Source organism: Rhineura floridana, chromosome 2 (genome assembly GCF_030035675.1).
Source record: "Rhineura floridana isolate rRhiFlo1 chromosome 2, rRhiFlo1.hap2, whole genome shotgun sequence".
Taxonomy (NCBI): Eukaryota; Metazoa; Chordata; class Lepidosauria; order Squamata; family Rhineuridae; genus Rhineura; species Rhineura floridana.
The window spans coordinates 165146570-165268465 of record NC_084481.1 but is presented as its reverse complement, the minus strand read 5'-3'; the positions used below and the strand labels follow the sequence as shown (position 1 = coordinate 165268465).

Sequence of the window (121896 nt, the reverse complement as noted above, 5' to 3'; positions counted from 1 at the left end):
GCACATGTAGCCTCCCACTCAAATTTAAACCAAAGCTGTCCCTGGCCACATCCACACCAGGCCTTTATTTCATTTTGGACAGCCATGGCTTCTCTCAAAGAATCCTGGGAAGTATAGTTAGTGAAGGGTGCTGAGAGTTACTAGGAGATGCCCTGTTCCCCTCACAGACCTTCAATCAGAGTGGCTGACTGTTAAACCACTCTGCCCACTGGAGCTCTGCCAGTGGAACATGAGTCTCCTCTCAGACCCCTTCACAAACCACACTTCCCAGGATTGTCTGAGGGAAGCCATGACTGTCTTATGTGAAATCAAAGTCTGGTATGGGTGTGGCCCTCTGATTAGCCAAGCCCAGCAGCTGTGAGGCTTTTAGAACTCTGACAGTTGGTTCTTACTGAGCATGTCCCACGTTATCATAGGGTGCCAGCCAAACTTTCTTAAATTAATTAAAAATCAGCCAAGCATTTTTTTTAACTTTTAAACTGCAGAAGATGAAGGTCAGAGTATGGGGCAAGGTTAGTATTAGGATTACAGGTACTGTGAACATGGCTGATTTTTAATGAATTTCAAGAGATTATGAGAACTCTGAGAGAAAAAAGTCCAAAATGGCTCTGGGTTTCTCTCTCTCTCTTTTTAGACTTCTATTCTCTCTGACTGTTTTGTGTATCGCTATGAAAATTGAGTGTATTAAGCAAGCGTTTCTGAGTTCAGGACTATATGTTTTGTAAGGTTTTGTTTTGAAATGAGCTTATGGGAAGCATCAGAATGGCATGGGGGTATTTTCAATTTAACATTGCAGAATGTGAAAACTCCACATTGGCTATAGCATATAGCCACTCTTGTGGCTGTATAATACTTGGTAACGTGTATTTCTGTAAGAAATTGATTGCTTAAAAACAAGAACTCAGATTTTGGATGCTCACTTTGCCCTTATTTTACTTGGGAATTTTGAGTACTGTGAGCACCTGTTTGCTCTGTGGCTTTATCATTCATGTTCCTTCCATCCAAAAAGTGATCCAGTTGCAGTGGTAGAGCTCATGCTGCAGCATAAAAAGGATAGGGGATGGCCTGGGATAACTAATATTGCCCATTATTCAAGACTCTCACTGGAAAGTGATGCCATTTTGATTTTCCTAGGTTCCATAAAAGGCATGTTTCCCTATACTAACATATAATTACTTCAAATGTAAATAAATGCTTCATTATGTGTGAATTTAAAACATGCCATATCACCCCATGAACAAATCCATCCCACCTGTTTCTCTTAGTTATGACTTCTGAAAATATAAATGCACTCTCACAAAGCTGCAACCAACAGTATAATCTGATGTCATAAAAGCTTGCACAAATCTCTGAATACAGTAGGGCCCCACTCATACGGCGGGTTACATTCCGGACCCCCGCTGTAAAGTGGAACCCATTGAATAGAATGGCGCACGATGCATGAAAACCGCCGTAAAAGCGGAACAAGCGCCGTATGAGTGGGCTTTAGTCTAATTGAGACAGCTGTATTAGTGAATCGCTGTAAAGCGGGGCCCTACTGTAGTTGGCTTCTCCTTGAGATCAATAGGCAAGGACTTCCATAAGATACTTTTGCAACTTCATACAATAGACAGTTACTAACTGCACACAAATCCAGATATTTTGAGGTTGCAGTTCTGTGATAGGAATGTTGCTGTAGCAGTCGGTGCATTACACTCTGCACCTAAGGGAAAAGGGGGGTTTCTCAAAGTGCACTAATTGTTATGTGAAATGAGGCTGCACATGCAATGGTTACCTTTTGATTACTGTTAAGTAATTAGTGAAGGAGAACACAACTCCCTCCCCAGCATTTAGGACCATATTACTGAAAGTGATTCCCTCAGCTCTGCTTCCCTGCTGTTCAAATCCAGTGCTAGAGTGCTCCTTTCAGCACTAATGTAAAAATAATAAAAAGAGCAAGACTACATGTTCTGCCATTTCAGGAACTCTTGTCATCATTTAATAAAGCAGTAATACAGAGCTAAATGCTTTTCTGCTGTGAAAAGCCAGACCAGGAATGACCACCTCTCCCTATTTTAAAGCTCAAAATACAGCATGGTTGTATCTGCATCTCCATTATGGTGGGGATGGAGTATCCGTGCTACTACCAGTTGATTGGGGTTTGTGTCTTTCCCGAGAAATGCATATTCCTTTTTTCAGGCCTATAAAATTCATGTTACTTGTATTATTGTTTTTTGTAGATTAAATATAATGTTTTGTTTGCTTTTTATACAGAAATCTTTGAGCGTACCTTACCTCTTCCATGGAAAACAAATTCTGAATAAAAGCTATCCTCATGTTCTTGTTCCCTGGCTATCTTTGCTAGAGTTAAGAAGAGCCAACTGGATCAGGCCAGTGGCCCATCTAGTCCAACATCCTGTTCTCACATTGGCCAACCAGATGCCCATGGGAAGCTTCTAAGCAGGACCTGAGCGCAAGAGCACTCTCCCCTCTTGTGGCTTCCGGCAACTGGTTTTCAGAAGCAACTGCCTCTGATTATGGTGAAAGAGTACTGCCATAATGGCTGGTAGCCATTGTTTGTCTTATCCTCTATGAATTTGTCTTATCTTCTTTTAAAGCCATCCAAGTTGGTGGCCATCCCTGCCTCTTGTGGGAGCCTTGTGTGGGAGTTAAACACTGAATCCACATGCACCTTCCTTTTACAGTTGGGGGAAAAACCTTGTGTCATAGTTGTTTCTGTAGGATCTAGCGATTCAGTGGCAGACAATAAGCACTGATCATATTGTTTCTGCCATCTAAATATTGCCCATGATTAATGCAGCTGTATGTTGTGTGAAGACAGTGCTTTTTTAGAGAGCCAATTGATACATGTTATCAACATTCGTAAGTTGGATGATCAGAACGAATGAGGACTACAAACACTGACACCAGGGATAAAACTCCCAATGCATTTTTCTTTCACTCTTCTACACTGGCTGATGATAGTAAGGTTCTTCTGTCTCAGCCTTGGATGTTTGAAAATAAGGAAACTGTATGATAAAAATGAGACTTGCAACAAAAACTTGGAGTGTGGAACACTCTTGTTCAGTGTTTTAGATTTCAATTGTATACCCATTTTCCTGGGAGCAAGAAATGAATGGGTTTTGCTCCTGAGTAGACATGTATAGGATTGTGCTGAGTAGACATGTATAGGATTGTGCTATCAGCTCTGCTCTCCTTCAGATTATTTCATTCTATTATTCCTTTCTCTTGCACGTGTGTATGTACACACACACCCCTAATCGTTCGGCATTCAGTGGCTGCTAAGTTTGCTCAATCCTCATTGGGCTACCTTGGTGGGTTTTCTATTAATTTTTTAAAAAAAGATTCTTGTTCTTGTGCTTACCACTTAGAGCATGCCAATATCTCCCTCTTGTGCAAGGATGGTAGTTTTTAGTTTACATAAGGACTTACCACTGCAGAGTTGTGATTGCTGTTAGTACATTAGAGTGTGATGATGATTCTTACAATTGGATCATTTTACAGATGCTGCTCATTCCAGTGTTTCTGAAATTAGTTGTCCAGGCATCTTGGAAAGAGAAGCTACTTGTGTAGTTAATCTAACCCTAACCCCAAACAAAGCTTCTGTACAGTGTCTGTTGCGGCACTAAATACTACTTGTACTAAAATGCTGTTGTATTAAAAACATCTCGGCAAAACTTGGTGATGCTTCAGTAGTTTTCCTGCAAGTTGCTCCATGGAGTAACATACTGCAGATATGGCAGTACGGGTTTACCTATAATCTGGGAAGAACCAGTTGACTGTTATGTGTGAGAAGTTCTGCGCATAAACCTTTTTATACTAAAAGAGCATGCTTCTGGTGCTTGGCTGAGTGAGATCTTTATGCAGTTGGTCATAAATTAATATAGTGATCCTAGAATTGTGACCTACTCTTTTCAAGAGCAAGTGATGGTGATGTTGCAGGAAGGATTGAAACAATTCCTTCATGAAAGCACTGGATGAAGGAAATCAGACATTGTATCATCCAAGATGCTGCTATTCAGGGTGAGTACTTATCTTCAGAATGCAATGGATAAAATGTGGAAGTTGTTAATTATGTGAGTGCCTCATAGAAGATGTTGGTAACCTATTATACTTCCCATGCAGAGCACTCCTTAGTGGAAAATTTTCATGTAGCCTGCCTGAAATAGCAGTTATATGACACATGCATAAACCTAGCAAGGCTGCCTTTTTCCTCTTTCTCTTCAGTTCAGTACAGCTTCATCAGTACTGTTCATCAGAATTGTAAGCTAAAAGTCATCCATTTGCAGTTCTCTGCCTTCTTGTGGCACCACTGGGCAACACTCAACTGCAGCTAAGTGGCTAAATGATTGGTATCAGACGAGTTTTAAAAACCTCTGGGTCTGATTGCTATACTAGGCAATGATTGCACCTAACTCCCTTCAAATCTACTCATTGCAGATGTACATGGCTCAGGTGGAACCTGATCTGCAGTTAGCCTGGTACAGCTTGCTGCTGGATGTCTCCAACTGAGATCCCAGGCCCGGCTAGCCCAGCCATGATACCAGACAAGGTGAGCATGTGGGATGGGTATGGGGAGCGTTCTTCATACTTAGAGCTTTTTACCAGATTGACTTCTATTATTTTATCCCTTTCCCTTATCCCTGGAGACATCTGGTGAGCTTATAATTATTACCAACCAGCTGTCCACTTGAATAACATCATGGTAGGCAGGCAAATTCATGATGCGTTATACAGACCTGCCAAATGATCTATAATTAAAAGAAGATGGACGGGCCATTGGAGGGCTGGTCATCCCCCACTAACTTGAAAACGAGACCAGGGTGACCCGGTGGTATAAAATAGCCTGCGATCACCAAGGATTTTTTTGGTGGACTGTTGCACTGTAGACCACTGTGCGTGCTTGCCGACTATTGAAATAACATTAAACTAATGTAAATAGACCTGATAGTAGTGGACTGCACCTTGTGGCAATAATCATCTATGGAAAAAGTGTACATTCAACTGGTGCTTCCTGAAAGGAATGTTATCTATGCATGTTTTTTCAACAATTAAAGTTCAACTAGGTAGGAATAATTTCTTCTGTGATTAAGAACTACATAACTTCTCATTCCTTCCACAAAGCATGTTTATAGTAGCAAGTTCTAGAGATCAGTAAAGTTGACTGCTTGTGGCATTTCTTGTAATCAGTGGTCAACCTTAGATGTTACATATAAAGCATAGGTGTTACCATCCAAGAGCAATTGAGAAAATAAAGTGGCAGGCCTTGGCCTAGATATTTTGAAGTGTCAACTTCCTACTAGCCATACATAGGAGATACCAGTATTGATATGCATGAGGAATCCCAGAACATCCTATTTTTTTCTTTGGGAATCTTCTAGTGCATCCCCATGCATATTTAACTTGAAGTCCTCCTATGTTCAGATGGGGTTACTGCCAGGAAGGTGGCCACAGAATTGCAGCTTTACTGTCTTTAGGATATCAGAAGTGCAAGGCCCTATCCAAGTTCCTATGCAGTTTTTCTTCTTCAGCAACCTCTGTCCTTTGCAGCTCTGACTAAGTCTAAACACTGTTTGCAAGCTGCCAAGACCTCTTTGTTATTGCTGTTTGTATCTGTTGTCAAACAAATCCACTTGATCTTCTGGCAACTCTTGAAAGCTGGAAAGCAGTAAGTGATTGTAGGACACTTGAGATAACCATATAGGAAAGATTTAAGGTTAGCCTGCCAACTTTCCACAAATGTGGGCAGCAATTTTTCTTCTGTAAAGGAAAGAGCTGAATGGCTTTCGTTAATTTTTGTGTTTTAGTTTACTTTAAAGGTGAATGCTGCTTGTTATCAGTGATCATTCTGAAGGTATCTTTCTTCCTAGCTTTTTTGATTCTTACCCATATTGCTTGTTAATCCATGTTAGAGAAATGATCTCTTGTTATTTCCTATTATGAGCAGGTCAGCCATCTGTTAGATAATTGGGTGTTTGTGTTGCAAAATATCAGATAGCTTAGGAAGGTAGCAATTTGGCTACCGCCAACTGTTCTATCCAGTTCCCAGCGAGTGTGCTTAAGTAAGCAAATTTGAGATTTCTCAATTATAAGCTTCCTTTTTCTGGGGAAGGATCACGTTAGGGGCAATGGGGTTCAGCCCTGGTGGCGAGAACAGCTGGCACAGCAGAAGCTAGAGTAATACTCATTATTACAGAGCTGGGCCTGTAAAATCAGGTCACAGTTGGCAAGGTGTGGTTGGTCAACACATTCCCTGCTTGGGTCCACAGGCAGACGGGAAGATACTGCAAGAGAAAGAAGACAGAGGTTAAAGGATTTGAACACACAGTTAGCAGACATGTTTCACATAAGCATCTAATACCGGGGTTCCCAACCATGATGCTCAGAAATGGTTTTATTGGTGCCCACAGGCAGGTGTCCCAGACTGAGCTTTTGTTTAAAAATACAACAGTAAGTCACTAGCCTTTCTAGAAAGTTAGTTATGAAGCAAAATGTGCAGGCACCTTTCTAAGCAATTTCTGTGAAATGAGGCAGCCTGGCTTCTCCCACCTGTCAGTGTTTTTAGGTAATGAGGACCAAGTCAGAGCTGTGAGTGATCAGTGAGCTGTTTGGACAGCAGGCAATAGGAATCCCTGGGGTCCTAAAGAGCTCCTATTTCCTTCTCTCTTTTAGTGTACTTTGCATGTTTCTGACTGTTTTTCGAGTAGTCCTTGGAATCTCTGTAGTTTGCCCTTCCCTTTTTTCTTAGCAATCAGATGCATCTCTTCTGTAGTGGGTTTGTCTGAGATTAGTTATTGTCTAGAAGTTGTTCTCTGCAAATACTACTAAAATGTGCAGGTGGATGTTAAAGAATCCACTCCCCAAATGGCAAATACAAAATGTGAAAACTTTGCAAAGAGGTTTAGGCATATATCCTGCTGGGTGGGACCTGACGTCCAGGTACTCAGTAAGAATTCATGTGTAGTCAACTTGCAGTACAATGTTATACATCTCTATTTCAGAAATAGGTTTTTGTGGTTAATGGGGCTTACGCCCAGGTAAGTGGGTATAGGATGGCAGCCTATGCTTTGGTTTAGGATTGGCATTGGGGAAAACACGGCTCTTGTGCCTTCAACAGCTGTATCTCCACAATAAAGATCAGCAGGACATAGGTGACCTCCCATGATGGTGGGGGAGGGGTGTGGAAAATCAGCACTAACTATGTGCTCCCTAATTTTATGTTAGACCAAGCCTCGCACAGCAGCTGTTCTGAATCTCACCCGCATGGTAGCCATTCTCTGACTGGTGTCCTTAGCACTCTCTCAAAATTCAAAATGTGCCCTCTGATCCAAAAGTGTTGGCAACCCCTGATCTAAAACTGAGATGAATTTACTTTCTGCAGTGTAGGCTGGAGTATATTTTGTATGCTGCACCTAGAACAAAGATGTCGTACGAAATCCATGTCTGGGGAGACATTCAAAGGCAGAAATTACAATTAATTTCTGTTTGCTGAAAGGCATTGATTGAGCATGAGAGATCAGTTGCCATTTTTATTGAGGAACTATCCCGTAGTTGGTATATAAGCGTTTCAATCAGAATCACAAAGCAGTTGCTACCTACAGTAAGGAATGTTTTAGCTTAGCATAGCCAGCATATGTTCATAGTGTTCAGGATGGAATCCTAAAACTGTGGAGCTGAGAAGCTTAGCTAGAAATACAGTAAAGCACACCTACCTTCTGGCCTCTTCCTGATCAGTTTCAGCTCTGTACTGGCACTGACGGAATTACTGCCACTGTAGGCATTGCAAGTGTAGGACCCCTCATCGCCTATCTGAACATTATTTATAAACAGGCTTCCATCTTGGGACATCTGCGTATGATGGCCATCAGCTCTCACTGGCACCCCATTCCTGAGCAGAAAGAAATTATTTTGTTTGGCACTTTGCATAAGAGAGAGAGAGACTTCTCACCCACTGTATCCCCCAGTGGAAGGAAATGAAGTATACAAACTATTTAATAAGCCCACAGTAACTGATCCTTTTAAGGAACACATTATCATAAACTGGGTTGGGCTTGAAGGGTAAAGTAAACCTGGGTTCACAGGTTTTTGCTTGCCAGCTGCCTAATATTTCACTAGAATCTAAGGAAAAGGAAGGAAAAGAAATTCTGCAGGTCATTTTTTCCTCTTTACCTTGACCATCTTATGTTCACATTGTCGCCTCTCACAACACATTGAAGCTGAGCATTCTCCCCCACTGACACAGAGAGGCTGGGCAACAGGCCAGTGATTCTCAGCTCTCCTGAGGAGGAAAAGGGTATTGTCAATCCCAGGAAGATTCTACACAGGGGGCCAAGCCAAATCCTTCAGAAATTATGCTCTGAATACCCAGCTCTGAATACCCAGCTCTGACTAACTACCCAAAGCCCTGCTGGCTTGCATGAACTTGGCCTCTCTAGCTGGACACTAGCCTACTGTAAAGTGTGGGAAAGAAATCTCAACACTATTTTCCACAATAGGGTCCTTTGTCCAGAAACCTTATGATGTAACCATCAACCTATAGTTAAATGCCTGTCTCTTCAAGGCCATTCTTTAGCAGCCAAATATGAACTCTAGGCTTAGCAATAAAAAAATTGCACTTCATTTGGTCACAGGAGTAGTTAACTGTTCCCAGAGTCCTGCAGAGTTGCAAACTTAAACCAGTTTGAAACTTGAAACTGATTTAGCTGCCATAGTTCCCTCCCCCCCCCACAAAACACCTGTATGAATTTTGTGTGTTGCTCAGTTGTCTTCTAATTTGAGAGACCCTAAACCATTAAACCGGGAGGAGGGTTGCTTTTGTACTGTGGTCATGGTTGTGGCCTCATATGTGGTAGGAACATTGACCAACAGTCTGACTCTGTAAAAGGCAGTTTCTATCTAGCTCACTCTTGTCTAGGCCAAGAGTCACTAACCTTTTAGAGTCCATGGGCACATTTGGAATTTTGACAGTATACTATGGGCACCAGCCCCTCTGGTTGCCTCTCTTCTCTCCACTTCTGGGTCAATCTCCCCTCCCTCCATAGACAAACCAAAAGCCCTCTATCGCTATCTGTTTTTTTGGGGGGTCTGGGAAAAGGTTTAAGTCAGTAGAATTAAAACTGTTTAAATATGTGCAATTTCACATGGGATCCCTCCCAAAAAGTCATCACATTGAAACTTACAGTAGTAACCTGTATAGTAAAAATTGCATATCTGGTGGTTGCCAGTACCCCAAAAACATTGATTCCAAGGCATGGATCCTCATGAGTTTTTATGATTCTTGCATAGCATGACAACACAGAGGTGGCCAATGTTTTGATTATGGTTTGGAGGGGATTCCCTTGTAAAAATCACAAGAATCCATAAGGATCTGTGCCTCTCCTCCATGTTTTTGTACTATGGCAGTGCTGGAAAGCACTGGATCTGTGTTTTTTATGGTTCTGTCAATTGAGATAGCTATGATCTGTATTTAAACCGGTGAGATGATAATGCAATTTCAAGAGGATCAGATTTACTGGATCCAACTTGAGTGTTTGTGCAGGTGTCTTCTCTCACAGCCTGGTACTTCATTCTCTCCTAGTTCCTGTGGCACCCCCTTTCTCCCCCTCCCTAGTTGCTTTGTATTCTTTCTTTCAGATGATTCTTCTTTCCCTTCTACTTTTTCAGTCAACCTGCCTTCAGTTCAGCTGCCCAGGTACTGAACTGAACCTTCAAAAGCACATAGTGCTGAAAGAGAAAGTGAGAATGTAGCTTTTCCAACTTCCTTTTTCAGCTTTATGTCCTATTTTGGGGGTTGGAGGAGAAAGGCGATCACCTTTGCCTCCTCGTGATGGAGGCAGTGTGCAAGGGGGGGATGCTCAGAGGCTTTGCAGGCACCAGGGGAATCATTGTCACATTTATAGAATCATAGAATAGTAGAGTTGGAAGGGGCCTATGAGGCCATCGAGTCCACACCCCTGCTCAATGCAGGAATCCAAATCAAAGCATTCCCAACAGATGGCTGTCCAGCTGCCTCTTGAATGCCTCCAGTATCAGAGAGCCCACTGCCTTGTTAGGTAATTGGTTCCATTGTTGTATGGCTCTAACAGTTAGGAAGTTTTTTCTGATGTCCAGTCGAAATCTGGCTTCCTGCAGTCAGCCCATTATTCCATGTCCTGCACTCTGGGATGATTGAGAAGAGATCCCGGCCCTCCTCTATGTGACAACCTTTCATTTACTTGAAGAGTGCTATCATATCTCCCTTCAGTCTTCTCTTTTCCAGGCCAAACATGCTCAGTTCTTTCAGTCTCTCCTCATAGGGCTTGGTTTCTAATCCCCTGATCATCCTTGTTGCCCTCCTCTTAGCTATGCCCCCTTATTTTGTATCATCTGCAAATTTGATAAGCATGCTCTGTACCTCCTCATCCAAGTCATTAATAAAAATGTTGAAGAGCACTGGGCCCAGGACCAAGCCCTGTGCTACCCCACTCTTTACTTCCACCCAGTTTGAGAAGGAACCATTGATAAGCACTCTTTGAGTATGATTCCGGAGCCAGCTGTGGATCCACCTGATAGTTGTTCCATCCAGCCCACATTTAGCTAGCTTGCTAATCAGAATATCATGGGGCACTTTGCCAAAAGCTTTGCTGAAGTAGAGATATATTATGTCCACAGCATTCCCACAGTCTGCAAGGGAGGTTACCAGATCAAAAAATGAGATAAGATTAGTTTGGCAGGATTTGTTCTTCATACATCTGTGTTGGCTCCTAGTAATCACTGCATTGTTTTCAAGGTGCTTACAGACTGACTGCTTTATAATTTGCTCCAGAGTTTTTCCAGGGATTGATGTTAGGCTGACTGGTCTATAGTTCCCCAGTTCCTTCTTGTTGCCCTTTTTGAAGATAGGAACAACATTAGCTCTCCTCCAGTCATCTGGCACTTCACCAGTCCTCCACGATTTCGCAAAGATAATAGACAGCAGTTCTGAGAGTTCTTCAGCCAGTTCCTTCAATACTCTAGGATGCAGTTTATTGGGCTCTGCCGATTTGAACTCATTCAAAGTGATTAGGTATTCCTTGACCATTTCTCTGTCAGGGTCAAGCTCCAATCCTGCCCCTTCTACTTCATGTTTCCTGGGAGGGTCATAGACCCTTTTTTGGGAGAAGACTGAGCCAAAGTAGGAATTGAGCACTTCTGCCTTTTCTTTGTCTTCTCTTACCATTCTGCCTTCCTCATTGAGTAGCTGTGCCACCATTTCTTTTCTCTGTCTTTTACTATGGACATACCTGAAGAAAGCTTTTTTGTTGCTTTTAGCATCTCTCGCTAACCTCAGCTCATTCTCAGCTTTAGCCTTCATGACACCATCCCTGCAATTCCATGATACCTGTCTGTACTCTGCCTTTGTGGCCTGGCCTTCTTTCCACTTCCTGTATGTGTCCTTTTTTTGTTTTCAGGTCATCTCTAAGCTTTTTGTGAAGCCACATTGGCTTCTTCTGCTGTTCCCCCCCTTTTTTCCTTGTTGGAATTGCTTGCCATTGTGTTTTTAGAATTTCCTTTTTTAGAAACTCCCACCCATCTTGGACTCCTTTTCTCATTAGGGTCTCTTGCCATGGAACCATATTTACAATTGTTCTGAGTTTATTGAAATCAGCTTTCCTGAAGTCCAGGGTGCACATATGGCTACTCTCAGCTTTTGCTTCTGTTAAAATCAAGAATTCAAGTATGATGTGGTCACTTTCCCCCAGAGTCCCCATAACTGCCATAACTAAATTGGTGATTTAAGGTCTACGCTAACTCCAGCTCAAGATGCATGCGCTATTTAATGATGATGCTGCGTTTGGCTGCTTATGTGTATGAGACAAAAGGTGCCTCCAGACTGTCAGTATTTTGCAGGCGTGATTCAATCACGGACCAGAACTTCAGGTATGCATATTAAAAGTGGATTAAAGAGCTCTGTTTCCCTAGCACAAAAAATCCACATAATTTTTTTTTTACTTATGTCAGTTTAGAAAGTGACAGGGAAATGCACTGAAAAGTGTAGGATGAATGAATGAATAACACAGAGACATGTAAATATTCCTCAAGCAAATCAGGATGGATGCTCATTGTTGAATCACTGTCCTGCAAACAAGTCAGAACAAATTCTCAATAAAGACTAGATACAATTTAACCTCCACTTAAGGTTTGTGTAAGCAAATCAGGATGAATGTTCAAATAAGTATCTGGAGCAGAACTTGGAAAAGTTACTTTTTTGAACTACAACTCCCATCAGCCCCAGCCAGCATGGCCACTAGATTGGCTGATGGGAGTTGTAGTTCAAAAAAGTAACTTTTCCAAGCTCTGATCTGGAGGGGCCCAAACTCAGCTTCATCATTATTAACACCAAGTACTAATAATCATGCAGGTGGCTGCTTGAAACAGAACCATGTGAGGACTACTCTGTGTAAGTGGCTCAGGTGTTGTGATTTAAAACACACATACACACACACACCACTGCAACCCTCTCTCATTTTCTATTTCGGATGACCTAAATACACAACTAGCTCCCACTTGAGATTGGTTGTAAGTGTAAATTAGCTCTTGGCAATGTTCATTGGCCTGATGCTTGATTTAACAGCAGCAACAAAAATGAAGCATCTCTATTTTCTTCTCACACAAGTTCACTAGCATTCCCTTGATAACAAAACAAAACCTACTACCCTCCTCTTTTTAGTACCTCTAGCTATGATCTGGATTCTTCTCTGATCCTGGTCCTGACCATTGGAAGCAATGCAGGTAAAGAAGCCAGCATCTTCAGGAGCAAGACGGCCGATAACCAAAGCACCATCTGACTGCTGCCTGTGCCTAGAAAGCAGGAGAACAATAATTACTATGAGTCTTCATGAGAAGAGATTATTAAAAGCATTTTATATGGTTCATGCCTTGTACTGATAACTTCTTTGAGAAGTTAAATGGTTCAAAATGTAGTCTGAATTCAGTTGTCCTTACTGTGCCTCCAGATCTCTCACAACTTTTTTATGGCCTCTGTGGTACAGCTGTCAGCCCTGTCCGACTGCTGCAAAGCCCATAGCAACAAAAGAGCACCAGTCTATTTTTAAGCTCATCCTTTTGAACAGCCTATACAATGCACGTGGGCTTCACCTCCTTTGCTGGCAATTATTAGGTAATGACTTAACCAAAATTGGTGGTTGTGACAACTGGAGATTTCATATTTTTAAGTGGTCACAACAGGTTATAAGTGAATCATTTTAGTGAATTTTGTAATGAATTTGTTTAACCAGAATAAGGACCACGCAAGCCACTAAAAGTGTGTGGGTTGGTGCATGTGTATCTGTGTGGGTAAGTGGAACAGGCCAGTACAACATAAGGGCAGCCTCCAGGAGGCTTCTCCTTCCCCAGCCAGCACCACAGGGTACGAAGGAGCATCTTGCCCTGAAGGGAGGGGGAGGAAGGAGACAGAAAAGCATGGAGAGCTGCCCACCACCTAGTTACCAGTGATCCAGCTGAGGTGGCCTCTCCTCCCCCCAACCACTACCACCAGGTTAAGGATCATCTTGTCCCGAGGCCAGGAGAGATCTACCTTTCAAAATGTTTGCTCCCCTGTAGCATGTCTTGGCTGTTTATAGTTTCAATAGAGACTTGTTTGCCTGAAAAGCAATGTATAAATAAGACTGCAGCTCTCCCCATCTGCTTTGCAGCCTTTTTTATACCTTTGTAGTAACATATAAAGAGCGCCGAAGCCCATCAAAAATAGAAGTGGCAGTAGTATGCCTGCATCACTACATCTCTGTTGCTCCACCTCTCTCTGGATTTGGAACCAGTAGCGTAGAGGCAAATTCAGAAGTGCAGGGTCCCTTCACAGCCATGCCCGCACAACTCACTGTCTTTTCTACAATTACAGAATTATAGAACCAGAATAAAACTGCTGTGTGCATCCTCCATTTTCTCTATCTGGAGGCTAAACATTGCCAGAACAGTTTTGATTTTAAGAATTATGAAATTAAACCAAGTGAAGGACTAGGATTTGGGAGACCAAGGTACTTTGCCATGAAGCTCACTTCTCACTTATGCAAGGAGCCAATCAGCATGAAAGGGGATGTGTGTTAGCTACTGAGAAGAGTCTTCTCAGTGACTAATGTACCTCCTTTCATTCTGATTGGCTCCAATCAGTATGAAGGGACAAGGAACCTCATTAGCCAAGTGTGAAGGCTCTTCTCAGTAGCTAACCTGCTCCCCTTTTATGCCAATTGACTCATACATAGGGACCCTGCTCCTGAAAAAGTAAGGAGTCTACAACCGCCCATGACCCCAGACAACTTCACCCATTTGGTACCATGCTGTACCACTTACTTTTATCAGAAACTCCTGCGTTGGTGTGAAGTGTATTGTTGATGCTGAATTGAGCAAGGATTGAGGTGGGCAGAAACAGCAAACAGACTGAAGAAAAGGAGGGCAGTGAGAGTTGGAAATACAGAGACCTAGGGATGGAGGATGAGAAGTGGGGATAATACAGGTGCAGATGTAGAGAGTCCTATGGTGGTGCAGAGAAAATAGCAGGTAGCTGTGAAACAAAGTTGTAGAGGCACCTTTGGAGTAACTGAGAGAAGGTTGTGCTAAAATAAGAACTGAGAAATTGAAATGCAGAGTGACCTGTGCGTTTGGCAACAGGCAAAGGGGGTCTGGCCTGAGTAACTTAGAGATAAACGTGATCTATAGCATCACAGAGAAAGCATGCTATATAGGGCACAAAGAGAAAAGGTAAGTTATCAGAGAATGTGGTTTAAAAAACAAAAATGGTAACAAATGTTTATCCACAATTAATGTAAAGGTGCAGACCTATTGCTCAGAGTGGTTTGAATAGAAAGTGAAAGATGGGAGAGTAGAAACATGTTAGCTGTAGCTTACCTTGGAGAGGAGATGGGCTGTCCATCTTTCTGCCACTCGATGGTTAGAGAAGGCAAAGCCTCTACACGGCAAGGCAATCTGACCCGCTCACCAATGTTGGCATTGACTATTGAGGGTTCATTCTTATACATTTTTAACCTGGAAAACAAATGTGCTGGGTATGAGAAAAGCATTTTGAATCTGTACTGTATAATGTAACTAAACCCTTTCCTTTGGCTTCTCCTGTGACTGGCACCTGTGAAAGCCTCCTTCCCCAGAGTATGCAGTGGCTCCTCATCTTGATCTGAGTATGAATGATCTGAGCTGCAGAGGCTACACATAAGACAGAAGCAGAAAACCAACTGGTACAAAGTGCAGGCTTGTATAAACACATCTTTCCTAAGTACTCCCTTGGCTGCAAGCCTAGAGAATGCCTTCAGCCACAAGAATCCCTTGTAACAGAATGTTCTTTTCAGTGGTGTCCATGTAGCTGCCTGGCTCTTTATGGTGATTTCTACAAAAGGCTGGAGGAATTTCAGCAGAATGTTACTGTTTTATCATACAATTACAGTGCCTTACAAAAGTAGTCAGACCCCTGACCAATGCTCTCATATTACTGAATTACTAATGGTATATTGTAATTTTGTTCTGCATGATACTTTATTTTGAAATGCTGAAACTCAAAATCAATTATTGTAAAGTGACCTTGGTTTTATGTTGGGAACTGTTTGTAAGAAACATAAAAAACTGAAACATGTTGCTTGCATAAGTATTCAGCCCCTGTGCTGTGGAAGCTCCCAGTTTACACATATGAAGGAAATTGCCCTATCGAGGACACAGTCACATTATGACTGGCCTCCACCTGTGAACCATTAAAGTTGCTGTCACAGTGTCAGGATAAAACCCCCACTGCTGAAGGATCATTGGTCAGGCTGTGGATCTGAAGGAAAATGAAGTCCAAAGAGCATTCTACAGAAGTGAGAGATAATGTAATACAAATGCATAGATTAGGAAAAGGGTACAAAATCATATCCAAGTGTCAATCACATTGAAGGAGCTACAGAGTTCAGTGGCTGGGAGTGGAGTAATGGTGCACCAGTCAACCACATCAAGAGTTCTGCATAACACTGGCCTGTATGGGAGGGTGGCAAGAAAGAAGTCGTTACTCAAAAGGTACCATCTGAAAGCATGTCTGGAGTTTGCCAGAAAGCATGAGAGTGCCCCAGCTGTGATGTGGGAAAAGGTTTTGTGGTCAGATTAGACCAAGAGAGAGCTTTTTGGCCAAAACTCAGAGCACTATGTGTGGCGCAAATCTAACACTGCCCATGCCTCAAGACACACCATCCCTACAGTGAAGCATGGTGGTGGCAGCATCATGCTGTGGCGATGCTTCTCATCAACAGGGAGTGGGCATCTTGTTAAAATCGAAGGAAGAATAGATGGAGCAAAATACAGGGAAATACTGCAAGAGAACCTGCTGCAGTCCACTAAAAAACTGACACTTGGGAGGAAATTCACTTTTCAGCAGGACAAGGATGCCAAGCACAAGGCCAAAGCAACACTGGACTGGCTCAAGAACAAAAAGGTGAATGTCCTACAGTGGCCTAGTCAAAGTCCTGATCTCAATCCCATTGAGAATCTGTGGTGCTCTTTGAAAATTGTGGTCCACAAGCAACGTCCAACCATCCTGGAGCATATCTCCCAAGAAGAATGGGATAAACTCCCTCCGACACTGTGTGCAAAGCTGGTGTATACCTACCCCAAAAGACTTAAAGCTATTATTGCAGCGAAAGGTGGCTCTACCAGATATTAATGGGTGGGGGTTGAATACTTAGGCACGCAACATGTTTCAGTTTTTTGTTTCTTACAAACATTTCCCAACATAAAATAAATGTCACGTTACAATAATTGATTTTGAGTTTCAGTGTTTCAAAATAAAATATCATACAGAACAAAATTACAATATACCATTTGTCATTCAGTAATACCAGAGCATTGGTCAGGGTTTGACTCCTTTTGCAAGGCACTGTATTTGAGGATCTCCACACAGAGTAGGTTTGGCGCTTCAGTCCCAGAAGCCAAGGATAAAGAACTTCAAGACTTACCAGACAGGTACTGAAAGGCCATCTTATTCCCATTCCCTTCCCAAGCTAGTCCAGAGTGAAGAGACATCCCCAACAGCTCAGGCTAGCAGCTAACTAGAGAGCGACCGATGAAGCCAGCTGAATTAAGGAGTGAGAGCAGTTCTAACTTTTTTTTTAATAAACTGCCTTGTAAAGGCAATGTCCCCTGAAAGGCAGGTTAGGAATTCATTAAATAAAAACTTGCCCAATACCACTCACTTAGTCCTGGGAAGAATGGAGACAGTAGTCAAGAGCAGTTGGCAAGCGCTGCAGCTTACCCATATGGCTCAGGCTGGAGTGGCAGCAGCTAGGACTATGATCACTAGAGAAACAGTGCACTAAGGTCCCTACCTATGGCCACAACTAGCAGGAAACTAGAACTGGCATGAGTTCAAAAAAGCCAGGAGTAGCTAAAGGAAGACAAATAGTCTTTTCCTCTATTCTGTCACCTGCTTCCAACCCTTAACTTTCTCAGTGCTCCCTAGCAGAGCAGAACCAGGTTAAAACCTTCCTATTCTCCCAGGCATTTTAATGTATTTTAAATACGTTTTAATGTTTTGGTCATTCTAATTTATTTATTGTTATATATTTGTATTTTATATTTTGTGACTGTTGATTTATTGTATTATTTTATGTTGTACACCGCCCAGGGAGCCTTCGGCTAAGGGCGGTTTATAAATTAAATTAAATAAATAAAAATAAAATAAAATAAACCTAGCAGAGACCCAGTGCCTGCAGGAAGAAGGAGAACATCGCCACCCAGGGAAGGAGAGCCTGCTGTTGCTGCTGCTGTTGGAACACCACCTCCACCACCCTTCCCAGTGGGACTGCTGCCTGGCAGACGTGCCTCCTGCAGGACCAGGTCCCAGGTACCCAGCCAGCTGTGACGAATTTCCATCACCTGTCCCTCGTTGGAGGGATCCATAAGCCGGCTGGCTGAGGTGGCCTGGGAGACCCAGTGCCTGCAGGAAGAAGGAGAACATCGCCACCCAGGGAAGGAGAGCCTGCTGTTGCTGCTGCTGCTGTTGGAACACCACCTCCACCACCCTTCCCAGTGGGACTGCTGCCTGGCAGACGTGCCTCCTGCAGGACCAGGTCCCAGGTACCCAGCCAGCTGTGACTAATTTCCATCACCTGTCCCTTGTTGGAGGGATCCATAAGCCGGCTGGCTGAGGTGGCCTGGGGTTTTGTCTTTTGTTTTGTTTTTTGTTTTGGGTTTCATTGGTTTTAGCTATGGGTGGGTTCGGTTTCGTTTTATATTGCAGTTCTTGGGTTTTTATGTACTTTGTATGTTGTATTTTACTTTATCTTGTACGCCGCCTAGAGTGGCCGCTTGTGCGGCCAGATAGGCGGCCTAGAAATAAAATTTATTATTATTATTATTAACTCTAGTAGAACATGACTCTCAGCTGTTATCCTGAGATGATACCCATTGACACAAAGTGAGAAATTCTAAGCTGTTTCAGTTATCCTCCAGTGATGGCCGTGTGTCTGGATTGGGTGGAGGTGTTCCTCTGCCCATTCCTGTCAGCCTCTGCCCACCAGGTGACCTGGGAGGGTGGCAGTGCCACCGGCAAGTTTCCTGCCAGTAGCAGCCAGTGGAAAATTCTAAAATAGGGCAACCTAGGATCCACTGAATCCTGAGCCGGCCCCACAGCTGCCATGTGATGATACCAGGCCTGATTTGGGTTTGATCACTGCATCAGTTCCAGGCTGGCACAGGAATCTGCTCACTTCCACCCTAGCTGGCATGCTTGGCAGGGCTGTGGACCCCACTGTTCAGCGACCAGGGTTAAAAATGCACCCTAAATTGAGCTGTAATTGGGTCACTGAATTTTAAAACAGAACTGTGCACAATAACCACTAAGATAACAAAGTATTTAAATCATTTGTCTGTGTCAAGGAGTCCTGACCTTACCAGGGCCTTTGACTCTTACAAGTGTGGCTTATTTTATAACTACTTTTTCTTCCTTTAAGACTACTGTCCTCATTACAGATGCCTGTTTCCTTCCAACTGTAAGATCTTTGAGAAATGAAGGAAAATGCAGGCAAGTGTTCAAAGCAGAGTATTAAAACAATTTTAATATCAGCTAGTTACAGCGTTTCCCAACTAGTGGGCCACCAGATGTTGTTGGACCACAATTCCCATCTTTCCTGACCATTGGCAATGCTGGCTGAGGCTGATGGGAGTTGTGGTCCAACAACATCTGGTGGCCCACTAGTTGGGAAAGGCTGAGCTAGTACTTATAAGAGTTGGAGTCCAGTGACATCTGGAGGACAAGTTAACCAGCCCTGCTCTAATTTAGTGAGGTAAACCAGAATCTTCTATGGCTTTCTGATCAGGTCTAGCTTGTGATGGGAGGGGCAGAATGTGTAAAACCCTATACTGGAACTGTTCCAGATGTTGGTACATTAAAACATGGGGTGGACTTCTAAACAGGACACCAATGAGCCATTTTTCCAGAAGGCTGCTGTGAACATTCCTGAGATTATATGCAATATAGCTGTGATATCATACCTATATCATCATATGGGCCAGTCTCTAAAGAGTCCTCTTGTCTAACAATATTACAGGGCCACAATATTACAGGGCCAGCCTAGTTTACAATATGGTAGAGACCATAGGGATACTAATGGTTGCTGTTAGCTTTACCAGTATGTAGTCTGAGGATGCACAGCAGAGTCGAATGACTGCCCACCGCTAAATCTTGTACCAAACGTTCTGTGCTGGTGATTTGGACCATGAGTCAACTGATGCCTTGTTCTCTGTGATGCATCTGATCCAGGGATTTCTAGAGACAGAGAGAGAATTCCAAATAAGATTGCCCCTTAGCTACTGATTTTTGTGCAGAGGTAACTTTATACGTACCATAACCAGCAACTATCTAGCTGCCTGTTCCCTTTAAAACAGGTGTAGGGAACCTGTGGTCCTCCAGATAATGTCTGGCCCAGCCATTATGACTAACGGTCAGGGGTGAAGGGAAGGGAAGTTCAGAATCATCTGGAAGGCCACAGGTTTCCCATCCCTCCTTAAAAATGTTCAGAAAATGTTCCGCTGATTTGCAGCTACAATGTGTCACTTGAAGGCCCATTGAAATCTAGGCAGTGCTGATGTGGTTAAGAAATGTTGCTTGTTTGCCTTGAAATTTAAGTTCTAAGAACACCAAAGTCCCACCCCTTTACTATTCACATGCTCATTGCCCAATCCCGGTGAACCCCTTGAACAACGAAGCCAATGGCAGCTAATGGCTGCAACACGGCAGCTTAACAAACTTTACTGCAAGAGTAGAGCAGCAAGAGAAGTAAAGGGTAGCATGCAAATTTAAATAAATCATATGCTGAGAAGGAGAGCAGGACATTGAGATTATACTAAATAACTGGCCTCTGACTTATGACAAAAATGAAGTTGGATGAAGGATTAAAACAGAAACAACCTTTGACCCTCAGTTCAATCTTTCTGTGTTCTACCCTCCCATTTGCAATGATGCACATGTAGGTTCCAGCATCCTCTGCTTTCAGCTGGCTGATCACCAAGGAACTGTCTGACTGGTAGGTATGCCTGAAAGGGGAAAATGAGAGAATTGTCAAATATTGTAGACTGGGTTTAAAGCAGCACCAAACATTGTTGGCATCCAATGCTTGTTAACAGAAACTTACTTATTTACAGGCTTGAAAGTGAGTGGGCAATGCCTGATGGAATCTTAAAAGAAGTGGTGGATGGCTCATCAGTTTTTCTAGTGGTTATGTAGGAGGTTGGGCCCAGCGAATAATGCAAAATACACGCGTGTGTAAAAAGTTAACTTGGTTTTCATAACATGCACAAGGGCCACAGGATTCCACTTTGCTCCGTGCAGAATTTTTATACTGGTCTGTCTGGTATTAGTCAATCTCTTAGCAATCTCAGTTCTCTGAATGCTGGTCCTTATGCAACCAAAATGCACCATTCACACACAAGAGGGAAGTAGCAGCAGACCGGAAGAAGCCCCAAAGTTTGAAGTAGAAAGATATCTTTAGAAAAAAAATCTAAGAGGGATATATATTCCCAAAACAGCCCAATGAAATCTGAGCGTGTTCAGTGGGCACAGAATACTAACTGACTGGTGGGGGGGGGATGTAAAATTGGGGGGCAGCCTGTGTGTGTAAGAATGGAATGTAGCGGCTGGAATCCTGAACAGCACTTTACACTGCAATATTTTGTTGCAGGTCCCACATTAATAATACATAAGAAGCTTCTCCCACAATTTATCAAAATTACTGTGTTTGTGAAAGTCTAAGAATTTTAAAATGTGAGAATTATGTCAAGGTCCTCCACTCTCCCCAAAACCTCTACAGTGTTATTAGGTTGCAACAGGGTAGGTTCCAAGGTGAGATGGTGCTAGGCTCACCTGTCAGAGGACACTGGCCGCCCATTCTTCTGCCATTCAACCCTGGAAAATCGGGAATTGCTTGCCTTGCAGAGAAGACGAATGCTTTGTCCCAAGCTTGCCTCCACTGCTGAAGATTCTGATCCATCTAAGAGGACCCTGAAAGACATACAACCATTAGCCCAAGGTTCTAAGGTTGCTTTAAAAGGCAGTATGAGCAATGTATAGCTGTTGATAGAGTGAAAAGTTCTAACACTTCTCCAAGGCCAATGGAGTCTCGAGTAACTAATATGGCATTTTACCTAATCCTGTGGATCCAAGTCAAGGAAGACAGTGTTGGAACCAGTCTGTATGTTGCTATAGCTAGGAAGCAGTAGGAGAAGAATCTTCTGCAACCCAGTCAATGCAAACTGACTGGAGATGATTAACCTGCTGCATCACATACATATCAGATCCAAAATTCATAAATAGGTATTTCTCTGCAAGAATTAAAACCAGATCTTGATCCAGAACGATCTTATCCAGATGAAGGACCAAACCAACTTGCCATATCCAAATGCTTATCTTTAGGATGTTCGAGAGCTGAGGCCTTCTAGCTAACCACCTTTTGTTGTTCAAAAAGCCCAAATAAGAGTTTGAAATTACCCACAACCACAGGTTTAAAAAGAACAGAACTGCTTGGCATCAGAATCAGGAATAAGTGTTCTTTCATCTACAGGACTCAGGAGAATTACAGCTGACTACAAATCTGTTCTCACACATGGCTCATCCATGTTCCTTTGTGAAGTTAGTAGGAATGTGTATAGAGTAACACCTCAGTTAACCTTCAGGAACCAAACTCCTTTTAAGGAAGGCTTTTATAAAGGCTTTTATGAAACTGACCAGTTTTGCTTTGCTAATAAATTGACAAGTCTATGCCTTGGTGAAACTGACTAGGCTGTGTCTTTGCTTTGCTATCAATAAACTGATAAGCCTGTGCCTTTGCTTGCTAGGGTAAAACTGACAAGCCTGTGTCTTTGCATTAAAGAGATCTCTTGCTTTCTCCCAGGGCTGGGGAAGGAAGGATCCAATATGATTCAGAGGAGGGGAAGGAGGGAAGGGGAAGGAGGGGGAGTGGGTGGGTGCCAGGTAGGCGTCAGGTAGGCACCCTCTAAAGCCCCTATTGAAGCTGCCCCCACCATCTATGAGTGGGTGTCGGAACTTAACCCAATTATTTCCATGTTGTTTCTACCTCTGGTACCAGAGTTTCTGTTAAGGAAGAAATGTCCAGGAATGCATCTGCTTTGTTAACAGAGGTATGACTGTATAGAAAGAAACACCTGCCCCCTTAAGAATGAATAAGAAAGTCCTGGCAGAAGGTAGCTGACATCTTGTGTGTGTGTGTGAAATATTTCTGTGGCAGACTTATTTTAGGATTCTTTTATTATAGGTTCTGTCCTCAATAAACAAATGTTCTCATGCTGCAGAAAACAACTCCCTTCAGGAAAGTATGATAGTACAAAAATGCTACCTGTTTAGAGAATGTTGGAAAGAAGAGCCTGCTGGGGCTTGATGTCCAAATCCATTCACTACTGATCCATCTGCAGATTCTCTTCTCCACTCTTCATGCTCATGGTGAACTGTCTGACCATTGACAGTCAGCCGCTTCTCAGAGTGGTCAGAGACCACAGTTTTCCCCAAACCATGGAGATGGTTTGCTGGATCCTTCCCCCTTTCCCCGTGAACTGTGTGATGGGAACCCTGCTGCTGGCTATCTAGTATGCCAGTCCTTTGCTGAGATTCAGGCACGGCATCTATACGCATGGTCCTTCCCCAGCTTCTCTCCCCATGATGTAGCGCTGAGTGAGTTTCTGAAGCAGCTTGAGCATGGAAAGACCCACGTCCTCCTCCTCCTCCATGGCTGTGAATGATGGTTCCTCTTGCAGATTGCTGTTGGGGTTGTTCCTGTGCACCTCCTTCTCGCAGATAAGAACTAGAGTGGGTATTAGGAATTGCAACATGGTGGTGATGCCCCACATCACTCCTTCCCACTGAATTATGGCACGTTTTCATGCACTCCTCTTCAGAAGGAAAGTTGTTGTTATTGCCATGGCAGCCCCCATACCAGAATCTATTGCATTTCCCAACATCACTTACAAAGTACCAGCGAGTAGTCCAATCTGTGCAGGGGCCATGGGCACTGGGTAGCAGACAATTGATAGGATAAGCTAACAGAAAATGTCAGAAGAAAAGTAGTTAGAGATTAAGCAAATACACACATCTGCTGACTACATCCACACCCAATCACAGTTAATTGGTTAGATGATCAATAAATCAAACACTTTGGACAAGATGGCATGACGGACTTGAAACCCTTTTTTATTCACTCCATTTGCTTGGGCACAGCAAGGCTATTTTTTACTTGATGATTTTGTCATCCTATTTTTCAAGAACTATGTGCATAGACTACTGTAATATGCTCTATGTGGGGCTGCCTTTGAAGACTGTTCGGAAACTTAAATTGGTACAAAGAGCTGCAGCCAGAGTGCTAACCGGGGCTGGTTACAGGGACCATACAACTCCCCTGTTACAACAGCTCCATTGGCTGCCAATTTGTTTCCGGTCACAATTCAAGGTGCTGGTTTTGACCTACAAAGCCCTATATGGCTCAGGTCCAGGCTATTTGGCAGGTCGTATCTCCCTACATGAATCTGCCCGGGATTTGAGATCTTCAGGTGAGGCCCTTCTTGTGCTCCCCACACCTTCGCAAGTACATATGACGGGGACATGAGATAGGGCCTTTTCGGTGGCCGCTCCTAGGCTATAGAACTCCCTTCCAAGTGAGGTGCAATTAGCTCCCTCCTTGCCGTCTTTCTGGCGACAGGTAAAGACTGTTTTATTTCAACCGGCATTTGGGATAGAGAACGGCCAGGATTGTCATAGGATGGGTGACTACATTATGATCTTATTATTTTAAATTATCTGCTGTTCTTAAACGTACGTTTTATAGTTTTTAATTTTTCTCATAGTTTAATTCTATTTTTAATTGTATACATTTCTATGTTTTAGTGGTGTGTTATCTTTTAGCTATAACTGCTCTGAGTCCTATTGGAAAAAGGGCGGGGTAGAAATAAAGTTTATTATTATTATTAAAGAAAGTCCCATTTTTATCCTGTCACCCCATCCAGACCTCAGAAGCCAGAAAATCCTGTCAGTGTTTCTGCCATCAAGGACACTACAGCTGTAGAAAGCCATCTCTGGAGGCTTAGTTAAATGCGATAGGGTTGCAAGGAATCTCTCCCTCATGCTATCCAGCCTTACCTGAAAAGGCCTGGAGCATACCTAGTATGGGGCCAGGTGTCATAAGTGAAGGTATAATGAAAAGGCAACAAATGGTTAGTTATTTAATAACTAGAGATCTCTAGAAGAATATTCTCAATACCATTTCCCAGAATTATTTGGAGAAAGCTGTAACAGTTTTTTAAATAAAAATTTTATATAAAAAGTTTACAATATAGATATACTCTTAGCTACAGAGTCAGGACTCAAGGCATCAGAGGCCTCATTTTGTCTCAGTATCAAATGACATTGCTCACAGATATTGTGCTCCAAGGGTATGCAAGTGACTAGTTCTACGTTAGGCCTATCTATGCCCATCATAGATTACAAAAACCAACCAGAAGTAATTGAGTGGGATACACAATGCAGCTTTAAAAAGGAAGGCAAGGTGTCAGGTGGCTTCAAGGATGTAATCACTTGGCCCCTGCCATGCTGTTTTCTTTTTTTGAGAAACAGTGCTTTGAAGTCATTCATTCTTCAGGGCAGCTTATCAAGAACAGACTGCATTAGTGAATCCTTCCCGTCAGGGGCACTGAATGTAGAAGCTCTATAAAACAACTGAAAGAATGTTCAGGATTCCGCTGATTTCATAGGCACTTACAGGAATTTCTTATAAAGCCAGCAGAATCAAGAGACTGGAATCTTGAAGGTGAATCTCAGCCCTACTTTGAATTTATTATTCTTTACATTCGAGTGTGGCTTTACAGTTTACAATGACATTGAAAAGGATGCAAACTGTTTCTGTCCATTTTGATAGAAAGCAGCGGATGAACCACTTTTCAAAACCAAAGTGTCACTTACTTTGGCTGGGTCTGTTGAGGCATCCTTCCCCTTGAGGTCCTGATGCAGAAGCAATGTTGTTATAGCAGCAGCCATATGTAGAAATTCGGCACTCCTCTGCTGGCTTCTGCTGGGACAGAACTTGGCTTGCCTTAGACAAAGCCAGATGTTACTGAAATGATCCCATTCAACAGTGATTGTAAAAGATCACATACAACAAAACCAGTCCAAGAAACAAATTCACGAAAGGAAATAGTCTGTTTCAGTGTCAGAGATCATCCCTTTAAACACCTGACATGAGGTACCTTTGGTGGACAATGAAGACATGCAGCGAGATGTTTCTCTCTGATGACCTGGAAGAATCCTGGGAATTATGAGCAACCATGGGAGGGGGGGATTATTTCAGAAGCTATCCCAGTGACATGCCAAGGAGGAAAGTGGCATGCCTTTTTGCTGCAGACTTCTAATGTTGACCCCTTGCCTAGCAGGAACTAAATGAAGATCACTGGCTCACACCATAAGGGTTGCTTGTTTGTTTCCAGCCCAATTCAAAGTGCTCACACTTGAGTTTAAAACCATAAATGGCTTAGGCCTCAAATATTTGAAAGACCACCTCCTTCCCTACAGACCCTCTCAGCTGCTGAGATTAGCAGAAGAGGCCCTTTGGTAATTCCAGCACCCTCAGAAGTTTGGGTGGTGGAGGCCCAGGAGAGGGCATTCTCTGTGCCAGCCCCTGAGTTGTAGAATTCCCTCCCCACAGAGGTGCATCTGACACCTTCACTGCATAGCTTTTGTCATATGCTGAAAATGTACTTCTTTACCATGGCTTTTGATATTTGAGAAATGTATTTTTAGGACCCTCTCTAGCTTAAATGTAAACTGTTTTTAAAAATGTATTTTATATTATTGTGACCCACCCTGGTCGAAGGGTGGGTAATAAATTCAGTAATAATAATACCAGCTAACAGTCAGCCCACCTATGGACAATTGGATATTTCTCCAGATGGTCTAAGTTGCTGGGCAATGCCCTACCCAACTCTGTTCTCAAAACACCCTCTATCACTATCCCCGGGCACTGAGCCCATGCACTTTGCCAAGTCTGAAAGAAATGCAGTAGATAATTAGGTGTTGCAAATACAATTCTCAGCCTCTGGAGAGGCTTCTACTACTACTTATGCTTAACAGAACAGCTGGGATGGGATTGTCCAGAGTGCCAAAAAGTCAAAGTGCTGCCCATGAGTCCTGAATGGAAAACGGAATGCTACAATTCAGTGACTGTTATCTGGAGTGTATTGTAGTTATACATTGTTGATTTTAACGTATACCATGGCAAGCAATCTGATTCATCCACTTTTTTGGTTTGATTCCTCTGAGCCACAAATCCCTGTAAAGGTCTACATGCTTCCCATTAACTCCAGAGAAACATTTACAAAACTATTTCAAAGCCAGACCTGACTTCAAGCATAGCGTTTCTTGGGGCATTATAAACTCTAATTATAGATTAGGGACTGGACAATATGGTCCCTATATAATGCTGAGCTGTGAACCAGGAAGTGTCTAGTTCAAATCTCTCACTAGATGGCCTTAAGTAAGCTGGTCTTTCTCTCTCTCACGCATGCCATCTACAATGTGGAGATGAAACTAGCTCCCTACAACTAATTGTTATAAGCATTATTAAATTAACATATGTAAAGTGCTTTGAACACTTTATAGTACTATATACATGTTAAGTATCATTATTCCTTACACTCTGTATGCAATAAAATCACCATGTCACTGTAATGCCTCAACATCACCACCCGAAGGAAGGTACATCTTTAGACCTCTGGAAGGAGAAAGATCACCATAGGTTTAACTGAAATCCTGAGGCGATACCCAAAATTTCTAATCTGGCACACTGCTGGTAAGTGTTTAGTATTACTGTTCAGCTACTTCACTTAGAGCTTCCAGCACAAATCCTTCCCACACTTAGGTGTATTCTGCAACATAATAGGGCACTAGTGGTAGATTCATACTGGACCGTCTACACATCATTCTGCTTTATTAGTTCTGCAGGGCTCCCATTGTTACCACATTCTTGTCATCTGGAGGGGTGTTCTTGTGCTGCAGTGCAACAAAAGTGCCCCCACCCCCAGAACATTTGTGGTATGAGATGTTCCCAAGCTTTCAGTGGGAAGCTCTGGGGCATGAAGTGACAGGAAGTGAAGTAGTAAGTCTGCCCCAAAACTTTTGCAGGCTCAAACTGTATTAAAGCAGGATTGTGTCTTAACTGCCTGGATAGCATCATGAGCATAAATTATCAGGAACACACAACAACAAGGATGTCTGAAGGAGCCCTTACTGTTGGAGAGGCAGCAGCAGGTTCATTTCTGTTCACGTAAACATCACTGTAGTACTGTGAGCACCCTTCTTTCTTTGGGCCCTGAGAAGGTGATATTCCATCAGGACAGCACCCATACCTATCCCAGAAAAAAAAATGAAACAAATCCTGGTGTCATCTGTTCAAACACATCAGCTTTGCTGGCAAATATGTAGATTTACCCAGCTTGTCTTACCTGCTCTGATGGCAAGTGTCAAATGGGCAGCCTTGCCCAAAGGGACCAGCTGCCACAGTGTGTCCATCTGAACAGCAACCATGAGGACTCTGGCTGCAGCCCTGAACTTCAGTTGTTGGGGCAACATTTTGATGGGAATTTAAATGGTGGGACACTGAGGATCCTGAGTATGACTCCCATCGAAGGGGCAAGAAATTGGAGCCTTGATCTTCATTGGGCTGGAGCCGGTGATGAGTAGCAGAGCCAGCTTGGATTATTCTTTCATTTCTAGAAACTGAAAAATGTAACATCTTGTGGCATGAAGTCATCTGCCTGCGGTTACTGGATCAAGTCCAGAGTTAAACCCAGATCTACAGTTAAATGAGAGGACCTCTCTTTCTATCCTAGCAGGATAAACACTTTGCCAGAGATTTCACACAACTACTTTTTGTCATGATTTCTGAAAACACTTTGTGGAAACATCTACACATAGTTTTCACCACTACTCCTTTCTGTCCAGAAAGCACATCCCCTGAGCTTTATGGCTTGCGCATGCACAACTATTTTGGCATTTACCCCAGTATAGCTGCCCTCTATTCCTACTTTTTGTTAGCGCCTCCCATCATACCAGTAGATTCTTGCCTACTTAAAGCAACTTGCCTACCTAAAGCTGTTACTTAGAGATAGGCTTGCAAAGGTAAACACAAGAGTTACCCTTGGTATAGCAGTCAAGGGATTAAATAAAACATATATAGAAGCCTTGTTAATAGCTTGTTTGTTATTATTATTTGATAAAGCTCTAAAAAATCTTTAAAAACAAAAACAATTCCAATACAGATGCAGCTTCCTATGTTCCAGAAGAACTGAAAGAATTTCCACACAAATTCAAGCCCAAAATGCATGACAACTTTTATATATAACTATAGTGAGTTATTCTTGTTATCTATACATTATTTTTTTTCAGGTCACAAGCTGCAAATATCCAAACAGAGCTCCCAACTGTCATTTTTCTAGAGCAGTTAACATTGCCAAGCTAAGTGTGACATCAGGCAGAAAATATTCAGAGCTGTTTAGGAAGGGAGTGGGGGAGAAGGAGAAAGGAACTTCTGACGATTCCCTGCTTACTGTTTAGGCCAGGGAAAACTCCAGAAAAATATATGTGAATTCCCTCAACACAAAAGTTAATCCCCACTCAGCAAATGCTAGTTACGATACTGCCTTTCCTGGTCATGCAGATTGCTGAGGAATCTGTTTGCAAGACACAAAATAATATAAGGGAAGTCCTGCTCATCTTCCAGAAAAACATCTTTGGGATTTATAGAAAAACAGCTCTTACCTGAGGTAAGTCAATAAAGTGATTTGCTTCAATCATCACCCTTACCTGGAAGCTTGTGCCATCATCAGGGCTGAGGGCGTAGCAGAACATCTCAAATTTGTCTCCATTCATACTAAAAATGGAGATACAAACTTTGGAAACCTTTTGCTCCCAAATCATTTTCCTCTAATACCAAACTTGGGTGATCCCGTGAAAACAGGCCACTCAAAAATAATATAGTACCTTCTACATACGCAGGGGAATCCTCAGATATGCACAGGTGTATTTGTTTGTAAATTAAAAGAATTTTTTAAAAACCAAAAAAAGTCAAAGCAAAGAAATATTCTTAATGACAAGGTCTAGAGCAGGAATGGGGAATCTCAGGCCTGGGGGCCAAATATGGCCATCCAGGCCTCCCTGTTTGGCTCTTGGAACTCTCTCCAAGCCACACCCCATATCCTCAGACCACACCCCTCACTGGCCCTGCTTCATACCCCGAGTGCTTTTGCCTAGCTGGAATGTGCCCTTGAACTCTGATAATGCCTCTTGCTTGTCTGGATGGAGGATAGAAAGGGTGTGGGAGTGTGTGCAGAAGCTAGCCTACTGTACAGAGGAAAATGTACATTCATTGCTCCACCCACTTTTGCCTCTAGCCCCACCCACCACTTACATGTGACCCTCGGGCTGGAAAAGGTTCCCCACCTCTGGCCTATGGACTGCTGACAGCTGAGCCACGGAATGTGGAGGGTAAAACCTCTCCCTCACACATGCTGTAGGGAGAGGTTTCAGGAAGGAGAAAAAAGGGGAAAGAGCATCAACCCCCCCCCATATAGTAATAAGGGCTGGAGCAGGCCCCAGATCTGATCCCTTTAGCATTTTTTCCTTTCCCCCACTCCTGAAACCACCCTCCCTGAGGAGCCCTGAACAGCACTACAAGGCTCCTGTTCCAGGCTGCCTGAAGTCCTGAACAGAAGCTCATCTATTAGGGACTGAGGATACATTTAAACATGCTCTTGAGGATCCCCACTTGCATTTTTTATTATCCTTTATGCCACACATGGAATGAACAGAGATCCTTTCCATAAGTGAATAGAAATTCCATAGCTAAAGAAGACTGAGCCAGATGGGACATGAATATGTGTGTGCGTGCCAAGTGTGTGTCTGTGTTTGTAGGTGTTAAGTGTCTTTGTGTGTAATTTTCTATGTGTTAAGGGTGTACGATTGTGTGCTGTCTGGCCCTGCTCAGTTTTGGATCTTGCTTCACTGCTATCAGTTTACAGACTCAGTCGGCTTCCCACCAGGATAATGAACCCCAAAAAGATTCCCTGCCCCTGGGCCCCTCTAAGGATTTGCCCTATAAACACTGGAAGAGGCCAATTTCAGAAACTGGTTTCAGGTTTGTTCCTAAAGCAGGAAGGGGTGTGAGGCAAATCAACTGGATCCACTATCAGGCATTAGAGACTAGCATGGTGTATGGTAATTGTGGTCACTTTGGGCTTCAATTTGTCTCCCTATCTTCACATTTGTAGCTGCGTTCCTTTCTGAACAAATCACTGAGGGAGGCAGGAAAATGAAGGGAAGACACTGGGTTCATCCAGGTCTCATCTCATCTCACCTCTTTCCCTCAGAGAGCTATACTCTACATATAGGCCTTAGAGATTCTAACTTTGTGTAACGTTATTCTAAGCAAGGCAAAACCACATAAATATTGGAGAAAGAAAACAAAGTAGAGTAGTTCCAAACCTATGGTGCCATGGTCAGGATTATAGCGGGTCAGTAAGGCCTGGCGGCTGATATCATAGCCTGCAGTGTCTTGCATACTGGGAACCTCTGCAATGAGATTAGAATCCCTACATTAGAAACATTGAACTAGGATCAATATTGACAGCTAGGAATATCAACAATTATATATGTGTACTACAAACGGGAACAGAAGGGGAACAGAGAGAATTGTGGCAAAGTTCCTGGAAATTAGTTAAAGGAAGAGAGTGTGTGTGTTTTTATATATGTGTGTGTGTGTGTGTTTATGGTGGGGTGGAGAGGGGGAAGTGGAACTTCAAAATATGTGAAAATAAAGCTGTACTATGACACAGCTGCAAAAAGTCACCTCTGCAGGCTTTCACACCCAGGGCTTGAGGTGCGAGATGTTGTTAACATCATTTCCCACGAATGAGGCAAAAACAAAAATCAACACAGAAATAGCAAAGAAAAGAGAAGGATAACTAAGTTCATTATACTTTAGAAATCGAGAAGCATGAAACTGATCATTGTTGAGTTTGTGTGACTTGATATTGGGAGCAAATGTTAGGGAAGTGCCAAACAAACCAATTGGATGCTGTTCTGGACTTCTTTGTGTGGCACCATAATATTAATTACTGTCAATAAGAAGCAGGCTTATAAGGCCAATAAGAGTATTGCTTGTTCAGAACACCCTGGTTAGCGGCATATATGGACTGAGTAGCACACCCATACAATAAGTCCATTGTTTTTAATTTTTATTGACTTCCAGAAGTTATATTAAGAATATGTAATATGTGGCCAAAAAAAGGCCATAGCTCAGAGGTAGAGCACATATATTGCATGCAGCAGTTCCCAAGTTCAATCCCTGGCATCTCTATTTTTAAAAAAGAAGCAGGTAAAGTGAAAGGCCCTTCTCTTCTCAAGACCATGGGCTAGATGTACAAAAGGTCTGACCTCGAATAAAGTAGTATCTTACATTCTCATGGCTAAATACAAGAATGCCAGAACATAAAAGCAGTAATGGTGCAAATTACCAGTCCAGGTTACAGATTTTGGGGAAGGTAGCTAGATTTTGAGGCCCAGTTTTGTAGTCTGAAATCCTCAGACTCCAAAGCAGGGATGAAAAATTCTGAGATTAAAAAGGTCTTTGGGCCTGTTGCCATCTGATGACATTGCAGTGATTCCAACACTGGGCACAGAAGGCCCAAGCTTGGAGGCTTCTGGGCTCTCTTGCACCTCAAGGATGTCATGTAATCCACTGTACATCCTCTTAATCAAACCAATTTTAACGTATCAGTTATGAAACAGACACAAAGCATTAGAGGTACCCATCAGTAGGAGTTTTTTTTTGCAAAGAGTAGGTATTTCAGAAAGGTGTGAATCACAATAAAACTGTTTCGGGATGGGGTGGACGACCTACAGCTCATGGGTTGGATCCAGCCTGTGGCCTAATTTCATCCAGTGCACATTGTCATTTGGGCTTCCCAGACACTGCAGATTGAGGAATGCATTGCACCAATGAACAAGATGGCTGGCTGGCTGAGCCCAGAGGGAGACAGGGACCACATTTGCCCCATTTCTCCTTCCTACCATCATCACTCCCCCTTCCCACTTCATATCCTCCACATGGCAAAGTAGAGTGAAAGGAGAGAGCCTGGAACAATTGAGGGGGGTGGAAACTGAAATGACCCTGTACCTTGCACTGATCCACAGGGGTGTGCATGACTGAAGGAAGGGGAGGCGGACAGGGGAGACAGAAAAACCCAAAACAGCCAGCACATCTGTTTCTGTGTTGCTACATCACTTACTCTCAGGTACTAAATGTATCGATCAAGAGTTCTTTTATACATATTATTACTGGCTCTTCCCACCTTTTGCTCAGGTCCCGAAATGATTTTTCCCATGGGTCAATAGACCTTTCACAGAAAAAGGTTCACCTCCCCTCAGTTTAGGAGCACAAAAGATGAAAATCCTAGTGCTTAGAACTGCATGCAAAGGTGGTGTCACCATGCATCCTAACTGTACAGATGGGCCAGAAATTGATACTGGAAACTCAGCATTAAAAGGAGGAAAGAAATCAAGGAGAATTCTGGACAGTTAGGAGTTTTCACTTACGCTGAGGCAGGTGACAGGGCTGGATGTTGCAGCTTCCAAGCATGGCTGGTATCTGTGGCTGGATGGCCTGGCACATTTCATGGTTGTAGAATTTGGAATCACCATCTGCACAGATGACCTGGCGGGTTCGGATGCCCGAGTCACAGCTTTTTGAACACTAGAATATAAGGCACAAGCCAAGTAACTAGGGAGCTGCAACCTCACAGAGTAACATTATCCTGAGAGAGTAACCCTATGAGTTTCTGGTAGTAAGCGTTACAAAGAGTACCAAATGGGTTGTAGGCTTTGTGGGTAAATGAGCAAGCAACAGTCTAACACAGGCTGCTTGGAGATTTTGTAGAATAAAGAGCTAAATGGAAACATTATTTCCAGGTAAGACTGATAAATAGGCTCCAGACAGACAAACCAACAAAATACATTGGCTCCAAATGTATCCTTTTTGTAGTTTCATTCCAGAGAACGTGACAATGTGAGCAGCTTTTATTCACTACCACTTTCTACAGGTATGTAAATTCCAGCAGGGCTACTGATTAAAATATCTGTGCCATCCCTTGATATTGCCTCATCCTCTTGACCATGCGTAGAATGATCTCCTCAATATTGCTTCCATTATTCTAGGGGACCAGCAAAGGCTATACAGGTGCAAATAAGTCTTGTAAAGAATCTGAGGGCCCACACTGGAATTTACTCGTGTGTGTGTGTGTGTGTGTTTTGCAGCATCCATACAACGTTCTCCTCATCCAAGTGGCAGCCCACACTTCTCCCACTCTAAATTAGTTTTTTTCCAGATCCATGGATAATCTGACAAGGGAAGAAAATCCAGTATAAAACTGCATGTTACGCAACTGAAGTACATTGGGTGGGTGGGTGTTTGTGGATTTTTTTTACATGTGTGGTGATGTTTCACCGGATGCCATCTATCGTTACACTTCCTACTTCCATTATATTTCCATCAGCCCAGAGGAAAGAAGCAACCAGTTGTTGCTGAAGGCCAATTAGTAAGGTTTTTGTTTTTAAACAGCTCTTTTGCGCAGAACTGCTCTTGCACACCTGCATTCAAAATAAACATAAAATTTGCTTTTGCAGCTACAGGAGGCAGGAAAGGAAAAGGGGAGGAAAGGAAGTGGCAGCCTTTCATGAAAGCACCTCTGAATCCTTGCCTGGCTTGGAGAGACACACTTATTACTATTATTTGTTATTATATTAAATTTTTATCCTGTCATTCCTCCCAAAGAAGCCTTTTGTGTGTGTGCAGGATTTTTTACTACACTTTTGTGTAAATCTGGTATATAGAACAGCTTGTATTTCAAATATATATATATATATATAAACACACACACATACACACACGTTTAAAAGTGCATACACACAGGTCAACAAATGTGCACATAATATATGTTGACTTCAGCAAAGCTTTTGGCAAAGTGCTCCATGATACTCTGATTAGCAAGCTAGCTAAATGTGGGCTGGATGGAACAACTATCAGGTGGATCCGCAGTTGGCTACAGAATCGTACTCTTATCAATGAGTGCTTATCAATGGTTCCTTCTCAGTCTGGAGGGATGTAATGAGCAGGGTACAACAGAGCTCAGTTCTGGGCCTAGTGTTCTTCAACATTTTTATTAATGCCTTGGATGAGGAGGTGTAGGAATGCTTATCAAATCTGCAGATGATACAAAATTGGGAAGGATAGCTAAAACACTGGAAGACAGAAACAAAATTCAAAGGGATCTTAATACACTGGAGCACTGGGTTGAAAACAACATAATGAAATTTAAGAGGGATAAGTGCAAAGTCCTACACCTAGGAAAAAGAAACCAAATGCACAGTTATCAGATGTGGGATACTTGGCTCAGCAATACTACATGTGAGAAGCATCTTGGGATTGTTGTTGATGACAAGCTAAATATAAGCGAACAGTATGATGTGGCTGCATAAAAGGCAAATGCTATTTTAGGCTGCATTAACAGAAGTATAGTTTCCAAATCGCATGAAGTAGTAGTTCCCCTCTGTTCGGCAATGGTTATGCCTCATCTTAAGTACTGCATCCAGTTCTGGACACCACACTTTAAGAAGGATGCAGACAAACTGGAACAGGTTCAGAGGAGGGCAATAAGGCTGATCAGGGGACTGGAAACAAAGCCCTATGTGGAGAGACTGAAAGAACTGGGCATGTTTAGCCTTGAGAAGAGAAGGCTGAGGGGAGATATGATAGCACTCTTCAAGTACTTAAAAGGTTGCCACACAGAGGAGGGCCAGGATCTCTTCTCGATCATCCCAGAGTGCAGGACTCGGAATAATGGCCTCAAATTACAGGAAGCCAGATTTCAGCTGAGAATCAGAAAAACTTCCTAACTGTTAGAGTGGTACAACAATGGAACCAATTACGTAGGGAGGTGGTGGGCTCTCCTACATTGGGGACATTCAAGAGGTAGCTGGACAGCCACTTGTGGGGTATGCTTTAACTTGGATTCCTGCATTGAGCAGGGGGTTGGACTCGATGGCCTTATAGGCTCCTTCCAACTCTATGCTATGAAATACCTGTCTGCATGCCACAAAGGACCTTAGGAATGTATGGTAGGCAAATAAGTATTAATTGTGGGGAGGTAACAACACTACACATCTCAACGACATCCCCTCAAACACCACCTGCTTGTGTGGATGGAAACATTGAGATAGATTTCAGAGGCATAAAACCGAAAGCGTTAATGTGTTGATGAAGGCACACAGACATAGACACAGCAATAGCAATCCACACACACATTATTGCCTAGTGTGGACACAGCCTGACAGAGCTAGCAGGGAGCAGAGTGGAGCAATAAACAAGACGTGGAAGATAAGCCAGGGCATAGTAAAGTAGTCAGAAATATTTGCAGTCCTCACCAGTCCCCAGTCTCCAATGTGCCAGCCAATCTCTTGGATACAATTCTCCCCAAGGCAGGGCTGGGTGTGTGGAGGTTTTGGTTCTCTCAAGCAGGCCACCTCTAGAGTCCGAGAGCCCAGCTGTGCCCTGCAGCTTACAGTCCGGGTCTGAACACCTTCCCCACAACTAGCTGAGCACTGTAAAAAAATATTTAGTCACTGCAAGAAATGCACCCCTTTAGCCAAACATTTATTGTTCTGCTCACTCCATAGTTTGAAGGCACCATTTCAGTTTTAAAGTTTTCAGGAAACCTGTTGCCCTAGCAAGAATACTTCAGCGTGTGAGGAGTTCTAGGGACAGCATCACGAGGTTACATTTCCTCTGGACAAGAAGAATAATTGAGATGTGGCACTTTTGGTAATATGCATTTATACGATACATGTCATATCCATTTATTTACTTTATTTTTTGGGTGTGTGCGCGCACACACACACGAGAGTCAGAACCAATTTTTAAAAACTCTTTCGTGCCAGCCATTTTCACAGCAGCAAAGCTGTGCACAATGCTGCATAGAATACAGAAGTGAAGGTATTCCTACTGAAACAGCTTTTAATCTATTCTAGATATAAAAGGCAGAGACGCAGCAGAGATTAGGAACACGGTTCCAGTAGAATTTTGTTTTGTTCACATTTTTAAGTGAAATGACCTAATTTTCAGCTCCTGGACTAACAGATGGCTCGGAACAAAAGTATCCTTTGGATTTGACACTCCTGCAAATTTTGCAATGCAGTCCTTAGCTTAAAAAAACAGCACCAAAATATGTATTTTACTAGACTATATGTTTAGGAATGCATACATTGAGATAAAACACCATATTTAAATAGGTACATTATCAATATATTCTGTAATGATATTATGACTTCATGTAATTCATGATGAATTTTTTTATCATTCAGAGATTACGCAGAAACAGATTGGGACAGACTTATAAAGGAACACGTGAGAAATTGATACAGATCAGAAAGAGACTGATAAATCCCTAGTTAGAAATGTACACTTGGGTAATAAAGGTGAGGTAGGGAAGAGTCAAATTGGACTTTGAGTGTGGTGGCACCTGCCCTTTGGAACTTCTTCCCATTTATATAACAGACAGGCACTGTCTTTATTGGCATTTTGTGAAAGAATTTAACTAATTAAGGATTTATATTGGTTTTACACCAATTCCACTGTCATGGCTTCCTCTCCAAATCCTGGTGAACATCCTGAGAATTATGTTACAAACCTGTAGACCACAAAAGTACCATTTCTAGGTTCTTGGTGAGAGAGGACTGTTTAATCAGTTTAAGCCTGAAGTGGTGAGAGAGAGCCTGCAGCCTGCAGGGAGAAAGAAAGGGGAATCCACCTGATGAACAGACAGGGAAACTGGTATAGATAAATAGAACAGCATGAATGGGTATTCAAGAGTGCCAAATGGGAGGAGTAAGTGAGCTGGTGCTTTCTCCCCCCCCCCAAGCCACTGAGATATCTGGGCATACCTGTCTATATATGTTCATTAAACCTATAGTTAAAACTCACCTCAGACCAAGGTCCTGTGGTCCATGCTGCACACTGCCGCATGTTGCAAGGCTGTGTGGTACGTGGCTTTTCTGTCAAGGATGCACACTCAGCATCATCCGCAGCATTTTCAGAACTATGTCCATGGTAGGAGACACAATAAACTGAACGGGTCTGTGTGCCTCCTCCACAGGTAGCCGAGCAAGCTCCCCAATCCCCAATTTTCCAGCTGTAAATACAAAAACAACATCTCTCAAGGAACAAAGAAGCCAACACTGGCAACTAGAAAATCCCCAGGACTAAAGTGAGGCTTGCCATCTCACAGTTAAGGCACTGTGAGCTAACTTTATCTTTCTGATATTTATTAACCCAGGTGCAGGGAATCTTTGGCCCTCCAGATGTTGTTGAACTGCAACTCCCATCATCCCTGGCCATCGACCATGCTTGCTGGGGATGATGGAAACTGTAGTTCAGCAATATCTGGAAGGGTAAAGGTTCCCCACACCTGTATGAACCAGAGCTCCTGGATCAGCCTTGCCCCAAAATCCAATCCAGTAGATAGGTACTATAGAAACAGATACCTGAAATTCAGGAACTAGGATGTTCTTACCAAATGTGAGAAAAGTAATTGAATTAAAAAACAATAAATTGGGTGACAATGAAAACCACCTAAAAGCATTTAAAATGGCATGTCTGCCAGTTAAAAGATGACAGTACTAGAAGGAATGGAATGAAATGGATTAAGAGGACAGTTTTAGACAGAACTATTAGAGGATGCCTCAGTGGTGAAAGCTTTTTACCAAGGAAAGAATGGAACATCATGATTTTGGTGCACATTCTGTTGAGAAAAAGCAAAGGTGTGTGTACTCTGTGCAAGCAGCTCCCAAGATAATCCCCAAATTCTAAATTAGGAGAACTTTTCTCCTGTAACTTATCTATATTATGCAAATATTTAAGCACATTTTAACACATATCAAAATACTTTCCAACCTGCAGGGGTCTCTATAGCTTTTCCTATGAGCAGGAAAACAACTGGAGGGGCAATTTTCTTTCTAAGAGAAATGGCCCAAGGGGAAGATGTTAAGCATTACACTGCTTCTCTGGTACAATTTGGCTTATGGCATGGGGGGTGGGGGCAGGGAGACGTGACCCTCAGGAGACTGATTACAGATCTTCCAGTGCCTGTCCAGTTTGACATTAAGACTCTAACAAAGTTTCTGCTCCCTGGATCTGAGGTTCCTAAAAGCTTTTCTCTCCACATGCATTGCCATTAAAGCACCCCTCTCCCTTCCAAAAAAGGTCTGGATAAAGGTCCACCAGATAAACCACCATAACATGGATTGACAGCAGCAAGATCTATATTCAGATGGAAAGACTGTACTCGTAATCAACGGCCATTTGTCTATACTAAGCGGTATCAGACAAGTCACTCATCCAAGCTGCAATAAAATTAACTCAACCATCTTGGCATGGAAGAAGACCAAATGTAGTGTTATATGAGAGGGCCCTTGAGACTGGAGGACAACTTCCCATAGGAAGTCTATTGCTAGAAATAAACTCAGTTGGCAGGAGATCAATCTAACCAGTTCTGTTGTCATGGTCAGACAAGAAAAAAAAGACCACAAACTAACAACACTGGCTACAAAATTATCTTAGCCCTAGACCCCAGGAGGAATTTTGCCTGGTGCGACCCATTGGCAAATGACTTTATGGTGCAATAGCCAATGATCAGCACAATGAAATAAAACTCCTTCCCCACTCTGTGAATGGCACAGGATAATTTTAAAGCAACTTTTTCTCACTCAATAACATATACTTCTTTCTAGCACCCACAGAAAAATACCCTCAGCAAAATGTGTAAGTTTCCTTCACAGTGAGAGCCCCTGAGGGCAGCAGCAGAAGTGCTTGTACTCAGGGACTGGCACTGCACCAACAGAGACTCACAGCCCAGCAGGAGGCCCAATATCAACACCCCCTGGCTGGGATGGTCCTCCTCACTGTTGCTACCTGTTTACTCACCCATTTTCTGATCCAGAGGGAATGAGGGAATGAGCAGCAACAGAAGCAAGAATAAGAAGCAACAGCTGCTGTTGCCTATGTAATATAAATGTTAAGTTGAATGTAAGTTGAGTGGTTAGTGTGCATAACAACTGGCCATTGTGCACACATTAACCACTCAACTTACATTCCTCTTAATATATACACAAAAATCCTGGAGTGCATTCCTTCAGGTTACCAGAACGGGCAACAGAGTTCACTCCACACTGTTAAAAAGAAAGCCCTGGAAAGCTGAATAAATGTTGTTGCACAAGACAAAATGGCACTGATCTGTTTGTGAGCGACCAGACATACGACAGTCTGTTTAGACCCTGGTTCTCTTCCTGAAAACTGAGCAGCCAGCAGCAAAGGCGTGATGATGAACTGAACACCCTGAGAGAGGGGGAACCATGCTGGTGGTGCCTTGCCTGGAGCCAGCACTGTCTGTACTAATCAAACCAGCCAAGTTCACTTCCAGTTCCTGAACCTAGCCAGAGAAATGCAGGAGGGGAAAGGGGTTGCAAGGAAAATGCAGCAAGTGAAGGGAGGTTTCTGAAACTTAACTTCACTTTCTGCTTTTTTCTTGCAACCCCTTTCCCCTCCTATGTTTCTCTGCCCAGGCTCAGAAACTGGAACTGAACCTGTCTGGTTTGAATAGTACAGACAGTGCTGGCTCCAGGTAAGGCACCACCAGAGTGGTCCCCCCTCTCTCAGGGTGTTCAGTTCATCATCACTCTCCTGCTTAAAAACAGACTTACCCAGCCCCACTTGGCAGCTATGCTGCCATTCCAACACAGGCTGTGAGCACACTACTCACCTAGCAAAGTGTTTCCATTGGCCACACCTGGAGGGGAAATGGGCTGATCTGCCAAGCAGTTACAAAATCTCTTTTAGGTGAATTTTAAAAAAATCCACTCAAGCTGCTCCCACCAGGTTTTACAGTAAAAGGAGCAGGTTTGGCTAGAGTTATGTGCCCCCATTTTCAGAAAAGAGAAGTGGAGAAGCACTGGAATGGGGTAGAACAGTGAGTGTGTCTCTACCTCTGCAGTGCATAGTGGAACATATTCACTCATCAAGAATAATCATATGCTAAAGAGAACATAAGAACCTTTCAAAACTCCCTCAAGAGTTTCAGCACATTTTTAAAACTTAAATAAAACTCACAATTTTTATTAACCATCCTTTTTTAAAAAAATCCTAGAATATCAAACACTGGGCAATTCTCTTTTCTTTTTCTTAATTTGTTAAGAATCTGCTGTACAACCTCCCCCCATCCCTCCCCCTGCTTTTGCAGGCAACGCTGCCAAGCGGAGGACATTAGTCATTGTCATCCCCCCACCTTTCACCCTAAGGTCCCAGGGCAGGTCACAAACACGTAATATACAACATTAAAACCAGTTTAAAACAAACAACAATCACAAGAATAGGGTGGGTCCTAAAAATATAGAATTCCTGCACAAATATTATTTCATTTCTGATCACTGCAAAGCATAACAGCACTGTAGCAACACTAAACCCTGCACTGGTCAACCGGCCAGCCACTCCAAACTCTATGCAACAGACAATTGCAGTCTCAGTCTCAGTGGCAGAGTCTTGGGAAGTTTCATAAAGTTTCACACAGAATAGAACCTATGTGGGGTCTAGACAAAAGATTATGGGAAGTTCTATGTGAAATACATATTGGAAAGACAGACTTCCTCTTGGTATTATCTTTTCTTTCTGCAACACATAAGAACCCCTCTGGGTCTGACCAAAGGATCCATCTAGCCCAGCATCCTGCTTCCCATGATGGCCAGCCAGATGCCATTAAGAAGCCCTCAAGCAAACTTTGAAGACTATAGCCATCTTCCACTATTGGGGCAGAGGTGCTCCTGGATCCATCTTTGCTGCTCAAGTCCAGGTGACCTCAGTGGTTAGGAGTGCCTTTTACAGCTGCGGCCACTTCTGGACTGGGATAGCCTTACCACTGTTGTCCAAGCACTGGTAACCTCCAGGCTGGATTACTGTAATGCATCTATGTGGGGCTGCCTTTGAGGTTAGCCTGGAAACTGCAGTTGGTGCAAAATGTGGTGGTGTAACTGCTCACTGGGGCAGGGTATTGCCAACATGGCACCACACTGCTGAAAGAATTGCACTGGCTGCCCAGTAGCTACCTGGCCAGGTTCAAGGTTTTGGTTCACAAAGCCCCATACAGCTTGGGACCAGGATACCTAAAAGATTGTCTTATGCCTTTTATACCCAGTCAATCACTAAGCTCTGCAGGTGAAGGCCTCCTGCAGATACAATCTTATCAGGAGGTCTGTTCCACACAACATAAGAAGCAAACTTTTAGTGTTGTGGCATCAACACTTTCGAATTCCCTCCCCTTAAATATTAGACAGGCATCATTTCTGTTATCTTTTGGGTGCCTGCTGAAGTCCTTCTTCTTTTAACAAGCCTTTTCAGTAGAGATCTTATCTCAGTCTGCGTCTGTGTTGGAATTGCTTTTTAAGATGTTTTTAAAGTCTTTTTTTAAAAAGATGTTTTGTTTTAATACATTTTAAAGTCTGTTTTTAGGATGTTTTGGAGTGTTTTTAGTGTTTTGTTTGCCGCCCTGAGTGCCTTCTGGGAGGAAGGGTGGGATATAAATTTAATAAACAAATAAATATTGCTCCCAGTCAACTAGTATTCAGTGACATTCTGTCTCTGAATCACTGGATGGACCTTTCATAATATATTTTTAAACATCGGTCACTATGCCACAGCAAGGTGGCAGGTAGTCTATTCTTTTGGGCTGAAAGTAAAAAATAACCAAGTATCTCCTTCTCCTGTGCCACTCCACCCAGCAGCCAAATAGGAAAGCAAAATCCTCAGTAGAAAGCCCTGATGTCTAAGCTGGCATGGCTAACTTGTGGCCCTCCAGATATTGTTGAACTCCAGTTCCCATCAGCCCCAGCCAGCATGGCCAATGGTCAGGGATGATGGGAGTTCTAGTTGAACAATAGGTGGACGACCACAGGTTAGACACTCCTGGACAAGCAAAACTCCATTTCCCCAGCATCTACCTCACTCCACCATGATTTAAGGAGAAAAGCCAAAGCTTGTAGCAGCAACTGAGACCATCACCAAGGAGGAAAGCTTCAAAGATTCTTTATACTATCAAGGACAGTGGCTTTCAAACAATATTCCTAAGAATCCTGGCACTCTTCAGAAGCTTATCCTAGGTTCTTTGCCAAGTACAGCCAAAATGGCAGACCACATCCCTCAAATACAGATTGTCCATTATTAGCAAGTTACTTCTGCAGTGTGCAGCCATTGGATGCATTCTGGGGGTACACAGTTTACAATGGGCAATAGTGAAGCTCCAGAGGCTGGCCAGGACACCACATCATCTACACCCTAGAACACACCCCAGAGTTTTTGGCAATATGCATGAATTTGTTGTACTTAATTTAAAAAGTTTGAAGACCACTGTTGTAGATGGGGAGAAGAAAAAGAAGAACTGAACAGGACCTCTGCAATCACTTTCTCCTCGTTACCTCTTTGTTTGTAAGCTCCATGCTGTGTTGCGGCTCCATGCTCCCGGCAGATAGAGGTAAGATATCCTTTATATATATAGAACAAAGATTTTAAAGCGAAAAATGAATACATAGACATCTGGGGTTGCCTGCTACAGTAAGACTGCAAACTGCCTTTTAGGGCCAAACTAGAGGAGATGCTGGAAATGTACCAATGCATCTCTGATGTCTTTTTTTAAAAAACAAAAAACAGTGATACAAAAGCTGCTATTGGGGGGTGTCCAATTTGGATCAGTGCCTTATGGGTAGGGATAGGGTTTGGTAGCTGGTTTCTATCCATTTGAATTCTGACAGTCCAGCTTTCAGTACCAATCCACCATTTTTTTTAATTCCCTATTGTTTGCACAATTGCTGATTTGCAGGTTTTTTTCCAGTGGAAAAAACGTAATTGCTAACAAAAATGCTTATGCCGTAGGCACTTGCTTCATTAAGTTAAGAATGCATCAGCTTAGAGGAAAGCTGATTACATAAAATTCAGAGTGGATTTTTTTAAAATGTGCCAATCATAGCCATGACCCACAGCAAGAAATCAATGTTGGTCCAAAAAACAATGCAGATTGTCGGATTATGTCACAATACGGTAATACATCTGATTTAGCTAATATTCTCCCTCATCCCTACTAATGGGGGAGTGGCAGCTGACTGTTTCTCCATACACCAATTCCCTGAATCAAACTCCATCCCCTCCCCAAGCTATTAGCCATAGAGCAGAAAACATTGAGGAACTTTGTTGCAAATGTAAGGTATTTTTTCTCCATAGCTATCAGAACCTCTGGGAGTGGGGAGAAACAGAGATAACCGTGTGTGTGTGTGTGTGTGTGTGTGTGTGTGTGTGTGTGTGTGTGTGTGTGTGTGTGTGTGTGTGTGTGTGTGTGTGTGTGTGTGTGTGTGTGTGTGTGTGTGTGTGTGTGTGTGTGTGTGTGTGTGTGTGTGTGTGTGTGTGTGTGTGTGTGTGAGAGAGAGAGAGAGAGAGAGAGAGAGAGAGAGAGAGAGAGAGAGAGAGAGAGAGAGAGAGAGAGAGAGAGAGAGAGAGAGAGAGAGAGAGAGAGAGAGAGAGAGAGAGAGAGAGAGAGAGAGAGAGAGAGAGAGAGAGAGAGGAGAGAGAGAGAGAGAGAGAGAGAGAGAGAGAGAGAGAGAGAGAGAGTGAGTGAGTTAAACTCACCTACCTCTACACCATGACCTCAAATTGTCCCTCCTGTACTTGCATTTAGAGACAACATGAAAAAAATACATCAGCGATACACTCACACATCTCCGATGTCAGGTCTAGTTTGCCTAATGTATCTGAAATGCATTGGACTCACAATGATGCAGATTTGCTTGTGCCAATCAAGTTAGAAAGACCCATAAAGTGGCACACTAGAAGTTAGCAGTGGGTCCTGAGAATGTTCATAAGAGGCAAAGATTCATGGCCCATCTCTCTCTGGCAAGGGAAGTGTTATGTCGAGATCTGAAGGGAGACTTTAAATTCTATACATAGAACATAGAGCATAAATCTTATTATTTTATTATCAGAAAAAATCCAGTGGCACAGGAAACCATTCCATATCTGTGCAAAGCATCATGTCCAAATAACCTCTGGATGAAATTAAAATTAGTTCTCTATGCAAGGACGTGTCACTTACCATTTGTAATTACCAGTAAGACCCCCTACCTAGCTTGGAAGAGTTATGCGATCCTTCAGACTGAGGTTTTTGGTCCTTTTAGGATTCTCAGAGATACTAAAACCACCCCACAATAGCTTGCCAGCACCAAGGGTTCTCTTGAATAACAATCTGTTTTACCGTATAAGAACATAAGAAGAGCCTGAGGGATTAGGCCAATGGCCCATCTAGTCCAGCATCCTGTTCTCACAGTGGCCAACCAGATGCCCATGAGAAGCCCACAAGCAGGACCTGAGCACAAAAGCACTCTTCTTTCCTCTGGTTTCCAGCAACTGGTATTTAGAAGCATGCTGCCTCCAACTAAGGAGGCAGAGCATAGCTATCATGACTAGTAACCATTGTTTGGCTTATCCTCCATGGATTTGTCTAATCCTCTTTTAAAGCCATCTAAGTTGGTGGCCATCACTGCCTCCTGTGGGAGCGAATTTCATAGTTTAACTATGCACTGTATGAAGAAGTATCTTCCAACATTCAGCTCCACTGGATATCCATGAGTTCTCGTGTTATGAGAGAGGGACAAAAACTTTTCTCTATCCACTTTCTCCATGCCATGCATAATTTTATACATTTCTAGCATGTTACGTCTTGCTCGTCTTTTTTCTAAACTAAAAAGCCTCAAATGCTGCAACTGCATAGGGAAGTCACTCAATCCGTTTGTTTGCTCTTCTGAACCTTTTCCAACTCTACAATATCCTTTTGGAGGTGAGGTGACCAGGACTGTACGCAGTATTCCAAATGCAGCCATACCATAATGGCATTATGATATCAGTATGGAATTTGCCTTTTTCACAGCTGCCACACATTGAGTCAATAGCTTCATTGAGCTATCCACGATGATTCCAAGGTCTTGCTCCTGGTCAGTCACCTCTAGTTCAGACCCCATGAGCGTATACTTGAAATAAGATGTTTTGCTGCAATGTGCAAAAAACAACCTCTCTGTTATTTTTGTGCACATTAAGAGCCACAACCTCTCCTCATGAATACTTCCTATAAGAACATTAAGGGCAGAAAAGAGAAATTGCCAAGGAATTTCAGGCTTGCCAGATTCTTAGATCTCAAGGTATTTCAAATCAGGTAGAGAAGCCAAATCAAGTCTCACCGTTTTGTCTGAGGACATGGTTGAATGCCACACGTTCGGTTATTTTCTGGCTGTGGTTTATCTCTGCACATATAATCTGGATATACTTCATTGTCAATGGTGCAAAAGACCAAGCGTGACTGATAACCTATAAAAGAAAATGACGCCAAGGACACTGGTTAATGCCATTCATCCACAGTAATGATTAAAACTGCAGTGAGATTAAAAACACCATATATCTAGAACAATATAGCATCCCATCATCTTCACCTTATCCATGGGAAAAAATATTATTGGAAGTCCAGGATCTTTGTGTGTGTATGTTTTCTAAAAGACATGTTCCTCTACAAGCAATGTGACTCAGAAACAATATAAGAAGTTTAATATTGCCTCTGAGAGGAAAACAAATATTTAATTAATGGGTAATGGAATGAAAAAATAATTGTTTTAATTCTTGCATTTCACACAATGTTCATTCATTGTGGGGGGGTTTAAATGTTGTAAGCCACTTTGGATGGGCTTGCCAATGAAGTGGCTTAAAGATATAATTTCATAAACAGTAATTAAATAAATACACCATATCCTATACAGTTTATCTAGCAAACTATACTTGCAGCTCACAGAGCAGCCATGGGAAGGATGAACAAAGTGACAGATTTTCGGTCATGAAGGAAGGAAACCATATCTGTATTCCTGTTACAGAATTGTACCTCTAGGCTTATGGTAGTTAAGTCATCCTCTTATCACAATATTTACTAGGATAAGATTTCTGCCCAGACTGAACAGCAAGGATTTAAAGAAGTGATTACGGTACCTATGTGCATACTCCTAAAATGGCTTTTATTAAGAATACTTGTTTGTTTGTTTATGCAAGACACAAGGTAGTGTTGATGTTGTACCCAACTCAACTGGTAAGGTTGGTGCATCTAAAACTGTGTACATCTCACTTGCTGTTTATAGACAACCCCTCCCCCCAAATGATATTGTTACAGTGCTCCTTGTTAGTTTCTGTTTCTGGACATACTGTAGATTGGTTTATTTTGGATTAATGTGTAGGGTTGTATATGATAATCTCTAGAACTCTCCTGAATCCATGATACAATGATAAACTTATTAGGATCCTTTAGGGAATAATACTTATACATTATGGGGAGCTGGTTTATTTATTTTATTTATTTATTAAAAATATTTATAAGCCGCTCTATTTTCACAGAAACTCAGAGCGACGAACAACATAATAAAACATGTAGATAAAAGCAAAAATACAGCAATAAAATTACAATCTCTATATTTAGAGGTCACAGTAAGCCCAATTCAATACTTAAAAACTCTAATTATTCATTTAAATTAAATGCAATCCGGAATAAAAATGTTTTAACCAGGCGGCAAAATGACAAAAGCGAAGAGGCAGAACGTATGTCTACAGGTAACGAGTTCCAGAGTCTAGGAGCGACAGCTGAGAATGCTCTATCTCTAGTCCCTGAAAGACGAACTAGTGAAACTGGCGGAATTGTAAGAAGAAAATCATTAGCGGATCTCAAGGGACGGGGGGGGTTCGTAAACAGACAATCAATTGGACAGATAGACAGGGCCCAAGCCGTGAAGGGCTTTAAAGGACATCACCAGCACCTTGAATTGGGTCCGGAAGCAAATCGGCAACCAATGAAGTTGCTGTAACAGGGGAGTCGTGTGAACACGAAAACTAGCCCCAGTCAGCAACCTAGCTGTAGCACGTTGAACCAATTTTAGCTTCCGAACAGTCTTCAAGGGCAGCCCAACTTAGAGTGCGTTGCAGTAGTCCATCCGGGATGTAACCAGGGCGTGTGCCACCTTAGTCAATTCAGGCGTCTCTAGAAACGGACGCAGCTGGCGGACCAGCCTTAGCTGGGCGAAGGCGCTTCTGGAGACCGCCGAGACCTGGGCTTCCAGATTCAAGGCAGAGTCCAGGAGCACCCCCAAGCTGCGAACCTGGGTCTTCAGGGGGAGTGTAACCCCATCCAACATAGGTAAATTCCCCGTTGCCAGATTAGTCCCACGATTGACATAGAGCATTTCTGTCTTATCTGGATTTAATTTCAACTTGTTTGCCTTCATCCAATCCATCACTGCAGACAGACATTGGTTCAGGGGAAGGACGGCTTCCTTGGCATCAGGCGGGAAGGAGAAATAAAGCTGAGTGTCATCAGCATATTGGTGATAACGAACTCCATATCCCCGGATGACATCACCCAGCGGCTTTACATAGATATTAAATAACAGTGGAGATAGGACAGAACCCTGTGGAACCCCACAGGTCAAAGGCCAAGGGGGTGAACAGGAATCTCCTAGTCTTACTCTCTGGGACCGGTCCTCCAGGAAGGAGCGAAGCCAGCGCAAAACAGTACCCTCCAGTCCTAACATGGACAGACGGTCCAGAAGGATACCATGGTCGATGGTATCAAAGGCTGCAGAAAGATCCAAGAGAACCAACAGGGACACACTCCCCCTGTCTAGTTCTCTCCGAAGGTCATCAGCCAAGGAGACCAAAGCCGTTTCAGTCCCGTGGCCAGGACTGAAACCAGATTGGAATGGGTCAAGGTAGTCCATTTTGATTAGAAACCGTTGGAGTTGAGTAGCCACCACATGCTCCACTATTTTACCCAGAAATGGCAGATTGGAGACTGGCCGATAATTGTTCAAACATAAAGGGTCTAGGGAGGGTTTTTTCAATAAAGGTCTTACACATGCCTCTTTAAGGCAACTTGGGAAGAAACCCTGTTGCAAGGAGGCATTAACTATTCCGCAGACCCAAGTAGCCAAAGTCCCTCTCGCTTGTTTTACAAGCCACGATGGACAAGGGTCAAGTGGGCAAGTGGTAGGTCTCATCTCTCCTAGTAATTTCTCTATATCTGCATATTGAACAAGTTGAAAGGAATCCATCTTAATAGGACAGACAGAAGCCCGAGGTACATCCTTAGAGACTGCATCAAAATTGGCCTCTAAGTCGGAACGGATCTGATCGACCTTGTTCACAAAGTAAGAAGCAAATTCTTGACAACGAGATGGAGATGCCTCCATATTCGTATCCAGATGATCAGGACTGAGCAGGCCCTTAACCACTCGGAAAAGTTCCGCTGGTTGATTAACGGCCGTAGAAATAGACGTGGAAAAGAAGGCCTTTTGTGTAGCTCGTCGTGCATCTGAGTAAATTTTGGTAAATGCTTTAACACAAAGTCGCTCTAGGCCCCTACGAGTACGCTTCATCGCCATCAGCTCATCAGAAAACCAAGGAACCGATTTTGCTCTGTTGCGCCTGCGCTCAGGAACGATTGTATCTAATGCCCTGTTCATCGAGCTGTTCCAAAGGTCGACCAGGGCATCGATAGGGTCGTTTACTTGAACGACAGGAAGCTCCCCAAGAGCGTTCAGGAAACCAATCGGATCCATTAATCTCCTGGGGCGGACCATTCTAATAGGCCCCTTCTCCCTGGGGCGATTACGAGTCGCAATTAATCTAAATTTGACCAGGTAATGGTCAGTCCAAGACAACAGCACTATTGAAGGATCCAACACTCCATGGTCATTATCATCCCTTTCCGCATAAAAGACAAGGTCAAGGGTATGACCGGCTGAATGGGTGGGACCCGATATTAATTGGATCATCCCCATGGTTGTCATAGCAGCCATAAAATCACGGGCACCTCCACGAAGTGCAGATTCTGCGTGGACGTTGAAGTCGCCGAGAACTAAAAGTCTGGGGGACTCCAACAGCAACTCAGCAATCAGCTTCGTAAGTTCGGATAAGGAGCCCCAGACAACAGGGAGGGCGATAGACCAGTAAAATCCCGATTCTCTCTCGACCCCCAAGTTTAAGGTAAAGACACTCAACCCCAGGCAATTGCGGTATAGGGCCTCTGGTCATGGGGTTAGAATCATGATAGACTATTGCGACTCCCCCACCCCGACCCCCTGGTCTGGCTTGATGTTGCACACAGAAACCTGGAGGGCAAAGACCAGTGAGAGTCACCCCACCTAATTCGTCCAACCAGGTTTCTGTAATACACGCCAGGTCGGCATGCTCATCCACGATAAGATCGTGGATGGTCGCAGTTTTACCGTTAACCGACCTGGCGTTAAGAAGCAAAACTGATAGACCAGGGGAATTGTCGTTCAAGTACACCCGTCTATTTGCCCGAGGTAGTCGTGTAGGGATCGATAAACAACGGTGGCGATAATTCCTGTTGAGGTGATAAGAGATTTTATTTGTGTCATATCTCCCTCTCCCGAGTAAAGTTGACATCACTTCCCCATCAGCAAGGACCCTTGGGGTCAATAGAGCATCCTCATTGGTAATCCATAACATCATTTCTGAGGGAGAAGGTGAGCTAATTGACTGAATCTTATGACATCAGTGAGATCCAGAATCCTCTTGATGGACTAGAACTACATTGTGTAAACTATGGTGAACATTATCCACTAAAGCATTCCTTGGTATATCTGGTATGTGGGTATTATATGGCAACTCCGATCCAAGGTCAGTGTAGGATCGAACCGACCTATACCTCTTATCCTGTAGATTAGAAAGCAATTTTTGCAAGTTATTAATAATATCTTGCTGGGCATTGTCAGAAAAGCTGGTAAAGTTAGACAATAATTCCTCTGTTCCATCATACGAGGATATAGATAATATGTCTCCAAGGTCTAAACGCATAGGTGTTTCTAATGGTGGTTGAACATGAGTGTTCAGTACTAACGGGCTAACAGGATCACTATAACTATCCAAGACAACCATGTCACTACTTGTGATATTAAACTGGGAGGCTATCGAAGGTGAGTAGTTGTTTGGAGAGAACTTTTCTGTAGTTGAAGGATGGAATTGGGTAGTTAAACCAGGTCGGTGTCGGTTTGCACATAAAGGACGAGGATCTGTTGAATTCATAAAATGTCTTTGAACCTGAATGCCAAACCTCAACAAAAGAGATCTGTTGGCCAAAAATGTTTCCACCATTTCATAAGAGTTAAAAGTTAATAAAATCATCAAGTCAAAAGGTGTTTCAGTAAGGATTTCTGCCTTAAGTAAATCTTGCAAAGTAATTGGGATCACATTCAAAGATTGTAAAACTTTAAGACTATAAATTTTCCAATTTAGATAACGACCCCTATCATGGGGACATGGGAAATGCGATAAAACTATCTTGTTCCGGCTAAGACGGTTTAGATCTATAGCACAAAATAGCCAAGAGAAACACTTGGAGAGGAATCTTCTAGTAACTCTTGCTGGAATAAAGGTTGCATAAAGAACTGAATGTTATGAAATCACATTAGACAATCATATGCTGGAAGTGGGATGCAAGGAATGTAATGTTGTGGAATTGGCAAAGATATTACTTAGGTCATGAACAAGCTCTAAGATTATGCCTGATGTCAGCTGCCCAGACCAACATGTGACAAGACAAAGCCACTGGAAAATATATAACAAGCAGCCCTGCAGCAACTCTCATGCCTAGCACTGGTGCAGCTGTGCAGACCTTCTGTGTCTTGGAGCTGTTTTGAAGCAGTTAATTTAAGTTAATAGAAGACAAGGGCAAGGCTATCTGCGCCTTGTTCCTTGCTGCCACTCCTCTCATGCATGGGTTCCTCATTGCTCATCTGCTGTGCCCACTGGCCTGTGTGTGTTGTTGTTTAACATCAGATCGGTACACAATAAGACCACTCTCATCCATGATTTGATTGTGGATGAAGGTGCCAATTTGGTGTGCATTACCGAGACCCAGGTGGGTGAGCTGGGAGGAGTTGATCTGACCCAGCTTTGCCCACCTGGATACTCGGTGCAACACCAGCACAGGCTGCGGGGGGGTGGGAGTTGCTGTGGTCTACAGAACTTCCATCTCTGTCACCAGGAAACCACTCTGTCTTGGAGCTGGCTGTGAGGGCCTGCACCTGGTGTTGGGCCAAGGAGACAGTAACCTAGAGTTGCTGCTGGTGTACCGTCCACTCTGCTGCCTGGCAGCTTCTCTGACTGAACTGGTAGAGGCCATCTCAGCTGTAGTGTTGGAGGAGCCCAGAACAATAGTGCTGGGTGATTTCAATGTCCATGCTGAGGCTGCCTCTAGTGTTCTGGCTCTGGACTTCATGGCCTCCATGAAGACCATGGGGTTGTCACTGGCCCGACGCATAGGACAGGGCACACCCTCGACTTGGTTTTTGCTCCAGATGGGAGAATGGGTGGTCTGGATATGGGTGGTGGTGGATGTCACCCCATTGTCATAGTCAGACCACTTCCTGGTGAAGTTTAGACTTATGGCTCCAATCGTTCCCTGCAGGGGTGGTGAACAGATTAAGATGGTCCACAGGATTCCTGAATGCCCTGGGGGAGTTCCCAGTAGATAGAACAGGTGACCCTGTTGAAGCCCTTGTCACGCTGTGGAACAGCGAGGCGTGTTGGGCTCTTGACAAGGTTGCCCCCGAGCGCCCTCTCTGGCATTGTGGAGCTCAGTTTGCACCTTGGTACACCAAAGAGCTAAGGGCAATGAAACAGGCTGGATGACGGCTAGAGCGTAAGTGGCGAAAGACGTGCTGTGAGGTTGATCGGGCACAAGTAAAACATCATAACCATGTCCACTGTGTGGGGGTGAGGGCAGCAAAGAAGGCCCACTTCTTTGCCTCCATCACATCCTCAAGTAGCTGTCCAGTGGAGCTTTTCTGCATTGTCAGGTGTCTGTTGACATCAACTCCAGGCAACGGAATTTTAGACCCTTCAGAGGCCCACTGTGAATTGTTTGCAAGGCACTTTGAGGGTAAAGTTGCTCGCCTCCGCAGCAGTCTTGATGCCCCCTCTACATCTACTGTAGTCCCCAATTAGGTGTCAAGTGCAACGTCTGCTGCAACTTCTTGGGAATGGTTTCAGTTGATGCGGCCTGATGACGTAGACAAGCTGCTTGTGATGATGCGGCCAGCAATGTTTCCTCTCGACCCTTGCCCTTCTTGGCTTATTAAAGCTTGCCGAGGAGGTTTGACTGAGTGGATCCAGGGTGTCGTCAATGCATCATTGCAGGAGGGAGTGGTTCAGATGCCTTGAAAGAGGCGGTGATCCGACCACTCCTGAAAAAGCCCACCCTGGACCCATTGGTTTGTGACAACTACCGACCAGTTGCAAATACCCCCTTTTTAGGGAAGGTGATTGAGAGGGTTGTGGCGCAGCAATTGCAAGTACTCTTGGATGAAACAGATTATCTTGACCCATCCCAGTCTGGGTTCAGGCCTGGTTATGGGACTGAATTGGCCTTGGTTGCCTTGATGGATGACCTTTATCAGGAGAAGGATAGGGGGAGTGCGACCCTATTATTCTTACTTGATCTCTCAGCGGCTTTTGATACCATTGACCATGGTATCCTTCTGGGCTGACTTGGTGAGATGGGTATTGGAGGCACTGTTTTACAGTAGTTCTGATCCTATCTCCAAGGTCGCTCTCAGAGAATAGCATTGGGTGACTGTCTTTCGGCCCCCTGGCAGTTGTGATGTGGGGTGCCGCAGGGTACCATCTTGTCCCCCATGCTGTTTAACATTTATATGAAGCCCTTGGGAGGGGTCATCAGGAGATTTGGGGCAAGGTGTTAGTAGTATGCCGACGATACCCAGCTCTATTTCTCCATAACATCTGATTCGGGAGAGGCCGTGCAAGCTCTGGACCGGTGCCTGGACTCCGTGGTGGGCTGGATGAGGGCCAATAAACTGAGTCTGAATCCTAGCAAGACGGAGGCACTGTGGGTTGGTGTTTCCTGAGTTCGGATGATTGGTCAGTTGCCTGCTTTGGATGGGGTTGTACTCCCTCTGAAAGAGCAGGTCCGTTGTCTGGGGGTGCTCCTGGATCCATCTTTGTCACTAGAGGCCCAAGTGACCTCCATGGCTACGAGTGCCTTTTACCAGCTTTGGCTGATAAGACAGCTGCAGCTGTTTCTGGACCGGGATAGCGTGACCACTATTGTCCATGCACTGGGAACCTCCACGCTGGATTACTGTAATGTGCTCTATGTGGGGCTGCCCTTGAGGTTGGTCCAGAAGTTGCAGCTGGTGCAAAATGTAGCAGCGAGACTGCTCACTGGAGCAGGATATCACCAACATGTCCCCCAGCTGCTGAAAGAATTGCATTGGCTGCCCATTTGCTACCGGGCCAACTTCAAGGTTCTAGTTCTGGTGTACAAAGCCCTATACAGCTTGGGACCAGGATACCTGAAAGACCATCTTACCCTTTATATACCCTGTTGTTCACTGCGTTCTGCAGGTGAGGGCCTCCTGCAGATACCATCTTATCAGGATGTCCGTTCTGCACAACATAGGAAATGGACCTTTAGTGTGGTGGCACCTATCCTGTGTAATTCCCTCCCCTTAAATATTAGGCAGGCGCCATCTCTGTTATCTTTTCGGTGCCTATTGAAGACCTTTCTCTTTCAACAAGCCTTTTAAGTTAAGACCTATCCCAGTCTGCATCTGTGTTGGAATTGCTTTTAATATGTTTTTTTTAAAAAAAACCTTTTTTTCCCACTAAACAATATGTTTTTTAATCCTTTTTATTTAAGATGTTTTTAAAGCTTTTTTAAAGAATGTTTTTAAAGTTGTTTTGTTTTAATGTATTTTAAGGTCTGTTTTTATGATGTTTTAAAGTGTTTTTACTGCTTTTGTTTGCCGCCCTGGGCTTCTGCTGGGAGGAAGGGCGAGATATAAATTAAATAATAAATAAAATAAAAAATAAACATTTCTGCTAGGGATACGTCTAAGCAGGGAAATCTATTCAAACGTGGATTTAAAATGCTTAAAACAAATTTTAAAAATGTGAGCTAGCATCCTGTGCTGGGTACTTACCTCCACCACACTCAGCACTGCATTCACCCCAGGAACCATAGCCCCAACTGTAGCCCAAGCTCTGCCTTTGCAATGGCAGGTAGTATTCATAATGTACCCCTTGGTTTGGCTCCTGACTGATGAGCTGAAAATGGAAGAAGCAAAGAAGGTGGAGTGAAAAATCACTGTTTTCATTCTTCTCGTGGCACTGCTGTCCGGCATTGGCCCAATTCACACAAACAGCAGATGGGGTGGTAAAACCATTCTTAGAACTGGACTTTGTCCTAGCTGAGGGGCATCAATCCATGTGATCACCCATCTGCTGTCTGAAATGGTACAGTCCATGAACTTTCCCCACTTCATCTGCTTCACGTGTGAATTACACCTAACACTCAGATCCTCACTAGAGCACACTCCTTTCCTTTATACTGCTTATGTCCAGTTTGGGACAGTTTGTTTCTGGGGTCTGCTTTTCCTATCTCACACATAATACTCTTCCTTCAATGAAGAGAAGGAACTGCTTTCTTACTGGGGAGCTCATCGTATACTGCTCCTCTCTTAGACATCAGGCAATCATCTAAATTGATCCCAATACACAGTTGGATAAAGCCAAGGTAACACAGATGCGAGTTCTCCCTTCCTTCCTGTCTATTGGTTGTTTGACCAAGAAACAACTGTTTCCCCTTCAGTCTACTTAGTATTACATTTCCATGTATGACCCTGGGGCTTTCCTCAGTTCTGGGACAAATCCTGAGCAACACCTCTGGACAAGTCGGGAATGTGTATCGAGGGGAGTATAAGGAACAGAAACGTGGGCACAGCAGCTTACCTCAATGAGCAAGGGCTCTGTAGTGGGACCCCTGGCATGAAGAAGCTCAGGAGCCAGATCCCCCTCAGAACCTCTGTCGTAATGCACAACTGTACTAGCAATATGCAAGGCCCGGCTAAACTCAATCATCCAGTGCCCATTCAGATAGTATGCTCCTTGTATGTTCTTGATGGCTGACAGGGAGAAAAAACCAGAGGGCACAATAAAAATGTAAAAACTGTCTGGCTTGGAAACTAAAAACCCATTATTTCAGGCCCATTACAGAAGTCTAATAACGCATCAAGAAGACATTTCTATTGTAACATGGTTGTTACTGTGTTCTACATATCTGATCATAATATTATATCAATAGCTTCAAGGTATATTGATATATTACAAAGTTTACTGAAAGCTGTGTATAACATTCAGCAAATGACATGAAATCAAATTGCCGTGGGAAGCCAGTATCCTGAGAGAGCTGACATTAGTTGGTCTCTTATCCAACTATTTTGCTTTTGCAGCAGACAGAGGCTACTGCCAGAATTTTTTTGCAAGACCAACTTTGCTACTGATCACGTTCCAACCCCATCCATTCACTGAGCAGTCTTCAACTTGCATTCCAAATGGTACAGTTCCAGGACAGTTGTACCATGTGATATATCTGAATATACAGGATTGTGTGTGTTATGTGCCTTCAAGTCGATTAAGACTTATGGCGACCCTATGAATCAGCACCCTCCAATCTGTTATAAACCATCCTGTTCAGATCTTGTAAGTTCAGGTCTGTGGCTTCCTTTATGGAATAAATCCATCTCTTGTTTGGTCTTCCTCTTTTTCTACTCCCTTCTGTTTTTCCCAGTATTAGTTCTGTTTTCCCAACAGGGTTAAGTTAACAATATAGAATTAAATTAAGTGCACAATTAAGTTAAAGATTAATTGGAAATTATGTGCTCTAAGCTCCTCCACCTTTTTGACAGAAATAGCAAAACGTTACCCAGAAAGTTCCTGGTAGGTGTTGCTTCCTTAATCCGGATGTTTGTGGCTCCCATAGGAATGATGAAGATTTGATTGTAGCCTAAAGGAAATGGAGCAAATCAGCCACAGTAAATTCTGCTTACTAAAACAGATTGTAATAGAGAAGGAAGACGGCCTAAAGTCACCCTTGCATGTGCAGAAGGTGCTTTTCTGAATGAATAGCAGGCAAACGGAAAAAGACATAAATCCAGCTGTAACTACTTCATCGCTTTTGCATTGGCTACATCCAGATTCATATTACCCATAAAACAGCCTAGCCATGTAATTGATAAAATATGGCCCAAAGCAGTGGTGTTAATGATGCATCAAGTCCCAGCAACTATAGAGTCAAGACCTTCCTGTGCTTTAGCTACTTTGGCCTTGAAGATATAAATGGATGAAGAAGCACAATCAAACCTCTCTCTGCCAGCCCTACTACAAGCATTTTTTGCTATTTCACTATTATGGAAAATCCACCATTTTGTACCTTTAGGGAGATTGGGCACATCGAAGAGGCCCTTCACTTCAAAACAGGCTCTTCCATCCCCGCCACATTGAAGGCACTTGTCTTCCTTCTTGGAAGAATCCAGAATATTATCACAGCCGACAGCCTGTAAAACCGCAGTGTGAACCAAATGCAAGTATGACTTAAAAGACCAGAAATGGAATGTCATAAGAAAAGAGAAAGAAAAGGCTTACATTTCAAGACCAAGGTGTGGAGGAATCTGGATGGACACAGACTAGAGTTTTTAAAAGAGTTTTGGGATGTCATCACTTCCCATGGGAAACACCCATATTTATTTTGGCCTACAGTGGTTTCTGGTCCAAAGAGATTTTTCAGGTTTTTGAAACAACACAAACATCTCTGTAAAACCTGTTATAACAGGAACAGTGGCATGAGCACAAACAAAGCAAGCATCAGCTCCTCTTTCAACCCACCATCAACTCTCTGGAAAAAAACCCCCACTGTCTTACTCCAGGCTTTGAAAATACCCGTGTATGGTAGCACGGTGAGGACAGCAATAGTCCAATGGTCAAGACTATTAACCATATACACTTCTGATAAATTGATCTGTTCGTGTGCCAGCACCTATCCTCTAGAACTCCATATTAGGCAGGTACCTTTGTTGTACAGTTTGACACTTGCTAAAATCTTTTTTGTTTAGGCAAGCATACCCAAACATGTAATTTTATTATGTATGTTTTTAAAATCTGCTGATGTTACACCTCTGACTTTTATCTATAAAACAAATAAAGTCTGGTTTTATTGCTATTTTAATGAATATTTCATAGCATTTTATATACACCATTTAGAGATTTTTGACTATGAAATATATAAATCTTGTTAAATAAAATAACAACTTTCCTCAGAGGATCCTTATTATACATGGCAAGATAAAAAATGAGTGTTTATCTATTTAAAATTTAAGCAATATTGTCCAAATGCCAGACACATTTCAACCACTAGTTATCCTTGGTAGTTCAGTTTCAAGTGTATGAGTGATATTCTACATAATTGCTCTGCTTGGGAAAAGACAGCTCTAAAATTGGGTGGCTGAGAGATCAGAGACCAAAGTACATCTAGAAATCAAAACACATCCAGCATTCATATTGACTAGGGATGGGATCCATTTGTTGGTGCTGGTTTGAAAGCATTTCATCGACCTAACAGGCCGGTATCGATTCAAGTTAATTCTTTGTCCACTAGCGCTGCTTTTACCAATCCTTTTTTTCCCCTCACAAAAATATTGATATTAATATTGATAGTTTTGAAGAAAACAGCAATAATTTTAAAGGAAATATCGATATCCTGAAAGGAATTATCTATAACATTATCATTCTTAATATCAGTATTTTAGAGGAGGATTTTAAAAAAATAGAAAATAGCCATGGAAAATCACTACATATAAATCTGATCTGCAATGATAAATACGCAAATTAATGGAAAATTCAGTACCAAATCCAAATTGGAGAAAATTGTAGCACATCCCTAGTATTGACTGAAGTTTTTAAAACAGAGAGCTGTTTTTCAGCTGATTATAGAAATGGCTATTTTAACAGAATTTAGATATTAGTTTCTGTAATTAAATGGGGTATTGCCAGAGCTGTGCCCCACTCTAACTGCCCCCCCATCTAAAGCTGCCTAAGACAGTAGGTCTTCCTTGAGCCAAAACCCTCCTCACCTGAGAAACCAACAGCTGCAGCCGGAAAAGAAAAGAGTGGGCTGGGTCAGCTAAAGAGTGTGTGTGTGGCAGGGGTGGAGTGAAAGGTAATTTGACTGGGCAGCAGAGACAGCCTTTAGCAACTGCTCAAGCAAGCAAGAAAGCCAAGAATCCCAGAAAGCCAAAGACAGGGAAGGGATGGAGGTGTGAGTCTCCTTCCCTTGGAATGAAAGCAAGAGCATAAGACGGGGGGGGGGGGCAGGAGCCTCTTCTTCACCCTGACCCAATTAAAGAAGGCTTGTTTGGGGTTTTTTGTCCTTGTGTGTCCTCTAGTGGTCACTGATGGTACTACAGGAACTCAAACCCATACCTCAAAAGGCTTCTTACGCTTTGGATTACATGGGCCTTCCCTACCCCTTCTCCCAGAGGAACTGGGAAACCCCTTTTGTCATCTTTAACAGCTGTGTTATATATACACTTACCTATGTACTCTTACATGTCTGCATATGTGCTACATTGTTATCATAAATATTGGCTCTGGGGAGGGGACTAGGGTGACATTTATTTTGCTGAATTATCTATGTTAAGTTTTTGTATAACAATAAAAGGTTATAAAAAAAATTAAAAGCTAGGCACCAGTGGTTTAAGGACCCAGCAAATGCTATCTCTATTGGGAGTTGGGAGCCCAGCAGATTTGGCTTACCTTATGAGAACTGACATGCTCCTAATTCCATGCTCTGGCCCTTCCTGTGATCTGAGGCCAGAGAAAGCATGCCACAGTATCTGAAGTATGCAGATATATACAAAAAAACAGTTTGCATAGTCTATATCTTTAGTACCCCAGAAATCAAAATGAGTTTACTGGGTCTTAAGAGGTAACAGAAATGTAAGAGCAGAAATAGAAAAGATAGTAAGGGCACCAGTAATATACAGTTGAAAATATCCTCACGAAAGACCTAGGTTCAAAACTGTGCTTATTCATGAAGCTCACAGGGGTAACTTTGAGTAAATCATTATATATATATATACACACACACATACATACACAATAAAATACACAATAAAACATTAAAATTACAGTAAATTAAAATGTATAAAATACTATTAAAATACATTAAATGCATTATGCATACACATACAAACATAAAACATGTATATATGTGCATACACATATAAGAAGGTAGGAATAAAAGAATTTAAAAGAAAAATAAAACATAAAAAACTTAAAACAGTGTCAGACTATCTCAGTTTAGCCTACCTAATAAAGTCAGTAGTAGGGCACCAGTACCCCCCTAACCTCCAGCTGATTGTGTCACTGCTGCTTACTGGGTGGTAGAAGGGGAGGCTATGGCAAAGTCAACACAGTGCAAATGCACCAGTGGAACCAATCCGGAATACCCACTGGTGCTTTTGCACTGCACTGATCACGCCACCACCATGTCCCTCTACCTCTGCCTCATGGTAAGCAGCCGGAATGCAACTGACCAGAGGGCAGATGAGCAATGACACCCAACCACACCATCCACTACTGACTTTGTTAGTCTGCCACTTTGCTACTGAGATTGTTTTGGCATAAAACGGGATAGCCCACCATGAGCTTCAAAGAGGAAGGAAGGATGAAATCTGATAAATAAGAACTAAGAGGACAGGCAAGTGGATGTTGTTTTTGAGAGAGAGGTAAAGGGATAGAAATGCATACTTGACAGACTCCCTCCACACAGATGTCATCCTTCCCTGGCTCACAGGGCGTCCCATCAGTTACAGCTTCTTTGTGCCGGTAGTAAAAGTTCTCTCCCTTTGGGATACAGTTTAGTTCACATTTCTTGGGTGCTGTGAGGAAAATGAAAAAGCAAAGCATTACTCAACATGCTCTGTGCTTCCCTGCAAAGGCACCTACAGCTTTGTATGCTTTCCTTTGAGTGCTCCTATCTAACCCAAGAAAAGAAGACTTTCATTAGAGTTCCCTTTATATAGCACACTTGCTTTTAAGAAGCAACCTTTTCCAGTACTAGCAGGGTAAAGAAGAATTATCTATCTGGAGCAAAAATTCAAAGGCAGGCCCTATATTATTACTGGTTTTGGATCAGCCCACCCTTATTGAACTGGTACATGTTGAATGAAGCCAGGTTTGCTCACATCATTTACTAGCCCAGCCTCATTCAGGCTTCTTGCATACACATGTGAAGGACTATAAAGCAGTTTAGAATATGTAAAAGTAATGTTTTAAAACTGTCTATGAGTTATGCTGAAGACATTTTTACATTCATATTTCAACATTTATGTTATTTTTACTCCAACTGTGAACAGACGTGCCCTCCTGGAGTGTATGACAGGTCCTCCAACCACCATTATTACCAAAGAACAATATATTTCCAGGGAAACTGTGAAAATGTCCACTCTGGAACAAAGAACTTTGCAGCAGGAGGACAGAGCTCAGTTGTGAACACAGGCAATGTTAATTGGCAGAAGTAGTGGCAACCAGGTGTAATTGAAGCTACACTTCAAATATACAGTAATACCTCAGTTAACAAATGCTTCAGGAAAGTTGCACCTTTTAACCAAGTCTTCTTTGGGTGTGGGGGGCATGGGGGATGTGGTTCTCTACTGGATTGTGGCTGCTGCACGCAGCTGTCTCACGCATGGCTGGAATGGTGTTCCTTGCCAGGTGGGGCAGGTGCCTCTGCAGTAAACAGTGCTTTGGATGCCCTGTAAGCACTGGACAGCTCGAGTGTGAGGGAGAGGGAGAGGACGCAAGCACAAGGTGCTGGTGGTGGCTGCCCCTTGCCTGCCTGCTCGAGTGTACAGAGAGAAGAACTGTGCTCAAAGCTTTAGATTGCTAAGCAAGATGCTACCTGATAAAAGAAAAAGGGCAAGGCAGGAATCCCTGGGTCCATTTTGGAAGAAGCCTTGAAGTGGTCTGTATGCGAGGCTTACCTGACCTGGTTGTTTCATTGCAGGCATGCATATTGTTAGTTTTGAATAAAAAATTTGCTGAAATATGTTGAACTGCTCTTCTTTTTTTGTGGTGTAGGAACCTCTCCCTATCCTTTCCATGTTATTCCTACTTCTGGTACCAAAGTTTCTTTAAAAGAAATCCAGGAATGCATGTACTTTGTTAACTGAGGTATTACTGTAGTTAAAATGATATTCAAGCTATCTTATAAACACATTCCAAGACATTTCAAAATTTGGAGGAAGACTTGCTACGGTTTGTGATCTTTTTGGTTTGTATATTACTAGACCTGCACAATCTGTCAGTTTTTCCAGAGTATGACACTGCAGTACAGTCCCAGGAGAGGTACGATTCTAGAAGAAACCACTTCACTTTCTCCCAAAGTCACTATGTCACCTAAGCTGAAGAATCATCCAGCAATCCTTGTATTACCTCCATAATAAGGGAGCCACTTGTATCTCTTGCCCTGAAATTCTGTCCCATCAAACTCAGCACATTGCTCTGCTCGAAAATCTCCGGAGCCTTCAGGACAGTTCTAGGACAGATAAGAGAATTCTGTTATCTGGAATAAATTCTTATATGGAAGAAGATAAGTAACTCGCTCGGAAGAACTATCCTGAGTGTGACTTCTTGTATTTTCTTTAAGTCAGACTAACTCATGGGAGGTGGCTCAGGATCTGCTTCATATATGTTTGTTCACTTTCAGAAGACCACCATCATTAAATTAGAGCCAGTGAACAAAGTGGAGGACCATGGATACCTGGATTCATTCAGCTGTGAAGCTCACCAAGTGACCTTAGGCCAATCCCTGCTACCAATAAACTCTTAACCTTGTATTCTTCCCATTCAGGGTTCTGATTTTTATACAATTTTTCTTATATTTCATTTTTCTTATATTCTTTGATTATAACATTATTTCAAATACAATGCTGAATATTAAAGGAAAGGCTACCAAAGCTCACGGTAATCAACAGAAAATAGTATATATTCAGTGAGTACTACAGGACGTGTTTCTGGGCTTGTTTACACAATCATGGGGAATGTATAACTACTACTTTCCTTACCTACCCATAGCTTCTATGCACAGCTTCTTCCAAAGTTTCTTGAGAATCTTTCACCTCAGTTCAACCTCTACTCCACTGCCTGAATGCATAAAAAACTAGAGGCTGAAGTATGTCAAGGAAATACTATCCAGGGATAACAGATTGTTTACATAATCTGTTTATAAAATAAATTATCCAATTCAAAAGCAGATGTAAAGACATGTGCTTTAAAGCTTTAAAATGGAATGATTATACAAAGGTTGTTCAATAAAGTGTAGCATCCCATCAGCCAGGAAACTAGAGAAAAAAATGAATTGTGTATATATAAATGATCATATCCTTGTACTCCATGCTCATTTGAGTTAATTAATCCTGAATAACTGTCATGCCTATACTCACTACAAGCATGCAATGAAAGGGTAGAAATGATGTCCTTTTACCATTCATATCTTAGCCCATTTGTTTATAATGACAGGAAGGTTCAAGGATGTTAATTTGTAATCTTCCTGAAGACATTGAGCAGGAATCAGATGTGGCTGGTGAAAAAGATTCAGCTCTTGAAAGAGAAGGAATAGGAACAGGAATAATATTAGGGAGAGGAGAAAGAACTCACTGATCAATTTACCTTAACATTGCATGAGCGATAGCTTCGGGTTGGTCCTATGCAACTGGACCCACCATCTGCCCTGGAAGACAGATCAACAATCTGGAACAGCTTGGGAAAGCTTATAAATGCCAAAATCATACATAGCAGTTCATTCTTACATTTGCTAACAAAGTGTTAGTTGTCGGTGAAACGTTTTGCACTCCCCTTTCCTCCAAGTGGTACAAAGTTTCAGGTCTGCCTTTTATGGGATCTGTTTCCCATCCCAGTTCAACTATGGTTTGCTGGAGCAGGAACAAGTGATAACCTCCTCCTCCCCTCACATGCTCACCTTCAGAAGATACTGCCTGGTGCATTAACCCAGTTTCCCATGCTGTCTGAAATTGGGAACTGTAGCTTAAGGACTCTGTACAAACCAGAATTGCAAACCAGGCTAGGGCACTGAATAGGGAGAGTAGGCAGACTCCTGGATATTGGTACTAGCCTTGAGGTAGCATCAGTTCTCCAAAAGCAACAGCAGCCTCCCACCCCAAACAGGCCAGCAACAACATGCAAGCTTCTTTCTCTTTATTGGTCAAATGCAACCTGCTCATAGACTCATACAATAGTAGAGTTGGAAGGAGCCTATAAGGCCATTGAGTCCAACCCCTTGCTCAGTGCAGAAATCCAACTTAAAGCATACCCAACAGGTGACTGTCCAGCTGCCTCTTGAATGCCTCCAGTGTTGGAGAGCCCACCATCTCCCTAGGTAACTGGTTCCACTGTGATAATGTTCTAAGAGTTAGGAAGTTTTTCCTGATGTTCAGTTGGACATCAGTAACTTGAGCCCATTATTCTGTGTCCTGCACTCTGAGGTGATTGAGAAGAGATCCTGGCCTTCCTCTGTGTGACAACCTTTCATGTACTTGAAGAGTGCTATCATATCTCCCCTCAGTCTTCCTTTCTCAAGGCTAAACATGACCAGTTCTTTCAGTCTCTCCTCATAGGGCTTTGTTTCCAGTCCCAATTATCCTTGTTGGTCCAGTTTGTCTGCATGCTCCTTAAAGTGAGGTGTTCAGAAATGGATGCAGTACTCAAGATGAGTGCTGAATAGAGGGTGATTTTTTCCTCTTCTGGTAATTCTCTCACTAGGCAGAGCACTAGTCTCAGCCACCACCTGGTTGGCAGAGAGATGTGACCTGAATTCCAAGATAACCTAAATGTTACCCTGCCTGCATAGGAACCACTTTCCTTTCAGCGGGTCAGATAATGTTAAGTGACCCGACCATATGGGCCAGGGGTAGATTGCATGGGTCCTGCTAATGTTTTTGCTCCACAGAAAGACCCACTCACTTGCCCTCCACCCACATGGCTTGGGTGATTTACACAATATCCCAGCTACGTGGGAGCTGCATATAGAAAAGCAGCTCCCAGGCAACATGAATCGTGTTTAAAAAGAGTCCCCTAAATTGCAATTCATCAGCACTGATTGTTTGTGAGCAAGGAACTAAATTGGACAGCATATTGGTCACAACAGAACCTTGCTACTAAAATAATGATAGTGCAAAATGAACAGTTTCTAAGTGCTATAATTTGCCATCATGTGAATTCACTATGCTTGGAAGTATTGTGCCTTAGGGAAGGGAGGGGCATCATCTTCTCTGATGTGGATCCAGGTTGGAAAGAGTTATAGTTCAGTCAGTACCAGGCAGGCAGATAAACTCTTAGGAGAGAAAGTAAAATTCACAGGGCAATCCTAAGCATGTTTACCTCACAGTTAAGTCCCTCTGTGTTCAGTGGAAATGACTTCCCACTAAGTGTGTTTAGGATTGCAGCCTCAGAAAGTTGTTTAGTGCTCCTCTCCTCTTGCTTATGGGCCTTTCTGGAATGTGGAATTATAGGTTTTAGAGTAATAAGGGCACTCTTGTGATTTCTTCGAGGGAACCCAGATGTCTTCCTTGCAGGCAGTGCTTCTGTTGTGGGAAAATGGAATTTTCCCAGAGCACAATCCACAATATTTTGTGGTTGGCAAATGCAATTTTGTTGGGATCTGTTGGGACTCTGGCAAGGTAGAGTATAACTCAAGAAATTTAGCCATATTTGGTCCATTCGTCCAAAGAGAAGATCAGAAAAACAGTATCACCATTAGACCTCAACAAAATATGAACATTTTTTGAGTTGTACAGAACCCTTCCTATGGGCAACAAAAAATGAAAAAGGGAAAGAGATTTTTGAGCAAATTATCAGGCACCTTTTCATTACTGTCTGCAACATGACTATGGGGAGTAGTGACACAACTTCACCCTCCTCTCAAAGCTCAGTTTTATGAACAGTGTTAGTTTTAAGTTTTATTTTTAATTTTTTTTAAAAACTTGCTTGGAGTCTCAGTAGTCTGTTTCTGCACCAACACGATGGAAAAGTGCACATTTAGCCCTTTAACAAAATAAAACAAAAACAAAAACTGGCAAACACCAGTATGGCAATATCCTGCCCTAGCAACATCCAGCCATTTCATAAACCTTTTGCTATTCATGGGTATGAGCCAAAGTTAAGTACTCTGAAGTCCCATTGATTTCAATCAGAGAAATTTAATCTGTAACTGGATTGTTCCTCTTTTATAACTTTCAGAAAGCAGTGCACTTCTTTACAGAACACTCCTTGCTTCCGAAATAAATAAATAGCAAAAGCCACTAACACATCTTTCCACGCCTATGTTAACTAACCTAAGGCTACATTGCATTTTCTATTATATAGGGTCTCAGCTTTGGACTGTGTCTTTGCCAGCTAAGGAAAAAAATCATATTTTAGTATTTTGTAGGGTTGGTAGTATCTCAAATCCACATTCAGAACACCACTTCTAGTAATTGCAAGATCCAGGGACAAACTGAAACATAGCTTTAGAGAGTGTGAAGGTTTTTGAAAACAACGTTAAGACAGAGACTGTGTGTTTAATAGTTTTCTATGTCTGGCCTTGTTTATACAAGACTAGCCAGTTTCATCCAGAATATGTATCTAATGGGTGCAGCTCTGCTTGCCCTAGCAGGCTCAGGCATTGTTACTACCGTATCAATGTAACATCTAGTATTTTTCTAGCCTTTGCAAAATGACACTATGCTAGCTATGTCCCTACTGAATCTATGAATGGAGCAGCACCTGAATGGAATGTTACTTTTGGAAAAACAATCACAGCCCAGTTCTCCTTAAAGATATGTAGGTTGCAATCTTAACCCCACTTGCTTGGGAGTAAGGCCCATTGAATTCAAAAGATATTATTCCTGAGTAGACATGGTTATACAATCATACAATAGTAGAGTTGGAAGGAGCAGCTAAGGTCATCAAGTCCAACCCACTCCTCGGTGTAGGAATCCAGTTAAGGTTTAGGTTAGGTTTGCACTGCTAGGCCTTAAAGAGGTCACTAATGATTCTACTTACATTTAGCTTATTGTAGTTCTCAGAGCCTGGACTTTTCCCCTTTGACTTCACTACTCACGGTTTCACCCTCTGCTCTACATGTGTATATACCTGCCAGCTTAGAACACTTTGTGCATTTTGTGGGCTCTAGTTCCCCAAAGCGTATGCAATAATAAATGTGTTTGTCTTCAAGGTGCAACTAGACTCTTTGGGGGCTTTCCCTACAGAGAAGCACACCTAAGAGCTGCTCTCCCCTGTCTTGGTAAAGACTTGGACATGGAGGAAGCTGGCATGGAAAGAAAAGGCTCTTACCTTTGTGAGTAACAGTGCCGCTGTCGAATGCTGACGCCCCCACCACAGCTCCGGCTGCATTCACCCCATTCTCCCCAGCTCCCCCAGAAGTCACTCTGCCTCTTTGCTTTGAGAGCCTGTAAGAACAATTCAGTTATATGTGCATGGTGAGAGGGCCCGCATTTCTAAGCCTAGAAGCTACATATCAATATTGTAATATTATTAAGATGAACAAGAGGGTGTGTATGTATGGGGCAAAGGAGGGGGAATAACATGTATTTGACAAAACTGAACATGCTAACTAAATCAAAATGCCCATCAATAGTCTACAGACAGATGATGATAATATTAATGTTGTGGTTATTATTTATTAAATGTATGCATTGCCTAACACACAATGCCTCTAGGTGACCTGCAATTAATGCAGGGCATCCAACAAGGTATGATTACATACCTTAATCAACAACAGCAACAGAATGCCAATTTAAACAGAAGACTAAATAACTGCAAAGGGTAATAATCTAATGTTAGTCATACTCAGAACAGACCCATTGAAATGAAAGGACCTAAGCACCTGAAATCTATTTATTTTTGTGGGACTACTCTGAGTTTGACTTAGTTGGATATCTAATCCCCATTCAGACTATTAAAATTACCAGCTAAGAAAGACTGGTGCTCTAAAACGCTGAAAGCTATTACTACTGCAGCTAAAAATATTAAAATGCTCAAAAGATGAGGTGGGGCAGAGAGGAAAAGAGTCTTTATCGGGCTCCGATAAACCTGATGATGGAACAATATGGTTCATATATATAAAAGAGTATTAAAGAGTACGAAAGGCACAAACCCACTTTAGCCTCAAAAGGTCATCTTGTTCACCGAGTTTTTGGTTGTTGCATCCCAAAGGGGTAGCATCCCTTTTCCTTTGGTAATATTGTTGACAGCTGCAAGACATATCCTCCTTCCCTTCCTAACTGGCTCCAAATTTCCCCCCTCAATGTTAGCCTTGCAGGGCAAGCACTGCTTTAGCAGCCTCCTTGAAAAAAGGCAAATCTGTTGTGACATTAGTACTTGCATACCCTAAGGATGGCTCCTTTTATTTACTTCTATCCACTCTGGAAACGACTCAGTGAAACTTACAAATTAAAAGTCATGGTTTGGGCACTCTGAGGGCGCTTCTGGACAGGGACTTAATATTGCAAGCAGGTTGTTCAGGATATCACAAATTGGCAACAGGTTTTTTTTAATTTGTGGGACTTTCCATGGAATCCAGACTAAATGGGAGGGGGAAAATATGGGCTAGCATTTTGATGTTGATGACATCATGTCAATGCTCTGGAAAAAACTGCATACATGGAAGAGCTCTGATCACACAATGAACACCTGTCTGGAAGCAGCCCACTCCTATACACTATTGCACAGACCAAGCAGTGTTTTTGAAATAACTCAGTTCCAACTGTGTCATGCTGGTGTCATAAGATGATCCATGACATTGTGCTGGTTTGCTGCTACCACAGCCACAGGGTTGTATTCAGCATAGCGCTAATGCTAAGGTCTCTCCTTCTCCTCCCGTTGTGTTCCCCCTAAATCTGTTCTGGGGGTTCCCCCACCCTCTGGAGCAGATTTGGGGACAGTGGGGAGGGAAGGGGGTATCCCCTTACACTAGTGCTAATACTTGCACTAGCACAAATAGTTGAGTATCACCCATAATCTTTAGATATGATTTAGCCCTACAGCACAAAACTGTTACAAATACTGAACGTGGTGGAGAGGCAGCACAGAGACACAGAGAATGGGAGGAACTTTGTCCTTAACCACACAGAATCCCAAAAGGACTTCAGCTACCAAAGACCCAGCTATTTCAACACAAGCCTATTCACCTTTCCTTCGGAGCTAACAATTTATAAGGCTGGAGGGAAGAGAAGTGTTGGTGAAACAGTAGAGATGAGGAATTAAGGTGAATGGGAAAGAAATAATTTTGGCAGCTCAATCCTATGTATGTTTACTCAGTAGTAATAAATCCAGTTTATTTCAGTGGGACTTATCCCCAATTTAGGTTTGCACAGCATTGTAGCCTCAGGCTGCAGTCCTATGCAAACTTACCTGGGAGTAAGCCACAAAAAATTTCATGGCACTTATTTTAAAGTAAGCATAGGATTGCATAGGATTGTGCAGCTAAAAACTTAATTTCCTCTCGCTGAAGACCTCCCCCCTTTAATTAATTTATTTGGCCTCCTTTATTCTTCAAGCATTCAGCAAAGGTGCCATAGTTTAGTAGTTGCCAGATTTGGTCACAAGATTTTCCTGTTCAAGGATCCCAGGTGGCAAGTCTTAGTCCCTAGCTGCACTATACATTTAAAGTTTCCTACCACTTTAAACGGTATAACACCCCCCAAAGAATCTTGGGAACAGTAGTTTGTTAAGGGTGCTGAGAGTTGTTAGGAAACCCTTACTCCCCTCACAGAGCTACAATTTCCAGAGTAGTTTAAGAATCAGTCCCTCTTCCCAGGGAAATGTAGGAATTGTAGCACTATGAGGGTAATAAGGGTCTCCTAAGAACCCTCAGCACCTTTAGCGAACTACCATTCCCAGGATTCTTTGGGGAAAGCCACGACTGTTTAAAGTGGTATGATGCTGCTTTAAATGTACAGTGCAGCTGGTGCCTGAGTCAGTGACAGCTTTGCTTGCTGCACCTTGGAGAGCCACCATCTGTCAGAGTCAACTGTCCATAATACAGATGTTCTGACTTTGTATAGGACAGCTCCTTAGCTACTACTGCCACATATATTTAAGGCCAATTGTGAATTATGTTTCCCTGTTTCTCTTCACAAAGCCTGAAACATATTGATGAAGAATGCCAATACAATAACTGTCAGTATGTCTTAAGGGCAGCATTGAAATACATCTAAGCCAATTGGAATTTACAGTTAAACAAGTGCGGACCTGCAACAAAATGTTGTAGTGTGGAATGCAACAGTTCCATGCCCTTTTCAAGGACACACCATTCCATTTCCCTAATTTTCCATTGCTTCCACCCCACCCAACCAGACACTCACTATCCTATGGCCTAATGTTCAGTCCCCAGGGCTTTTTTTTTGGTACTTCTTCAAACTTTTGAGTTACGCCTGCAAATACCTCCCATTTTGGCTACATACAGGATAACATGACCACCTGCCCCATTGCACATACAAAAGCTGATTAGAGTCACAGTTCAATCCAGGGCCTGTCTTTCCTTTAGGCAAAGTGAGGCAATTGACTCAAGTGGTAGAAACCTGAGTTTGTACCCTCCAGGTCCCTGTTTGCCCGCCTTGCTGGCCAGCCTATCCACTGCCACCCACCTGGCTCTTACAAGGCTCTCCAGTGTACCTGTCCCATCCCCCATGCCTTGCTCTGTGGAAAGAGGTTCTTCCTCAGACTGACGCTTTCTGGGTGAGGTGGCCCAGCAGTCTATCTGCTGCACTGCCACTTTTCTGAGGAAAAGCACTGGCAGCACTGACACTTTCCTGAACCTCCTCACTCAGAATACCTCAATCTGAGGAAGAACCCTCTTCCTCAACAAAGAGGAGGAAGTGGGCAGCAGTCTTCAAAAAAAGCAAGGCAGCGGGAAGAGGAGGGTCAGCAGTGGCACAGCAACCCACCTCAGGTGCTCTCATGTCTTATACCAGCCCTGATTGAATCTTTCACACTGATAATGCGACGGGATCTTGCACCCCACCTGAGAGCAGCAGGCTAATTTAGAGGGTGCACAGCAGGGTACGTGACACACAAACCGCTGTCCTCTAACAGAGGGGAACACTCATCTCCTCTCCTCGCCCAAGCATCTGCTGCCTGAGGCACTCACCTCATTCTCTTTATGGAGGCATGGGCTGCACTTGCTTTTGGAAAGATGTTGCCGAAAGCCATAACGGCTTTATAGTAAGATTAGCCCTATTACAGCTTGGTCTTAAATTCTACCTTCTTCTGCGTATGGAGAGATTAGGAATCTTGTTTACACTCTCGGACCTCGAAGATGGCAACAGGAAATCACCAAGAGCCTGCTGAATAAACAGTTAACAGTACCTCTAGATCCATCGACCCTTTACTGTCCAGCCCCTAATCTTTCAACAACAATATTGCCATCCTGGGCTCCTGCTGGGAGGAAGGGCGGGATATAAATCAAACCATAAATAAAATAAATAAATATGAAGTTGTTTGGAACAGTGAAGACTTAGCCACACTGTATGAAAAATGTGAAGGAAAAGATGTCAGTTTCAGTGCACAAAAACTTCTCTTCAGAAGGTATGTCTAACAGCCCTGGAAGTGAATGCCAAGTCACCAATTTACTCCTAATGACTTCCAGAGTTCTGGCTGGTGTTTTTGTTTGTTCTCCCCATCAGACAGTACTATAGACAGAAATGTATTAGAAGGTGATCTTGTGAGTTTTGTGGAGAGGGAGGTGTTTAATAAAATTCTAATTGGCAATTTCACATAATAGTCTTAAAAGACCCTTCTTGGAAAACCTAGTGATGCCACAGTTAGTATCTCTGTGGCTTAACAAACCAAGGAGTCCAATTAGTAGGCTTGATTTTGCTGCAGTACAAACTGTGCTGCTGGCAAATAATCCTAAGATTTTGAACAATAATTAAGATACTGTTAAACTCACCCCACATCTACAAGTGGTGACAAGTTCCAGAGCACAGTATTTGTCCAGATTTAGTTCCCTTTGGAGGGAGGTCATTGGGGGCTTATTTTAATAAATGTGTTTACTTACAAATATACAGATTGAGCATAGTTGGAGGCACAAACTTTAAGATGTTTTGTTGAAATAAATTTTTAAAGTTTGTTTTTATGATGTTTTAGAGTGTTTTCAGTGCTTTTGTTTACCGCCTTGGGCTCCTACTGGGAGGAAGGGTGTGATATAAATCAAATAAATAATAAACAATCCAACAGTCAGCCTAAATCTAGGCTCCCCAATCCCCCTTTGAGGTATTTCCCAGAGGTTCAGAAGGTCAGTTATTCAGAAAGCAATCAACTAATCTCCCTAACAAATGGAAGGTACTTGGCAACTTTGCCAGGGCTATTAAGGCAGTTTCCAAAAGTAACCCATGGATCCATTTGCCTCCAATCTTACAACAATATGTTGATTGGACCAATTAAGACTTAGCCACAAAGTCTGACAAATGTGAAGGAAAATATTTCCGTTTCAGTGCATGAAAATTAACTTTGGCTTGGTTCCCTTACACTCCAATCCTAAACATATTTACCTGAAGTACTGGTTTCAGCGCAACTCTTCAAGCAGGCCAAGCTAGACATGCTGTTAATTATGTGGATGCAATTAACACGTACATTATGCAAATAGCAGTTATGGGGAAATCAGAGCACTTTTTCTCTCCCTGCAACAGTTTGACAAAATTTACCTCACTGAAACTTCCATTTGCATTTAAAGGAAAGCCTTCACAGGCATCAAGCCAAAACCAAGTATGAGAAATCATACAGGCCACAGTATTCCACTTTTCTAAGTGCAGAATTTGGATCTTTATTTTTTAAGCATGAAATATACACAGTTCTGACTATGGTGCAGAACTGTAACCAAGAAAGAAGAAAAGCAACTGTACATCTCAATTTTTGAAAAAAGTACAGTGGACAAGGACTTTTGTCTTTGGCCAGAAACATATACAAGTTTCTATTTTAGTGAAAGTGCCTTGGCTTCTCTGAAGCAGAGATGTGTTGTTCTGAAACTCAGCACAGACTTTCATGATGTTTTTATATTCTATACACTGGCCTACCCTACACGCACTCCTCTCTGCTCTCAGTAGCAGCAATGATGCTCAGCTGTTGTAAGTGTCTCCTTTTGGCTTTCATTGGTCTGTGGAAAACACCGGGGGCCAAGAAATTTTACTAAATCCTCAGGTACATACATGTGAACTGTTAACATGGTCTATGTGGGGATGCCTTTTAAGAATTTTCAGAAATTACAACTGGTGCAAAATATGAGTACCAGGATGTGGAATGGAGCAAACCACATATATTATTTTGAAACATCTACACTGTTCCAGTTAATTTCTGGGTCCAATTCACAGTGCTGGTCTGGATTTTTAAAGTCACAAGCAGACAGCACCCGATGTACTTAAAAGAACCCCTTCCTTCCATAGAAACCTATTCATTCTTTACAATCTTTTCAGAGTCCCTTTTGTGGATTCCTTTACCATTTGAAGTACAGTGGGGTCAGTGGCGCCACCAGTACAGGGCTTTGGGGCAGAGATCCAGGGCCCTACTCAGCAGAATGGCCCAGTGTAGCAGGGCTGGCTTAACTGAAGTAATACACATTACAAAGTAGTGACATTACCATGTTAAGAACCCCCTCTAAGAATATTAACTAACTAAGAATATTAACTAACTTAAGAGTCTAACATTACGTGGGTTGGAGGAGTGTATCTGAGATGGAGTCTTTTCCTATAGATTTTGCAACATTTTCAGGTATGGTCAGGGAGTCACGAAATCCAGGTCACAAACACTAGTGTCACAAAACAAAAAAACTCCAAACAATAAAATTTGTCAACAGAGCCAAGAATGCTGACATCCTACCAGACAGCTACAGATAATAGGCTTCAGAAGTGCAATTAAGACCAGCAATTGTGCCTAGAAATTAGCTTTACATTGTCCTCCAAGCTCACAGTAGTTTTTAAAACTTCAAATGTTAAAAGCTTCTTATCAGTTAGAGCAGAACTAGATGTTACAAGGGAAACATGAGTTCCCAGGAGGTCACCCATCCAAGCATTGTCCAGATCCAGACCTGCTTAACCTTACACAATCACAACATCAAGTGCCTTCAGACCATGTTTGGGCCAAAGAGCCTTCCCAGAAAAATAAACAAACAAATGCTGAAAATCCTTGGAGGAGATTTTTGAGGCTGTGCAAAGAGGCACACCAGATGCTCAGTAACAACACATCCAACTTTTATATCAAGATATATGGAGATGGAATGCACACTCACCTACCACCACAAGCTTAAAATAGAGTCAACAACATGTTCTTTACAGGCAAGGCTCAAAGCACTCAGCCACAAAGAAATACATCATTTATTGTAATTATTTCTCTAACTACAGATTTATTGCCTCAATGAGACAGCTTGCTTATAAAAAGCTTTGAAAGTGAAATGGGATAAGTATCTTTAATATGCATAATAATTCCACAAGTTATCAAGGAAATGCACTTGTACAAAACAGGAACCTCCTGGGCAAGGGAAATAAATAAAATAGTGACAGCAGAAGATGAAACAGAAGATGACACAAGAATACAGAGCCGCATACTAAATCGCAGTGTATTCATTTTCAAATGTCAGGTGCAAGAACAGTCAATGCTTAGAAAGTAAAAGGCAATCCAAGCTCATAAACTCTGGAGCTGCAATGCACTCATTAACATAAATATACGATAAAACTGTAACTCTTCTGCCAACAGCTATGGTAGAAACAAGAGCCAATTCCCCATCAAGTTTCACTCTAGTCCCTATCCAGAAACCAGGGAGTCTTGATTATGTTAATTAGATGTCTTTGAAGTATGTTTAATATGCATAATGACTCCACAAATTATCAGGGAAATGCACTTGTACAAAACAGGGACCTCCTGGGCAAGGGAAGATAAATAAAATAAATAAACCAGTGACAGCCTATGTACCATATGTAGCTGCAGAAGTGCATGTTTATTCTGGGGCAAAGGACATGAGCAATTGGCATAGGGGGGAAGACATCTAATTTTTCTCTAGGGGATTTTTTTTAATGAAAGAGCATTCAGTCATATAAGCCCCAGCTGCAGTCTGAAATTGTCCAAGCCAAACACAGATTTTTCATCTCATTTGAGGCTAAAATAGGGCTGATCAGTGCCAACAGGGAGCCCTTTGGCTGCACTAGGGAGTTCCCAATGGACAGCCCCACTGGGATTGGCTGCACTAGGAAGTTCCCAGAGCAGCACTTACTTGAAGCTCCAGATTGTTTCTTTTTTATCTATGCTATATTTGACATCATATAGGGCATTTCGTATGGGGCAGGTGGGTATTGTTTGGGTTAAAAAGATCATATGAGCCAAACTGGGATCCACACATGGGCTTGAGCATGACCACCCCTGCTGTAGTCTGTATCCCAATGTTTCTGTTGTTTCCCACTCATAGCTAGCTTACCCTTTCCCTTTAGCTGCAGGAGGGAATAAAAATGAGTCTTTACCTCCCATCAGCTCCTAGCCTTCTTGGGCCACTTAAGTGTAGCTTCCCTAACAAAAGATTGCCTGGCTACTTTGCCAGGAACTATTAAGGGAGTCTCCAGCACTACCTGTGCCTCCATTAATCCTCTCCTGTTCAAACCCCCACTCTTACATCATTACTATAGGAATCCCGTTCAGAAGCCCAGAACAACAGTCTGAAGGCTCTAAATATAGTGGGTGGAGTCCATGCTAGTCCTACTCAGAGTAGACCCATTGACCCAGGCTATTAATGGTCATTAATTTTAAAGGGCCTATTCTGAGTGGGACATAGGACTTAGTTGAATACAGCCCTATTTTAATCAATCACATCCCAGTCAGAGGTATGCACTTCGGTATCTAACTTATTTAAATGAGAGAGTTAAGGCCATCATGCTAAACTCTGGCTGGATCATGTCCTTTGCTTCTTAAGAGCCTAAAAATATCAAGGGCTTGAAGAAGGCATCGTTATAGAAGCTATCAAAATAAATGTTGTACAAAACAGGAATCTCCATAAACCATTTTTGGAGCCAGAGCCTGTTCTTGAAAATACATCAAATTCTCCTTTCTTTGAAATTAGTAATGGACATCCTACCAACTTCCAATGGGCAGGTTTGGGCAAATTGTTGACTCTTATTTCCTGTTTACTGTTCTCCGATCTGAAATCACTACATTTTCTACAACAAGATTAAGAATGTGAAAACAGCCTTGCTGAATCAGACCAATGGTCTATATAATACAGCTTCCTGTTTCCCACAGTGACCAACCAGGTGCCTATGGAAAGCCCACAAACAGTACATGTGGACAATAGCTCTCTTCCATGGTTCCCAAGCAACCTGCGTTCAGAGAGGCGTACTCCTTCTGATACTGGAGATAGCATATAGCTATAATGCCTAAAGGTAAAGGTGTCCCCACACTTATAGTGCGAGTCGTTTCCAACTCTTAGGGTGACATCTTGCAATGTTTACTAGGCAGACCATATATATGGGGTGGGATTGCCAGTTCCTTCCCCGGCCTTTCTTTACCCCCCAGCATATGCCGGGTACTCATTTTACCGACCATGGATGGATGGAAGGCTGAGTGGACCTCGACCCCTTTTACCAGAGATTCGACTTCCTCCTTCCATTGGAATCAAACTCCGCCCGTGAGCAGAGCTTCGGCTGCGTTACTGCCGCTTACCACTCTGTGCCATGGAGGATCTGTAGCTATAATGACTAGTAGCCACTTATTCTCTATTAATCTGTAGATTCTTTACAATTTATCATCTCTCTAAATATCTATATATCTATATCTACGTATATATCTGGCATTTTTTGTCATGGCCTTGGGCTAGTACAGTAAATTTATTATTGATTGATATAAATGGCGTCCACATGCTGCACTTCCAAGCTAGATTTTACCACCACACATCTTCTGAAAGCAACCTGGCTGATACCTTTACTCCTCTAGCTGTAGAAACAGCAACTCTCAGTACTTACCGCTGATGTGGAAGAAGGTATCACTGATAATAGAAGCAGTAGGAATAGAAACGTCATCATATCCTGTTGGGAGTGAAAACAGATTTACTCATCACTGAAGAACAAATTCATGTTAGCCAAATTCACATTAGCTAAATTATTGTTTAAAACAATTCTTTTACCAGTTTTACCAGGTAGGCTTGATGTTATTGGGAGGTGAGGGGGTACCTTGGGCAACATACCCTTAGCAGGACATAAGGGGCACTACCTCTTCAGTTGCACTCTTCCTCAGAGTTAAACATGCATGGCTACCAAGGAGACACGCTGAGGTGGCTGCCAGGAATAGCTTGCCCAGTGGGGTGGAGCCACAGCTATAATCTACTGGCAGCAGAGTCAGTGCCACTTCCGGGGGGGCTGCAAGGTGGGACCTGTTCAGATGCACCTGTGGAGTCAATCCAGTGGTCCCACTCCTGCCTCTGCTCAGATGCTTGAAAAGGTCAGATAAGCAGGCAAAGAGGAGGACCAGCAGCTAGGCCAAAAGACTCCAGTGAAGCCCCTATTGGTGTGTAGGCCATGGCAAGTGCCCTGGTTTTGATTTCAATAAAATATTTTCAAAGCAGCTTTCAACTTCTGTTGTTTAAAGCAGAAAAAAGTCAGCAAAACAGCATTTCTCAGCACCTGGCAACACCTCAAGAAGCCACCTAAAAGCCAATGTAAAAAAATTAATAAAAAACATGGGAAAATACAATCACTTTATCAAGCACCCAAAGATTATCACGTCTGGCACAAGGCAATCTAATAAGAGAAGAGAGTTCCATAGCTGAAGCATCACCAAAAAGGCCCTCTCCTCATAGAAGACTATTGTAAGAAAAATAGCATATATAGTATCTGACTAAGTCAGAACAGACCTACTGAAATCCATAGATGTGACCAACTTACGTCCAATGATTGCAGTGGGTCTACTCTGAGTATGACTTAATCAGATACAACCCACAGAATAAAAATAGCAATGCAAAATTATTGCACCACAAACAATAACATGGCATCCGTCATTACAAGCCATGCTAGGCATGTAACATTCCAAATCCTTGGCCTCCCATTTTCCTAGAAGTTGCAGCAAAAGCTACATTATAAATAACATATCTATTGATTAAAACTGTCTCCTTTTAGGAAATATACATGTCCGAGAGTTGGAAAAGATTGCATGAGGATAAAAGATAGATCAGAACTGCCTGCTAGCTGCCTCTCTTAGCAGAACATAACATTTAATTGATGAAGGAGATATTAGAGAGAAACTGATCAGTGAGCATATAAAAAAATATGCTGCACTGGAACAAAAAGATAGTTATACGTCTTTTGCCACCCAGAGAAATCAAGGATAAGACAACTGTTAAAGTTTCACACACCTGAGGTTATATCAGACTCCCCCATCTCTCTATCTCTCTCCATCCCCCCAAATGCAGCTGTCCACAAATTCAAGCCAAGGAATTGATGGCTAGCTTAAACAAGCTTCTCTGTCATTCAGTTTGTTATCTCTGGCAACAGGTACTCAGCATAACAAATGCAAGCTGATGTACCATAAGATATTGCACCTCTAGATTAGCAGCACTTTAGGAGTAAACATCATGTTATATGCAAACGCATGCAATCAATATTACTTGGACAAGTGGAGTGGACAACTGGCAGGTGGGCAAGTCAAGAGGAAACACTTCCTTACCTCTCTGATACTTCTCCACTTTAAATACATCCATTTACAAACAATGCTTTGTTAGCCCCTCAGAAGGTTACATTTTATTTCATTTTGTTGTGTAACTTGTTTCACACTATTCCCTTGTTCCGTTAACGGTTATATCTTAAATAACTGTCTTCTGTCTATTTGAAGCGAGCATGAAGGGTTCTGCAGTGACAATGTGAGGATCTATCTATCTGTCTGTCTATCTATCTATCTGTCTATCTATCTGTCTATCTATCTGTCTATCTATCTGTCTATCTATCGTCTATCTATCGTCTATCTATCATCCATCTATCATCTATCATCTATCATCTATCATCTATCATCTATCATCTATCATCTATCATCTATCATCTATCATCTATCATCTATCATCTATCATCTATCATCTATCTATCTACAGAGACAGTAGGCCTTTTAAATTAATTCTTACACACTTCAAGGGCTGTAGGGTTTGGGAATGCACTGCTGGGGTTCCCCGGCAAGTAAAAGCTAGGCTGGTAAAAACTTGAGAGGAATTTTCTAGCTTCTCAGGGTCACTGTGTTTTGAAGGGCAGGGCAAGTGGGACAGAATGCACCCTGTGGCAATGTCATCTTTCCCCCCCTCAATGGGGTGTACTGCTTGTCATTGTTGACATGGTTCTTTTCATTTGCAAGCCTGAGGGTTTACCTCCTACACCACAAAAGGGCTTGGCTATTTGAACTCAGGCTGATAAAGTGGCATGTAACAAAACAGCAAACTTATACTCAGACTGATTGCATTTATTTGTCGATACTCAGCATTTCCTTTAAATTTGTTCTTGGCAATAAGAAAAACACCAGCATAAGGGAGGAGATAGGACATGCTCTTTCTTGTCTTCCATCCCAGCTTCGCAACTCTTAGTTAGCATTTCTCTCTTTCTCTGCACTATTCCCTGAATGTGGCTTCTTCACAATTTGTACACGAAGTACCATCTACACAAGTCACATCTTTGGTAATCTACAGTGCATAGGCCTCAGTTTCAATCTAGACATGATGACTACAGTAGTCTAGTTGCAGATTTTAAGAAACAAAAATGTTTAAGAGGTGTATCATACACTTAACACACACACATCCATTCAAACATCTTCCTCCATTATACTAAAGAAGAGTGGTCTACTTCTCCCTTACTTTTGTGAGACAGTATGCTGCAGTGATTAGTGTTAGACTAGGGTTCAGGTGCAGACTGGTAAGCGGCAGTAACACAGCTCTGCTCACGGCCGGAGTTCGATTCCAACGGAAGGAGGAAGTCAAATCTCTGGTAAAAGGGGTCGAGGTCCACTCAGCCTTCCATCCATCCGTGGTCGGTAAAATGAGTACCCGGCATATGCTGGGGGGTAAAGAAAGGCCGGGGAAGGAACTGGCAATCCCACCCCATATATACGGTCTGCCTAGTAAACATCGCAAGGTCACCCTAATAGTCGGAAACGACTCGCACTATAAGTGCGGGGACACCTTTACCTTTACCTTTAGGGTTCAGACCTGCACTCAGCTATGAAATTCACTGGGCAACCTTGAGTCAGTTTCTAACTTTCAGCCTAATTTGAAAGCTTGTGGTGGTGGTAAAATATGTGTGGGGAGAAAAACATGTACGATGAGCTCTTTGGAGGAAGGGAGGGTTAAGAAAGTAAAAAATAAAAAAAATACTTATCTTCATGTGAAGCTGCCTTATACTAAGTTGGTCCTTTTTTCAAATTTAACTCAGTGGAGCATCAACTCTTGCGGATGGTGTTAAGAGTCACTCCCAGTCAGGAGATTTCACAGCTGCTGCAAAATGTCCTTGGTTATTTGGTGCTAAGTCATCTCTCACATCTGGGCAGAGGTACATGTGAAGAGCAGGTAGTGGTAGTAGAGGAAATAATCTTATTTTTTTCTCATTGTACTGTCACACAGGAGATCATAAACTTGTATAGCATTTTATAATCTGCAGAACTATGTATTGTGGCAGTGGATCAGTGCATAAATATTGTTCTCTGTCATTGAATTTTCACATGTTTTAGAAGTGCTATAACCCATTGCTTTCTCCTGCTGAGCCCCCGAGATTGTAAAATCCTTGGGGGACTGGAACCTTTTTTGTGTTTATACAGTTCTGTAAGGCACTGCATACACTGATAGTGTGGAATAAATGATACGACAAATGGGTTGGACCTAAAGAGGCATGTGCAGATTTGTGGGCATGCACAGAATGGCTCCTTTCCATCCATGTTTCCACTGCAGCATTTTCCACACATGCATGAGCACACACACCCCTGAAATGCTCAGGGAGGTCAGGTGACCCTGCAAAGCAGGATACAATGCAGCAGGATTGTGCTTAGAAAAAAAAGAGAAACCCCTCTCCCCAGAAGTAGAAGCACCTTCCACTCACGTACACGGTGCTTGGATCCTGTTTCCTTAATTCCATATTAGCACCTGGCTACTCAATGCAGCTCTGGAGGGATAAATGTCTTGTCCATACAACAGATGGGTTGGCTCTGCTTCTCAACTATTTTAAATTTTCAGATGCAGTAAGGAGATCCCACTCAAAGCACATTTCCGATACATGTAGTAGATTTCATCCTAGTAGTCAGAGCAGAGGTGGGGAAGCTTTTTGGGTCTAGGGGCCAGATCTTTGTCTGGCCCCATCCTGCAAGGCCAGCTTTGACAGGTGGGTGGGACAACCCACCTATTAATCTCATGACATTATTATCAAAATTCCTTGTGCAGGGTTCCCAAGTGCACAACACCCAGTTGATATCGGGCGCTTGGGAACCCCAGCGCAAGGAGTATTGCCAGCCCTATGCGCCACGCTCTGGGAAGTGCAGAGCATAGGGTTGGCAAAGTGCTTATTTCTCCCCTCCCTCATCAGCTCATGGGGGAGAGAAAGATGGCTGTATTTTTGGAAGCATTGGCTGTGAGAGGGAGTGTCAGACCTGTGACCTGGGTTCACACCCTCACTCAGTTAAGCTCAGTGGGCCACTCATTGTCTCTCAGCAAATCCTACCTCACAGGGTTGTTGTGAAGATAAAATGGGGAGGGGAGAAAACTGTGTGCACTACTTTGAGCTCTGTAGAAGAAAGATAGGATGTAAGTGTAGGTAAGTAAGCAAACATTTCACAGAAGAACATAAGCCCATAATTATCATCTTAGTTTTGATTCTACAGGGAGGACAATAATCCTGAGGAAAATTAGCACTACAGTCTATACACTTACAAGCCCAGATACTATCCCTGAACCATTAATGCAAAGAGTTTTTGGAGAATGTGCATTTGTGTGATCTCTCTTGGCACTGCAACACATGAAACACATGAGGAACTGACTGTGTGATCAGAACAAAATAACTGTGTTGCTAGAAATAAAACGTGTTTGTCCTGCAAAGAGGAATCACCGTGTTTTCACAAAAGCATCCACAAAACTAAGGCTATAAACACAGTAGTTGCCAGATCAAAATGTTTCCATTACCCACACCTGCAGGAGGAGGGGGTTAATCTGCCAATCAGTTGTGAAATCTCTTTGAAGCTGGATTTAAAAAAGCACACATTCAAGGAGTTCCCACCAGGTTTTACAGCAAAAAGGGACAGGGTTTGACTAGTATTGTATGTCCCTGTTTTCAGGAGGATGCACTGGAACTGGCAGAACAGCGAGTGTGTTTCTATTCTAAGGTTCTTTTCTTGTAGGGATTAATGTAGAAATAAACAAGCAGTGGCAGAATTTTCCCACACAAGGTAATTTGTCTCTGCATGGAGAATGTTTTTTGTACAAGTTAGCAGACATAGAAATACAAAGGTGTGTTCACATAAAACAAAAACTGCTAAATGAAACCTTCAGTTTATATATATATACACACACACATATATACACGCTCTATGATGAAACCGAACTGGCATACTGGGGGTAAGAAAACTTTTTCTGCAGTGGACTATGCTTTTTTGATTCACCTTTGCAATGTTCATAGCTTTCCTTGTCTTTTGATGCTCTCAATCTTCCTTACAAAAGTTCTGGCTCTATTAGTCTGCATTATGGACTAAGTTTTCTGACTTCCCAAGCAGTTAAATTTTATTTGCTTTACAGGCTGTTTAAAAAACCTTGAGAAACCTGATCAAGTTTCTTTGACCAGGTGGATTGTTGATCTGAACTAGACTCCATCAGTCTGCGGAGGGGCTCTTTTACTTACCCACCCACAGGGGATCATATAAATTATCACCTGTGTATACTGCAAAGTTAAATCAGATTTAATTGTTATGACACCCCAACCCTCACAGAGAGCCCTGGGAACGAATGCTTTGTGATATATATAAATAATTATCACCAAGAATTTTCTTCACCCTCATAAAAGGTTTCCAGGGAGGATGGAATGACAGTGAATATTGGTGCAAATTCAATTTATATCCGTGATGTAGATGTCACCTTAGAAGAACAGAGTCTTCCATGAGGTCTCAGAAGATATCATTAACCCCACAGTGTGGTATACTACATATACTTTTAAGGGGCTTATAATGGAAGTCTAGTTTGCCCTCCAATACTTTGCCTGGGGTGGTTTACTACCACCCTATGTGGCTCTTGTTTGTTTCAGCATTGGCCCAGTTCACATATCATATAACCATCAATAAAATAAACTATGGTTTGATGTGAATGAGCAGCATGGGAGAAACAAGCCACAAGTCCAGGTTTAGAGATAATGACAAGCCAAACTATGACTTGTTTCCTCCCCAGAATGGCAAAGTGCCTGTGATTTCAGCAGCATGCATCAGCACACTGCTCATTCACAGGTTAATGTGGCATGCAAACCACATTTGGTTTGTTATAGCATGTGGTGGTCTATATAAGCTCCTCTGCCTTGCTACAAGAAAATTATGTCTGCATGTGTTGTCCCTAATAAAAGCAAAGCTGGCCATGTATGCAAGCCCTCAACACTTACGACATAATAGCCTTTTCCAAGCAGTAAGCAATGAATGCAAGTCAGGGGGCAACATTGTGGCAGCAGGCTTAGCCCCCCCCCCCACCAGCACTGTATGCATTTATTGGAAGGTCAGAAAAGACCTCTGCACATTCACCTTTATGCATAGAGAGCTTTCCATGCATTCAAGAACTTTGCTTTTGTAGGTTGGGGTGGGAATGAAGTTCAGTGGTAGGACACATGATTTGCATGCAGAAAGTTCCCAGTTGCATCCCTGGCATCTCCCAGTACAGCCGGGAAAGATCCCTGCCTGGAACTTTAAAAAAAAGCTTCTGTCAGTCAGAGTCAGACAATATTAGTCTGACTCGGTATAAAAGGCAGCATTCCTAAGCACTATCTCTAAGGGCCAAACTTCATGTGATATTGCGTCATGACTGATGTGTACAGTTTCCTATGGTTGGGGTTGGATCAAGAATGCATCCTGAAACAGAAAACCTGAATAGGTAAAGGGGCTTGTAAACCTTTTATCCTCTGGCGGTTTCAGCTCACAGAAATCAGGCACATTACACATGTTTGCATGCATGCATGGCATCCTATGTGTGGCAGCAGAGCACAAAGCGGAATCTTAGACTCTCAAACAAATTAAACACTCCTTATATGACATCCAAGATCCTTATTGCATATTATACTTCCAAGTACATTTTCTAATTGGAGTGTCATACTGAGTTCAATTTATGAAACTGCCTCATACCGAGTCAGAGTGTTGGCCCATCTAGGTCAGTGCTGTCTACTTTGACTGGGAGTGACTCTCCAGGATTACTAACAAGAGTCCTGACCAGAAGATGCTGAGGACTGAACCAGAGGTCTGCAAAGAAAGCCAATGCTCTGCCATAAGTGTTCTCCTTTCCTTATAATATTCCTTTAATGTTGAAATATTCAATGTAGAGTTATTCAAACACTTGTGGATGTCTGGGGCAGGACAAGTGGGTGATACCAGTTTGCCTCATCCCTGACATCCACATATAGGATGCCAGGTTTACCTGGGAGTCTGTGCGTGTAGATCCTAGCGCATGCAGGCTCCAACCTAATAATTTATACACTCCATTCTGTAGTGTACAGATCATACTGGCTGGGGCCTACATGCGTGTGCATATACGCACACATATATAAGCCCCTATGAAAACATGACATACAATACAGGAACATTAGGGGTATGCTCAATCAACGCTATCCTGACCTCATCTCTGTGTATTGGATCAAACATGCAGTTACCACTGTTTACTTGTAGAACTCATAGAAGTTGGGTTCTGGTTGGCAAAGGTCTGTCTGTAAGGGGGTGCATGTCTAGCAAACACTCTTTATGCACACACTGTGGCAAAAGCCTTTGTCATCAGATCAGGGCTTGCATGAGAATGAACTTCTGCTGATGTGGTGGGACAAATAAATGGAACTTGAATGCTGATGACATTAGCAGGGGGCATGGGAATGAGCATAAAGAGAGGGCCTAAAGACCATAGTCTATGAGGAAGTGGAACAAATAAGAGTATAGAAATGACTGAAGATGTTACGTAAGATCTAAAAATAATTGTAGTCACAGGACATGTTACTGAGCTCTTGTGAATTAATTGATTAGGATCCATACATTATTCATACGTTATTGCTTTGCTTGATACCTCTTCCACACCGACTGGTAGCAGCTCTCCAAGATCAATAGCCACATTTTCCGCAATTATTATTATTTTGCTGGAGATGCCAGGGATTGAGCATAGGATCTTCCTCACACCAAGTGCATGCTCTTAAAGCCATAGGATGAGCCCTCCCTGAAGATGCTGTTTCCCCTTATCTATGCTGGAGAAAAAGCTGCACCTGCTGAATTTCTGCCTCTCTTATGTAGCTGTTAAAGACACTGAACTATTTTCTAGTAGTCAGTTTTATGACATTCTAATTAGAGCCCTGGAATTTTTGATACACACTTAAAAAGAGACCGTCCTAGCAGGTCTGCTAACTTTTCAGCAATGGAGAAAACCGCTTAATAAAGGGAGTAAGAGGCCTGATCCTGCAATCCCTTTCCCACACAAAGGATTTTTTTAAATTTCCCATCAAATCCTGCTTAAAGGATCAAGCGAGTATTTGAGACAGCTCAGGAGAATCTGTGGAATTATTTACACCATCATTTTAGCATGTAGCAACATGATTGTTTAATCAATCCATGCCAACCACCACAGTTTGTGCCAATTGCCACCCACTGCTGTCCACCTTGTGCTAAGCTCAGCTTGTTTTACCATTGGCATTTAAGCGTAACTACACATTTTCATAGGATTGCAGTCTGAATCACAGAAAGCCACTGTTGCCTTTTCAATATGTCAAGCATATACACACAAGTGAGAGTTAAACAGTAGAGGCAGGTGTAGAAAGAAACCAACTGACTTAGTGATACAATAGGTCCAAAACTTGAAATTTAATTCGCACATATACACAAGAGCTGGCTTCTCACCTTTCCCACAAATACAAGATCTGCTGGATGTATATACTGCCTTCTCAGGTCAAAACAGGGAAGATTATCCAAAGACGGACAAGTCAAGTCCATACAAAATGAAAATTCTACCCACTTGCCTCGGTGGGCATGTTATCTAAGCTTCTTCAGTTACTGGACCAATGAATGGGTTAATGGTCACTTTGTATGTGAAGCTGTCTTTTTCTTGCCAGGAAAGATAATGTGTATAATTACAAGACTCCATTCAGCACAACCCTTTATTCCATCTCACTTAACTTTTGTCAAGCTGATTAATAAACAATAATGGGGGGGGGAAACAGTGTGTGGCACGGAGGAGCAAAGAGCCAAGCATTCAGTAATCCAAAACTAAGACTTACCAGCTGCTGCCTGTGTTTGTTCACAGATGATTGCAAGAGGCAGCAATGCTACCCTGGAGCACCACTCAGGTCTTCAGGTCCCCAGCCTTCTTGCTCAGCCAGTGGGCTCTTAAAACCACCTCTCTCTCCTCTAGCTTCTGTATGGTTTCTAATCGTTACTGCACAGGAAAATGAGAGTTGGGTTTCATTTAACCCCTTCCGCTGCAAGAGTTCCTCCAAGGCTTTCCTGTTTTGCTTTCAAAAGCTAGAGTTGTAACCATACGCACATGGAAGAACCAGGCTTTGAATGATTTCCAGCTCTTTAACCCGGGTGTCTTTTAAAAAAACAAAAACAACAACACCACCCCCATACTCACATAATCTGTTGGCTGCACAGGTCGTTGCGAGGGCGGGGCCTTTCTCAATTAAGTTTTATTTTCGCCACAGGCAGCACATCAAAAGAAAAGACAAAGAGACAAGTAGACGGAACAAACTATAATTGCAGCCGTTGTTTCTCATTTCCATTAAATAACCAGGCTTTGCAAGTCACATTTCCTTTGCAACCTGAAAACAGGCCTACACCAAAGTCCACATTTGAACTGTCTTCCCCTCCTGCCCTTTCAAGCTGGGAACATAAACAATCCCAAACCTTGTCCAGGGCTAGATCCATCTTTGCAATGCGATGATTCAAATCTTGGGACTGAACATCACAGAAGTCTGGAAAATATGCAGGGGCAAGTCTTAAGCAGCAAGATACAAATCTGTACTTGAGGAATTTGTTCCTATTTTAATCCACATCTCACAATAAGAATCTCTGTGAAGAGCCAACTGGAAAATAGCTATGGCATTGAGCTGTGTGCATAGAAAGGCTGATGGGAGGAATGCTTGCCAGTACAACTGAGCTTGTAATTCACTAGCATGAAAGAAGTGTATTTCTTTTTCCTCCATTTCTTTCGCCAAGGCCCCCACTGCATTAACAAAATACAAAAATAATATGATAAAATTTGGGGATAATTTTGCAGGCATTTCTTCTGGGGGTCTCCAAAACTCATAGGCCATCTAGCACAGTTAACATGATCAGCTGAGGACAGGGTCTTTGTGGAACCCAATACCAGTCTCTTTATCCATAGAATATTCAGTGCAATTCACATTATACTGGAATCAGGTCTGGTGTAGCACAGCCAGTGTGGTATAGTGGTTAAAGTGTAAGACATGAACTCGGTAGATGGATGTTCCAATCCTCACTCAGCCATAAAACTCACTATGTTGATGTAAGTATTTAAAAAAGGGGAAGAACCAACCTTGTAAGCTGCATTTAGCTCCTTGGGGGAAAGGTGTGATATATGCAGAGCTGATATATTGCCGTTATTTCTTTGTAGTCACTCTTGACAAAAGTTCAGCCATTTCTTGTAGTGCCAAACCTTGTGAAAGAGCCAAAGTTACACTTAAAGCATGTCAGAGCATAGATTTTACAACCATGACATTATTTTATTAGGAAGACATTCCTTTCTTATATTCCCAGATAAATATCAAGCAAATTCCTATGGGGCAAGTTGACTTCTTCCTTGCACGGCAAGGACATTGCTAGGTTCTTAAAAGATGTGGGGCAGGAGCAAATAGATATAAATTTGCATGACCTTGGCTTATGCTAATTTATATGTAGATATGCAAATTTACAATTTAAATGTCACAGAAGGCAAGCTAACTAATTCTCTATTCAAATCATCCCAGAGAATTTTTTCATTCAATTTGCACACATTCCACATCACTCCAGATCAGTTCCTCTTTAATTAATTTACCCTTAATTAATATCGCAATAGATTCTCCTTCAGATTAATTCAATTCCCATTCAACCACTCCGGTTCATTACCCTGAAATCATCTCTAGATAGTCATCTTGAATCAGTGTAGTCCCCCAAATTATTCTTACCCAGTGTCCCAGATCACCCCTGTCCAATTCAATTTTCCTTAGATTTATTGCCCACTTTTGTGCCTCATTTCAAAACACAAACTTTCCCCAAAGCAGCTCATAATAAATGAAAAACAAATTAAAAATAACATCAATATCTAACAAAAAACCTAAAAAAATTGAAAAAACTAAAAGAACAACATGAGGAACCTCAGAGCAGCATCCTAACAGAAAAATGAGTGTCAAAATGCTAATCTCTCAACATTTGTCCAATGTGAAATGCAACTCAAATGCTATTGTTGACATTCCTATGTGTTTAATAGCAATATACAAAGCTGAGGTTGTCAGCTGAGTAGAAAATTAAAGAGCCCCCATGCTCTTGTGCTTTTAGAAGCAGTTTGATCTGAAAAATGAGCAAGTAAAGCTTTTAATGAAATAGGGTTATGCATCATCACCTATTAATGTTTAAAGGCACAGCAGGGGGCAGTAAAGAAGCTGTCAGCCCTATTTGAGCTAGACTTTTTTCCTATATAATGGGGTATCTGATTTTTTTTTCTTTGGGAATGAAAGCTTGGGTGATATACCTGCTTAGAAATTTGGATGGCAAATGACATAGAACTTTGTTTAGGCTGAAAGGAACAAAATCCTAAACTGGCAAATTATTTGGAACATCTGGAGGCGTAAAAAACAACAACCTTTGTTGGAACTCAGTACTTAGTACAATACAAGAAATCACACCATACAACTATGGTTCCCACACCTTTTCCCTCCATGGGTCACTTGAAAATCGTTTATGGTCTTGGTAGACCACTAAATGATTTTTTCTGCCTGTTGTAGCAATTATAATGCGCTGTGCTAGAGGCTGTATGATTTTTAAATTGTATGTTTATTGCTTCTTTTATTTCTTATATTGTATTTTATAGCATAACTATTTGCATTCCATGGAATTCAAATTGTAATACAGTAAAATATGATATAGGAAATAAAAGAAACAATAAAAATAAAATTAAAAATCAATATGAACACTTAACGTGGACATGCTGTGGACCACCTGAAGGCAACTTGTGGACTGTTGGTGGTCCACAGCATTTTGCAGCCTCGGCCAAGTTGGGTTCTGACAGCCACAGGCCACTAGGGGTCAGATTCCATGACCCAGAGTGGCCCATTGGTGTCAGGGGGAGGAGGATCAGGCAGGAAGAAGAGGCAGCTGTGGCTTTCCTTCCTGCCTGATGAGCAGAGGCAGTGATCCTCCAGGGTGCGTGGGCTGTTTTGAAAGGGGATATCCTGCAGGAAAGGTCCTTGCAAAACAGCATCGCCCAGGATCTTTCCTTCTGCTCATGAGCATTCCTGGCAGATGTTGTTTTGGAAGGAGCTTTCCTACAGGAAAGCCCTTTGCAAAGCAGCATCTTGTGCAGGGTAAACTGACCCTGCTCTTGGTTGGGAGGCCTCCCCCCTCCTCCATCAGCGGCATCACTAGGCAGGTGCGGGGGGTGCGGAACACACCGGGTGACACCATGGGAAGGGGGTGACACCCAGAGCCGCCCTAGGCACCAGGAAGCGGGGCAGAAAGGATAAGCGATGCCTTGGGCGGAAGAGGCTCAGAGCCGACTTAGTGCTGACAGGCAGCTTTTCGGAGTAGCGCGCCCTACAGTGGCTTTCTTTGCTGGCTTGCCTTCCGCAGGGCACGGACAGCCAAAGCAGCGCCTCCACCAGAGGGGGTCCGGGAAAGAAAGTGACGGTGGCTGGGGATGGGAAGGCAATCCCAGCCCCACCTCACCCTGCCACCCCGGACACAGTGGGAAGAGCCAGCCGGCTGCAGCCAGGCTGCAGCCAGGCCGCCACAGCCAGCGGGCATCAGTGGGGTGGATTTGCCCACCCTGCCTTGCTTGTGAGGCGCGCAACGTGGGCAAGGAGGACCAGCCTGTGGCACTCCCGGGCAGGCGCTTGCCTGTTCCCTCCTCTCACCCTGTGAGACCACCAGCCAGCTTGGCAACACGCCGGAGGCATTCCGCTTCCCGAGAGCGGGCGGAGAGCTGGTCCCAGGTGCGGCACCACGGGGCAGCTCCTGCGGGCCTGAAAGCTGCCTCCACACCGGCCCTGTACGGCCCAGGCCTGTTCCTCAGAGAAGGGTCCAGGAGGCCCAGCAGAGAGGCGATCCCTCCGGCATCACCCCAGGGCCTCCCCGCCTGCTTGAGGTGGGTGGGTGCATGCTCTTCCGCAGCACTGATGCCCTCCCAGCCCCTTCGGGTCTCGCCTCACCATGTTTTTCTCTTTGTGACCCTTTGTGTGTGTGTGACTGCAAGGCCTAAGTCTCTCATTGCAGTAAAGATCCACTGCTACAATATGGGAAGGGGGCCTGCAAGTGGGACTACAGGGGAATTAAAGGATCTACAAACAAGTAAGCAAAAGGCAGTGGCAGCTGAGAGGAAAGGACTGTGGAACCAGTATAATGGCTGTATCGTCTTGCTTCCAAAGAGGAAAGAATATAACTGCTCAGCACATTCCAGGCACCCCCACCCAGCAACCAGCTGGCCCACCAGTAGTGTAGTTGCAAATTCAGAAGTGCAGGGTCTCTTCTTGATAGTTATGGTACAGCCCCTCACAGCCACACCCCCAGGATTCACATTCTCTGTAATTACAGAGTTATAGAACCAGAATAAAACTGCTGTGTGCATAGCCCCCCTCCAAATTCTCCTCTCTCTCTCTAGGGGCTAAATGCTGCCAGAAATCTTCTGATTTTAAGAATACTGACATGAAGTCAAGTGTGAGATTACAATTTGGGAGACCAAGGTACTTTGCCATGAAGTTCACTTCTCGCCCTAGGAGCAGAGCTTGGAAAAGTTACTTTTTTGAACTACAACTCCCATCAGCCCCAGCCAGCATGGCCACTGGATTGGGCTGATGGGAGTTGTAGTTCAAAAAAGTAACTTTTCCAAGCTCTGCCTAGGAGCCAATCAGCATGAAAAGAGACGCATGTGTTAGCTACTTGGAAGAATCTTCTCAGTGACTGACTCGTCTCCTTTCATTCTGGTTGGCTCCAATAAGCATGAAAGGACTAGGAAACATGTTGTTACCCAAGTGAGAAGACTCTTTTCTGTGGCTAACAAGCTCCCCTTTCATGCTGATTGGCTTGTACAAAGAGACCGTGCTGGGACCCTACTCCCAAAGATATAAGGGGTCTACAACTCTAGATGACTACACCCTTGCAGCCCACCAAAACAAAATCCAGAGGGCAAGTATGAAGAATAAACCCAAGTGTTGGGAGGAAATGAGTTCAGGGAAGGGCACCAGAAGAGGAAGACTCAAGAAGGCCACATTCACACTGTACATTTATTCCACCATTATTCCACTTTAAACATTCATGGTTTCCTCCAAAGAATCCTGGGAAATGTAGTTTGTGAAGAGTGCTGGGAGTTGTTAGGAAAGCCATATTCCCCTTACCTGCAGTTCCCAGAGTTCTCTGGGAAAAGGGACAGACTGCTAAACCACTCAGGGAAGTGCAGCTCTGTGAGAATAGGGGTCTCTATTGCAGAGCCTGGAAAAGTTACTTTTTTGAACTACAACTCCCATCAGCCCCAGCCAGCATGGCCACTGGATTGGGCTCATGGGAGTTGTAGTTCAAAAAAGTAACTTTTCCAAGCTCTGCTCTATTGTTTTCTTACCGAATTTTCACTTTAACCACATGAAACTATGTATATATGTAAATACATTTAGGCTGTGCATATGATATTGCAATTTAAAGGTGTAATTTTAATTTTGCTAGTTGTTTATGTCACTACTATTGCCATTACATTCAGTGATATACGGGAATTACGATTTACGAGTAACATTAGTACAAAAAACATTACTAAGGATTCTGTATGGTCTGGTACGGGAGGTCCATGGGGGTGACACCATGAGTTACCACACCGGGTGACACTAACCCTAGTGACGCCACTGTCCTCCCTATGTTTAATTAGGTTTTTTTTTACCCTGATAAACATAAGTCCCACCCCTGAGTTTATTCGGGAGTACCTCTGAGCCAGGGTGGGTCTGGCTGATGCCCCTCCAGATAGGAGTCATGAGGCGGATGGGGGGAGCATGCACAGCCCTAGTTTAAAGGCAGCATCTTGCTGAACTGAGTCATAGTTCCTTGGGATGTAAGCCTTGAATGAGAACTGCCAAGAAATGTCAACCCAAATTGAAAACTTTGAACTTCTTAAAAGATTTTAACAAAGGTTTTGTTGCTGTGTCTTATCCTGACCTGTATCCAGATGGGCAAGTATGATAGGAAAGGTTATTTTTGTAGAGTTTTGGTCCAGCCCAGATATCATTCAGTACCAGGAAACAGGTTCTTTATGCTTCAAAAGATCATAAAACTGCAGTGTTTGAAGGTCATAGGAGATTACAGAACAACAAAACAAGCACTACCTTCCTCTAAAAAGAATGAGATCCTCTTACAAAAATAAAATTCTCTTTCTTAGGCTACAATGCTATACACACTTACTTGGGAGTATGTACCATTGAACTTAATGGGACTTACTACTTCTTCTCAGCAGGAATGCATAGTATTGTTGTATCTACTTAGAAGCAGGGATGTAGTTGTTCAGGTTGCAGGGAGTCATAGACCACATTTCTTTGGGAGCAGGTTCCCTATGTACAAGCCAATCAGCAGGAAAGGGGAGCTTATTAGCTGCTGAAAATAACCTTCTAATTTGTCTCACAACATGCTTCCTTGTCCTTTCATGCTGATTGGAGCCTATCAGAGTGAAAGGAGGTGAGACAGTCACTGAGAAGACCCTTCTCAGTAGCTAACACACACTTCCCCTTCCATATTGATTGGCTTCTAGGATAAGTGAGAACTGAGATTCATAGCACAGTATCTTGGTCTCCTAAATCCTGGTCCCACACTTAGCTTCATTTCAGAATTCTTAAAATCAAAAAGTTTTGACACATTTATTCCCTGATATATGTATTTGGGGGTGGAGGTGGGAAGTCTATGCACATTATTCTGGTCCTATCATTCTGAAATTGCAGAAGCAACAGTGAATCCTGAAGGCATGGTGTAACACTTCTGAATTTGCCACTACGCTAATGCTTATTATTATTATAAATTTATTTATACCCCGCCTTTCGACCAAGGCCCTCAAGGTGGCTTACAAAGAAAAATAAACACAAGTATAAAAATACATCAAGGCTTGGAAGTAAGCCTCAATGAGTTCAACGGGTTCCTATGTATGTATGTATCATTCTAAACCATACTATTAGAACTGCACTAACATTTACCTTTTAGTATTGTGGTGTTCATTAACAATAGCAACAAGTAGCACATTTCATGTGTTCAAAGTGCTTTACAGGAATGCTTACTACACCCCTGAACAAGGTGGGCCAGTATTATCCCCCGGTTTACAGATGGGTGGCTGAGGCAGCGGTTGCTTTTGTTAAAACCACCATGGTAGAGGGGAGTTTGGGACCAGGGACATTACAGCTGACTGCGACAGCTTTCAGGTAAGTGTTCTATAGTTGGCAGTGCTGACAATATATGAAAAGGAAGGGTTGTGGCTCAGTGGCGGAGCACATGAGTGCTGCTGGGGCCCACATCTGACTATAGCCCCTCAAAGTTCCACTGTACCCTTAAAATGTATTTTTGTTTATTTGTTATGTGCCTTCAAGTTGACTACGACTTATGGCGACCCTATGAATCAGCGACCTTCAATAGCATCTGTTATGAATCACCCTGTTCAGATCTTGTAAGTTCAAATACAATAAATATTTGCTGAAACTATTTGTGTATAGGGTTAAAGACACATGAGGAAATCTTGTACCATTTCAGGGATATGAAGAAATCCTGTGTCACTTACCAGCATCATAGGTGATGCTGAAGCCAAAAATAAGGAAATGGGTAGAATACAGACAAAGAAATGCAAGGCTGAGGCCCAGATCACTAGGTGGCTGCAGCATTTGCATAATGGAGGAGAACGTCGTTGCCCCTTTCCTCCACCACAAACTTAAAGGAATGCATCTGATGCTAGTGCGATTGATCCCCATGCAAACACAGAGGAAGATAACATGGAAAGGATTATTGTGGAGCAACCTCATCATATACCTGCTTTTAGGTATAGTGAAGAGGTGAATGGCCACAGTGTTCCTCTACCATGCATAGCTTGGTAGTCAGGGCTGGCTCCAGGCATGCGGGGGCCCTTGGGCATCAGCTTGCCCTGGCCCCCTGGTCGGTGTGTGTGTGTGTGTGCGCGCGCGGGTGCCCCCCATGGCTCCCCTACCTGTCTAGTCTTTACCATTGCCCTTAATGAAGATGGTGGCCACGGTTTCCCTAAAGGGAATGAAGCCTCCGCCGCCATCTTTGTTGATGGCACACATGCATGCTACGCGTGCACATCTCTGCCATCAACTAAGTTGGCGGCAGCAGCTTCAGTACCTTAGGGAAGCTGCAGCCGCCATCTTCATTAAGGGCAATGCTAAAAAGCCGGCTGACAGGTAAGTGGGGGGTGGGGGGGGCGCGGATTGCAGAAGGGGAGCAGAGGGCCCCTCAGGGGCTCCTGTAGGTCCAGGGCCCTCGGGCCAGTGCCCAACCTGGCCGCCCTTTAGAACCGGCCAAGTTGGTAGTGAAGAGTAAATGTCTGAATCGGGCTTAAAATGTCTCACAAACCTTCCCATTTTCCCCTCCTGATGAATGCATGTCTCTGGGCCAAACTAGAATGAGACACATGAGCAGCCAGGGACTGTAGCATAAGGAAAGTTGAACTTTCTCCTTACCATGCTGTTTCCCCAAAATCATCCCCCTGAAGCTGCTATTTGCATTTAAAGGGAAGCCTCCATTGGTGTCAGCAGGAACTTCCAACTGAAATGCAAACAGCTGCTCCAGAGAGGCAACTTTTGTTAGAATCATGGCAGGGAAAGAGCCTCTACCTTCCCATCTCCCGTGGTCTGAAGGTTGCTCATGTTTCTCCACAACTGTCATTTATATAAGTAAAAATGTGCACATTAATTGCAACCATGCAATGAATGTCACACACTGCTAGTTCAGCCCTCAGATACATAGATAACTATTTACACATTAAATAGCATTACTCTGCAGCTATGTACTATGCACAGTATTTGTTCTGCACTCTGTCCCTTAAATATAACCTAGAATTAGGTCTGTAATTTCCTCATCCCTACCTTGCACACTTCACAGAGGCCATAAAATTAACAACATTCTGTACAATATCCGTTAAGCAGTCATTGGGCATGGAACGAAGAAATCTATTGGTGCAAAGGAGGTTCCTTTCCTTTCTCATGGTCAGTTCCTCACGTATGAGGCTCCTAGGCAGACAGGAGGCAACAGGGAAATTAGAAAGGACATTGTATCTATATTGAACATGATGCAGATATGGAGGCTCCCTCTTCAGGTTAGACATTTGTATTTGCAAAAGTGGGGTCTTGCCATTAAGCTCCACCCCTGTTTTGTATTTCAAAGTACCATAGGAATAGTAGTCTGTCTGGCAAGGATGCCAAGGCATCTCTGTTAAAGCAGGGCTACCAGATATAAGTACCCTGTGAAAAGCAGCCCAGTTGTGCTTGTTCTGAACTCTAAAGAATCTCTGACAGCTCTCTTCCTCCCTGAAAGGTTTTAGGTCATATTAGGAGGGAAAACAAAAGTATTTGGCCAGCTCTAACTCTGGGACTTCTTACACTTGTCTCAAGACACCATGAAGAGGGCACAATTTCCAGAGCAAGGGTATCCTGAGGTAGGTGGAGGTTCTCTTCCCAAACTAGCCAAATACTAAGTGGCTTTAATACCTGTGCTGGATTTGTTGATGTGATTGCACATGCACACATACTTTACCAGCTTGATGCAAGGATCCTGTATGCAGTAATTTCTGTGTACTCTCACTTATGGTTGGGGGTAGGTGGGGAGAGAAGCTTGAGTAATTTAGACAAGGGGTACATTTAAAACAACAGTGCATAGTTCCCTGGCTTTTTGTGTGTGGCAGGCAGCATACCAGTTTCATCTTTCTTTCCCACATGGCTGTGCCAGGAGCCCAGGCTATCTAGCCTTAATTATGCCATTGAATGATCCACAGCCATCCGAGATCAAAATGATTTCAGTTGAAGCAATTGCAAAACCCATTCAATCAGGCCAGAAGAAGGTTCATTATATGCTACAAATGCCATCTGCTCGGCTACCCAGCTGCTGATAGGGATGCACACTGATTGTGATGATCAGAGCACATCTTTCCTCTTTGAACCTCTGCTCTTTTCCTTTCCCCAGCCTCCTCCTGGTCTCCAAGAAGCAAGCAACAGCATCTTCCCTCTTGTCCTTTTACATTAAGAGAGTGGGATTTTTCTCTCTCCTGTCTTTCTCTTTTACTAGACACATCATATAATTAGCTCTCCACAGTTAGGTTCATTTTGAAACAACTGAGAACAATGGCTGCAATTAAATATTAAATATGAGAACCATTTGCCAAATATAGGTTTTGTTGTCCCTTCAAGGTCCTTTAAAGATTTTTGATGATGCGCTAATAACATTTGTTTTATAGATCTTCTGTAGTTCCCAATTAGTTTTAAAAGGGAATTATGTTCTTTGTTCCTGATGTAAACTGATAAAAGGCAACTTGCACAGTCAGGTTGAAACAGGCATGCCTGTGCCTTATATTGTATAGGAACACCTTTTAAAATATACATAAAACTTATACTCACTTTATTCACGACCTAACAAAACAGGCTGCTTATTGCAGAAGATGTTCTGCCATCCTGAAATTCAAGCTTTATGAACAGTGCTTGTTTTTGGAAACCAGAGCAACCAAAGTAAGTGTTTACTCAAGCAAACTTCGAATAGTCATGGAAGGCATACCTAATGGAACAATGTAACTAAGCTGAGGCATTCCTAGTAGGTGCTTTGCAGTGAGGGTATTTATTCAGAGATGGGGGGGGGAAGCTTAGGCAAATTTTGTGTGTGGGGGGTGGAACCTTTCCTTACCAATCTGCTGTTCAAGCTACCTGTTTGGTGTCTATGATGCAAGATGATGATAACCCAGGCTGAATTCTTCAATAAAGGGTAAGAATACCATAGATTTTCTTCCTCTGGGGGAGGGGCTGATCTGGTGCTGGTGCCCATGGCACTTGCTCAAAAATGTGCCCATAGGCAGAGCTTGGAAAAGTTACTTTTTTGAACTACAACTCCCATCAGCCCCAGGCTGATGGGAGTTATAGTTCAAAAAAGTAACTTTTCCAAGCTCTGCCCATAGGCCTAAAAAAATTGGCTACCCCTGCTACGTAGTATACCTTTAATTTTAAGGAATTTATTTGCTCAGCATTCCTTCAAGTGCATAACAGGGAAAATTATCTGACTTGCCAAAAATTGATTGCATAGTAACAGATACTAACTTGTTCTGTCCCCCTCCTTTGGGGTTGTGGATTGAAATGCGTTACAGAGCAAATCTGACAGCTAAGAACTCAGACTAGTTTTGAGTGATTAACCTGGGAGCGCAGAGGAATCTGTGCTGTCTCTCTGCATTACACTGTTAATAGTTATAACAAACTGAAAATAATAATTATCCTAATATAAATAGGAAAAATTTGTATGCGGTCACAAATGTCCCCAGCTATTGCTTTATTCACCATATCGGTATTACACACTTGTTTTCCTTTATTCAATGTTTATTATTTATTATTATTATTATTATTATTTCAATTTATATACCGCCCTTAGCAGAATAGCTCTCAGGGCGGTGAACAAACAAGATAAAATACAATATATCATAGTAAAAAATCACAAAAACATGTACAAACAAACAACAGAAAGCACAACAAAAACGAAATACAACACAAATTAAGAAGGATACATGTTAAAAGTAGAAAGATTAAGAAAATTAAAAGATTAAAATGCCTGGGAGCATAAAAAGGTCTTTACCTGGCGCCGGAAAGATAGAAGTGTAGGCGCCAGGCGTACCTCTTCGGGGAGGCTGTTCCACAACTCAGGGGCCACCACAGAAAAGGCCCTAGATCTAGTAACCATTACTATTATTACTATTATTACTATTAGTACTATAATTGCTAATATTACTATTACTACTATATTACTATTGTAGTAATAGTAATGATAGTGATAATAATAACTGTATTCTTAAGTAGAAAAAAAGATGATGAAAGCAGATTTATGTTATAAGATTGGCTTAAGGTGAAAAAATTTACATCTAAGCTTACGAACAAACTTGAGACTACTATTTTGCCTTTCTTCTGAATCACAAACATCAACTACATTTTAAATACAGCTACAACACTATTCAAGAAATTTTAATAAATGAACTGTATTAATTTTAGTAGATTAATCTATTGATATAAATGTGCATATGGATAAAAACGATATTTCTAAAGCAAGAAGCATGGTTTATAGATGATGCATGCATATGTTTTAACAGGTATCATCTTAGGGCATTTCTCCTGTGTGTGAGAGAAGGAAAAATGCCTCATAAGATGCTGTCTATCTTTTTATAAGCATTTGTATAAAGAATAACAATAAGTGTGCCCAGAGACAAAAGGGGACAGGGCTTTTGCACCTTTAATAGTTATGTAGAAAACTGATTTCCCTCATCTGCGTTATTAAAGATGCAGGAGCTCTGTCCTCTTTTTTCACCTGGCCATCCTAAAAATTATATATGCTGCCCATTTAATTAATTAGAATAATAGAATCATACAGTTGGAAGGGGCCTATAAGGCCATCGAGTCTAACCCCCTGCTCAATGCAGGATCCAAATTAAAGCATACCCAACAGGTGGCTGTCCAGCTGCCTCCTGAAGGCCTCCAGTGTTGGAGAGCCCACCATTGGTAAATGGTTCCATTGTTATCCCGCTCTAACAGTTAGGATGTTTTTTTTCCTGATGTTCAGTTGAAATCTGGCCTCCTATAACTTGAGCCCATTATTCTGTGTCCTGTACTCTGGGATGATTGAGAAGAGATCCTGGCCCTCCTCTGTGTGACAACCTTTCAAGTTCTTGAAGAATGCTATCATATCTCCCCTCAGTATCTTCTCAGTAAATGTTGTAATTGGTATTTTAGATGATGTACTTTTATATTTGTTATATTGATCTTGTAATTTTATTATTGTATATGTTTCTATGTTTGCCGCCCAGAGAGCTGTTTGCTAGTCGGGCGGGATATAAGCTGAATAAAATAAATAAATAAATAAGGCTGAACATGCCCAGTTCTTTCAGTGTCTCCTCATAGGGCTTTGTTTCCAGTCCCTGATCATCCTTGTTCCCCTCCTCTGAACCTGTTCCAGTTTGTCTGCATCCTTCTTAAAGTGAAGTGTCCAGAACTGGATGCAGTACTCATGATGAGGCCTAACCAGTGCCAAATAGAGGGGAACCAATACTTCACACGATTTGGAAACTATACTTCTCTTAATGCAGCCTAACATTGCATTTGCCTTTTTTGCAGCCACATCCCTTTGAACCCCTTTGAATTTTGTTTTTGTCTTCCAAGGTATTAGCTATCCCTCCCAATTGTGTATCATCTACAAATTTGGTAAGCATTTCCTGCACCTTCTCATCCAAGTCATTAACAAAAATGTTGAAGAGTACTGGCCCAAGACTGAGCCCTGCAGTACCCTGCTCATTACTTTCCCCCTGTTTGAGAAGGAACTATTGATAAGCACTCTTTGGGTATGATTCATTGATGTTAGCCTTTGGTCATGAGTGGTGCTTTTTCCCAGAAAACAGCTCCAATTTTAAGCAAATATAGAGTGCTTTGTCCCTCTATATTTGCCAAAGCATATGTGCCAAACATATATATAGGGCATATATGTCCCTATGTGTCAAAACATAAGCAAGAAGACTGAGGGCCACCGCTGCCATCGTCACCACCACCATCCGGAGGCCCCATGGCTTTTCAATGGAGGAGCAGCCTGGCCTGCTGCAGCAGCAGCAGCACCTGCCACCGCACCACCACCACCACCACCACCACTACTACTACTACTATTACAACCACCACCAGCACCACTGGCAGTGCTTGGCCAGGGGTAGCAGGCCAGGCAGGGCCCAGCCACAGTGGAGGGCGCCCCTGCAAGCACTCAGGCATGGACCCAGGGACGCCAGCAGTGCCAGAGGCGCTAGCCCCCGCAGCACGAAGTACCCCGCAAGAAAGCAGGCTATGATGAGCTCAACGGGAACGTCGGGGAAAGAGAGTGTGGAGCAGGTGCGGCGGCTCCAGGAGAAGTATGGAGCCAACGGAAACGAACACCTTCAAAAGCTATATTGAAGCAAGCGTCTCTTCTCCACCCCCATGCCTTTAACAGTGGTATTAAAAAGGGGGTTGAGGTTGCAATTTTATCAACATGGCAAGTTCTCTGGAAGATGATGGGACTTGTCTGCGTTACCGTGCATAAAATCATTAATGTGGTGTTTCCAGCCACCCCGCTACCTCCTGCCTTTGGATGGCTTGCAAGAAGTGGCTGCAGGTGTGAGACTGTGAGTAACATCTTGGGTGGGGTGTTTTTAGGAGCAAAGCTGAAACTGTCTTAATTTCCTTTTATTTTTGCCATATTGCCAAGAGGTGTAATGTGGCCTGCTAAAGAATATAATGTTATATTTATAGTACTGAAAAAGTTTGGTGTTTGCTGTGACATTTGTAATTGTTTTATTACTGCTGTTGTATTATTTTATTATGAAATTGTTTTTGTAATTGTTGTTTGCTTTTGTTGTAAGCCACTTTGAGCACATTTTTTTTTGTAAGTTGCTTTGAATTCCATTTTGGGGGGAAAGTGACTAATAAATATCATTGATGATGATGATGATGATGATGATGATAAATGTGGATCCACCTGATAGTTGTTCCATCCAGTCCACATTTAGCTAGTGTGCTAATCAGAATATCATGGGGCACTTTGTCAACAGCTTTGCTGAAGTCAAGCTATATTATGTCCACAGTATTTCCACAGTCTACCAGGGAGGTTACCCAATCAAAAATGAGATAAAATTAGTTTGGCAGGATTTGTACTTGATAAATCCATGTTGGCTTCTAGTAATCAGTGCATTGTTTTCAAGGTGCTTAGAGACTGACCGCTTTATAATCTGCTCTAGAATTTTCCTAGGGATCGATGTCAGGCTGAGTGATCTGTAGTTCTTTGGTTCCTTCTTTTTGCCCTTTTTGAAGATAGGGACAACATTAGCTTTCCTCCAGTCATCCAGCACTTCACCCATCATTCACAATTTCGCAAAGATAATAGACAGTGGTTGTGAGAGTTCTTCAGCCAGTTCCTTCAGTATCCTAGGATGCAATTCATCGGGCCCTGGAGATTTGAACTCACTCAAAGTGATTAGATATTCCTTGACCATTTGTCTATCAATCTAAAGCTGCAATCCTGCCCCTTCAACTTCTCAGGAGGGTCATAGGCCCTCTTTTTGGAGAACACTGAGCCAAAGTAGGAATTGAGCACTTCTGCCTTTTCTTTGTAATCTGTTATCATTTTGCCATCCTCATTGAGTAGATGAACCAGCATTGATTTTCTCTGTGTTTTACTATGGATGTACCTGAATAAAGCTTTTTTGTTGCTTTTGGCATCTCTCGCTAACCTTAGCTTATTCTCAGCTTTAGCCTTCCTGACGCCATCCCTACAATTCTGTGCTACCTATCTGTACTCTTCCTTTGTGGTCTGGCCTTCCACTTCCTGTATGTGTCCATTTTTTGTTTTTAGGTCATCTCTAAGCTTTCTGTGAAGCCACACTGGCTTCTTCTGCTGTCTTCCACCTTTTTCCTTGACGGAATTGTTTGCCATTGTGCCTTTAGAATTTTGTCTTTTAGAAACTCACACCCATATTGGACTCCTTCTCTCATTAGGGTCGCTTGCCACGGAACCTTACTTACCATTGTTCTGAGCTTATTAAAATCAGCTTTCCTTAAATCCAGGGTACATGTATGGCTACTATCAGCTTTTGCTTCCTTTAAAATCAAGAACTCTGGTCATTTTCCCCCAGAATTCCCATAACTGTCACTTCATCCAACAAGTCATCTCTGTTGGTTAGAATCAAGTCAAGGATAGCCAATCCTCTAGTTGCTTCCTCCACTTTCTGTAGGAGAAAGTTATCTCCAACACAAGTCAGGAATTTCAGGAATTTCATTTTTGACAGAAGTTGTCTCCCAACAGATACCGGGGTAATTAAAGTTTCTCATTACTACTACCTTATGCCTCCTCGAAACATTGGCAATTTACTTTGCAAAAGTTTCATCCTCGTCTTCTCCTTGATTGGGTGGTCGGTAGTAGACTCCAATTACCATGTTCCTTTTATTCCTTGCTCCATTTATGTTAATCCAAATACTCTTGGTAGAGCTATCAAACTCATCCTCCTGTATTCTCTGCAGGGATATATATTTTTTAAATATAGCGTGACTCTGCCTCCCTTTCTATTCCTTCTGTTCTATTTGAACAAATTATATCCTTCAATCGCTGTATTCCAGTCATGGGAGTCATCCGACCAAGTTTCAGTTATACCTATCAAATTGTATTTACTCTTCTGTATTAAGAGTTCAAGTTCGTCCTGTTTGTTTCCCATACTCCGGGCATTAGTATACAGATGTTGAAGACCATGTGATTTACGGCCTGGCTTCCTTCCTACATTTTTATGAAGAATATTACTGGGACCCGTTAGAGCCATTCCCTCAGTTCCTCTTACTTTGCACAAGTCTGTATTAGTCATTACTGCCAAGTTTACATCTCCTTCCCTTTTAGGATTCAGTTTAAAGCTCTCCTGATGTTGAGCCCCAGATCCCCCAGGTGGATCAGGGAGAGGTATCGGAGCAGGAGGAGGAGGAGGTTTTCAAGGACACTGAGGGAGGGGGAGATGCTGACAGCCTGCAAGTTCCCATGGACAGCCCACCTGTGGATGTGGCTCCCACTCTGACTGTAAGCACTCCAACAGAGCCATTGGCAAGTGATCTGGTGTGCGCGCCAACTCCACCCCCTCCAGAATTCCCCACCTGGCACTTCAAGTGCTTCCCTGCCAACCTGCACCCCGCCCCCCGAGACTGAGCTGGCACCTAATGAGCCTTTGTTGTCAGATGAGCAGACGGAGGCTCGCCCCCTTTCTCCTCACGTGAGATGATACAAGAAGCAGGACAGTGAGTAGGTGGTACTTCACAGGAGTCAGAGATTACAAGCTAAAACCTTCCCTATCTAAGGTGGTGTCCCGGATTGGGGTAACTTATTTATTTTATTTATTTATTTTATTTTATTTATTTTATTATACTTGTGTACCGCCCCATAGCCGAAGCTCTCTGGGCGGTTTACAGTAACTAAAAACATTAAAACAAATACAATTTAAAACAGATCTTATAAAAAACAATTTAAAATACAATTTAAAAATTTAAACAGTATAAAACACATGCTAAAATGCCTGGGAGAAGAGGAAAGTCTTGACCTGGCGCCGAAAAGATAACAGTGTAACAGCTTACTCCATAAGCTGCAGAGAATGTCTAGTTAGCCTAGTTAGGGTCATTAGTGAGTCAGCAGAGTTAGGTCTATGAAGCGCTCTGCTTTTGATGTAACCGTTACTTTAATAAAATAAGAATTACTTCCAGTCTTGTCTCTGTCTCGTGTCTCGCACTCTGGGCAGGACAGCTTGACTCAGCTATCATCTCTCTTCTCTGACACTCCCATGATGGATAACATGGAGATTAGTGCCGCCGCCAAAGGGGGACTCCCAGTGACCATCGAATCCTTGTACGCTGAGGTTCAGAACCTCCAAGCCGTGACCCAGAACTTACAACTCAAGAACCAGAACCTCCGAGCCCTGATCGCCCAGGGAGGCACGCCACCTGTTAGGATCAAGTCTCCTATTATGGTGGCCAGAGTGACCAGTTCGCCACGTTCCTTGCCCAGTGTGAATTATGCATATGCGTTCGTCAAGCTGAGTTCCCGACCGGCGACTCCAAGGTGGCCTACATCATCAGTCTTCTGGAAGGAGAAGCTGCCAAATGGCTCACCCCATACCTGATCAGAAATGACCCCATCCTGGGTCAATACACCGCCTTCGTCGCTGCCAAGAACGAGATGTTTCGGGATCCCCAGCAGAAGGAGACAGTTGCCCGCCAGCTAGGGACTCTGAAACAGGGAAAGGGATCTGTGGGGGTTTACACTAATACATTCCATGTCTTAGCCCAAGAGACTGACTACAATGACCCAGCCTTGATATACTTCTATCGGAATGGCCTGAGCCTGGAGGTGTTGGACAAGTTGGCACGCACCTCCCCATCCAGTACTTTCTCGGAGCTCATCCAGTTATGTTTGCAAATTGACAGCCGTCTTGAGGGCCATTGTTTGGAGTGCAGAGAGGAGCCGCTCCATTCCCATGCATCTTTACCTCTCCCCCGGATCCATTATCCTCCTAGCGTGGGAACCTCGACCTTGTCAGGAGTGGAGCCCATGCAAATTGGCAGAGCTTGACCATGCTTGTCGGAGGAGAAGGAGAAGCGCAGGAGGGAGAGGCTATGCCTATACTGTGGAAAAGGGGGACACCTGGCCCAAGGGTGCCCTTCTAAAATCAAAAAGGCCCCAGTGCCAGAAAACTCCAAATCCCAGCTCTCGTAGAGGCTGAAGAGTCGGGAGCCAAGCCAAAGAAGCAGCCTCAGCAGCAGTTCCTGCCATCGCAAGCCGCCCTACTCATGCCAGTGCGACTGACTTTACCCTTGGGACAGAGCTTCCAAGCCAAGGCCATGATTGACAGTGGAGCTTCATCGAGTTTCATGGACTGGGACTTTGCCCACAAGCATGTATACCCCTTCAGATGCTTGAACAGCCCTTGTCCATTGAGACCATTGATGGGTGACCCCTAAAGTCAGGGACTGTGACCAGAGCGATAGAGACATTAGGGATGGAGATCCCGGGGCATGTGGAGGAACTGTCATTCTATGTGGCGTCTCTGCCCTGTTTTCCTGTGGTGTTGGGAATGCCATGGCTGGTACAGCACAATCCAACCATTTTCTGGAATGAGGCGGTGATGGTGTTCACCTCGAAGTATTGCCATCAGCACTGCCAGCCTCAGAAGAAGCCAGGTCTAGATGTTGTGACTGGAGTGATGCTGCAGGAGGGGGCTCCTTTGCCCAAGAAATATGAAGAGTACCAAGAGGAAGCCGACCAACTGCCTCCCATCACCCATATGACTGTGCCATCAACCTGATGCCAGGGGTGCGCATTCCATCTGGAAGGATCTACTCCTTGTTGGAGCCAGAGCTGGTGGCGCTGAGGGAATTCCTGGACACAAATCTGAAAAGGGGGTTCATTTGACCCTCTCAGTCCCTGGCAGGAGCACCCTTGTTGTTCGTTAAGAAAAAGAATGGGGAATTACGTCCATGCAATGACTACTGGGCGCTGAATCAAATCACCATCCCCAACAGTTACCCCCTGCCACTCATCATGGAGATGCTGGAGCAATTGCGGTCGGCCAAGATGTACACCAAGCTGGACTTGAGGGCAGCCTACAACTTGGTGCGAATAAAGGAGGGAGACGAGTGGAAGACTGTGTTCAAGACCCGCTATGGCCAATTCGAATACCTAGTGATGCCCTTTGGACTATCTAATGCTTTGGGGGTCTTCCAAAACTTCATGAACAATGTCTTTAGGGACTACTTGGATCAATTCATGATAGTGTATTTAGAGGATATTCTGATATATTCGGATTCCCCAGAGAATCACAAAGAACATGTGTGGGCAGTGTTGCAGCGCCTCCGAGAACATAGCCTCTATGCAAAGTTGGAGAAGTGCAGGTTCAACTTGACTACATTGGACTTTTTGGGGTATTGCATTTCGCCATCCGGGGTGGACATGGATCCGGGCAAGGTCCACTGCGTTCTCACTTGGCAGCCCCCCAGGACCAAGAAGGATTTACAATGTTTCCTGGGGTTTGCCACCGGTTCATCGCGAATTACTCTGACAAGACGGTGCCTCTCATGGACTGTTTGAAAGGGTTGGGCCCCTTTCGCTGGACAGAAGCTGCACAAAGAGCATTTGAAGAATTGAAGGAGTGGCTCTCCCCGGAGCCCATACTACAACACGCGGATCCCACATGCCCAGTTTTGGTTGAGACGGATGCATCAGATATAGCCATTGGAGCTGTGCTTCTACAACCAGTGCTGAAAGGGGGGTCTAAGACCCTGCACATACTTCTCGTGGAAGTTGACCAGCTCAGAGCAAAACTACACCATGTGGGAGAAGGAGCTGCTGGCCATCTGGGATGCCTTTGAAACTTGGCGACATCACCTGGAGGGAGCGCAGCACAAGATCGAGGTGCACACTGATCATCGGAATCTGGAGAGTCTCCACACCACCCGCAAGCTGAATCAGAGACAGGTGTGCTGGGCTCAGTTCTTCGCCTGTTTCCACTTCAAAATCCACTATATCCCTCAAGTGCAGAAAAAGCGAGCAGGCGTGTTGTCCCACAAGCCGGAATACCTCAAAAACCCAATTCAGAGACTGCCACAACTGATTATACCCCCTGAGAATATAGTAGCAGGAGCGTGCCAGGAATCCTGGCTGGCGGATCTGTGGGCAGTGCAAGAGCAGGATCCAAAGGGAAGTGCTCAGAGTTGGTGACTCCACCCTCCAGGAATCCCAAGGATTTCATGCTGAGGGAAAGGGTGCTATATTACCATGATGCCATGTACGTGCCTCCTGTAGAAATGAGGGCCAAGGTGCTGCGTCAGTGTCACGACTCCCCTACTGCGGGACATTTTGGAGCCTACAAAACTTTACAAGCAGTCACCAGGGAATTCTGGTGGCCTCAAATGAAGCGAGAGGTGGAACATTATGTCCAGCCATGTCCCACCTGTGCTCAGGCCAAGCATACCACGGGGCGACCTGCGGGGCTCTTAGAGGCACTCCCAACCCCTCAAGGACCCTGGCAGATGGTCACCATGGACTTCGCCACTGATCTCCCTTCCTTGCAAGGCAAAACAACAGTGCTGGTAGTAGTGGATACCTTCACGAAGATATCACACTTCAAGCTGTGCACCTGTCTTCTGAATGTTCAAGATATGGCCTGTTTGTATGTGCAGCATGAGGTTGCATGGTCTCCCAGACAGTTTGGTCTCTGAGCGAGGAATCCAGTTCACGGCGAGTTTCTGGCAAGCAATGTGGCAAATCCTGCAGAGTGAACTAAGGCTTTAATTGTCCCATCACCCGCAGACGGACAGGCAAATGGAAAGGGTTAATGCCACGTTAGAACAGTATCTGCATTGTTATGTCAACTATCAGCAGGACAACTGGGTTTCCTTCTTGCCCCTAGCAGAGTTCGCTTACAACAATGCCATGTACGCAACCACACAACAGACTCCATTTTTTGCCAACCTGGGATATCACCCTCGAGCTTTTGCTACTCCCAGAGCCAGCCTATCCGTCCCGGCAGCGGAGGACTTTGTACAAGAGCTTCAGGCTATACAACATCTGTTGAAGGAATAGCTAGAGCGGGCTAAGGAGGACTATAAGAAGGCTACAGATCGGCAGGAGGGTCCTCTGATCCGAGTGGGGGACAGAGTGTGGCTGTCTACGCATTACTTGCCGATGCAGGGACACTGTCATAAGTTGGAGGATCGAAGGGTAGGACCTTTTGAAGTGGAGGCTCAGATCAACCCAGTGGCCTTCCGCCTGAAACTACCCCCCACCTTCAAGATACATCCCGTGTTCCATCTATCCTTGCTGACGTTAGAACACCCTCCTGATCCCCACAGGGCGCCCGTGGAGCCGCTGCCTCCCCTCATGATGAATGGGCAGAAGGAATACAAAGCGGAGCAGATACTGGATTCACAGAAGCGCAGGGGCCAGCTTCAATATTTAATACCCTGGAAGGGATATGATCCGTTGGAGCATTCCGGGGAAGCGGCGGATGATGTCCATGTGCCAGATTTGGTGAGATAATTCCACGATGCCTACCCAAACAAGCCCAAGCCCAGGGGGTGGAGGGTAAGTGCATGGAGGGAGGTATGATGTTGAGTCCCAGATCCTCCAGGTGGATCAGGGAGAGGTATCGGAGGAGGAGGTTTTTGAGGACATTGAGGGAGGGGGAGATGCTGACACCCCAGAAGTTCCCAAGGACAGCCCTCCTGTGGATGCAGCTCCCACTCCGACTGCAAGCACTCCAACAGAGTTGTTGGCAAGTGATCTGGCGCGTGCCAACTCCAGCCCCCCAGGATTCCCCGCCTGGCACTTCAAATGCTTCCCTGTTAACCTGAACCCCGCCCCCCAAGACTGAGCCGGCACCTAGCAAGCCTTTGCTGTCAGATGAGCAGATGGAGGCTCGCCCCCTTTCACCCCACGCGAGAAGCGGGATGATCAGAAGGTGGTACTTCATAGGAGTCAGAGATTACAGGCTAAAACCTTCCCTATTTAAGTCATCGTCGCCCTGATTGGGGTGCTGAGTCAACATACTCCATACGCTGCAGAGAATGTCTAGTTAGCCTAGTTAGGGTCATTAGTGAGTCAGCAGAATTAGGTCTATGAAGCGCACTGCTTTTGATATAACCGTTACTTTAATAAAACAATAATTACTTCCAGTCTAGTCTCCGTCTCATGTCTCGCACTCTGGGAGGACACCTGATGAATTTCTCCATGTTGTGGCCAAACACATTCTTCCCAGTCCTTGTGAGGTGCAACCCATCACTTGCCAGCAGTCCATCTTCCAGGAAGTGTAGCCTGTGGTCCCAGAATCCAAATCTCTAGCATTGGCACCACCTTTGTAGCCAGTCATTCATCTAGAGTATTTTTCATTCCCTTTCCACTCCTCTTCTAAGTACAAGAAGGATGGACGAGAAAACTATCTGGGCCTCAAAGTCCTTGAGGTTCCTTCCCAGAGCTTCAGAGTCCGACGTGATTTCTTCATAGCTCTGCTTGGCAGTATTATTCGTTCCCACATGGATGAGAAGAAAGGGATATCTGTCAGTGGGCTTTATGAGTGATGGCAACCCTTCCATCACATCTCTAATCTGTCCTCCAGGGAGGCAGCATACCTGGCGAGTCCATGGATTTTCTTAGCATACTTGGGTTTCAATCCCATGCAGTAGAGAGTCTCCCACCACTACTACTCTTCTCTTCTTGTTGTTGTGGGCGTGGTTTCATTGCCTCTACTTGACTGAGCTTCAGCCGCTTACTCACTGTCACGTGGGGTCTCCTGTAATTCTTCCCCTACAGACTGTCCTCTAGTCTCATCCTCAAGTGCCTGAAAGTGGTTTTGTAGTTCCACCGGTGATGGATGTCTTCTCGCTCTTCTTCTCCCATCACCCTTTTCCCCAGAGTTTCCTCCACTTTGTTGTTGCTCTCCACAACAGTCTCCCTTTCTGCTACAACATGCTGTTGTTCTTCCACCTCCTGTACTTCTCTTTGCTGTTGTTCAAGTATTCTATCTAAGAGCTCTTCATCTTCTCTTATACTCTTCAGTGTGGCCACCCACCATTCCAGGCCCATTACTTTCTTGTCCAACAGCGCCAACAGCTTGCACTTGTTGACCATGTATGCCATATTTTTCCCAGGCAAGAAAACAAACACTGCATAAATCTTGCAGGTCACCCCCTTCCAGGGCCAGCCCCAGACATGCTGGGGCCCTTGGGCACAAGCCAGCCCCAGGCCCCTCTGCTCCCCTTCCGCGATTCACGGCAGGATTGCTGCTGCGGGTTGCACGGCGAGAGCTTCGGAGCCCTTGCCATTCCCTTGCTTAACCTACCTTTCTCAGCTGTTCTGCCATTGCACATGCAGCACTGCCCTTAACAAAGATGGCGGCCGAGGATTCCCTAAGGGGCTGAAGCCTCTGCCACCATCTTGGCTCATGGCGCAGATGCACATGCATAGCACACATGCGTGCCATCAGCCAAGATGGTGACTGAGTCGGACGCTCGTTTTTAGAGCTCCGTATTTTATCTTTTAACTCAGTCTTTTAATTGCTTTTAACATCTTATTTTACCAGCTTGCTTGCTACCCCAGGACACAAAATAGACACGGGTCCGCCTGAACAGCCACTGTGGCAGAAGGTTACGGGGCGGTTGAGTGTGGCCGAGTGCGGGGCGGCTTACCGTTTTTGTGGCCTCGTCGTTGGGGTGCCGCGGCCTTGGGTTGCCTTGCCTCTGCTGCTGTTGGGTTGTGGACCGGGCTGTTGTGCTGCGTTCGGGCGGTCTGGGTGCTGCCGCCGTTGCCGCTTGCCGCTTTTTGCTGCTTGCGGCTGCTGCGGAGCGTCTTCGCCGCCGTCGTCGCTGCTCCTTCTTTGGTCCTCTGGCTTCTGGTCGCTGTGGCGCTGCTGCTCTTGGGCCGCTGTCGTCGTGGGTGCCGTTGTTGCCGCTTGGGGTCTGCCCTGTTGCTGCCCTGCTCGTTCTGCTGTCCGCCTTGCTGCGTTGTCAGCCGTCGCTGCTGCTTGCTGGTTGTGTGGATGTTGTTTCTGCCATCGCTGTCTTCACCATTCTGTTTTCGTCATCATCGTCATCGGAGGCGGAGCGGGTCGTCGTCTGTCTTTGGGGGCGTGAATGCTGCATTTGCTGCTCTGGGATGCTGTGTGACTCTGTCCCTTTTGTTCCATCGTTGTTTGGCCATCATTGTTGCTGTTGCTGCGGCTTCTTTAAGTGCGGCTTTGTTGCTAATATAGTTAGCCTCTGAGATCGCAACATCTTGTCTCATTGCTGCCACCTGGAGGCAACTAATATGGTTGCATGTGTATTTTGTGTGAATGATTGAGTTGGTGATGTATGTGAGTTTTTATTTGGAAGTTTTGTAGTCATTTTAATTTTGCTTGGTTGTATTATATGTATGTTTATTGTAGTGCGTGATTGATTAAGTGCGTGTGTGTCTGTGTGTGAATTTTAGTGTGTATTGATGTGAATGTGCATTGTGTGGGTGACTGTGACTTGGTGTGTGTGTATATGTGAGTTTTATTTGTTTTAATATGTGCCTGGGAGAGAGTACTATACATCGACCGGGGAGACTTTCGGGGGCCCCAATTAGCATAGTGACGGGTAATGGGAGGTATGGCGTTGTGAGGAGAACGTGCCAGATAAGGGGAACTCGTCCCAGACAAGTAGTGTCTGTGACTTGTTCCGGTTCTCCTCACATCCCCAGGACTGCTGGTTGTTCTATCAGTCAGCCTTCGGATCTCCATGTGCTGTTGTTAAACGCCAGGTCGGTTCACCATAAGATCTCCCTTGTTCATGATTTAATTGTGGAGGAGACTGCCGACCTGGCGTGTATAACTGAGACCTGGGTGGGCGATCAGGGAGGAGTTGCTCTTTCCCAGCTCTGCCCACCTGGGTATACGGTTCAGCATCATGGTAGAACCGAAGGACGGGGAGGTGGGGTTGCTGTGGTCTATAGGAGTTATTTCTCACTCACCAAGCACCCTGTCCAGGTGACGACTGGTTTGGAGTGTCTCCACCTTGTGCTGGGCCAGAGAGACAGACTGGGAATTTTGTTGGTGTACCGCCCACCCTGCTGCCCAACAAATTCCCTAACTGAGCTGACAGAGGTAGTCTCGGAGGTATTGTTGCGGTCCCCTAGACTATTGGTGCTGGGGGACTTCAACGTCCATGCCGAGACTGCTCTATCTGGGGCGGCTCAGGACTTCATGGCCTCCATGACAACCATGGGGCTGTCTCAGGTTGTTACTGGCCCAACGCATGTGTCGGGACATACTCTTGATTTGATCTTTGCCACTGGACATGGAGATGGTGATCTGGTGGTTGGGGTTTTTTCATCTACCCCATTGTCATGGACAGATCACCGCTTGCTGAAGTTTAGGCTCACAGCGACCCTTTCCCTCTGCAAGGGTGGGGGACCTATTAAATTGGTCCGCCCCCGGAGACTAATGGATCCTGAGGGTTTCCAAAGGGCTCTGGGGGATTTTCCGACTGAGAAGACTGGCGCTCCTGTCGAAGCCCTGGTTGGATTGTGGAATACGGAGATGACCCGGGCGGTTGACACAATCGCTCCCATGCGCCCCCTCCTATGTAGAGCTCATACAGCTCCATGGTATACCCCGGAGCTGAGAGTGATGAAGCAAGAGAGGAGGAGGCTTGAGTGCAGATGGAGGCGAACTCCTGACGAATGCAATTATGCCTTGGTGAGTGCCTCTTCTAAGCGGTATATAGTAGCGGTGAGGGCAGCAAAAAAGAGATATTTTGCTGCCACAATGAAGGCATCTCTCTCCCGCCCAGCGGAGCTCTTTAAAATTGTACGAGGGCTTTTACACTCTGGCCCTCGGGATATCATAGATTCATCTGTAGCCCGCTGTGATGAGTTCGCGAGGCACTTCCAGGATAAGATCGCATGCATTCGCCGGGACTTAGACTCCAATATTACAGCAGTGGGATCTAATGAAGCATCCAGAACACGGTCTTGTCCTTATTTATTGGATGAGTTTCAGTCTGTACAGCTTGAGGATGTTGACAAGATCCTTGGACTGGTGCGGGCGACCACATCTGTGCTGGACCCTTGCCCCTCTTGGCTGGTGAAAGCTGGCAGGACCGGAACCGCCGGCTGGGCCAAGGAGATAATAAACGCCTCTCTGAGAGAGGGAGTGGTCCCTGACTGCCTAAAAGAGGCGGTAGTGAGACCGCTCCTGAAGAAATCCTCTTTGGACCCAGATAACCTGAACAACTATAGACCTGTGGTGAATGTTCCGTTCTTGGGCAAGGTGTTGGAACAGGTGGTTGCCGGTCAGCTCCAGGGGCTCTTGGATAACACTGATTATCTTGATCCATTTCAATCTGGTTTAAGGCCCGGTTTTGGCACTGAAATGGCCTTGGTCGCCCTGTATGATGACCTTTGTCGGGAGAGGGACAGGGGGAGTGTGACCCTGTTGATTCTCCTTGATCTCTCAGCTGCTTTTGATACCATCGACCATGGTATCCTTCTGGGAAGACTCACGGAGTTGGGAGTAGGGGGTACTGCTTGGCAGTGGCTCTGCTCCTACTTGGTGGGTCGCCACCAGAAGGTAGTGCTTGGGGAACATTGCTCGATACCCTGGACTCTCCATTGTGGAGTCCCGCAGGGATCGGTACTGTCCCCCATGCTTTTTAACATCTACATGAAGCTGCTGGGTGCGGTCATCAGGAGTTTTGGGGTGCGTTGCCATCAGTATGCTGATGACACGCAGCTCTATTTCTCCTTTTCATCCTCTTCAGGTGAGGCCGTTAACGTGCTAAACTGTTGCCTGGCCGCGATAATGGACTGGATGGGAGCTAACAGACTGAAGCTCAATCCAGACAAGACTGAGACGCTGTTGGTGAGTGCCTTCTCTGCCCAGATGGTGGATGTTCATCCTGTTCTTGATGGGGTTACACTCCCCTTGAAGGAACAGGTTCGTAGCTTGGGAGTTCTTTTCGATCCTTCCTTGTCACTTGAGGCCCAGGTGGCCTCGGTGGCACGGAATGCTTTTTACCATCTTCGCTTGGTAGCCCAGCTACGTCCCTATCTGGACAGTGACGACCTCGCCTCAGTTGTTCATGCTCTGGTAACTTCTAGACTGGACTACTGCAATGCGCTCTACGTTGGGCTGCCCTTGAAGACTGTTCGGAAACTACAGCTAGTCCAGAATGCAGCGGCCAGATTGTTGACATGGACCAGAAGGTCCGCTCATATAACACCTGTTCTGGCCCGTCTGCACTGGCTTCCTATTTGTTTCCGGGCTAGATTCAAAGTGCTGGTTTTGACCTATAAAGCCCTACACGGCATGGGACCGCAATACCTGGTGGAACGCCTCTCCCAATATGAACCTACCCGTACACTGCGCTCAACATCTAAGGCCCTTCTCCGAGTGCCATCCCATCGAGAAGCTCGGAGGGCAGGGACTAGAACTAGGGCCTTTTCCGTGGTGGCCCCCGAACTGTGGAACAGCCTCCTCGATGAGGTGCGCCTGGCACCGACGCTACTATCTTTTTGGCACCAGGTGAAAACCTTTTTATACTCCCAGGCATTTTAAAGTGTGTTTTAACAGCATTTTTATCATTATTTTGTATTCTGGATGTTGTTTGGTTCTTTTATTGTTTGTTTGTTTTGTTTCTTGATTTATTGTATTTATTGTATTCATATATTGTGCTTGTTTTTATCTTTCTGTACACCGCCCAGAGAGCCTTCGGGCTTAGGGCGGTATATAAATTAAATTAAATAAATAAATAAAAATAAAGATGGCAGCAGAGGCTTCAGCCCCTTAGGGAAACCTCAGCCGCCATCTCTGTTAAGGGCAGCGCTGCATGCACAACTGCAGAACAGCTGAGAAAGGTAGGTTAAGCAAGGGAATGGCGGGGCTCTGAAGCTCTTGCCATGCAATCCGTGGCAGCGATCCTGCTGTGAATTGCAGATCGTGAAGTAGTCCCAGGGGTCCTCGGCCAGGGCCCCACCTGGCCGCCCTTTAGAACCAGCCCTGTGACCTTTCCATCCATAGTCTCTACTGCCTTTTGTTTCTTTCTTTCTACTTGTGTTGGAATGGCCTGTGCTTTCTCCTGTCCTCCTTCAGGGTAAATAGGAGAGCCCCATAATTGGGGACATGTGTTTAAATTAACTGGTTAAATGTTGCAGCCCTAATTTTAAGGGCTGTTCAGTTCGGTTCTTTTCAGATAACACTTAGGGCATATCTCTTATTTACCACAAATTTATATCTGTTAGCTGCCATGGCTTTTTCCAAAGAATCATGAGATGCTAAACCCACCACTAGGGATAGACAACTAGGGATGGAGAACTACAACGACTATTAAACCAGTTTCACAGTGCAATCTTATGCATGGTTAATCAGAAGTAAGTCCCACTGAGTTCAGTGTGGTTTACTTATAAGGAAATTTAGGGAGTATGGGCCGCTAGTGGAACTTACTTCCCAGGAGAAATGTGAAGGATTACACTGTAAGACTCCAAGCCTAACCTCACTCGCCTAGCCCTATTTAATTAAATTGGACTTACTTCTGAGTTGATGTGGTTAGGACCGTGCTGCAAGTCTCTGTAATATAGATATGCCCTTAAAGAGATTATCTTCAAAACTGTCCCCTCTGCTTATTTTTCTTATTATTGTTTCTTGCCAAGGTAATACAAAATTTGGACCTAATGGATTATAATTACTATTTTACACAGTTTCTAAAACAACTAGGCTCCTTGCAAAGATTAAAGAAATTAAAATCGGCATTCACAGGCACTGTACCATATCAGGAGAAAATATGTGGAAGGGGATAAAGAAGCTTCCAATAAAGAAAGAAAGAGACTGAGACTCTATATATAAACATCCTTACTTGCCCCACCTTTAGAGTTGTGGATTTAAGTGTAACACAGAGTGAATCTGGCTGCTATGGCACAATCTAATTTAGAGTGATTAACATGTCAACCTGCATGGGAGTTGCATAAAACAACTATAGCAAGTGCAAAGAAAAAGATATTTGTTGGGAAGCAGAATAGGTAGAGCAAGCTGATTGTATAATCATCGTCATCATCCTATTACTACTACTACTAATAATAAATACTTTGCTTCAGATGTCTGTTTAAACCCTGCTGCAGTGTGCTTGGGATACAGTCCAATCTACCACTAATTCAGTTCAGCAGTCAAGAGTGGTGAGATTACACCTAGTAGCCTCAGGTGCACAGCTCCATTCATTTCTGAAGTTTAGTGCAGGGTGGTCAGATTTTTTAAAAAGACAGATCTTCTGCATCATTAATAGCTGTATAGGAGCGCTTCCAGACTGTCACTATTTTCAGGTAGGATTCCATCACATACTGGCAAATTCAGGTTGATCGGGAAGTCACAACGAACTCGCTTCCATAAAAGATCGAACATTTTGCAGTGATGGGAAAATGCACTGGATAGTGTGAGATGCCACTTGCTTTGACTGCAATGTTGTCTCCACAAACAAATCAGAGTGAATGCTCAATAAATAGGTTATCTGGAAATGTGTCAAGAGGGAATTTCAGCAGTGTAGCTTGAGCTTCAAATGCAGACATCCTCACTTCTACACAACTCCTAAAGATACTGATGCTCTCTCCTCTTTGGCACCTAGTTTAGTAGCATTACATAAGTATCTTAGGCTGGACACAACATTTCAGATAACTTAAAATAGGTAAGAGAGTCCTTACTTCCCATGCTGTCGACTGGGGTTCCCACCTTCTTGGGCCTGGCAGGCCCATTTGGAAACTGAAGGAAAATTAGAAGTTGGAAGGGGTCATGGTGGGCACTAAGGGGATGTCTGAGGGTGCTGTGGTGCCCATGGTGTAGACACATATTTCTTTTGTCCCACTCTTATTTGAATCAAAGAGCTTTTATATTTTTCCAAAGAAAGTGGGATGTGTGCAGACAAGACAAAGCAGTTCCTCCTACATTCTGAAAAAGCTATAAGCTGTCTACTACAACTTTTGTCTCAGCTTAATGTACTCCACATGTAGAGATGGGTTACCAGATGCTATGGAGAGGGCTCCCACACCTTTAGTAAATGTGCAGAAGAGGTAATTTCAGCAGATGCACCATTTCTCACTCTTGCCTGACAAGCTGCATCTGTTGAAATTCCCTTACCTCCACATCTCTTGAAGATTCAGGCAGCCTGCTTTCTTCCTTTACATCTGTTTTGTTTTGTGCCCTTCATAAGGTTCTGTTGAGAATAAACGGAAGATTGCAAAGCACTGGAATGTGTGATAATGATTATTTTTATAAAGGAGTTTTAGAAGTGTTCTCTCTCTAGCTTGCTCCAAAGGGCAGATACACCAGCTTCTTCTGAAGGAAACCCAAACTGTTGTGTAGGGCCAGTCCTACCATTGGGCAGAATGAAGCAGCATCTCAGGCAACTGATCTTGGATATAATGAAAAGGCAGTAAATTGTTATTTAATTTAGTATTATTGTATTTTACTGCCAGGGATGGGGAGAGGTGCTTGTGGGTTGTTCTATTACCTCAGGTGCCAAAATAATTTGGCTGGCTTTAGATTCTGTTTACCTTAACTTGTGGGGAGGTCCACCATTTGATGCTCTGCCTCAGACAACAAAGTATTGTGGGCCAGCCCTGAACAAAACTTGTGGCCCAGAGTCTCTAACTACAATAACTTTAACAGCTATCTTCATCACCACCAGGACCACAAAGGGCTTCTCCCCCCCCACTGGCCTAGGGGATAAATGGTCCTTCCTCCAAGTATGTGGTTAAGGTGTTGGACTGCAACCTGGGAGACCAGGGTTCGAATTCCCACACAGCCATGATGATCACTGGGTGACGCTGGGCCAGTCACTGCCTCTCAGCCTCAGAGGAAGGCAATGGTAAACCCCCTCTGAATACAGCTTACCATGAAGACCCTATTCGTAGGGTCGCCATAAGTCGGGATTGACTTGAAGGCAGTACATCATCATCATCATCACTTTGTAGATATTTATTAACACAATTATTAGTAAAATATATTTCCTCCAGGAGGCCTAGCTCTGTCCCTTTAACACTGGTATCAAAGCCTTGATCAAACACCCTTGGTCTGAGGTTATCCAGATGAGAATTTATCTGTTTACAGCTGGGGTTTGGTCTTTCATCAGACAAGTAAAAACCGCCACCTGAACAACCCCACCTTTAAAACCACTTAACAAAAAAATTGTAATGTCTGTCTCATCCCTTCCCTTTCACCTTTAGATAATTGTGCTGCAGATCAGACAGACATTTACTCTTTCAAAAGCATGCCTATTGTACATTTGTGGGATACTGTATATCTGTTGGTAAACAAGCTATCCCTGGTGGAATGGGGCAGAGGGGATCTGAATTTACATTTCTGGTTTACAAATGAAAATGCCAGACATTCAAAGCTTTCACCCCTTGTTCCTGCAGATTACTTTCTGCTAGTTGAAAAAGCAATAAAAACTTACATTTGAAAGAAGACAATTTTTAACCTGCAGCCTTTCTGCTACAACAAACTTTAGACCCTCCTCTTGCTATCACTATGTAGCTTATTATAATTACATAGAAGGTCTTGTTCAGAATGTGGAATCTCATGCTTACTGTTTGGTTTGGAACTTCCCCCCCTTCACACACTCCGTTATTATACACAGTTATGTTGACAATGATGCAGTTCAAATGAAGTTTCCAAGGTGAAAAGCGCTGAAATAGCAGAGATACAGCTATACTAAAAGCTTTGTGTTGCTATTACAAGAAATGTTCAGAGCAAAATGTAGCATCATTCCTGTTGCTGGCCTGACATGGCCTTAAGAGTAAGTGGATGTGGTCTTGAGGCTGATGAGACAATCCTCCCTGTATGCCACTCTCAGGCAGGCTGTAACCTTGTCAAAACACCACAAAAGGAGACTTGATGGTACCACAGAAAGCATCTTCATGGCAGACAAAAGAGTTAGAATGTGAGAAAATGGTACATTGTTTATTTTTGAAAATCACATGAGCACACGATCCTGCTCCTCTCAGAAGTTCAGTGGAGAACCTATTCCTTGCCCCCATTTCTTCCATAGTGCAGGTCATAATCTCCAACAGGAAAATCAAATCTAAGAGAAAAGCTTCTTTCAAAGTGGCAAAACTCAGATACATCATTTAGAGCACTGACAGGCTTGTGATGTACACTGCTGTACTGTTCTTGCCTTAATTTTATCTCCACAGATGGATGTTAACCTCCACCCGACCCATGGATTTGGAGGTGAGCTGAGCAATGTTGGTTCAAGTGCCTGGAATCCGTGAGTGGGTGGATGGGAAGGAACAGGCTGAAGCTCAATCCTGATAAAACCGAGGTGCTGCTTGTGGGTGACAGGGGAAGGTTGGGTGTTGTTGACCTGAAGCTTAATGGGGTGAGACTTCCCCTGAAAGATCAGGTCCGCAGCCTTGGGGTTGTTCTTGATTCCAAGCTGTCCATGGAGGCTCAGATTTCGGCAGTGAGCCGGGCAGCTTGGTATCAACTACACCTCATACGGAGGCTGCAACCCTACCTCCTGATTCATCAGCTCCCACTGGTAGTACATGCCCTGGTCACCTCTCGATTAGACTACTGCAATGCGCTCTACGTGGGGCTACCCTTGAAAACAGTCCGGAAACTACAACTGGTGCAGAATGCGGCGGCTCGTTTGCTTACAAACAGCTGCCGCCGTGATCATATCACGCCAATGTTATTTCATCTACATTGGCTTCCAGTTGTTTTCCGGGCCCAATTCAAGGTGTTGGTGTTAACCTTTAAATCCCTATACGGTCTCGGCCCAGTTTACCTGAAGGAGCACCTCCAGTACCACCAATTAAGCCGCCCGACTAGATCAGCCACACAGGGCCTTCTCTCAGTCCCACCAACGAAAACAGCTAGGTTGGTGGGGACTAGAGAGAGGGCATTCTCAGTGGCGGCCCCCACTCTCTGGAACTCCCTCCTGTTCGATCTCCGCCATGCCCCTTCCCTGGATACATTTCGCCGAGCCTTAAAACCTTGGCTCTTTGGACAGGCCTTCGGGATCTCCGGGGTGGGCTAATTTTTTATGATTGTTTTAAATTGTTTATTGATTGCCCTACATTGTTTTATACTGCTGCTATTTAAAATGGTTATGGTTGACTGCATTGTATTTTATTCTGTATTTATATTGTATTTTATTAATTTTAATGTGTACGTCGCCTAGAGTGGCTTCGGCCAGATAGGCGACACAAAAATTAAATTTTACTTTACTTTACTTACTTTACTTTAGAAGTACTGGTCCACTGTTTTGCTTCTAGGGGGTCCAAGAATTTGTCTTGGCTCGTGTGATTGCTGGGGAAATACCTTGGTCCCTCAAAAATGTTCACATACATACACTCCTGCTGCAGCTTTACAGCTGCTGGTTCAGTTTTTGTGCTTGCCTTTCTTTGGCCTCACAGGTGATTTTGGTGTCCTGCAGCTGGGCTATGGCCTCTTTGGCTTCCTTCAGGTTCTGACAGCTGCACTCATACTTCTGAGTAAATTCCTTGTTTTTGCAGCATAGTTCCTGTGTCGTCCTGTGTCTGTTTGGTGCAGTGGATTTTTAGCTGCTCCACTCCAGAGAGTATAATCTCCATGTTTTTCACAAGTGCTTCTAGTTTCTCCCATTACATGGTATCTGGTTCCTTCCTGCTGTCTCGCCCAAGCCTAAACCCAAACAGGATAAAAAAGCCACCTTGTGTGATATTAAAACAGAAAGCCTGGAACTGACACTTTTGATGTCTCTTTTATACCCCTTTTCTTCTGTTGTCGTCGTCCTCCTCCCTTCTCTTCTCCAAAGGATCTCTACTTGTCTTTGCTGGGGATAATCTACTTATTTATACTGCAAAGCAGAAAATCTATGGAACGGCTGAAAATTCTCAAGTAACATACACGCTGACTGCATCACAAAGCATACAAAAAGTGTGTGTGTGTTTAGGGAAGCACCCATCAGATTTAACCGTTGAATGACACACACAAAAATATGCAATCCACCTAACATTAAGTATTATAAAGTTTCCATCAATTTAAGTGGGAGAGCGCTAAGCATTACAGTCCTATACAGACATATCTGGGAGTAAGTCCCCATTTAACTCAGAGGGACTTCTGATTAGACCTGCATAGGATTGTGTTCCAAATGCAAGTCACCTTAGTGTTAAGTCCCACTGCAATAAATGAGACTCAAAAGGCCTTAACTTTGGGTGGATTGCGTCTACAGTTAGAGTTCTCTTCCCTGCACCCCCATATCCATAGTAAGATATTATCTATTTTTCATAGAAAATAAATTACATATTGCACAGCAAAAGAAAATAGGCCAATTTAATCAAGTTGCTTGTCTAATGGCATACTATAGTCATACATTAAAAACAGTATTAACTGCATGTTATTTATTTAGCTGGCTGCTGTGTCCTGTTCTATCCTGCATAGTCAGATAATAACATTGTTTTTATTATTATTATTATTATTATATCCCACCCTTCCTGCCAAAGGAAGCCCAAGGCAGCAAACAGTGATAAAATACTAAAATCATCTTAAGAACAAAGCATCTTTAAAAACATCTTAAAAACAAAACATCTTTAAAAACTTTTTTTATATATGAAGGTAATGAAGGATTGATGATCTATAAGAAACTGTTATTGTTAGGCTTATATATAAAATATGTTACTTCACTAAGTAACTTGCACAGGATATCCACCCTAAATCTCCCAGTGGCTTCTTGTATAGGCTTTATGTTTTAGTGGGGTTGAAATTTTTCAGTGACAGGGCATTCTATGTTTTCATTCATTATGGTGGTGCTGTTTTAAATTCTGACCTTATTTCCCAGCGAAGATCCTCTGGGTGCTATTCTGTTATGACCTGCCTGCAGGCACTTCTGGTAGTAACTCTACCCATCGACTCAGGCAATAAACAGACATGAAACAACACCCGCACCAATACTAGAAAAATGTAATGGGCATTGCTGTCTCCATAAAGTACCCACGCAATTTAACCCCATCCATCCAAGCCAGTCATTGGATCCTCCTGAACAGAGGATAAGAGGACTTCCTATTGCAGTTAAGCTTTGCTTCAGCAACAATGGTGAGCTGAGAGCATATCTCATTTGAATACCGCATTGTGAATTTTTTCTCCCATGCTGAGCACGAGCAGTTTACTATTTTGCCATAAATTTATATATAATGGGGCAAAACTGGGTTTGGTGAGAGCCCCAATTTGTATCCTTGATGCTTTGACGTTTACAACTTGTTCATCATAACCCAGATAATTAATTCTAAACTTTTAATGCTGGCATTAAATTTTTTGTCAGTTTTCTGCTGAGTTTGCATCTCAAATCTCTTCTCCTTTTACCACTCCTGCAGTTTTTCCAGCAATACCAGCCAGAACCACCTGTTTATTTCTCAATCTACATTCCTTTCTTGATATGTGTTTGAGATGAGTAAAAACCATCCACATTGTACTAACTTTCCGATTTCCCATGCTCTCTACAAATATTTAGGATAATTTCTATTATGCGCTGGAATATGTGAG

General features: G+C 43.4%; 1 protein-coding gene across 5 annotated transcripts; it reads right to left on the bottom strand.

Annotated features, from left to right (window-relative positions):
• Positions 1–1944: 1944 nt before the first annotated feature.
• On the bottom strand, positions 1945–86858 carry PAPLN (papilin, proteoglycan like sulfated glycoprotein). Of its 5 annotated transcripts, XM_061611238.1 has the most exons (29): positions 86497–86857; positions 86141–86298; positions 76667–76729; positions 67005–67120; positions 63324–63384; positions 62088–62190; positions 60402–60532; positions 57028–57151; positions 56521–56601; positions 55548–55720; positions 54740–54863; positions 45923–46049; positions 43121–43186; positions 37587–37794; positions 36032–36208; positions 33149–33305; positions 31037–31123; positions 28000–28273; positions 27786–27903; positions 25466–25595; positions 22857–23553; positions 21368–21505; positions 20417–20541; positions 19636–19774; positions 14881–15018; positions 12692–12819; positions 8170–8278; positions 7713–7888; positions 1945–6284 (listed from the first exon to the last, which is right to left on the bottom strand). In XM_061611238.1, exons 3-29 carry the CDS (start codon positions 76724–76726, stop codon positions 6136–6138), a joined length of 4116 nt encoding a protein of 1371 aa, XP_061467222.1. In that variant the 5' UTR covers positions 76727–76729; positions 86141–86298; positions 86497–86857; the 3' UTR covers positions 1945–6135. The 5 variants fall into 5 exon arrangements, with proteins under 5 accessions (XP_061467222.1, XP_061467223.1, XP_061467221.1 ...); XM_061611239.1 differs by lacking the exon at positions 86141–86298 and having other exon boundaries at positions 86497–86858; XM_061611237.1 differs by lacking the exon at positions 86497–86857 and having other exon boundaries at positions 86141–86464.
• Positions 86859–121896: the final 35038 nt, after the last annotated feature.

Bases quoted from the DNA above. Each gene is read 5' to 3' on its own strand.
- PAPLN (XM_061611236.1), bottom strand. From the start codon at position 83,450: ATGGAAAGCTCTCTATGCATAAAG. The intron at 67,121-76,666 runs GTAAGTACTGAG...TTGTTCTTACAG, and splicing joins TACCTTCTTCCACATCAGCG to GCTCTCAAAGCAAAGAGGCA. The intron at 62,191-63,323 runs GTAAATTGATCA...TATCTGTCCTAG, and splicing joins ATCGCTCATGCAATGTTAAG to AACTGTCCTGAAGGCTCCGG.